Genomic DNA, 144179 nt, shown 5'->3' with positions numbered 1-144179 from the left:
TATTATTCTTGGTACCTAGATCAGTGTGTTACAGGCCATTTTCACATGAATCCCTTTGCGCAGGTCTGAGCCACACTAACAGAAAGGTCAACCGAAACCACTTCCTCTCACATTGCTTCTCATCCCCCAATTCTGCTCTCATTCATCTATTCATCCATCCATCCGAACTCTTTCGTCCTTGCTTAACCTCCTCGGCATCACAGGCAGCCACTGCTGTGGATAAAACTTTTTTCACTTTTTACTAGTTTTTAGGAAGGTTTTACTTGTTCTCACTGACTTCTTTATCTGCACATTAACTGTACATTAAAAACAAATTTGGCTTGCCATAATTTTGTTCACGAGTGGCTGTAAATGAATAGTGCATTAGGTTAAGTTCTGTCTGGTAGCACTGATCTCCTGTCAGTCATTTTTATACAGCACTTCCCAATGTCCCAAAATCCACCATTACTCCACCCCATTCCCTCAACACACAATTACTCCACCCCATTTCCTCAATGTCTCATTACTCCAACCCCTATCCTCTCAGTACCCCATTACTCCAACTCATCCCCTCAATGCCTTATTACTCCACCCCATCTCCTCAACACCCCATTACTTCACCCCAATCTCCTTAGTGCCCCCTTACTGCACTTATATCTCTGTCTGTTTCACTAAAGATGCAAGGTGCCCTGCATCACAGTAGGCAAAATAAAACACACTGTGCTACAAAAAAAAAACCCAAAAACTGTTGGACCCAGAATTGGTGACATTCCTCCTGCACAGGAGCATGTAAATGCTGTAAATGTGAGTTTATAGGTTTATAATTTCACCATTAAGAAGCTAAATTTGGAAGTGGGCAGCAGCAAATATCAATGGAGTACAATTATTATTAACACCCTCTGGCCCCTCAGACATGGTCGTTTGATGCCTAAAATGGCCAAATGCCATTACTTTACCAAGCAGAATGTGTAGAGTACTTGGGTAGCATGATTAAAAGAGATTTTAAAGACAGCCTTGGAGTCCATGGGCGGGATTGGTGCCATGGATGGCGGATTCTAAAAGTTGATGTTTCCATCTCGACTAATGCCCCATTAATACATGAAAGACAGTGGCATGGACCGATATAGGACAGCTTAATCACAATATTGCAGCCAACCATCCATGCTTTCCAACCCCCCCCCCCCCCCAACCTCCCACCTATATACTCACCACATCCATGCACCTGCATTTCATATATATTTCTCTCTCATCCTGCACCTGCTTTAAAGTGTATTGCTATGAAGTAGCAGAGATATCCTCTGTACTTTTGTCTCATTTTACATTCTCCTCCACTCTCTCCCATTCATCTTGCAGTCTAGTCACTGGTACATAGAGTTAATGTATTCAATTAATCACATAACTGCATCGAGGCAGCACGCATTGCTTCCCCAAACTTTCTGTGTGTGTGTGTGTGTGTGTTTGCTTGTTTGTTTAATGGTTCAGGCTGTTGACCTTCTTTGGCTTCTATTTCTGTAACGTTTGGCTGAAGCGGTCTACCTCAGTGGCTCTCACGCCTTCGTCCTGTATGTCATCCACGTTCCATTTGAGTGCTGAGTGTTTGTGTGTTTGTGTGTGTGAGAGAGAGAGAAAGAGTGCAAGGGAATGAGAGGAAGTGTTTGTTTTTGAACAGTTTTGTTTTTCCTGCTTAAACGTAACTAAAGGTATCTATTGGCTCCTGGTGGTTTTTGTAAGAGTGTCTAATGGTCAGCAACGGTATTTGTTTGTTGTTCTTATCACATGTTAAAGATCCTAAGGGTTTAGCAGTTACTTTTATGGTATTTAGCTAACGCTCTTATCCAGAGCAACTTAATATTTGTATCATAAAGGTGGGTCAATATAGTGTTAGGAGTCTTGAACAAGAACTCTTACTGGTGTACCCAAACCGGGAATCATACCCCAGTCTCCCACATGGTGTGGTACTGCGCCACACCAACCACCAACAGTGATTCTGTTGACCAACAGTGTTACAGGGATTCTGATGTCCTAAGGTAAACTAGTGGTGTGTATTGGTAACCAGTAAGTGAAACCATCAGTTTGTCGTCCTTTTTGTACAGGCCTGCCCTTTACAATAGATCTCTGAAAGTGTCCTAAGGTATCTGACACCAAGACATAGGCAGCATATCCCTTAAGTCCTGTAGGTTGTCAGGTGGGGCCTACATAGAACGCATCAATCTCCACAACTCTGTTGGCGGTTCACCGGTTGTCCTTCCTTGGAGCACGTTTGGTAGGTGTAGGTGTGATGTAGTGGGTGATTAGTGCATAGGTGAAGGAAAGGTTATGTGTAACCTTAACTGTCAGGTGTAGGATCTTGTCCGATAAAAGTGTTGCTGATTGGATCATAAACGGCCGCAGCAACATAGGGAGGAAGGTGCCTAACTGATATATACCAACATGCTTACCTGGTATATAAGAAAGGAATGGGCTGGACCCTATGTGTAATCCTAGTTGTGAGGAATGTCTAACGTCTGTTCTGACTGGCTGGCCAGTATTGCGTCTGTATTTAAAAATCAATCCAAGGCTGAAAGACTCAAAAAAAGAACAAAAAAATAATAACTTTAAATGTGTTAAATGTTAAACTGCAATTAAAAGGATTTGGCATGGCAGCAATTATATAATACAAATGACATATTAATGACCCCACATTCCGACGTCATATAAAAGCAGACCTGTGGGTGTAAGAGAGGGAGAGAGAGAGAGAGAGACAGAGAGAGAGAGGAATAAAGGAGAGGATGTTTTAGAGAGTGCAAATGAGATTGTGTATGAGAAGGAGAGAGTGTGCAAAGGGTGTGTGTTGATGACAATGTGAATGTGTGTGAGATTAACACAGCAGGGTGCCATTCTTTCAGATCTCCTTAAATCCAGCCCAGGTCTTCCCTCCTTTCATGCCTGATCTCCCCGTCCTCCTCTCCCTCCCTCTCCTCCTCCCCTCCCTCCTGGCCTGAGAGAGAGGGATAAGGAGAGGAGTTTCACTTTGATCTGGCTCCGCCTCCTCCTGCTTTGGCCATCCCGAAAGAAACTGCTACGAGATCATCTGCTCTCTGAAGTTTGCCAGGTCAATGGGGACGTTGGGGGGGTTGGGGAGGAGCCTTAGTTCTTCATTCCTTTTTCTTCCTCCCCTCAACTCTTTCACATTTTCTCTCCCACTCTCATGTTTTCTTCGTTTTTCATGTTCAGAGGTATTGAATTTAGCTACTTTAAAGGAATGTTTAGCAGAAAATCAAACATACACAGTTTTCCACTTACTCCTGATGTAGTCCATCAGTCCAGACATGGTTGGTGTCAGAATTGGGCTTCTTTTGTGTAGTGCAAGAGCTAACACTGCTAGGAAAACAACAGTCAAAAGTCAGTTAAATCTTTTCTGTGAAAACCTGCCTACACTCTCCAACCCTAGTCCTGAATGACCCCTTGTCCTACAAATTTGAATGGTTTCCTACTGTAACCTTCAACGCAGGAAGGCTTGGCAAATAGCAGAGTAGCTTGGTCAGGAACAAGACCTTATAAAATTCGCACCTATGCCACTAAGTGCACTTCAAGAAATTTGTATAATTGTAGATATTTAATGATTCACAAGGAGCTCCCGTCCACTGGTGGTGCTGTTTTGACAAATACACGCCAGTCATGTATTGAGACGACAACGACACAATAGAATTTTGCTTTTCTCCATTATGGAGCTTCTAAAAACAGCATCAATGGATGGGCAAATGGATGGGAAACACATGTGAATGTGAAATTTCACATTGTACTATGGTTAGGGTCAGACTATAGGTTAGGTTAAGTTCAACCTTCATTTAGAGTTAGGTTTAGGCTAAGGTTAGGTTTAGGTTCAGGTAATAACATTTTACTGGTTTCTCTCCAGTAACTCATGGTTCAAATGGTATTAGTACAACTTACATTTGAGAGCAGACTGTGGGACCAGGGTAAACACTAAACTGTGCAGGGCATGTGGTCGTACAGGTTGGGAACTAGCGCCCTAAGCCACATTGACAACAATGCACTGCCTTTTCAAAGTTTCACTGGGTCGAGAGATTACTGTTCTAGGCATTCATTTGCAGAAATGATTTGTGAGGACATTGGACTCTGGGCATGGCCAAGTTTAGTCTTGCGGCTAAATGCTGTCAGATCTTTACAGTAATATTCCAACATTGAGTTTAAAGCCTCCCTTGAAGAGTAGAGATGGTTGGGACAAAAAAGCAGGGACAATACCTTTCAGAAGAAACATTGGATAAGCAGGTGTCTACAAACATTTGGATATAGGCTACAGTGCATTTATCTACATCATCATCTGCATACATTTACAGCAGTTTAGCATTAAGCAGCCTTATCAGCAGAGGAAAGACGTATTTTCAGACATGCCGACAACATTATCACACTGTACTGGTGTGTTCCTGTTTATTGGCTGTAATAAATGCCAGAGCCCATCCTTGCCTGAACTCAGGTGTTCTTTAAAGAAAAAAAATATACACTGTCTGCACTTCAGTCTTGGGCACTCCTTGATGTGTTGGCATACTGTGTGAATACAGCAGCAACCAGTCGGAAGTGGCTAATGATCTTGTTTTTATGGGGCCTCATACAGAAGAGACAAAAAATGAGAATCGCCCTCTGTTGGACAACATCGGCACTGCTTTTTAAAATCCACTTACATTTATTTACTGTAAAGGATGGAAAGAGTCATTAAAAGTCAACAACTGCTATTTTTGTGTTAAAAAACACACAAAACCTACATAATATAAAACATACACACACGCATATTTATAAAAATAAAAGAAAGACTGTCTATGTGGATGTACTGTTAACTGTCCAGCAAAGACCAGTGTTGGTCATTTAGAGATTTTTTTTAAATTGTATAACTAGCTGTGGATGTGTCTTGTTCGAACATCTGGCCGGACACATTTGCAATCAGGGATTCTAGCATTAGATCTGGCCAAGTAATTAAGATTGTAAGATTGCAGCCTTTTTTGTGTTAAATCTGATGAAAATCTTACACATGGCTATATTTGCTATCATTGCCTAGTAAAAAGTGATATTGTCAAGCCGCCGGATGCCTGGAGACTAGAGAATTACACAATATTAGGTTATGGCTGATCGACGTCTATATGATTGTATATACATACTGTATATAAGTCTATAAATTGGATTATGAACATATACGAATGTATAATGCTTGAGGGGGAAATGCTATTCTAACGTGGAACAAATCAACAAGTGGGGGCAGATTAATCATAGATAAGCACAATATTATGATCGATGAGTCCAGTGAAATGTATCTCATCATTAACAAAGCTATGAAGTGGGAGCATAGGAAAATTACCCAAACTGTGCAAGTGAGCGATGAGCTCTCTTCCATTACAAATGGAAAAATGAAGCATACTTAATGGAACCTGCTGAGTTGTTATTTGTCATGCAGACGGCACTCACTAGCCGTGAAAATGACCGGCATTAAAGAAAGCCAGTTTAACCAAAAATGGCAGCATTGTAAAAGCAAGCATTACGTTCCAAAACAGGAAGAGCATGATAATTTGCTGTCATTCATATTCACATTTGCCCACTTGAAACAACTCTTTAAAACGGCTGTATTTGACCATTTCTCTTTGTATATCCTTTGAAATAATGTTTGTATGGTTTTATCATGTTTACAAGAGACAGCCTTTTTAATTTTGGGAATTAAATTGGCCACAATGTAAATAATCTCTGTTTTTGAATGGAATTTGTTGATCATTTCAAACTGAAATGTACAGAACAAACCATTCAGTTTGGTCTGAAATTCTCAGCAGCTTCAGAAACAATAAACCACATCCAATTCTGACAAATGCTCACTGTTGCAGTGGCGGTGGCTCTGAAAAGCTCTGGGGCTGATTTTTATTTTCCTCTGGAAACCTGGCAGAGTGTGGAGGTGTAATGTGTCCCTCTGCTGGCCTCAGTGGAGAGCTCATGTACAGGTCATGTGCTCCAGTGTGCAAGGGCTAAGCTACGCCCTTCACCTGAGGCTCATCTCCAGCACACGGGTGCTGTTCAAGATTGGACTGATACTTTACTTTACTGTTACTTTGTTGGTTCTTCTGGTTTTGACCTTCTGCTTTGTTCTGTTACTTGGATTATGGATTCATCTGTGTTTATACCTGCCTACCTGTTTTCTGACCTCTGCCTGTCCTGACAACAAGAATTACTGTAACCCAAATAAAGTCCCTCTACACATGCAGCCTGCCTTAACCCTTTATGTTACAGGAGGGCAAAATTGATTCAGTCAAGTATCAGGAAATTCTAGGAGAAAACATTATGTCATCTGTGTTACTGGACCTCACAACAGGACAATGATCCCAAGCATACTTCAAACTCCAGCAAGGCTTGATTTCAGAAGAAGTCCTGGAAGATTGTGGCATGGCCGTCACCTGTCGTCTGACTTGAACTCCATAGAAAATCTGTGGGATTTGAAGAAGGTGGTTGCAGCAGCAAACCCAAGAATATTAATGAATCGGGGGGCACTGTTAATGAGAAATGGGCTAAGATTTCTCAGGAATGCTGCTAGAACCTGGTGTTTGTCTATGCATCATGTTTGCAGCAAGTCAGCAGAAGGGTCTCTTCTAAGCACTAAAATGGTCATCATGAAGGGGCTGTGTAATTCTGAGACTGCAGTTGTCATTAACAGAAGAATTTTGGCCTGATTGGTCTGAATGGGTTGAATCCTTTGCTTCACCATAGCCAGGAACAGCACAACGCTTTCACTCCAATAACTCTGCTACTGACTGTCAGAAGTAATACTCCTTGGGTAGTCTACCCTGTTGTAGGCCAAAGAGACTGTCAGAAGTTACAGCTCATTCTTGATGAGCCGAGTTTCCCATGCACAGATTGATGTATAGATTGTCCAGGTGAGAAGGAAGCATACATTTTCCACAATATTGTTCCCCACATTTAAAATAGCAGCAAATATTCTGTGCTAACAGGAAACCACATGCCTTATATGTTGCAGTTCTAGTGCCTGACTGCCCCAGAACCACTTCCTTATTGCTTACAGTATATGTCGAACTCCGTCTCTGAAATCCTTGCTGGGAATACAATACTGGCTATGATTTTTCAGGACTTTGCTCTTCTTATCAGTTTAGGAGAGACTACTCATAATCTGGGGTGAGTGAACTTGGACGTATCCCACTTCATCTTCTCACATTTCTCCATTAAAGATTCTCGAAAGACTGCAGGCTTATTTTACAGTTATTAATATCCAGACCTATCTTTCAGTGACTACTATAATTGATTCGGTATCTGATATGAAACTAAATTAGAGAGCATAGGCCCACACACTGGTCCTCTGTGGGGCTTAATCTCTCTGGAAAATACACTTGGATGGGTAAGTACTACCACTGAAAATACTGCCTTTATATTTGGCTGGCAAAACCGATGTTACCTAAATTTACCATTAACTGAAAGATGTTAATGTTTTTGCTACCATTCACCAATATTCACTGTTGCAAATACCCCTTTCTTGAGGAGCGGCAACCTGAACATGAATAGTTGCGTTCAGACAGGTTTCTTTTCTCTATCCTTTGTCAGGAACATTATATGACTTTCCAAAAGAAACCAAACCCAACAGGTCATCACTCTTTGCCCAACACTGCCTAACACTGCAATGCACAAAGGTTTTATCTAACACATTTCTAGAGTCCCTTTTCCACTGTGTTTCTTTATAGTGTTGTGCTTAAGCAAATGCTTACATCATGCACAATAGGACATTCTAAGTAGAACCTTTGGAGAAAAGTTACCCACTTTGGTTTTAATGGCCTATATATCTTACTTTTTCCTTGTATTTTTCCCCTGTGGTCCACTTACCACATTTTTTGTGGCTTTCTGGACCAATAGCAGTCATAATTCATATTAACATGACCATTTTACAGCCTCTCTTTATTCTGTACAATTAAACAGGCGGTTACTGTGCCTTTAAAAGGTGTTGTTTCCAGAGCTTTAGTACAACCCGTTCTGCTGCTAATGTTTGCCTGTGCAGTAGGGAAGGCTGTATGCAAGTGTTATTAATGAGTGTGTGTGAAATATCTGAAAGTGATGATTGAACGAGGTGTACACAGGCTGTACTTATGGGGATGTGTTGTATTTAGAACAGGCACAACCTCAATCTCATCCTTGTTTAACTAGCAGCAATCTATTGTTGCTCAGATGAAGTTTAACAAGTCTATTTTACAACAGTAAGTTCAAATTAAATAAAAACTAAATCTGATTTCATTGACTTGACTGGTTTATGGCAGTGCCATTAGCCCACAGCAGCAGCACAGCCTAGCATAGATTTAAAATTCCTGACTCTAACTGGACAGTTTTTCTGTTATCTCAGGGTTCTCTAGTTGAAGAGATTATAGTGGGGTCTGGTAGTGTAATCCTTTACCCTCGCAGCCGGTAGGCACCCAGCTAGATTCACCAGCTTCCCCTGCCAGGTCTCCCCAGCTAGATAGTGTGCCTATCATGTGACTCTCACAGAGTGGAGCTTCCTGACCCAATTGTTTAGCTTGTAGCCTTGTTGACCTCGATTTCATAGTCTCCCAAAGTAGTCATTGTGTTTAGCTTTGAATGGAGTCAGGCACAGTTATGGACTTTTGAAATTGTCCAGTTTTACAGCTCTGCTTTACTTTACGTGGGATTTGATTAAAAGGCCACAGAGTTTTGGGGTTCGAGCTTCATTGTTCTTAATGGAAATCATGCAGGTATAATTGGGACGCTGCTTAAAAGACTGTTCAAATGAAACCTCAGTTAACACCCACATCCATTTCAGATACAGACATTTGGAGCAATAAACAGATACAGATAATGGATCGAATTATGTTACACACCTAGTAAGGAGGTTGTTAAAGTGTTGGATAAAGTCTTGGAAGGCTAACTGTAAAGGCATGTCCTGCTTCAGGCTTTGTAACAGATAAAGCTCTTATGTGATTATCTTGGTGGGGCTGGAATGTTGAATGGAAGTTAATATATCACTAATGTTTTTAAGGCAGTTACTTCTGGTCTTAAAAGTAATTAAGGAGTCAAAATGCATGCATGTATGCCAAAGTTAAGGTTGCCTGGTAATGTAATAACACTCCCTGCAGAATTTAATTTGACCACTTTACAAAGGTGGTTTCTTTCATTTTTTAAAGTACAAGTACAATTTGCTGAAATGGTTCTTCATATTCTCTCTCAAAAATAAAGGCACTTAAAGAATTCTTTGAGCAGTGCAATAAAAGAACCATTTTTGATTCCATAAGGAACCCTTTTTTAAAAAGAGATGCGAGTGTGTCCCAGGTCAAACACGTGAACCAAATGAACATGAATCATGAGCCGATACCAAACACATGAATGTAAACAAGGCGGAAGTCCTTATTTGGGCCTGTGGGCGGCGACTGACACTTTAAACCTTTAAAGGTTCTTTACACACATTTTTTTTACAAATGTGGTTCTTTATAAAACCACAAACAGTTATTTTATGATGTGGCTCAAAAGGCCTTTGTAGCACCTTTATTTAGAATTTTTTGTGGATGGTTCTTTTGTAGATAAATGTAATAATTGTTCTATGCAGCACCATAAAAGTCCAAGAACCTTTAGTTGAACATCCTGTAGACCTTGATTCTATTTAAAGTGGTGTAGGCAAACCATGCTGGCCGGAGATGCTGACCGGAGATACTCTAAGTGCAGGAATAAATCAGGTAATGATTGGTCTGATTTTGGACCAGAGTCAAAATGATACCAGATTCTTGCAAAGTAGGTCTTTCATTTATAATCAGTGTACCAAGGTTTTGGACTTATAAGGGGGTATTTGACGTCACAAATGTTTCCACATTTCCGGAGGAATGGTGTGTCATCAGCAGTTCTGTCTGACTCCACTGTAGTTTATGATTAACAAAATTAACTCTGTATTCTAAAAATAGGAAGAGGTTCTACCTTTCCTGTGGCCTAAATGGTACAAGACCAGATGTAGCATCTTGTTGGATGTTTATCTAGTTATCTGTAAACTTTACAATATTATTAATATAAATCTGAGAGTATGTAAATGAATATTGTGCACACACTGAGCTTTAAGTCAAGTTATTATTTTTCTGATATTGCCTTCCACAGCTGTAAGGATAGGAGTGGTGGATGTAGTCTTGGATGTTGACAAAATAATTGTTGATTGCTCTTTGTCAAGTTAATTGCAAAGACTGAGCATCACTCAGAGTACTGTGGAAGCTATAGCAAACCACATTGCTGTGTTCCTATCCCCAGACCTTTTTTTTTTTATTTCATTCTAAAATCTGTTATACCTGTAGTGATACTAATCTGTTTATCCATAGCTAACACTCTTCCCACAAGCTAACATGCTAGTCACAACACACAAACTTGACCACTCACTGCAACAACACTGAGTGTGTATGCATGCACCTGGATTTATGCAGTAATCTGATTATTCAAGTGGTTGCGTAAAAAGCATACTCCAATTTCTTAGATTGAAAGTCTAGAAATTCAATGATTCATATTCGATACAGAGAGCTGTATTTTAGCTCAGTAAAGTATTTCTCAGTGCTTGTATACTCTTTTACTGGAGTATTCTTGGATTGGTCAAACCGTGCACTGTAAATAAAATCTACCGCTATCTAATAACCAGGTCTTTGTAACTGCTGAGAGTGGTCCACCAATCGAAAAATCAATGAGTGGTGGTGATCTCTGTCGACTGATAGTAGGTATAGGTTGCTTAACAAATTGTGCAATACAGCCCATTTATATGTAGGTGTATCTGATAATAATCAGTGTTGCAAATTACAGTAAGTGTTTCTGATAATCTAAGGTTGCTTAACAATTTTAAAGGCTAGGTACATCTGGTCCTAGTTTAATAGCTCTACAGTGTATTAGCTAATTAGAGCTAGTGAGCCTGGAAATGACAGTTATTTGCCTGTGTTTACAAGATTACACAACAAAAAAGTCCTGTGGTTTTTCACACAGATAAAATATAAATACCAACCAAACTGAAAAATGCACTAAGCACAATTCATTCCTAGAACAGATGCTATGATCACATTTGTGAGTGGAGCATGGACGGGTGAATTTCTGTGTTTCTGATAAAAGGGTAATAAACATGTCTGTACAATGCTAGATCTCATCCAAACAAACATTCATTCTGAAAAAGGAGACATTAATGTTTGACAAGTCTTTAATCCTACGTGACTTGCATGTTCCACTCATGACTGCAGGAACGAGCAATGTACTTTGCTTCATGAACTTGGACTCCTAAGATCATACTTTTCCTAAACGTTAGATCAGGCTGGAATTGTGCCTGTGTTGGACTTAATCCTGATGGCTGGCTGTTTTGTTGACAACTTGAGTCAAGTCCAAAGGCAAATTACACCTAAATAAAGGCATCTAAAAGATGATTGGCTTGAATGTACAGTGAAGTAGTCTTAAAGTAGTCATTAGACTTCAAATAATAAGGATGTTCTTAATACATTCATATCCTATTTAAAGTGAAGGGGGATCTTAATTTTTTTTTTTTGCTGGGACCCTTTCTGCATCAATATAGTCCATGCATCCCGACAGATCTTTTGTTGATAGCACAGCAAATACCTGTAGGGATACTATAGGAACTGATTGACAAAACCAAGACAACCACTTGGAACAAAAAAATTAATTTGTTCAAAAAATAAATCACAGACCCCAATTTAAGAACCATGGCTATAGAGAATCGTCTTTATGGGACCAAAAATAGGGCTTCTAGGACTGTGCATTGCAAAACCCTAGCAGTCACCTTGAATTCCATGGCAGCCACGTAGCAACTTCAAGGCGATCACCAGGCAAACCTATAGCTACGCCAAGGCAACCACTTGGAACAACAAGGGTTGCTTTTGACTCATGTCATAGTTTTTATTGGCGCAGAAAGAAAAACATCACAGCCCCCACATCCCCCATGGGTTCCTAGACCCCACTTTGAGAATCATGGCTATGGCATCACTCTCAAGAAATTTTAGGACCTAGTACCCATTCTGGCAAATCCTTTACAGGAAACTTAAATATGTCATTTATCTGCACATATTACAGCAGTATTCTATTATGTTCTGCTCTTAACATATTGGAAAAACATAGTGTACTTAATGTTACCTTACTTAAATTACACCACACATTCATTATTTGTATTTTACAATGTTTATATTACGCAAATAAACAGGTTTTGGCACCCCTGATCAAATGCCTTCTTGTTGATTTTCCTCTACCGAGAACACACTTCTACACTTCCTAAAGCATTACTGTTTATTTGCGTAATATAAACATTGTAAAATACAAATAATGAATGTGTGGTGTAATTTAAGTAAGGTAACATTAAGTACACTATGTTTTTCCAATATGTTAAGAAAAACAAACTTTGCGTTAGTTAGATTAGACCCAATATTTGTGATTATGTCTGTAATGGAAAGCAGCCGAGTTAAGCTTTAAACCTTGCTTTCTTCATTTTAGTGACGCAACAGCAGAAGGAAAGTTAAGTAAATGAGTCTTTGTCGTCACGGGCCAAGTATTTGGAGCATGTCCTTTTCTTGGATGGATAAGTTTTAAGGACTTTGTTTGGATATTCTTAGAAACAGCCGCACTTGTGCTGCATGAAGACAAACTCCGCACCGGGGAATTTGTCAGCTCAAAGAATCTTTATGAGCCGCAAACACAGTGAATGTAAACCCCTGTAAATCAATCTGGGTGTTTGAATGTAGGCAACAGTCTGATAAGGACATGACAGCATGATAGTAATGACAGATGTCATAAACTGTCCTTTCACCAGTGCAGACATGACCCTAATTGCAACACATGCACAAAACAAACAGATAAGGCTTTTGGCTGACAATTACCAGACGGATCACCCCCTTTACCGTAAGTGTGGGCCAATCAGCGCTATCAGGACAGTCTCCTGACATCACCTTCAAGAACCTCCCGACTTCTTAGGTCTCACCTTCAGCACACTCCACCCACAATTGCCAGGACTTTCAGCAAGCTTTAAAACACCCTGGCCCAACACGCTAGCTCCCAGTCTACAGCGAGATAGAGGGAGAAGCAAGGTAGAAGCAATCAGCGTCTGAAAAGGGATATAATCTACAATGGGAAGACACACACAGCTGAGGCTGCTCATAGCAGTGGCCTGGCTATGTGTCTTAAACACAGAAGCTTATACAAGGTACGTTGTTATAGATACACAGTATTGAAAATGTAAGAGCATTTTTATTGGTCCATTCGTCATAAAATTCTGAAACAACATAAAAAGTAACTGCTCGATTCACATTAGGTCAAAAAAAAAAAAGTAAACTTTCTTAACTTTCGGTAAAAATCAATGTTAAAATATTTTATTCCAAGGCAAGTTTGGAGCATTGCTATTGGGCCATTCATCATTACAGGTTGACACAATGTAAAGAACATCTGCCAGATTTAAAATATGTCAAAATGTAAAAAGAAAACAAAGCTAGTGGATCTATAAAGAACCATGACAACTAAATGAACCATTTGTTTGGTTGTCTGTGAGATGGTTCTTTTAATATATGCCACAAAAAAGGGTTCCACTATTTTTATGCTTTAAAGAATCCTTTTCCAGGATCATTGTGTGTTAAGTTCAGTAAATAGACATTTACTCTCTAAAATGTACAGAAAATGCCATATATAGACTTAAAAATAAAGGTGCTACAAAGGGTTCTTTGAGCAATGCCATACTATTTTTGCAAGAACAATATTTGGTTCCATAGAGAAATATTTTTGTAAAAGAGATGTACATATGAAGAACCTTATAAAGGTTTAAAGAGGTGGACGCAAAGGTTCTTCTTCAGTTTGAAATGTGTTCATGCTCACATCTCTTATACAAAAATGGTTTTTCTCTGGCATTGCGCAAAGAACATCTTTATTTTTAAGAGATTACGTTTGTTTCCTGCAGAGGATATGCACTTATTTTCCCATGAACATGTCATTTGAACCTTTATATAACCTTTGTGTTTAGTTGTTTCGTCATTTTGCTCCATTTAAAACTGTCAGCTGGACCAATAGTGTGAACAAAATGCATGTATGTATTGTTAAATATTCAGTTGATGTTATGATGGTAGACCCTTTTCCTTCATTTTGCTCCATATCCACAGCTACCCTCCAGTTACGCTGCCTGCCTGGAGGTCAAATGCAGGTAAGAATTCTTCCTGTAATTGCATTCTTTATACAAGCAATATTTATATACTATTTATATTTTTTGCTCTCTGGAATATCCCCATCAAGAGGCATATGAAAACTAACCAGTGCAGCATGTTTTGATAGTAGAGGGGAAAATAAGCAAATGTGCCGGAAGTGTGTAGTATCTGCATACATATTAAGTGGATCCATGGAGAAATGTGGCCTAGCAAAGATAAGAGGGAAGAGACGTCCAAGCCTGGTATCACACTCTCGGGGCCACTCTATTTGAAGTGCTCAGAGTGAAGCTAACAATTTCCTGCAACAGTGACCTGAGACAAAAATGTGTGTGTGTGTAGGGAGGGGGTTGTTACTGTCCTAATCGAATTGTATTTTTGACCAAAACTACACTCTCTGTTGATGCTAGCCTGTTGTTTGCTTGCCTGTCTTGTTCCCACCCTCTCTTAGCTTGCTTTTATTTTGTTTCTGGGTCCAGATTACTTCACATGGTGTGATTTTGATGATGCCATGTCTCCATTCTGTGACTGGACTGCAGAGGGTCTAACCAGAAGCCAAACTGGACCTGGTAAAATTGATCCGTCCTTATTTTTATACTGTGGCGCTGCAAGACACTTTGCAGGATTTTATACATAAATGGGCCATCCATATTTATGGATGGCATAACTTAAACCATCACCATAGCTACTAGCTGCCATACCCCACAGATAAGACCATGGAACACAATATCACAGTGATCGACCAGGACATCTGCAGCCTATCCCCACCCAATGTAATAAAATAATCTTTAATAGTCCTGTGTTCTCCTGAAGGACATTTTTTTATCATGCTCCTCTAAAGTTGGCAGGTTATGAGGTTATAATTCCCAGTCTGGCAAAACATCCTGAGCAAGAAGATAACTAAAAAGGGGCTCCTGGTTGTGCCCTTGGGAAAGGACCTTTCCCCCTTACTAGCCCAAGCAAGGATGTTGTGCTGATCCCCAACTGGGCATAGTTAGGAAGCAAAATGAAAATGTCCCTCATAAGTGGATTAATAAAGACTTCACTTAAGGACTTGCTGTTTTTAAGAGTATTGTCAAGCAGTGAATGTCCTTCACCACAGGGGGACAATCACAGTGGGTAGATTTAAATCAGCTCCAGAAAATCTTCAAAGAATGAGACACAGAAAGCTTTATTTTTATCTGTCAGCGCTTCACATCATCATATCTAGGGTAAAGAAGCACAAAACGACCTTAACTAATATAATGAGACTTTATTCCCACTAGTTTTTGGTCTCAATATAAAAGTGGCTGGCATGTTCAAATGGTGCTAAACAGGGTTGAATATGGACTTCTTCATTTTCCTATTCTTCTGCTTTGTCCTGCCCATTCCAGGAAAAGTCTACATCTCAAGGGATCCTGTGAGTGCATCAGGTGTGGCTTGGCTACAGAGCAGGATTCTGTATTCGTCTGAAGACTCATGTCTAGAGTTTTGGTACTATAAACCAGGCCAGAAAAGCTCAGAACTGCGAGTCCTGCTCAGTGATGATGTTCTGCAAACAGAAATCTGGAGTTCTCTGACTGCTGAGAGCCACGTCTGGAGACAGGTGTTCCTTCCACTGAGCTACTCGCAGCTGACTGGTGTGCAGGTATAGCAAGTGACACTTCATACCTTTTCATCAATGTTAAGTGTATTTTGTTGGTTTTTATAAAGCTGTATTGCAGTATACTATTTGCTGACAGTCACAGAATGCATTTTATTGCTACCCCCCTCCCTCTCATTCTTGCCAACAGATTGTTTTTGAGCTCTTACAAGGGAAAGGGGCAGAGAAGGACATTATCTTTGATATGATTGGTGTTCGGCGGGGACAGTGTGGTGAGTTAGTCTACACTTTTGGGAAACCATGGCGGCCATGGTGGCTCAGTGGTTAGAGTGGTGGGTTATTGCTCACAGGGTTGTAGGTTTGATATTTAGGCCCTTGAGCAAGGCCCCTAACCCTCAGGGGTGCTGTTGGATGCCTGAACCTGTGCTCTGGCCCTGGCTGTAGAGGGTTATGGGCCTTGCTCACGGGCTCTGCAGCTAAGCAAACCTGGTTATGGAATCCACAACCCTATGAACAATAACCTGATAACCCAGCTCTCTAACTTCTAAGACAGACTAGAAACCTAATGTTCTCTATAAGTGGCAAAAACGCTGATCTCACCACCTTGTCCACAGGCCCGCAATGCCAGTCTGGCACCCAGTTTCAGACAGATGAATCTACTCAATGCACATGCATTGACGCTCAGCTTACATGCACCCAAATCACCTGTGGAGACGGCCAAACCTGCCGACAGACTGGAAGGTCCACTGATTCGTCCGTATCCGGCACCTGCAGAGTTGCTAGCGACCTCCGATACACCACCTTTGATGGGGTCAACTTTCGTTTCATGGGTCCTTGCACATACATCCTGACAAAAGTCTGTGACGGGATCAGTTCGCTACCAGACTTTGCAGTGGAGGTGCAGAAGGAGCAGAGAAGCAATTCGACTGTTACCTCCATCCAGCAGGTGAATGTGAACCTGCAGGGTTTAAGAGTGACTCTGCTAAGAAGAGATAGAAGAAGGATCATGGTGAGTTCAATAACTTTATACTTTATACTGACTTTTACACAGTATATCACCACTGCTTCTGTGGTCTTACGGTACTTAGTGAGCGCAGCAGTTATAATGATTTGCTCCAGCCCTGCAGAATACTTCCTGCTTTTTCTCAAGAGGTCTTGTACCTTAAAAAGAATGGAACCAATTTATTGAAAAGATCTTGACATACACTTACACCTTCAATAAAGCCTTCAATAAGTTGGCACTTACCAAAGATCATAGAGGATTGGTGTACTTCAATATTTACAGATCAGCTATAATATATGAAGGTGTTTTGTGGTATCTGGCGCTAATACGTAGCTGCAGACCAAGCAGCACATCCTGCACATTGTAAGATGGGGCCTCCGTGCATCGCATCAATTTGCCTTGGGCACCCATGACGCTGATTTGTCAGGAAGTAACCACTGGTAGTGCTGCCATTTTGGAGATGTTGTGTTTCAGTCGTCTAGCCTGTCTATCTCAATTTGGCCCTTGTCAGAGTCGCTCAGAACCTTCCATTTGCCCATTTTATCCGCTTCCAACACATCAACTTCAAGAACTGACTGCTCACTTGCAGCCTAATATATCCCAGTGTGTCACAGGTGCCATAGTGACCAGAATATTATTTACTGTTTTAATATTATGGCTGATTGATGTAGACCCAAAATGCCCAATGTCAGTTTACACGTATCACCTTTTTCAGATTAATGGAATTTGGAAGACTCTCCCTCAGAGTCTGCTTGGAAGCACAGTAAAGATCAATGTCCAGGGACCAGTCGTGGAACTTCAGACACACTATAATCTGTCCATCTCGTACGCCACATCCGGCGTTCTTCAGGTAACTGTACCCGGCCAGTTCTCGGGCAAATTATGCGGCATGTGTGGAAACTTCAATCACGCGATGGATGATGACAACAAGATGCTGGACGGAGCTCCAGCTGAAGACTCCCAGTCCTTAGGGTACAGCTGGAAAAGTGCAGACCCTCCATGTGAGGAGACCATGATTCCCAGCATGTGTTCCGAGGCTGAGAAGCTGGAATATGCCAGTGAGGCTTATTGCGGTATCCTGCTGTCCCACTACGGACCCTTCTCTGAGTGCTCTGCGACTCTGGGTGCACTGGACTTCTTCAAAAATTGTGTGTTTGAGATGTGTTCCAAGCGAGGGGATCTCGAGACATTCTGTGATGTCCTGCAGGCCTTTGCTAAGACCTGCAGTGAAGCTGGGATCTCTGTGGCTGGCTGGAGGAATGAGTCCTACTGTCGTAAGTCTCTCAGATCAAACTGACATATTTTTTCTTGTAAATAATAGAATATTATTTAATATCCTTTTAAGTAAAAAAAAAAAAAAATAAAAAACAGATTTATTGAGCATCATCCTGCCAACAGATTAAACTTTTATTTTCTGATTCTCATGATCCAAGTAATCCAACATTCAATGATGTTGAGGTCTGGACTCTGGGACTGTCACCCCATTGGGGACAGTCACACCAGCAGCTTTTTTGTTTGCTATGGACAGAAATTTTCTTTTCTCAGTAGGAGCTGTGTTTAATTTCTCATAAACACTCTGGACTGATATTTGTTGTTTTTGGTCTACTAATATGAAATAACTGGTTTGTTGTAGGTGATAGTGCTGTGATTTGGATTTCTGTAGCGTGTGTCTGTATTAGCATTAGCGTTAGCCTCTATTTTAAAGTCATATTTACGTTCTAAGAACATCCTTACTGCTGCAGATTGGGAACAATGTTTGTTAATGGTGCCTTGAGAACACCAGTTGGCACTCTAAACACTGTGGTTAAAATACAGGCCCAGAACTAGATTTGGATTAAAACACCCGATCTATTAAAATATGCCTGGACCAGCCCTGATCCCTAGTTTGAAGTATGGTTTAGTTGAAGGAGGCAGTCTTAGTGGTCTACCAGGTCTCTCATTTTCTCTAGATCTTTTAATGAAATTTTGACCTCATGTTTTGGAAAAGTGTTTTCTGGCCCTTTCTTTGCCCTTTTCTCCCTGTGCAAACTTCTTAGACAACACCTCTGCAAAATGAATTACTTGACTTAATGTCAGGTTTGGCTGGAAATGGAATAAAAGCAGGGTTTCTGACTTTTGAATTAGGCAGATGTATATCTCTGTGTTCCTAGTTGACCTATTGCCCTAAAGAGATCAGGTCTAATTCCATTGCTAATCAGACATGCCTGGCTCAACAAATCAGTCTCTTTAAAAGGCTGGGAAACTTGGTGCAAGGTCCTTCAGACTGGTAGATCTCCTGGATATCATTTTTAACTTTGTACTCTTCTTCTGTTTGGTAAATGAAGCCTTTAAAGCTGCCACAGCACTTGATATCTGTAAATGGTAACAGTGCCATATGATAAGATTAGTATTATTAAAAGTTTATTGAGGATACTTAAGTATTATCATTTCTTAATCAGAATGTCCATGGCCCATGTCCTACATCAGTTTGGCAAGAGTGAGTCACTTTCACCGTGCCACACAGACAAGTCTAATTATCCTAGTGTGCCAAATAGTAAGTTCCGCATTCTGGTCACTCATTAAACAGACCTAGTTGCTAGTCAAGGAACAAGACCCTTAACACTGCTTGTCTTCTTCTAGCTCTGGCTTGTGGGGTGAACAGTCACTTTAACGCCTGCTCCAGCGAGTGCCCTGCAACTTGCTCCAGGCTGGACGTCCAAGAGAGCTGTGGGAGCTGTGAGGAGAGGTGTGAGTGTGATGATGGCTTCCTGCTGAGCGGAGGAACGTGTGTACCTGCAGAGAACTGTGGGTGCTGGGTTGATGGACAGCACTACCAGGTAAATATGGAGAAATGGATGAAAATGATGGGCCAACGTACCATGGAAAGTACAGGGATGAAAGGGAACAAATGGAACAATGATGTAAAAGCATCTTGAAAGACCGGAAAAAATATACACCCCTGTCAAATGTGTCATATAGATGAGTTGTTTAGGACTGGGGTATGTAGAAGGACTCTTGGTATATATAGTGTGTGATTCAAGCTGCCATCATAAGAATGAGGCCCATAACCTTTTTGTCACATGGAACACAGATATGTTATCTGTGTGGCAGTGTGAACAGCAAAAACACACTGAATCTGATATTTTCAGTTCCGATTTTGGCAACCAAATCTCGTATGTGGTATTAAATCCGATACATATCCGATCTGCACCAATTTGACTCAGTCTGAACAGCTGGATCGGAATTCATGCAACTTTTGTGTCAATCCAACTTGACATTTCTTACAAATGTGCTAAGGAGAAGGGAAAATAGATGCCAGCAGTGAAGGAGGATTATTAGTGACAGGATAGCAAGATAGCAGACCTCATAAATATTCAGTCTCTGTTCAAATTAGGCACAATTAAGGTACGTATTGCATATTGCATTACATATTCCATGTTTGAGGAAATTTTGAAAGAAATAGCCGAATGTGGCCACAGGAGGGCGGGAGGAAATAAAAAGCTTAAAAACTTAGAAACCATGGACACAAACCAAAGAAGTGTCCATGACTGAATAATATGTCCTTTTTACAGCGAGCCTCAGTGATGAGATGCCACTGCACATTGTGCCCTTAATATGCCCTTAATAGCTCCTATGATGCTGGCAAAGATGAAAGATCATGTGAAGCATTGGTCTTTTGCACGTCTGTTTAGGAGCATGAACTGTTTGGATTAGGTCATATTTAAAAGATTTAACATTTTTGGAGCTTATAAGGACTGGTGTTTTTTTTTTAATTAGCAATGATGATCTCTTCACTGTTTTTCAACTTTTGACATCATTTAAATCTGGGATGTTCTTTATATGAAATGATTAGACCAATAGAAATGGTCCAAAGTGATGAGATCCGAGTGGCCCAGCAGACTAAAGCACTGCCAGTATGACTATGATCACTGGTTCGAATCCTGGGTCATGCTGCCTAGCATCAGCAGCCAGAGCACAATTGGCCTTACTGTCTCATGCTTTGTAATGCTCACAGTGTCAGTGCTGGGCAGAGTACTACCAAGTGAGTTGAGTAATAGGCTTAAACTGGGGAGGAAAATTGGCTGAAAGAAAAATAGAAATGCTTCAAACCGACTTGAAATAAAATGTTATAATTGTTAAGGTTTTTTTCCTTCTCCTGTAAAGTTTGCATTTTGGAGATATATTTTGGTGTGCATGGTTTACTTCTTCTTTAGTTTTATACAGAAGCTGCAAGGATAATATAACTCAAGTAACACAAGTAATAAACTCAATGATCAATGATTAAATAAAATCAATGATCAAATAAAATCATCCTGGTTACTTCTTGAGTAACGCACAAGGTCACAGGCCCAAAGTCATGTAGCTAAACTGCTGTGTCAACTAGCCTGGGATTCGCACTCTAGCTAGAATACAGACTTGCCCCCTTACTATTCAATTACTGTTAAATTTCTGGGTGAAAATGCATGTGTGAAATTGGCTCGAAATAAACCTATTCACTTTCAGACATGTTTTTACCATAAAAACAGACCAACTTATGGACAACTCTTTTTGGGATGTTTCTGTATTCTTATAATGTTTTCATCTTCACTTTCAGAAAGGCCAAACATTCATGGAGAGAGAGTGTGAGAGGCTGTGTTTATGTGCAGGCCAAGGCAATTACCAGTGCTCGGCCACTTCCTGCCTGGCACATGAGGTCTGCAAAGAGAAGGACGAGGTCCTGGGATGTTTCCCCTCAAGCCCAGTCACCTGCACCATCTACGGAGATCCCCACTACATCACCTTTGATGGCAAGGCCTACTCCTTCAGGGGCACCTGCAACTACACCATTGCTAAAACGTGTACGGCCAGCGCAGCCCCGTTCACAGTATCGGCTCGGAATGAAGGACAGGGGAACTCCTCGACTCTGAACTCTGTGGCTCTGGATGTAGTAGGGCTTCACCTTGCCATCAGGAAGAACAAGTTGGTTTATGTAAGTAGTGCTTTTTTATTAATTATGAGTAAACAAGTTGAAATGTTAGCTAGCACATCCTTACATTATTGGGCAGCAGACCAATAAATGTGTAGTATAGATAAATGGATGATCAGGCATTGGGTTGAATTAAGCTAAGAGCTAAGAAAGGAGCAGCTGTGTGTGTGTGTGAGAGAGAGATGAGGGAGGGGTAAGAGATTGAGAGTTAGTTGTGAGACTTAATCCGTATTTCAGCATAAATAAAGTATAATCTACTCTCTGAGCTCAACAGTAGTGACACTGTGTTTACGTCTCTAAATAAAACCGCTTATATGCCACTAGGCACTTTAAAGAGAGGGACCTACGAGAGGAAGTTGGGGCCAATCTTGGCAAGATGATTATTTTGTGGTGTAAAAAGGTTAATGTGTTAAAGTGTTGCGGATTGGGGGTGTTATTGTGTTAACAGTGACTGTATCATTTTTTATATATATTTGAGTTTGTCATACCTTGGCTAAATTGGTATGGTGATTATATCAATAATAAAACATGAAAGATTTACATTTAGAAATATAAAGATACAAAATTACATAATATTGGAAAAGAAAACAAACTTTTTGAATTTTGCTAGCAGCTACAAGATGAGTGAATTACACTTACAGCAGTAAATACCAAAGCAAAGCAACAAAGCGTTTCTATGGGAGCTCTCAGTAGTGATTACTGGCACTGATTATGACTTATGAAGAACACACAGAGTGATGTATGCCTGAGGGAGAGGTGGAGGGGTTCCCGGTTCAAACATTCAGGGTATCCATAATGCCTCACAGTGTTCCAGATAAGATCAGCTAACACTCTAATGTGCATGGCCTGATATTCTTGGGTTGTGTCTTTGTTTTCAGAGGAGTTACAAGGTCTACCTGAGCGCTTGAGCGATGGTTGACTGATAAAATACACCTCTATATTTAAAAAGGAAGTGTCACCAGCTATATGCCATTGTTGAGGTGTGCAAGCACTCAAACCACTGATTAAACAACTTGGGTATGGCTCAATGTGAGCTTTCTGCATTGAGCTGACCGTAACATTCCGAGATAGCGAGTTTCTATAGTGTCACAGATCAACTTAAAAGGATTACTAACCATAGTTATTTGTTGTAAGGAATGTCCATGTGTGTAATTAGCAAATATTAGGTAAGGTCCTGCAACAGTATTAGGTAGTACAAGTTTTACACTGTGGCTAAAAGTTGAGTAACCTTTATTTGTTCGTCAAAAGTACAGTAGGTTTGAAAAGTAAAGTTCAGTCAAAGTTCTTTAAGGTGTCATAGAATACATTTATTGAGGATTTAATGCTGTGGTTTCACATGCCTATTTACAACCCTGTTATATTACTTCCGAATGACATACTCTGATTTTTCTTTTATGGTGGGCTTGTGCAAAAAATTATAAACTCTGATTTTATTGGCTGCTTATGTCACCACAACAGCTCAAAGAAGCTGCATAGCCTACCCTAGCCTAGCTAGACCTAGCTTAGCACTGTAACAAGAACATTGCAGTTATTTATTTTGTAATCATTAGTGACAGTCTTACCAGATAGTGTATCTGTCCTCTTGGCATGTTGCGCCGAAGAGCAAGCTAAAAAGATTTTAGTCAGTTAGTTGGATTAGCTTTTAGCCTAGTATCATCTACGCTACTCCGTTGCAGACACCAAACAGCAACGCTTCCCCCAGTCTTTCCCTCTTCCCCGGTTGGCCTTTCTCCAGTCAGTCTAGAATTCACTTTTAGCCTTTTTAACCTCATTTTCTTTTTTTTCTTCCAAAGTAGCTGTTAGTAGATTGCAAACGATCAATAATATCAGTGCCTGAATAAACAACAAAAAGATTCAAGATTAATTTACTTTATTAATGCAGTAGCGTATAAATATTGACTGTCAAAGTGATCAAATATACAGAGTTTGAATTTTAGCACTAACTTGGTCTGGTGGTCTTTTTTCCTGAAGGTAAATGGAGGTCGAGTCACTCTTCCGTATTCACACAGTACCTCAGTCAACGTGTCCCAGGTGGGTTCGTATGTGCGAGTGGACACAAACTTCGGTCTGCGCCTACTGTTCAACGACCGACTGTTTGTCCAAGTAGATGAGAGACACAAGGGCAGAATGTGTGGACTCTGTGGAACCTACTCTGGAAGCCAGTTTGATGACTTCTTGACACCTGATGGGAATGTAGTGCCGTATCCACATGATTTCGCCAGCAGCTGGAATACTCATGACAATGACTGGACGTAAGCAGCAAATTATACTGCAAATTAGATTAACTTGCCATTTGTAGTTGCCATCTATGTTGTAGCTATACTCTTTGGTAATTTTATCAGGTACACCTGCTATGTAGATGCACTTTTGTAGGAATGCATTTACTGACTGTAGCCCATCTGCTCATTGAAAGGGACCACCATACGACCAGTGCTGACTTAGTATTATTGAATTGGATGGCGGACCATTTAGAACATCCAGTAATGTCTGATGAAGGACTATTATAGGATAATTAATACAATAGAAAAAAATGAGTTGTAGTCTATAAGTGTATGCCAGTACAATAAAGGCCAGGCTAATCAGTTAAGTTCAAGATTTAGAAGATCAGGCTAAAACAGGATGGGTGTAGCAGGTATAAACATACCATTTAACACCTCTCTCTTGATTCAGCTGTAGTGATGGCTCTTCACAAGAACCAGCATGTTCGCCCGAGCTGGACAGCGAGGGGTTCAAGGAGTGCAGCAAGCTGTTTGGGGATGTTTTCAAGGCCTGCCACTGGTTCGTGCCCCCTCAGATCTTTGTGAACAGTTGCGTGTATGACCACTGCACCTCAGGAGGGGACCAGTCCCAGCTGTGCACTTCTCTGCAGAATTACGTGGCGGCATGCGAGGTGGCCGAGGTGTTCCTGAGTGACTGGTGGAAGGATACTGTGTGTGGTAAGTGAAGACTGTTAGCAGAGTTGCACTATTTTGGCTTGATTAGACAGGGATCTTTCAGAAATGGCTACCTATTTTGAACACAGGATTGGCCCGTTTTCCAGACTCCATCATATGAAGTCCCAATATAAAGTCCCCCCCCCAAGCTGGTTGGCTTAATACCCATGTCCCAGGGTCTCACTCACAATGCTGGTATAAAGGTCACTGATAGCTTAGTGGATAACACCATGACGGAAGGAAGGTGTAAAAGTCAGTTCCTGCTATGCCTAAACAGGTGGTTGGTGTTCTGCAATGGATAACACCACTGCCAACTTGCCAGTGAGCTACTATACAATGTGGAAGACTGGGATTTGATTCCTGGTCTGGGTGACTACAATTCGGTACACCAATAAGAGACCTAAAGAGAAGTTAATCAGCTAAATGCCATACATCCAAAAGTAGTTATTGCCATAGTCTTTGGAAAGGATTCATAAGTTTGCATGGGCCTACCACTGAACCTTAACACTGCAAAAAAGTGTAAAGTTTAATTTAATAAATCTCTGCACCCTTATTCATCTACAGCCAATATTCCAACCAAGCCACCATCACTAGCCCCAGATACTCCAACGCCAACATTCCTCGCCACCCCAACTTCTTCTGGTGAAAGTAAGCCATGTACCTCGTTTGTCATCTGTTTCCCATTGATGTGAACTTAAACTCCCAAACTAACAGACTTTAACTGAACCACACAGGTTGTTCATGGAGCTGCAGTTTTGACCAAAATGAATGCGGATGGGAGCAGTTAATACAGGACAGCTTTGACTGGACAAGGTGGTCTGGGACGACACCTACTGACTTCACCGGCCCAACCAATGACCACACTACTGGAAGTAAGTGGAACATGCTTTGGTCTAAACATAATTGTGTTTCAAATGAATGGGGTATTTATGTATATTTAATATCTATAAATATATATTAAAAAATCTGTTGATTTGGTCAGTTGTTTTAAACAGTTGTTTTCTTCTTGTCTGCAACTCTTCAGGTGGCTTTTACATGTATATAGAAGGAGACGGAGTCCACTATGGTGACTCTGCCCGGTTAATGAGTCCAACGTGCAATACTGTAGGCACCCAGTGCCTGACCTTCTGGTATCACATGTACGGCTCTGCAATTGCAATGGCACTTAATGTCTACAAGTTAGAGGGCAGTCAAGCCACCAAAATCTGGTCCAGGGCCAATAACCAGGGCAACTCCTGGCACCTAGCCCAGGTAGAGATCGATGTACAGGGACCATACCAGGTAAGTAATGAGGATAAAACATCAGACAGGTCTTGTGGGGTTTTCTGCTATGCAGTGGTCAGTAACTACCAAAAGTGCTTCCAAAAAGGACAACCAGCAAAACAGCAACAGGGTCATGGGGTACCTAAGACTAATTAATATGATACATGAAGACCCCACCTCCCAACTTACAGAACCTAAAGGTTCTGCTGCTAACGTCTTGGTGCCAGATACCACAGGACATCTTCAGAGGTCTTGTGGAATCCATGCCTTGAATGGTCAGATCTGTTGTGGTGGCACAAGGGGAACCTACGTATTATTAAGCTGGTAGTGCTATTGGTATGGCTGATCAGTGTCTATATAAGGGTTTTGTCTGTCATTTGAGTTTTGCTTAAACATTGGCCTAGTTTTGATGTTTTTCTTCTTGTGAGAATTCGAATGTTGGTTAACACATTTACATTAACTGTTGCAGATTATTGTGGAAGGCATTAGGGGTTCGGACATTCGGTCTGACGTGGCACTTGATGATATTACAGTAATATATGGAAAATGTGGAGGCAGTAGTTCGAACCAAGAGCCTCCAACACCTTCAGCAACCAATGGAGACATTTCCTTTATAACATCAGGTAAAACCAGAGAGAACCACAGTGCATATTTGCCTTTTCCAGAATTTGGTCTCATCTTGGAAATGTAAAATGAATATTTAATATTTACAAAAATAAATATATAAAAGTACAATCAATTTACAAAAAAGATTGCTTCTTATTACTCTTTTTTACTAAATACTGCACATGATCATTCTACAGCTCTGGCCAGCACTCAGACGACACCTCCTCCCAGCATACATTCCACAACTCTTCCTCAGCCAGGAGGCTCCAACAACTACCACCCAGGTACAGAGTTTACCAGTTAACTAACATATTATTTTTAAAATTCTTCCATTTTCATAACAGATGAGCTTTAGCATCTGGTCTTGGCTTCTTGTTGTCTGTATAATAGTTGTATTAATTATCTTTATTGTTTATGATTGAAATATTTGACAGTGTGCAAAATCGACTGCAACTTTGACAACAACCTCTGCACTTGGAATCAGTTAGCCACTGATGTTTTTGACTGGACGAGACACAGCGGCTCCACCCCTACACCAAAGACTGGGCCCTCCTTTGATCACACAACAGGAAGTCAGTATCCCCATTTACTGCTTATGTAAACAATCTAACTGAGCATATATTGCATATTTCAGGCCATACATTGCATTTTATAGCCCAGTTACTCCAAATCATTACTCAATGCTCAGTACAAACCAACAGTATAACATATACCATTTTCACCTTTCCTCATCCTCCTCTCCATCTCCAGGTGGTCACTACATCTACATTGAGGGTGACAGCGCCTCCCATGGCGATACAGCTCGTCTCCTCAGTGAAGAATGCTCTGACCAGCAGCCGCAGTGCCTGCAGTTCTGGTACCACATGTACGGTTCCAGCTGGACCATGGGCCTGACCGTCTACCTGCTGCATGGCAACCAGGCTCGGGAGGTCTGGAGACTAAGAGAAGATCAAGGAAACACCTGGCACCATGCTCTAGTGGACATCACACCTCAGGACAACTTCAAGGTCAGTTGAAGGGCACAGCAGTTAAGTTGCTTTAGTGCTGCTTTATGTGTCTTTTGAAGTTTTTGGGGTTTTCTACTAAATCTACAAATGCTGTTGTGTCCTTAGATCCTCTTTGAAGGACGCAGAGGTCACAATGCTTGGTCTGATGTGGCTGTGGATGACATCTCTCTACACAGAGGAACTTGTGCAGGTATTTTTGCACTAATGACAAACCATGTCAGAATTCAAGGTTAAGGGTCAAAAGAAAGACCTGCACAACAAAAGCAGATTTTGATGATAGATACACATTCACTACCTCATTTCTGTCTGTGTAGAGATGACTACAATAGAAAGATTAAAAATTAATGCATAATTTATATTATTTACACTTTACTTTTACTGTATAGTGTTTTGGTTAAAACAGTTCTATTAATTAATAATAACAGACAACTATTAATCATAGTTATATTACAGTTACTTTATTATTATTATTATTATTATTATTATTATTATTATTGTGATTTTCCTTACTTTTTTTTTGGTATGTAGATTTAATAAGCCATGTGCCTGGTTCTCCGAATCCTGAGAGGCCAACTGTAGACACCACAACCAGCAGCAGGACAACAGCTCCACATCCCACAACCCAAACCACCACAGTCAGCCTACAAACCACAACTGGATTGCTCTCAACAAGCCCAATCACTCCAGCTCCCTCTGCTGGAGGTAAGCCATGTGTCATACTCAGCCTTATTTTTTCACTGAGCTTTATTTTCATAGGATTTTGTATCTTCCTTTTTTATTCGCCAAAATTGTATTATTTTTATCCACCTGTTCTATTGTGTCACATTGTAAAGTTTTGTAAAAAAGTGCTTTAAATTACTGCTATTGTTAATATTAACCATTCAACACCACCATCCACTACAGTTCAGACCAGCACTCAGACAGCCCTTCCTCCCAGCGTACATTCCACAACTCTTCCTCAGCCAGGAGGCTCCAACAACTACCACCCAGGTACAGAGTTTACCAGTTAACTAACATATTATTTTTAAAATTCTTCCATTTTCATAACAGATGAGCTTTAGCATCTGGTCTTGGCTTCTTGTTGTCTGTATAATAGTTGTATTAATTATCTTTATTGTTTATGATTGAAATATTTGACAGTGTGCAAAATCGACTGCAACTTTGACAACAACCTCTGCACTTGGAATCAGTTAGCCACTGATGTTTTTGACTGGACGAGACACAGTGGCTCCACCACTACACCAAAGACTGGGCCCTCCTTTGATCACACAACAGGAAGTGAGTATCCTCATTTACTTCTTATGTAAACAATCTAACTGAGCATATATTGCATATTTCAGGCCATACATTGCATTTTATAGCCCAGTTACTCCAAATCATTACTCAATGCTCAGTACAAACCAACAGTATAACATATACCATTTTCACCTTTCCTCATCCTCCTCTCCATCTCCAGGTGGTCACTACATCTACATTGAGGGTGACAGCGCCTCCCATGGCGATACAGCTCGTCTCCTCAGTGAAGAATGCTCTGACCAGCAGCCGCAGTGCCTGCAGTTCTGGTACCACATGTACGGTTCCAGCTGGACCATGGGCCTGACCGTCTACCTGCTGCATGGCAACCAGGCTCGGGAGGTCTGGAGACTAAGAGAAGATCAAGGAAACACCTGGCACCATGCTCTAGTGGACATCACACCTCAGGACAACTTCAAGGTCAGTTGAAGGGCACAGCAGTTAAGTTGCTTTAGTGCTGCTTTATGTGTCTTTTGAAGTTTTTGGGGTTTTCTACTAAATCTACAAATGCTGTTGTGTCCTTAGATCCTCTTTGAAGGACGCAGAGGTCACAATGCTTGGTCTGATGTGGCTGTGGATGACATCTCTCTACACAGAGGAACTTGTGCAGGTATTTTTGCACTAATGACAAACCATGTCAGAATTCAAGGTTAAGGGTCAAAAGAAAGACCTGCACAACAAAAGCAGATTTTGATGATAGATACACATTCACTACCTCATTTCTGTCTGTGTAGAGATGACTACAATAGAAAGATTAAAAATTAATGCATAATTTATATTATTTACACTTTACTTTTACTGTATAGTGTTTTGGTTAAAACAGTTCTATTAATTAATAATAACAGACAACTATTAATCATAGTTATATTATAGTTACTTTATTATTATTATTATTATTATTGTGATTTTCCTTACTTTTTTTTTGGTATGTAGATTTAATAAGCCGTGTGCCTGGTTCTCCGAATCCTGAGAGGCCAACTGTAGACACCACAACCAGCAGCAGGACAACAGCTCCACATCCCACAACCCAAACCACCACAGTCAGCCTACAAACCACAACTGGATTGCTCTCAACAAGCCCAATCACTCCAGCTCCCTCTGCTGGAGGTAAGCCATGTGTCATACTCAGCCTTATTTTTTCACTGAGCTTTATTTTCATAGGATTTTGTATCTTCCTTTTTTATTCGCCAAAATTGTATTATTTTTATCCACCTGTTCTATTGTGTCACATTGTAAAGTTTTGTAAAAAAGTGCTTTAAATTACTGCTATTGTTAATATTAACCATTCAACACCACCATCCACTACAGTTCAGACCAGCACTCAGACAGCCCTTCCTCCCAGCGTACATTCCACAACTCTTCCTCAGCCAGGAGGCTCCAACAACTACCACCCAGGTACAGAGTTTACCAGTTAACTAACATATTATTTTTAAAATTCTTCCATTTTCATAACAGATGAGCTTTAGCATCTGGTCTTGGCTTCTTGTTGTCTGTATAATAGTTGTATTAATTATCTTTATTGTTTATGATTGAAATATTTGACAGTGTGCAAAATCGACTGCAACTTTGACAACAACCTCTGCACTTGGAATCAGTTAGCCACTGATGTTTTTGACTGGACGAGACACAGTGGCTCCACCACTACACCAAAGACTGGGCCCTCCTTTGATCACACAACAGGAAGTCAGTATCCTCATTTACTGCTTATGTAAACAATCTAACTGAGCATATATTGCATATTTCAGGCCATACATTGCATTTTATAGCCCAGTTACTCCAAATCATTACTCAATGCTCAGTACAAACCAACAGTATAACATATACCATTTTCACCTTTCCTCATCCTCCTCTCCATCTCCAGGTGGTCACTACATCTACATTGAGGGTGACAGCGCCTCCCATGGCGATACAGCTCGTCTCCTCAGTGAAGAATGCTCTGACCAGCAGCCGCAGTGCCTGCAGTTCTGGTACCACATGTACGGTTCCAGCTGGACCATGGGCCTGACCGTCTACCTGCTGCATGGCAACCAGGCTCGGGAGGTCTGGAGACTAAGAGAAGATCAAGGAAACACCTGGCACCATGCTCTAGTGGACATCACACCTCAGGACAACTTCAAGGTCAGTTGAAGGGCACAGCAGTTAAGTTGCTTTAGTGCTGCTTTATGTGTCTTTTGAAGTTTTTGGGGTTTTCTACTAAATCTACAAATGCTGTTGTGTCCTTAGATCCTCTTTGAAGGACGCAGAGGTCACAATGCTTGGTCTGATGTGGCTGTGGATGACATCTCTCTACACAGAGGAACTTGTGCAGGTATTTTTGCACTAATGACAAACCATGTCAGAATTCAAGGTTAAGGGTCAAAAGAAAGACCTGCACAACAAAAGCAGATTTTGATGATAGATACACATTCACTACCTCATTTCTGTCTGTGTAGAGATGACTACAATAGAAAGATTAAAAATTAATGCATAATTTATATTATTTACACTTTACTTTTACTGTATAGTGTTTTGGTTAAAACAGTTCTATTAATTAATAATAACAGACAACTATTAATCATAGTTATATTACAGTTACTTTATTATTATTATTATTATTATTATTATTATTGTGATTTTCCTTACTTTTTTTTTGGTATGTAGATTTAATAAGCCATGTGCCTGGTTCTCCGAATCCTGAGAGGCCAACTGTAGACACCACAACCAGCAGCAGGACAACAGCTCCACATCCCACAACCCAAACCACCACAGTCAGCCTACAAACCACAACTGGATTGCTCTCAACAAGCCCAATCACTCCAGCTCCCTCTGCTGGAGGTAAGCCATGTGTCATACTCAGCCTTATTTTTTCACTGAGCTTTATTTTCATAGGATTTTGTATCTTCCTTTTTTATTCGCCAAAATTGTATTATTTTTATCCACCTGTTCTATTGTGTCACATTGTAAAGTTTTGTAAAAAAGTGCTTTAAATTACTGCTATTGTTAATATTAACCATTCAACACCACCATCCACTACAGTTCAGACCAGCACTCAGACAGCCCTTCCTCCCAGCGTACATTCCACAACTCTTCCTCAGCCAGGAGGCTCCAACAACTACCACCCAGGTACAGAGTTTACCAGTTAACTAACATATTATTTTTAAAATTCTTCCATTTTCATAACAGATAAGCGTTAGCATCTGGTTTTGGCTTCTTGTTGTCTGTATAATAGTTGTATTAATTATCTTTATTGTTTATGATTGAAATTTTTGACAGTGTGCAAAATCGACTGCAATTTTGACAACAACCTCTGCACTTGGAATCAGTTAGCCACTGATGTTTTTGACTGGACGAGACACAGTGGCTCCACCCCTACACCAAAGACTGGGCCCTCCTTTGACCACACAACAGGAAGTCAGTATCCCCATTTACTGCTTATGTAAACAAACTAACTAAGCATATATTGCATATTTCAGGCCATACATTGCATTTTATAGGCATTTTATATACAGTTACTCCCAATCATTGCTCAATGCTTAAACCTTTCCTCATCCTCCTCTCCATCTCCAGGTGGTCACTACATCTACATTGAGGGTGACAGTGCCTCTCATGGCGATACAGCTCGTCTCCTCAGTGAAGAATGCTCTGACCAGCGGCCGCAGTGCCTGCAGTTCTGGTACCACATGTACGGTTCCAGCTGGACCATGGGCCTGACCGCCTACCTGCTGCATGGCAACCTGGCCCGGGAGATCTGGACAATGAGAGAAAACCAAGGGGACATCTGGCACCATGCTCTAGTGGACATCACACCCCAGGACAACTTCAAGGTCAGTGAAAGGGCACAAACAAGCATTTCTGTGCAATCAAGGGAGAAAGTGAAAAAATAAAACTGTGGTAAATATCAAATAATTTAATGCAAAAGTCCTGAATACAATCTTGTAATTAATCTGCAAATATTGTTAGATCATCTTTGAAGGACGCAGAGGTGCCAATGCATGGTCTGACGTGGCTGTGGACGACATCTCTCTACACAGGGGACCTTGCGAAGGTATTTTTGCACTGAAAAGAAAATTGTGTCAAATCTGTGCACCAACTACCAATATATTTGTATGGAGGCACTTTTCACACTTTTTACTATTACTATATTTATTCGTCTTTTATAAAACAATAACATGCCTAGTTTCTGTGATAGTAATACCTAAATATTCAGAATTAACAAATACATTTAATATAATATTAATGCACTTTTTTTTTAGATTTAACAAACCATCTGACCACTTTGCCTACACCTGAGGAGTCAACAGCAGACAGCACCCCAACCAGCACCACTACAACTCCACAGCCCACAACCGAAACCACCATGGTTGAATGCCAATCTACACCTGAGCTTGTACCAACTACAGCTGAGCATATCCCAACGACGGCTGGGTCTGTTCCAACTACAGATGGGCCAGTCCCAACTACAGATGGGCCGGTCCCAACTACAGATGGGCCCGTCGCGACTACAACTGGGCCTGTCCCAACAACGACTGGGCCTGTCCAGACAACAGCTGGTCCTGTTCCGACAACAGCTGGTCCTGTTCTGACAACAGCTGGTCCTGTCCTGACAACAGCTGGTCCTGTTCCGACTACAGCTGATCCCATCCCAACGACGGCTGGGCCCATCCCAACTACAGCTGGCCCAGTCCTAACTACTACTAAGCCTTTGCCAACTACTACTAAGCCTGTCCTGACTACAGCTGGTCCTGTTCCAACTACAGCTGGTGCCGTCACAACTACAGCTGGTGCCGTCACAACTACAGCTGGGCCCGTCCCGACTACTACTAAGCCTGTGCCAACTACTACTAAGCCTGTCCCGACTACAGCTGGTCCTGTCTCGACAACAGCTGGCCCTGTCCCAACTACAACCGGTGCCGTCACAACTACAGCTGGGCCCGTCCCGACTACTACTAAGCCTGTGCCAACTACTACTAAGCCTGTCCCGACTACAGCTGGTCCTGTCTCGACAACAGCTGGCCCCGTCCCAACTACAGCTGGTGCCGTCACAACTACAGCTGGGCCCGTCCCGACTACTACTAAGCCTGTGCCAACTACTTCTAAGCCTGTCCTGACTACAGCTGGTTCTGTTCCGACTACACCTGGTCCTGTTCCAACTACAGCTGGTGCCGTCACAACTACAGCTGGGCCCGTCCCGACTACTACTAAGCCTGTGCAAACTACTACTAAGCCTGTCCCGACTACAGCTGGTCCTGTCTCGACAACAGCTGGTCCTGTCTCGACAACAGCTGGCCCCGTCCCAACTACAGCTGGTGCCGTCACAACTACAGCTGGGCCCGTCCTGACTACTACTAAGCCTGTGCCAACTACTACTAAGCCTGTCCTGACTACAGCTGGTTCTGTTCCGACTACACCTGGTCCTGTTCCGACTACCGCTGGTCCTGTCCTGACAACAGCTGGCCCTGTCCCGACTACAGCTGGCCCTGTCCCAACTACAGCTGGCCCTGTCTCGACTACAGCAGGGCCTGTCCCTACTACAGCTAAGCCTCAGACAACAGTGGCACCAAACACCCCAACACCAACAACTGCTGAACCAACAACAACTACCACCGCAACCACAACTACAACCACAACCACCACAACAACAACTACAACTCAGCCAAGTATGTTTAACCATCATTTACTATAACATAGACGATAGTAACCAAAATGTCCCACTAAAGGGGCAGTTTGTGATGCCAGACATAGTGATCCCTGCTGAGTAAGGTTGGATGATCATTTAAATTGAGACCAACCATTAGTGTACACAAATTTAGCGTGATAAACAGTATCATAAGGAGCCAAATTGAGTTAATTCATCCAAATAATAATAATAATAAATTAAGATAGAAATGTTCATATTAAAAAAAGAAGCTGGCACTTTCCCTTCTGATGTGTGTTTATCTCCAGTTTGGTAGTCTATTGAGGTAGTTTAGTTATTTTGAGGGAGCAGACATTTGCAAGAAAGTCTAGCAGGTTGTCGAAAACAGGTACGAGCATTGACAAGCGTTAGCTCTTAGCCTATACCGTTTACTCCCCCTTACTTTTGCCCTGTCGCCTGCCGACTTTGAGCTCTCCTTCTGTGGACACTGGCACAGGAAATGCCGTGGTCTCAAGGCCTGGTTTGTGTAGCAACCTGTGTACCCATAATTAGCAGAGCAACAACATATTCTACTGAAGTTGCTGTCACGTTTTACATTTTACCAGGTTTGACTCTGGCTTTCGCTAGTGGGCTGGCAAGACTGTTATATAACTGTTTTGGGGTTTTGCTATTGGCCCGTTTCCCAGCTCTATTATGGTTATGCTGGGTTTTCTTTTAAAAAGGAGGAACGACAGTGTATGGGGTTCACAGTATGACAATTGCATGTGTCGAGCTCTCATTAATCACCTATACCAGGGAAAAATTACATCCTAGTGCACCTTTAAAAGCCTTTGCGGCAGCAACACTCGGTAGCTATTAAAGCAGTTATTGACCGGCACTTTAAAGGTATATCCTTTATATTAATATTAATATATATATATGTAAAGATTTGGAGTGATGTGTACTGTAAGCGCAAGTGCAAATGTTGTCCTGTCTTCATTTCACCTACTCACCAGTCCCCCTCTCTCTCCGTGTCTCTAGCATCCTCTTGCCCCACCAATAGCCATTATACTGACTGCATGCCCACCTGTCAGCCAACTTGCCAACAACTGCACGGACCACCAAACTGCAAAGAAGACGAGGCCTGTGTGCAGGGATGTGTGTGTGACGATGGTTTTATTCTCAAACAGCGTGCCTGTGTGCCCGTCCGGGAGTGTGGTTGTCAAGACGACAATGGCAATAACCATTATGTGAGTAATACTCAACAGGTCGCTTAGTTAGTAATGAGAGTTTGACTCTCGTCTTATATCAGATTTTGGTACAGATATTGTTATTGGTATTACTTTTTTTTATTTATTATTATAATACTATAATAGATTTATTTATAATATTATAATAGTTTTTTTTTATTCTCAATTTTCACATTTCCTAAACCAGGCAGTTCATTAATATCCACTCTATGATTTGCTATGCTGTCTTCAGTTTGGTGAGACATGGTACAGCGCTCACTGCTCTCAGAAGTGTACGTGTAAAGAAAAAAATGGTGAAGGAGAGCTGAAATGCAGGGATCAGGAGTGCCGAGGTGATGAGGTGTGCCTGATGAGTGAGCAGGGAGAATACAGCTGCAAGTCTGCAGGTAAAAATATCACAGGAACATGCTGGAAACTACTTCGTTGAGGGGATATACGCTATATATGTATATATCTATATAAGGGAAAAACTATATATATATATATTAATATTTATTTATATATATAATATATTTATATATATTTAATATATATATTATTAATATTTATTTATGATTAGGTCAGGGGACTGTGTCCATTAGCTTTGGTTTGTGTCTTTTAAGGTAGTCCATGGTGGTTTTTTAGGTATGCATTAAACTGTTAAAGCCTGAAGCCAGTATCTTTACACAGATGGTTTGACATTTGCATCCAGGATTTGCTGCCATTCTGTGGAATCCATTCTTCCCTCACTACAACCCACCGCCCCTTCCCCACCCCCCCTTCCCCACCCCCCACTCTCCGCTCTATTGCACACCCACATGCTTCACAGTTGGGCAAGGTGCTCTTTTCATGAAATGAATTTTTATCTTCTCCAAACATACCTTTGACTGTGGCTAGTTCACCAGCTTCCAGCACTTATTTCCCAAACTGAACTTACATGCAGATTCTTGGCAGTCATATGGGGTTTTTGATTGGACTGTCTCACCAGCATACAAGCTGTTCCTTCTGAGAGTTTTCTTGGTCTTCCACAGTGACCTCCACAGTTCCCCTGAACTGCCATTTTTAAATAACATGATGTAGAAACACAGTGAAAGCAGAAAATGCTTAGCTAAATGAAATCAACTCCTAGGAACACACAATGCATATCTTCTAACTGTGTTCTCTTCTGTGTCTCAGATTTCAGTGAGTGCTCCATTGACAACAAGTACAGCACGTTTGACAACATGAAGCACAATTTCAGAGGCAAGTATTCTTACGCCCTTGTCCAGAACTCTAACCTGCCCGCAAATATCCCAGAGGTCTACATTGTGGGCATTAACCAGAAAACAAGCAGAGAACAAGAAAACAATGATGATGAGGAGTTGGAGGATCAAGATCAAGACCAATATGATGAAGAGTTGGCTGATCAAGACCATGATGATGATGATGATGATGATGATGATGAAGATTTGGATGGAGCAGAATGGGGCAGACATCATAGCAGTGAAGAGCACGATCACAGCAGTGAAGAGCATCATAACAATGGCCGTCTCCGTGCTCTCAGAATCCGAGTGTACAACCGCACAGTGGAGTTCAGACAAGGCAGGACAGTGATGGTAAGAACTGCATAAAAAAGCTAATAAGGTTACTAAGCGATTCGAAATCTGATATTATTCTTGTCACAAAATATGATGAGTTTTTGACTGTCACAACAACACTTCAGTGGAGGGACTTCACAGAGCAGGACAGATCATGTTACAGCTAACTGAGGCTCAAATCACACACGTTTGGAGGATAAAACCTTATATCTGAGAGCACACAGTCCAGTAAATGGTCTCAGGAACACCAATAACCTTGCAGCTATAGTGGGCTTGGATTTTTGCCCACCTGTTTTCAGAGCAGGACATCACTAATCAGTGAGCACCCACAGCGCCCCCACCCTGTGGCTCTCAAAACACGGTGCACACCATGTACAGTGGTCATGTATTTGAGAGACTCAGAACAGAAATTTGACACATCATGTCCTTATTTTGAGATACCATCATCATTTTTAAATACTGCATTATGCAATATTACCATGATACCGTCGCTTTATTTACTTTAGTCCTATCAAATGTTTTAACAACTTTGAAAAACACAATGGGATTTGTCTAGAATTGAGACTGAGAACCACTGAAAGGGCTTACAGAAACTGCCTCACATAGGACTCATGTTTTACCATCATGGATGATTCTATATGAAGCTCCTAAATTCTCTTTAGAAGCCTTTGCAAGGATCACAACAGCTCTTACAACACACTAAAAGCAAGAAGATCCGTACATGTATTTCTTCTTATTACAGGTGGATGGAGTGCAAGCCAATGCTCCTGTCTTCCCTGCCACAGGACTGAAGATTGTGGAACGGTCTTCTCGTGTTTACCTCAAGACAGACTTTGGCCTCTCGGTAGAGTTCAATGGCAAAGGCAAAGCAGGTGATTGAAATGAGGCCAAAATATCATACAAGTTAAATATTGATATGGCTGATAAAACTATGTATTTCCTATTGTACAGCTTCTTCTTCTTCTTCTAAAGTCAAGCCTCATGTTTCTTTACTGTTTTATGTAGAAATCGTGCTGCCAGACACATATAAGAGAAAGGTTGGAGGGCTCTGCGGGAACTTTGATGGCAGCAAAAGGAATGACATGATGAAGCCAGGTGGTGAACAGGCGAAGAACGTGAAAGAGTTTGGAGAAAGCTGGAGAGTTAGATGAAGGTAAACATCACCTACAAGAAGAAACGAATGGCTAAATGAATGAATAATGGATGAGGAAGGAAGGCATTAAGCCTCCAGGTTAGATTAAATGGGTTAGATTAACCATAATCCACAAGATGGCGCCATTTCTTTCCAGCAACACCAAGACATCTGGCAGTGGAATTTTCAGAACAGTTAGAACATGTTTACACCTGCCATTAACATGTATTTCATATCTGGATATAATTTGATTGGATTCTGTTTACATTTGTCACTACTATGCATGCCTTGCCTATGCGTGACTTGATGAGGTCTGATTTTACCTGAAAAAAGTAAAAAAGCTCATCAACACGTTTATTGTTTACTTCTCGCTTCTCATTTACTTCTCGCTTCTCACCAAGATTGTCCTGCTCTGGAAGACTGTGATCAGTTTAGAGGAACAGTGGGGTCCTGCAATGTGGTGGAACAGTAGATGGTTCTTACATTCTCGTAATGTCTCTATCAGAAAATGAGACCGCAAATGAACAAACTCTGTAATACTGTTCTCATCTAATACCTGTAAATAGAAAAAGAAAAAAGGGTGAGGAAGTCAAGATCCACAAAAATAATTATATTTATATGATATAATATTAAAATTGTTTGAGAGGCATTTTCGTTTGCGTGACGAAATACAATCCCAGAAAATGCATTCCATTACACTTGTGTTAAAAATGGACGAGATCCGTCTCTGACCACCTCCAAATGTGGTTGTAGTGATCAGATCACAGTGTGTCTTAGGGGGGATAGACCTGGCTTTTCAAGCTTCATCGTGTTCTAGGCTAAAGATCTAAACTACACTGAAATATTATAATAAAATAAAAAAAAGGATCCTTCTAGCCAGTTTATTCAGCATACCACACATTTATTTGTTACCCCTCCCAGATATTAAGGATGTGCTAGCTAGCATATTAACTTGTGATTAATCATAATTCATTACAGAATATTGTTGTAATAATTTTTTTAAAAGTTTGAACACCACTAATTTACATATGTCTATTTTGTGTTCTGGAGGATAATATTACAACTTTCATTTTCCTGATAATGCAGCACTGAAATGTGCTTCTTGTGCATGGAAATAGTGTTTCTATACTATATTAAACATAAGCCATATACCAGTATGACACCAGTAGCTTATTTCTGTTCTGTTTTTCTCCCTCCCCCCAGGCGATCCTCGCTACTCTACAAACTCTCAGGTTTCCGGCAGTGAGAAAGAAATGAAAAACTCACTGTTTCTGTGCACTAAACAGTCCATTAAAATGCTGATTGAACTTCTGCAAGTCTTGTGCAGTCTTGTTTTGTAAAGGTTTTTGTATTCTGTATCATTCTTTAGACATACATGTTTGTGACCTGTTCTATTTATAAGTATATGTATGTAGTTTATGTTTTTGAAGGCACTGTTTAAACTGAGTAGGAATAGTAAATTTAGCTCTGAGCTGTGTTTTGAAGTTATCTTAGATATGAAACGAATAAATGAATAAATACATACATGCAATAATAAGTGTCCATGTTTCTTTCCTATAAGATCCACTTGTGTGGCTTAATGTGCTTACAAACTGGACATCCGTGCCTTTAAGACTGATGAGACGTAAGATGTAAATCTCTGCTGGCTGGTTGCAGTATGATGTGTAGCTCCATTCATCCCTATATGTTCCAATGACAAAACAAGCCATTTTCCATCTAATTTTTCTGCTCAAAACTGTATTTCCATCTAATTCCAACGGTTAGTTATCTCTGTGTTATTATTGGCCCATTTTTTTTATTTTGCAAGAAGAAGGCAGGGTTACACTCAGGAATTAAATGACTGACAGCCTCGGCTGGAAGATGCCCTCTCCGCAGGACCTTTCTGTTTAAGTGGAGTAGCTGAGAGCTGTCAAGCAACTAGCTAGTTACTCATACTATTAATTATGTTGTGTTATGCTGTTGTGTGTCATATTAACAGACACTCTGTAGGTTATTTCAGTATGTTTGTTGTTCGTGTAAAATAGCCAATGTCATCTAATTAGTTGTTAGCCAGCCAGCTAATGTTAGCCCAGTTAGCCATGCTGGCCTCTGTAGTATTTGTACTCACACTCAGCCAGCCTTGCCAATTAATTCTGTGGTCCGGACCAAGACTGAATACCGTTTAAAACATTATGTTTCTTTTTTTAATCATCGCCGGTCATTTGATGAAAATGTAAATCATTTCATAATGAAATAAATGAACTGCACTTTACTGAATATTACACTTACTGGACAAACTGGAAAAATCTGCTTTGCTTTTGCACTGTAAGCACAATAAAGAGGGTCTTTATTACACCTATGTTTAGAGAAAGTTCTTCTTCTGTCTTTTTGGCCCTCACACTAGACGCTATGTTTGGCGGACATCAAATGCACATCACCACAACACACCATCCCCATCAAGAAACATGGTGCTGAGGGGATGCTTATCCAAATATGCCTGCCATGCTGTCAGATTTGCAACCAGAGACTGCCTTTTTTCTCTTTGACATTAAAAATGATTAAATAAAAAAGCAATAAAAGGGAAAACATTAAAGGGGGTGAATACTTTTACTGCATACTGTCTTGTTCAGTGCAAGTGCCACTTTATTTTATTTTACATTAAATTTTGGTTCAAAAAGACAATACGATTGTACAAGCCTGTTATTACAGTCAACTACTTATGCAATGAAAAGGAGTGTTCCTAACTACTACAAGAAGTGAATGCATAAGTTGTTACTTAACATGAATAATAATGTCACGCTCAAAGCCCAGACAATCAGTCAACACTTCCTATGAAGAAAAAAATTTTGACACCTGAGAATCTATTTCCTTCAACGTCAGTCAATTGTTCTGTGCCATGACACATGACCTGACAGATGGTTATCAACATAAACATAGCAATGCATGAAACCAAAAGCTGTCAGTTAACATTGTAGTTACATCTAGTTTCTAAAAAGTTTGAGGAACAGGGAGCATGGGTCATTATTGGGGTTTTGTTTTGTTTTGTTTTGTAATCACTACCTTACATTAATATTAGATTTGTGAGAATACAGAAAAGTACTGTGTCAGGTTGAAAAGGATATTCGAATAATAGGACAACTTTAGCTTGCTAAATTTGACGCTGTACTGTCTCTTGCTGCAGCATCTCAGCTAGAAGGTAACCTCAGCTACACTTCTGGACATGACATTACCATACAGTTACTGATAATACTACACTGCGGGCAGTACTGTCTGACTGGATTGGATTCATTCTCATTTTTGTCTGGTATCCAGTCCATCATATTTTGCTGATGTCTCCAGCCCTCACAGTGATCATGTTATGTTGATTTCATAATGATAGTTTCTAGTGAGTTTGAGTTTTGTGCTTTCTTCCTGCTTAACCACACCTTGCTCAAATCACCCATGAAATGCCAGATTTAGAGGGTGTGTTAGAGTAAGGAAATCTGTAAACTGTGCTGGACTCCAGCTCTCGGTTAATCACTCTTACTGTGGAGAACAAATCTTAAATCTCAAAAACAAAGTTTAAAAAATTAAAAAATAGTTGCTTGATGTGCACATACATTTTTGTTACATGTTTATTTATTTGTATGTATTTTATTTAGTCAACCATTTATTTAGTAATGCCATTAATGTCATGATGTCATAACATGATTTGTTTGTTTTCATTGGAGTTTAGAGAAGCTTAAGCATTTTATCATGTCAATGTTTATGGCCTGTCAGGACTGTAATCAGTCCAACACAACCCTTCACTCATCTGATGCTGTAAGGGGTGGCTCTAGGGCAAGGCCTCCCCCTGCCACCAGGGGGAGACCCCGAGTCACCCCAGCCTGTAATTAAGCCCAATTCCCTACACCTGGGCAGTAGGCTATATAGGCACACAGATCCAGTTGCCCCACTGCTGGATCTTTTGACTCTGGTGGTGTGTGTGTCTGTGTGTCAGTCAGTGGTTTTCGAGTGGAAGGCTGAGTGTGTGTCACTCCCGAGTCTGTTTTCCTGTGTCTGTGTGTGTGTGCGTGTAGCACACATACACTCGTGTAGCAGAGGAAGGCAGGAGTGTCTGTCTTCCCTGGTGTGTGTGTGTGTGTGTGTGTTTCCCATTTTATTTAGCGTTAGACGCGACGTCTCCTTATTTATTAAATCCACCCCTTTACGTTTCTTTTGTTAGCAGGACAGGTCCAACAAAGCATTAAAATGTGCTCTGCTCTATATCTTTGCTGTCCAATGAAAAACATGTATCTCCAAAATAGTGACTTTAGAGGTGAAGAAAAAAAAAGCTTAACTTTAAATGAAAGTCAATGTAAAAAGATTTTATTGCAAGTAAAAAAAAAATTGTGAGCATTTCTATTGGTCCATTCATACAAAATTATTCACACAGTGTACTGAGAAGATACAGGGCTCAAATGATGACGAAAACTAAAAATGGACAATGTTTTTTTTTTTATTAGACACAGTTTTCTCCTATTTCAGAGTAATAGATAATGACACATACTGCAGTGGTAGTGTAAAAATGATGGTAAGAATAAAAAATATGAAAAATGAAAGTACTTCAGTAAAGTTGTATTTGGGCATTTTCCTTGCCAAATGACATATTCCGCACCAAGAGCCCTTCGAGCTTCAAGTACAGCTTGGCTTGACCGGCCATCCCTCAAAATCCAGGGAAGACCAGCGTCCAGGCATTTGTCTGTCCTGGCAAGTGGTGGAACGAGCTTCCCCTGGGTGTCCAAACGGCAGAGTCGCTGGCTGTCTTCAAACGCAGACTAAAGAGACTCCTCTTCTGAGAGTACTTGGGTGAATAGCAGAGTGGTCACCTTATTGACTTGTGTTTAGTAGTGTCTAAACGTACAGGATCTTTGAATTTTTTGTCTATTCAAACTAGCTGAGGTTTTTTTGGGGTAAATAGGAAAGCACTTTTGCAAGTTGCTCTGGAGAAGAGTGTCTGCTAAATGCCTTAAATGTATTTTTGTTATTTTATGAAGAAAAAAGAAGTAAACACATTTGCTGCAAACACATTTCAGTACAAAAGCAGTAACTAGATCATGTTAGATTCACTTAAACAAAAAAGTAGTAATAGTGGCAGGGCCAGTTGTAAAGTCATTAGATATATCTTGTTAAGACTGATTAGGCAAGTTAGACAATATCATTAGGACATATCAGCTGACGTAAATTCCAGAGTGACCATTAGGTTTTTCAAACCTAATAGTCAACAACTATGGGCTAAGTCTCTCTAGGTCTGATCAAAGATGTGCCAAAGATATCAAACCTATACAGGTAGGAAGGTTTAGCTGGTAGTGCTCTGTTCAGCTGATATGATCTGCAAGGAACTGACACCACAAAGAAACCTTAGCTGTGACCTCATCACAAAGGTCGATGTCTAAAGTATACAAAACCAAATGTAGGAAAGCAAGAGACATCTCAACTCTTTAGCTACAATCACTCTTGTCTGGAGAAAAAAAAAAACTAAAGATTTATTTGCACAGCACTTTTTACAACAGTCTTTGTCACGAAGCAGATTTCCAGGAATCCAGTAATAGGAACAGAGATAAACAAAACATAAAGACCCCCTATAAACAAGCCAAAGACGGCAGTGGCAAGAAAAAAAACTCACAAGTGGGACCCATTCTCTTATGGTCAAAACTACTTATAATTTATTGATAAAACCTCACCATATCACCACATGCACAAGTGTGCTGATGTAATAATAGTAGTGATGGTAGGAATAATAAGAGTACTGATTATGGTTATTATTATTAATAATAATAATAATAATAATAATAATAATAATAGCAGTTAGAGTCTGTGCTAACTTTATTTTAGTCAGTAATGGAGGGCGGGCAACTAGTCTGTACATCTAGCTGTAAAACTACAAATGACATATACTTTATTAATGTCCGACACTAACTATATGCACTACTTTTGTCACATGGTTTGTGGTTTGTGTGACCCGATTTTGTTTATCAAAGTGTCCTCGGGTAGATTCCAGAACACATTCCCAAACACTTGATTTAACCTGTCATGCAGACACACCTTTAAATAGGCTAACACCTTACACACACATATTCACTACAGGTTTGATTATGCCCTTTAATGAACTACATTGGTGAAAGTCATCAGTAAATTTGACTTCATCTGTGAAAGTCACCAGTATTTTCTGAGATCTGCAGGGTTTGTTTTCTTTAAACTGACTTTGTGTTTCAGTACTAAAGGACACAAAAGCAAACAATTTGCTTTTTCCTGTTTACCTACAGTACTAGTAAAGATGTGCATGATGTACAATCTTTGCATTTTTTTCTAATATTACATTTATATTTTGGCTTATTTTTTCAAAATAAAGTGTCTTTATTTGGGACTTTTGATAAAGGTTAAGCATCGTTTCCTCGGTAGCTGGGTTATGACTTGAGATTTTCATGGTATGATTAGTGAAGCACAAAAAGTTGTTTAAAGTTAAATGAAAAAATATTCCATATGTGCGTATTTAATTTAATATATATTACAAGCATTTTTCTTTACCTCAAGATTTTACACTTACACTGCCTTACATTACTAATTTCAGGAAGTGGAGGTCTCAGTTTCCTCCCACACATACCCAACAGGTGGGCCCAAAAAAGGGGTCCATCTCATAACACATCGGGCCCATGGCTTTCCTGTTACGTCTATTTTTGAGGGTAGGGTCTTCTGTCACGGTGGTGTAAGCTTACGGGTAACAAATTTATTCAACCCCTATCGAAAATTACTAAACCAATCAAACAAAACCAATTGAAATATCCAAACATATAACTCAACTAATAGAACAAGTGGTTTCACCAAACGCAACACAAAATTACACTTTTAATCAGGACTGCAGAGTTATGCAACCCCTTCTTGACAACCATTTTTAGTAGTTAGTAGAGCACCCTTCTGCTGCTTTGACCAGCTGCTAATGTGAAGCACAGCCAGACACCAGCTTCTGGCAGCGTTTCTGAGGAATCTTGGCCTCCAGTTCACTGATATTCTTGGGTTTGCTGCTGCAACCGCCTTCGTCAGATCCCACCAGAGATTTCCTATGGGGTTCAAGTAAGACGACTGTGACGACCACTCTAGAAACCTCCAGGACTTCTTCTAAAACCAAGCCTCGGTGGACTTTGAGGTTTGCCTGGGATCACTGACCTGTGGAAGGTTCAATGACGCCCAAGCTTTAGCTTCCTCACAGCAGGCACAACATTTTCTCCTAGGATTTCCTGATCCTTGATTGAATCAGTCTTGCAAAGAAAATATTTTTATCTACAACACACCAATTCAATTCACGCACCAATACACTCAACACAAAAGCACAGAATGATGTTCATTACAATTACAGAACAATGTTTGCTTTTTTTTTTTTAACTCTTTTTCTATTCTTTTTATCAGAATCAGAATCACAGTCTCTTCATTTGGCCAAGTATGTTAAAAGGAATTTTACTTGGTGAGAGCAACACAAGTATGACATGTAAACCCAAGAGAGAAAAGTACACAAAAAGTAAATAGAATAAGGAATATTAATTAAAAAAGTACTAAAAGTAATAAAGAGCCGAGGGAGCTAAGAGAGATGTAAAAGAGATGTAGTACTCTCTACTACGGGTATGAACACTACATCCATATGTAGCCTAAGTTGGCATATATATTTACAAATGATTATGTACAGACAGTTATAGATGATATATAAACATTTACAGTAAATGAACATTTGCACAGCTGTGCAATTAATCATAGTGCAAATGCAACATGTTATTATGTTATTCACTCTGCTGTCATTAAAGAAAGGTACTGTTAGCTACATGGGCATGTAGTCCATCCAGACAGAGGTTTGTGAGTCTCAGGTTGTGATGTCAGTCCTTATGATGGGTGAAGTGATGTGCCAAGTTTCACTTGTATATTTTAGGCTTTACAGGTTGACTTTCTCTTGCTAATTACTAATGCTACTACAGTACTACTGTCTTATGAAGTGCAAATGACTGCCTCTATCACAATGAATTCACCTACCGGTTTCTGCACTTCCATCTGTCTTTATTGCAGGACATAGTATACTGTGTGTTACATTATGTGTGCTTTTTTTTTAAAGAGGCAAATATTCAGTGTTTTTGCATTAATTGGTACTGGTACTAAATAATAAATCTTAAAACAGTCTCTGAACAGTACTTTCGTTTCCCTTCAGGATTGATATCTGGTGTATTCAAGTCTATTCTATGTTACAATGGTCATATGACTACTGTTATTACTATATATGCACATATATTACACAGACAGTACCATGCAGAGGTTTTAGGCCCCTAATTATTGACTATTGGTCACAAGTTTTAGAACACCCTTTTTTCAGTACTCCACTGGCAGTGCAGCATGGCCCAGGCAAGCCTATTTTTCTTTCTCCCTGCCATTCCACCTGTCAAACCTGCAGCTCCAAGGCTTCTCTTCATAGTTGAAACTGAGACATGGTCCAGTTTTAAGCCTCTTCACTTCCAAGAGCCTTTTGATGGTACGGGATCCTGTACTTACAACACTCTGGCTTTATTTGTAATTCATGTAAAGGAAAGAACTTCACTTGTAAAAGTTATAATGGTCTGGATCTGTGATTCTTTACTCTCTAACTGACCTTTCTACACATTATGATAGCAATCCAAATATGCAGAGTCTAAATAGTGTTGTGGAGAGTGTAGTAACACTGTGAGTTTTATTGTCAAATCTTTTTCTCACTGGACTTTTAGGTTACACACTAAGGCATATTATTATTATATTATTATGTAGTAACTACAGGGACTTCTGTACAAACTGGTGGGACTATTTTTTGTGCATAGAAGGTTGTAATAACACTTTCGACCGGCCAGCCCGCCGTTTAAGGGGTTAACTGGACCTGAAGTTTTTTGTTTGTTTGTTTGTTTGTAGAAATTTGCATTAGAACAGATTCAGGTAAACAGTAAAGTAAATAAAGTAAAAAGTAGCAAGAATTTCTCATGCTGAAGAAAGTAGTGAGATCTTGTGAGCTAGAATAAAGAACACAGGTTGGTTCCAGGTTTGGATCTGTTCAATTTCATCAGCAGCTTACCTGATTTAATATACTGGTTTACCAAACCATGTGTTGGATGAGCACTCACAGTGAGGTAAAACCATGACTTGTTGTATGAATGTTATTAGTATTTATTCCACTGTAAGAGTTATACTGAGGAAATAAACATTTACTGCCCAGATATGGTGCTTTTTCATTATAATTGTCACAGGGGGTTCAAACTGTGCAATATTGCATGCAATTACAAAGAAAAATAAGAAACAAAGGATTGACAGTAAAGGGTGCTGTTGTTTGTTCCTGGCAACAAGGTATTTCTTTGTTTGAAAAACCAGATTTGCAAGGTGGCAGTGAACCAGCCCCAGATTCCATTTATAGACATGTTTTGTCATCATGTGTCTACACCTGCCCTCATATCTGCATGTATTCCATCTAAATACATGCAGATGTGAGGGCATCTAATGCACAGACGTACACTGTAATGCTCTGGCTACAAATCAGCAGGATGAGGGTTGCTCAGTTTGTGCTTCTTCTGCTGGTCCTGGTGAGAGAAGCAAACCAGTCAGGTAAAGAGAAACTTCTTCAGGTCTAATTCTGTCTAAATAAATGCAGGGCTACAGTTAACATACAAATCCAATTTTCAATCTAATCTAATGTCATTCAGTCTTTTAAATTGCGGTCTCACTAGTTTCCATTTTAGACTTCAGTAAACATGCAATGTTGCAATGAACAGGAAAAAATTCAAGTTAGACATTATATGAGACAATCTAAGTTTTGCTTTTTTTCTTCACTGGATACAAGAATCTGCAGTTACTGTACAATATTAAGGGTGGTTTACATAAAATAGAATGTATGAAAGCAGAAAATGGGCCTGAGTGTATTATTGCTTCGTTTGTGTTTTTTTTTTTGTTTTGTTTTGTTTTTTTGATGCAGTCTGTTTGGCATTGTCTTTCTGGTGTGGTGGAGCTGGGGACCCAGCACTCTCCTCCAAGTGTGCCCGGCAATACCACACTGGCTGAAGCTCAAAAAGAGGTGGTGACTGGCATTGCATGTATCGAAGGAGACATGTAAAGTCCTTACCCTCCTAATGTATATTGCTAGTGCTAGAGGGAGCTACAAATTGGCAGTATCAAATTTGTAGAAAAAGGGAAAGACTGGAGGAGCAAATACATACAGTCTGATTCAATATCATTTTAAAAGTGAATAATGGTTCATGGTTTAATCATAACAATTTGGTATTTGGTATAATTGTTCTTGTTATTTTGCTGTGGTAATTATTGTTATTTTGCTGTTATAGTGACCACTGGGGACCCCACAGCAAACAACACAGACATCAGCACAATACCTCCACAGGATTCTCCAGGTAATTGTAAGAAAGACCACATTTGTTATAACTTAATTACAAATATATGTTCAGAAAGTAAAGTTTTGCACGTATGTATGTTATATATATATATATATATATATATATATATATATATATATATATATATATATATATATATATCGTACATGCAGTCAATAAAATTAAACAAAGAAACTAAACCCCGCGTTGAACATGAGATCTACTGTCCTACTGAGTAAAATGGATAGACTCCCCCTTTTAAAAATAAATTAATAAATAAAATGATTTATCTTTTGTTTATCATTTATAACTACCTTAAAAAGTGCATAAGAAGTATGCATGTTTTATTCAGAATGACTGAGCTGAAAAAGAGCCAGCAATGCCAGCAGGGCTCTTTTTTGCTATAATAGTGGCTACATGGGAGCCCATAGTAAATCTCACAGACAGCAACTCAACACATCCAGAGGCAGTTTCAGAAAATTACACGAGAACTCATATCAACACCTGTTTAATAACATGGATCATACCATTTTTATTAGAACTAGATGTTGAAGTTTCAACACTTTATATCAGTCAGTTCCAGTGAATACAACATAACGTGTCACAGGATCTGAGCATCAGTGCTCCTTCACAAAAATCTTAATGTTGAATCCTTTTGCTATAGGGATTTAGAATTAAAGGCCACAAACTCTAAAGCAGCATGCTCCTGAATTACATAATCATTTCAGGTGAATAATGATTGCTTATTGATGTGTTAATCAAACTTGTATTTCTCAGTAGTTTCGTAGTAATAACAGTAGTTACGCCACCATATACACTGAAAGCTTTGTCACCTACTCTGCAGCAATCACATGCACAAATCTGACTTCAGAACATCAATGTGCATTTGTATTTTTGTATTTTACCAGCAACTACACCAAACATCACCTTTAGCACTCTACAAGCACCCATTAACCCTCCCATGGATACTTCATCAACACTTACTGACTCAACAACGGAGACCACAAAAAGCCTAACTACAACTTTTGAATCAACAATGTTTACTACAACGTGTATGCTACAATGTATGCAAACCCAGTTAACCCAATCACCTTCTACATCTACAACTGATAACACAACAAGCCCAACTTCAACATCTACCAACTCAAGAACAGAGGCCACGTCCATCCCAACTCCAACACCTACCAACTTAACAACAGGGATTACAACAAGCCCAACTCCGGTACCTACCAACTCAACTACAGGGATTACAACAGTCCCAACTCCAACACCTACCAACTCAACTACAGGGATTACAACAGTCCCAACTCCAACACCTACCAACTCAACTACTGGGATTACAACAGTCCCAACTCCAACACCTACCAACTCAACTACAGGGATTACAACAGTCCCAACTCCAACACCTACCAACTCAACTACAGGGATTACAACAGTCCCAACTCCAACACCTACCAACCCAACTACAGGGATCACAACAGGCCCAACTCCAACACCTACCAACTCAACTACAGGGATTATAACAGTCCCAACTCCAACACCTACCAATTTAACAACAGGGATTACAACAAGCCCAACTCTGGTACCTACCAACTCAACTACAGGGATTACAACAGTCCCAACTCCAACACCTACCAACTCAACTACAGGGATTATAACAGTCCCAACTCCAACACCTACCAATTTAACAACAGGGATTACAACAAGCCCAACTCCGGTACCTACCAACTCAACTACAGGGATTACAACAGTCCCAACTCCAACACCTACCAACTCAACTACAGGGATTACAACAGTCCCAACTCCAACACCTACCAACTCAACAACAGGGATCACAACAAGCCCAACTCCGCTACCTACCAACTCAACTACAAGGATTATAACAATCCCAACTCCAACACCTACCAACTCAACAGCAAGGATCACAACAGGCCCAACTCCAACACCTACCAACTCAACTACAGGGATTATAACAGTCCCAACTCCAACACCTACCAACACAACAACAGGGATCACAACAATCCCAACTCCGGTACCTACCAACTCAACTACAAGGATTATAACAGTCCCAACTCCAACACCTACCAACTCAACAGCAAGGATCACAACAGGCCCAACTCCAGTACCTACCAACTCAACTACAGGGATTATAACAGTCCCAACTCCAACACCTACCAACACAACAACAGGGATCACAACAGTCCCAACTCCAGTACCTACCAACTCAACTACAGGGATTACAACAGTCCCAACTCCAGTACCTACCAACTCATCAATGACTCCAGCAAGCCCAACATCATCACTTATAAACGCAACACTGAGTGCTGGTAAGTTGTAAAACAGAATTGTAAATGAAACTTTTCTATGTAGGGCTTTTAGTAGAGCCATTTAATTTTCAAAGCTCAACACAATTTCAACACAACTCACCCCACTTTACATCATAACAAAGGCCTATGTACATGCAAAAGAAATAAATAAACAAATAAGGTCTGACTTTCAATTTGACTTTAACAAGCTTTGTGTGCATGTATATAGTTTGTTTCTCATGCAATAAAAATGCACCTGTTTTTCTAGAGTATTATAGAGTGTAATGTCTAGACTAAACATCGAAACAAACAAAGCCCTGGTATTATTTGTGGATATTGTTTATTTTATTCCTTACATACCAACACAGTATTGTTTAAAGCATCAATTAATGCTGTGTTTTGGTTCCTCCACAATACATAAGCGCTGCACTGTTTCTGATATGCATTGTGTTTTCTTTTCTGAACTCATTAGCCACCACAACTAGAACAAGTACCACCTCAGTCACGAGTACTACAACAGGTTCAGCTCCATCAACCATGTCTACAGCACCACCTTCTGGTAAGTTATGCAACACAATAAGTCTTACAGTGCAATCACAGAATCAATCACAATTTTCAGGGACTGTATTTGAAGGGCTGCACAAATAGGGTCACCCACAGGGCAAACACAGCACAACTTTCACAAGCTGACATTATACTTATAAACTCCAGTCATGGATGATTATTCCATTTGTGATCATGTTATAGAGCATTAATAGAGTTCAAATCCTTTATCCATGTCTGTGTCATTTCTAGGAAATTCGACTTATATACTGCGAGTGAGGGTCACCACTGGGGCTGGAAAAGATTTAGCGTTGGCCGCTTTGCAGAACGTAAGTGTCTCTTACATGCAATGTTACAACATTTCTCTAAAAACAGCCCCACAGCGGGCGGCAGGGTAGTGGAGAGCCAGGTCTCGCAGTACCGAGATGGAAAAGTTGGAACTGGGCATCCCGGTACACGGGAAAGAGAGAGAAAGAAAAAGAAAAGATGGAAAAAGAAAGGGGTTAGGAGGTGTGTTATATAGCAGAACAGGATGATCCAAAGGGTATGCATTAACACCCAACAACAACCATCAGCAGCAAGCAGACAGCAGCTCAGCACATGAGGGAGTGAGAAGAAAGGAGACAATTAAGAACGGTCAGGGGTGGGTTGATGGCACCTCCACAGCACTCCTAGTGGGATATTGGTCAGCACAGGCATTTGTTGGCTGCTGTATCGGAGCTGGGGAGCTGTTTTCTCTGAGGAAAACTTACATGGTGATGTTGCATAAGTGGCATTTTAAAGAGAGGCCGTGACTGGCTTCACGTGTATCGGAGGGGACATGTGCTAGCCTTCACCCTCCTAATGTTTGGGGCATTTCTAGTGATAGTGGGAGTTCACATGTATAGGAGTTGGGTAATTTGCCTTTCAAATTGGGCAGAAAATTAGGCCCCTGTAATGAATAACATTGTTCTCTGTATTTACAGTATGCTGCACAGCTACAGATAATAGCGCAGAGTTCGTGGTGCAAAAACTGCACACTGAACATCGTACAAATCCAATAAAAACTGAAGAGATCTGAGCACCCCATCATCACAGTTCTACTGGCTACCAAATACTCACCTACCACCATGTTCTACCACCTTCTCCAGATACTGTGTTCTGCTGGCACTGGCTTCATATTAGCACGGGTAATTACTAATGACTTTAAGGTGCAATTACATGTCATTTTGTTATACTGCAAAAACGTCATATGTAAGATGTCAATAAGCTCAAAGATAGTGTGACCATCAAAGTATGCTGTTTGCTCTCCTGAAATTCAATGAAGGTCTGAATGTTAATATGAATGAAAGCTACTGTGTGTTTAATATACTGTGTCTCAAATACACCTGATAACTTTATAATAGCTAAAATATTTTTATCAGGCAAAGAATCATTTACTGTATTAAACATTAAAGGCTTGATGTTTTGAAGAGAATGCTTCATTTTGTGCAGATCATTTACTGCTTTTTATTATTATTATTATTAGTAGTAGTAGTAGTAGTATTATACTAGTAGACTGGTTAGGCCTGGGCAATTCATCGAAAATTAATTAAAAGTGATATTCAGAACCTCTAATTAACATAGTCTTGCCCATGTTGGTTATCCGATATGTTGGTAATCTACCTAAAATGCTGTCACCAAATATGCTCTTTCATAGTAAGAAACGGTAGTGGCTGGTGGATAAGCTTTAAAGAATTTTGACACTGATCTGATTCAATCAATTTTAGATGTACTCAGAAAGCTAAAAAAGACATAGCATTCAAAAAGAAATATTTGACAATTCTGCACTTTATCTGAAGAGGCCTGTTGGGCAACCCATGCTTAGGAGGAAATGTATTTAATAGGGGAAGATTTCTTCTGCATACTTCCCATTTCTGCAGGTTAATGTGATTGACATCTGGTGACAGATGAGTTATTACGTATTCATTAGGTGGCAAAGTGGGACTTTTAAGCAACAAGGAAATATGAGGACAAATACAGGTGTGTGCTTTTGATATTCCTGAAAAAAAAAAACTTTTTTACACACACACTCATCTGGCTGAGCTGCTATTCAGGACGATGCTAGCCATACGTTTGGGGATTCTCCTGCTGCTTCAGGCTTCAGGTAAAGTCAGATTCTCCTCCAGATTTAAATGAACTATTCATGTCTGCAATGCAATGATTAATATTGCCTTTGTACTTCTTTCCCACTATGCAAATAAGTGACTTCATGAAGCGCTGCTCTACTGCTATACTGATTCCAGAAAAGCCATAGAAGAACCACTTTTGGTGCCTTTAAAACCCTTAAATTGACAGTTCTTAGGTTCTTTAGTTCTTTAGTTCATTGGTAACATAGGGAGTTCATAGGGAGGCAGAACAATTACCCATTAGCAGGTAAATTACTGCATTATGAAGTAGTAACTAGGATGAAATAAGCAAGAACACATCTATTGATGTATTATACTAAAAGAACATTTACATCAAGTGCTCTTTAGACCTTTTAAAGGTTCTTCACATCTACACATCTCAAAAATTACAAACATGACTCTTTATGGAAGCATAAGTGGTTCTTCTGTGGCATTGCTCAAAGAACCATTTGACAAACCATCATTTTTAAGAGTGTGTCTTGGTGGCGGGGGAAACAGGAGTTTTTTTTCTTGAGTCCAGTCTAATACAAGGTATGACAATTGCCTTTAGAAGCACCTACACAAAACACTTCAATTCACAAGCAATCTTAGCAGCTCAGTGTAATACATGTGTTGCTGCGATTGCTCTGTTGTAATGTAATTATGAGCGTTCTGTTAATTTACTTACCAGCTACCTACTGACCACTACTACTGACTTAATAAAGCTTAACCCCTTAAATAGCTTTTGGCCTACCAGATGGCCAAAAGTGTTATTACTGTCTGCTATCACCAAAGAATAGCTCCACCAGTTTGTACAGATGTCTCTGCAGTTACTGAGTAATTCACCTTAGCCTTTACAAACATTTACAAACAAAAAACATTTATAATCCATCTCATAGGTTTAAATGAATATTGGAACTTAATGCATGTGACCATTGACTCTTCACTGTAAAAAATAAGGACACTCAAAAACCTTGTATCTCCATCCTGTATTGACAATTTTCACTTTTTGACATAATTTTTAAATTTGACAGTTTTTCTTCACATTGTATCAGAATTTCATGCTGAATGGACCTACAGAAATGCTCTAAGATATAATATAAAAAAAATTCACGCTAATGTCCATTAAAAGGTTTTTGCCATTTTGGAGGTATTTTTTTTCTGCATGGCATTGAGGTTGTAATAAAATGAGGTTCATTGACATTGCATTTCAAACATACAGTGTGTTGAATGGATGGATGGATGGATGGATGGATATATGGCTAGAGCACTTGTAAACAGTGCACTTATGCTTCTCAAGAAATTGTGTCAGTACTGTACATCAACAAACAGTGCTCTCCAACGTTAATAATAATAAGGTCAGAAATATAAGCAACTTCTTTAAAAGATTCTTTAGTTAACTGAGCCTGAGGGCAAGTCCCACAAGTTGAGTTAACTCCAAAAAGACTTCAAACGAAAGACAAATGAAACATTATAAAAAATAACATTTTCCTTTTATTATACATTCATTATGATGAAGAGAAAATAGATTTTAACCTTCTACTGTCAGTCAATCTGCATTCAGATACATGATACATCAACACAGTTCTTGGTAATAAAAGCTAAGTTAAGTCTGGTAGCAATTATGTTAAGTGTATTAAACCTAAGATTTGCTTGTACAGCACTTAAAGTTACCTATAGTACAAATGAATGCTAGTAGAAGACAATAAACACAAGTAAGTTTGGACTTATCCTGCACAAGCATTTGCTCTTTTGTTGTGACACAACACAACATTGAAAACTAAGTTACTTTACTAATAAATAACTGTCTATTAACTCAGGACGTTTATGTGAAGTTACACGTAAAGTTTCCTTAGAGAGTAGCGACAACTCATATCCATATCCAAATCTGACTGACTATGATCTGCTTATATTTCCTGCTAATGACTGTTGTTTGTTGTAGCTGGTAGCATCTCAACCCTCTTAATACTATGCTGCCAGGGGACAAGTAAGTCCTGCTATGCAAAAATCTCTGCATTTCCATTTTTCAGGTCTAAGTCTATCTCAATGAATGCAGGACTGCAGTTAATGCGTGAATCCAATCCAATTTCTAATCACATTTGTAATCAGTCTTTCAAATTGCATTCTTACTAGTCTTGTAAGGGGTCAGTGTCTGCCGCCACCTGCCAGCAGAGGGCGACAGCGGCGAGGCACGGTTACCCAAGGGAACTCCAGTCCCCAGAGATCCTAGGGGTAATCATTGCAAACCAGATGCACCTGGTGGTCACAGCATTTAAGGATGTAACACACAGCACTTTTTTGTCACACCTTTGTAGAGGGGTGACCGGTACGGTACAAAGAAGTGAAAGAAAGCAAGCTGAAAAGGGAGTAGTTTGAAAAAAGGAAAGAGAAAAGTCTTGAAAGAAGAAAACAAGAAAAGTTGCTAAACAAGAGAACAGGGTTGCAAAAGAAAGAAGCTGAAGAGAGCACAGCTAAAGAGTTTAAGTGACGCATTGAACCTCAGTTTCTTTGTTTTAAGAGCTACTTCAGTTAGTTCCTTCTCCAGAGAGACGTGCATTTGTTTTTTCATCAGTTGTTTAGTGCTAACTATCCTAAGTCTAAGCTATGCCATCTTGGCGTCTCCTTTGTTTGGTTTTCTCACCTTTTTTTTATTTCATTGTTTTAAGAGGTGCAACTCCACCAATTGCCTGTGCTTGCTGGTGGTGCAGTATTAAGGTGTTGGACCTCCATTGACAGAGTTGCTGGTTCAAACCCAGCTGGGAGCAACTGTTCTCCCACAGATACACAAAAGCACCCATAGTCACGTTAACCACACATTCTTTAACCATACTTCATACGTTAAGGCCTGTCCTAACAAGCTTTACTCTCTGCCCCTAGGTCCACTCCCTGACCATCCCGTGTCTCCATGTCGGACGTCAATCTGAGCTTCGCTTTTTTACTACATTGGATACACGAATCCGCAGTTGTAACTGATGCTGTATGATATTAAGGGCTGTTAAGATAAAATAGAATGCATGAGAGCATGTTTGAATCTTTGAATCTACATATGGTCTAGGTAGGTGTGCAAGTTTGCCCTCGAAATAGGCCGTGAAAAAAGGGCCTAGAACTAAACCCTGAGGCACACCAAGGTAAAGTGTACACTAAACTGTTTTCTTACACTGGTGAAACGAATCACAAAAGGATTGTGGTTTTTGATTCCCTGTTTGGATCAGCAAGTATTTTGTGTTGTAACTTCGTTTGTATTAGTGACTTATTTTGACAGTCTGTTTGGCATGTGGTGCATTTGCCTCTTTCTCACCTCTCATGGTTTTCCTTTCATTATGTTACACATTAAAAGTTAATAGTGGGGTTCATTGTTCAGAGGTTGGCATGCCACCCATAACTCTGCTCTCCACTCACACACCAGAGTGTGATGTCTTTAACAAGCTTGGTGTGCATGTATATAGTTCTTTCTTGTGCTACAAAAAATCGCCAGTACATTTACCTTTTGAATGACCGAGTATGCAAAATAAAAGTCATTTTGCCAAGTTTTTCTAGAGCATCATAAAGTGTAAAGCCTAGACTAAACAAACAAAGCCCTTGTATTATTTGTAGTTATTGTTTATTTTAAGCTATTCCTTACATACCAACACAGCATCATTTTAAGCTAATCATTAATTAATGCTGTGTTTTGGTTCTTCCATAATAAATAAGTACTATACTGTTTCTGAACTCTGAACAACTCTGAACCACTTCAAGCACTCCATCAACGCCAACCACCTCAGTCACAAGTACTACAACAGGTTCAACTCCATCAACCATGTCTACAGCACCACCTTCTGGGAAATTGTGCAACACAATAAGACCGTGCATTCACAGAATCTCCTCTATGCAATTTTCAGGGACTGTATTTGAAGGGCAGCACTTTCGTAAGCTGACATTACTTATAAGCTCCAGTGATGGATGATTATTCAATTTGTGACCATGTTATAGAGAATATTTCCCTATTAAGGGAAATTGTAAGAAAGATACCTAGTTTATAAAGCCATGTATTATTTTTAAAAAACATTTAAGTCTGAGTGGCTCAGCCTGACTATTAAAATCTTGTGTCATGCTGTTTTGCGATCAGCAGCCGGAGCCAGAGAGAGTATAATTGGTACAGTTGGCTGCTTAGTGATGCTCCATTGGCAGCAGTTGAGGGAATATCTCTCTGTCTGTCTGTCTATCTGTCTGTCTGTCTGTCTGTCTATCTATCGTATTTGAGTTAAGAATGTCTTATATGTAAAATGTAACTTAAGGCCTACAAAATACCTTGCTTTTAAGTGTACATTGTTTAATTACACATATTTTATTATTATATTAAACCGCTTATACATCTGCAGATTTCCTTTCCAATACTTTGTGCAAATACTGTGAATTTCCTTCCACATCAATGTACAGATAATAATAAGTAAAGAAAGAGCAGTATGAAGAATACCATTCAAGTGATATGTGATATTTAAGAGTCTGTGTTATTTATAGGGACTACGACTTGTATACTATGAGTGGGGGTCACCACTGGGGCTGGAAAAGATTTAGCATTGGCTGCTTTGCAGAACGTAAGTGTCTCTTACAGGCAATGTTAAACCATTAGTCTAAAAACCTGCTGTTCACCCGAGAGAAATCTGAAAGCACATGCAGGTAAACAGTCATAGGCACAGCTATGCAATGAGGTGAGCAGGAATCAATGTGAGGACCCAGAGCAGGACAGCATCACAGCGGGCAGCAGGGCAATGGAGAGCCAGGTCTGGCAGTACCGGGATGGAACAGTTGGAACTGGACATCTCAATACATGGAAAAGAGAGAAATAAGAAAGGGCAAAACAAAGGGGTTGGGAGGAGCAAAGCAAACTTTGGGGAGTTTGCAGCAGGACAGGATGATCCAAAGGATAGACACCAACATCCAACATCCAACTACAAATGAATACAGTTTAGGAGTATGAATAGACTGATGTACGACCTATAAAGGAAATTTACTTCTCCAGCACTGTGACACTCTCCAAACAGTGTGACTGTTTTTTGTCTGCTTTCGCAAAGCAAAAAGTGACTTTGCTGATGTTAGCCAGCAGGTAGCAAGGTATTAAATGAGTCTCTTACCAAAGAAATCCAAATCTACTGCAGAACAGGACATGACTTTGTTTCAGTGTTGAAATGGAAACAGAGTCAACTGATTTCACTTTCTTTTCGTTGGCATGTTTTCCACACATATACAGTCCTAGAGCTCTAAAGATATCGTTATTTTGTAGTTCACCATTAGCTTTCGGATGAGTTCTGGGTCTAAGGTCTCTCGGTCCATAGAAAAAAAAAAGAAAACAATCCTGGCTATGGCACTCTATGGTCTTTCTACTTTCTGCTAGAACTGACCTACAAACTTGTCCTATATACTTAAAACATGAAATTCTTAAGAATATGTTGCCCGATACAACACGAACCACTGCAGACAAGGCATGTGTTGGTTTTTAACTATAGTTATAGTTTTGTAGACATCAAAATTCCACGTTTTCAAAACACAAACACTCTCGATAGACCTTTATCACGGTCACTGCGTTGTCACGTCCAGCTCTATATATTGGATTTCTGCCTGCACTGTTTAAGAGCGTTCTTGCCAGTTTTCACCCTCCCTTCAATGGACTTCTGCACAGCCAATAGGAGTAGTTATCATGTCTGGAAGGCCCTCCAGCAACGTTATTTAGAACAAGGGGGTATAGCAGAAAATTAAGTCGTGCGCTGGCTACCTATCGGTGCTGTAATCGGGGCAAATAAAAATTTTCAGACATTTATCACAAGATCAGTTGATTTTCCAGGCATCACTGCCTAAACAGTCTCTTTTACAGCATGAGGGACGTCAAATCAAATCAGGTTCATGGTCCAATCACATTACACATGTGTCAAGTGTAATGAAAAATCATGGACACACACAATACACAATATATACAGAATATGTAGACCTTATGTAGACATATGTAGACTTACAGTATACATTACTGCACTGTTTTTAAATGTACACAATATTAATAAACTATGGAATTTATAGATCTTTACATTACTATTTACATAAAGGTATTAGATAAGATAAATTTCAAATGTAGTGTGACGGCGAGTGGGAGAGAAGTCTTGGATGGGTGTAGTGTGATTGAGCTAAGACTCGGGGTGCTCAATAAGTGGACTTTATTGTGGACCAAGTATAAAATAGGAAGGGAAAAAACCCTCCCATTCATTTGTTGGACCTTCTACATTGCCTGACGTTCATACTGTAATAAGCTTAGAATATAGGTATGCTGCCACCTTGTAAGGTAAGGTCCGGATCAGAGGCTGTAGAAACCACATCAAATCAATAATCAAAAATCAATATGTAACAATGAAAATGAACACAGTCATGAACACATTGTCATAAATTGTAAGGGTCCAGACTGTACCGCCAGCCAGCCAGCAGAGGGCGATAACTGCACAGAAATCTCCATCTCCCACAATCCTTTGGGCTAATCAGGACAACTCCCATCCACAGGGCATGAAGGGTCAGTGAATGTTTTGATGAGTATAAAAATTATGTAAATCAAAGGCTACAGCCTATTCAGGCACCAGGTAGAGCTCAACCCAGCTGACCACTACCATCATTTAAAGCAGCAATTGAGGAAATATCTTTTACTAAGTTCAGATCCAGAGACTTGTACATTCTAGGTTAGAATACCTTAATACACCTTTTTTGTATTTTCCTTTAATTGGTTACCTGTCTGTAGTTGGGTGGTTTTCTTTTCTGAACTTTTCTGACCTGCTGAACCCACAGAAAGCATGTACTCCAACTGGAAACACACATTCCAAAGGCCTATTTCCCTTAGGTAATGTTACCTAATACTAGCATGATCCACTGACTGCAGTGAATTGTACTCACTCAAACATGAATGAAATGAACTCTAGCCATTGAGAATAATATAATTAGTAACACTGACAGAGTGGATGTAACACTGGTAATAAATCTCTTTCATTTGTTCTATAGTACGACAGATTTTTTTGACCGGCAGCAGCATGATACAATTGTTTGCCTGGCCAGCCATAAGTTTTGGACCCCTAATAGCTATAAATCAGCAGGGTATGCTTATTTTATGCATTTAAAATGTCAAAAGACATTAGTATTTTTATTCAAAAGGTGGGCATCGGCATTGTACAAACTATCCAGACATGTTTCTCATCCTTAGCCCATCCTTTCTCTAATCCTAGCTTATCAAAATATACTATACAGATTCCTCAAAAATCTACAAAATTCCCAAAAAAATTAACAAAATTCCAACCATTCACACACTCAATCCAAGCTGGACTTTTAGTCTTTAGCTTTTAGTCTTTAGCCTTGCGCAACTGCCTTTCTTTTGGCAGCGACATGATACAATTCTTTAACTGCCTGGCCATAGGCTTTGGACCTTGTAGAATATACTATTAAGAGTCTTGATGTCTTGTAGAACATCCCGTCCGGGAGAGACTGAAGAATCCTACCAGATGACATATCTATCTTATCCTATCTTACCTGACCATACATTACTATATCTCATACTGCACTCTTATCATATTGTATTCTATAATATATTTATAAATGAGAATATATTTATAATATTCTATCCTTTAAATCCATTATCCTGCTGTTGATTTGTTTCAGAAGTCATGCCAACAAGCAACATGTCAATCTTCTGATGACAAAACACGAATACTATGAATTTGTTCTAATTTAGTATTTAATTATCATAATGGTAATGAAATATTAGCTTTCACATTAATAACATCTTTATGTAACATCTGTAAATGTTCTGTGTGTAAATTATGTTTTATTCTACTATATATTATCTCATGCTATCTTATCTTAGTTGGGGCTGTGGGTAGCCCTACCTTACACAGTTTATTGTTCTCACTGCTCCCAACACACCTGACGGAATGTATTAGCTAACTCATTATAACTTACACACACTACAACTTACTTATTTACAAATGCTGTTAACAAATATGCTCTTTTGTAGTAAGAAACGGTAATAGCTGGTGGATAAGCTTTAAAGAATGTTGGCAATTTTCCCATTCAATCGAATTTAGATATACTCAGTTAGCTAAAAACGCATTTAAAAACAGTTCAGAAAAGAAATATTTGACAATTCTGCGCTTAACTCGCGCATGATTGACGAAAATGCATTTAATAGGGGAAGATTTCTTCTGCATAATTCCCATTTCTGTGGGTTAATGTGATGGTGGTGGCAGATGAGTCATCTGGATAATCATTAGGCGTCGAGTGGGACTTTTGAGCAACAAGGAAATATGAGGAAAATACAAAGGTGTGTGCTTCTGATACTTAGTAAAAAAAACTTTCTACACACACACACTCATCTGGCTGAGCTGCTGTTCAGGACGATGACAGCCATACGTTTGGGGATTCTCCTGCTGCTTCTGTTAGGAAAAGAGAACCAGGCTTCAGGTAAAGTCAGATTCTCCTCCAGATTTAAATGAACTATTCATGTCTGCAATGCAATGACTAGTATTGCCTTTGTACTTCTTTCCCACTGTACAAATAAGTGACTTCATGAAGCGCTGCTCTACTGCTATACTGAAGATTCCAGAAAAGCCATAGAAGAACCACTTTTTTGAGTGTCTATAAAACCCTTAAATTGACAGTTCTTTGGTTCTTCAGTTCATTGGTAACATATGGAGTTCATAGGGAGACAGAAAAAGTACCCATTAGCAAGTAAATTACTGCATTATGAAGTAGTAACTAGGATGAAATAAGTATGTCCCAGAATATCTCCATTTGTGTATTATACTAAAAGTATACAGCATGTGAAGGTTCTTCATACCTACACATCTCAAACATTACAAACATGGCTCTTTATGAAAGCAAAGGTAATTATTCTATGGCATCGGACAAACCATAATTTCTAAGAGTGTCTTGGTGCCGTAAAGAGGAGTCAAGTGTAAGGTTTCCTTTATTTTGTGCCAATTGCTTCCAGTCCCTGTAGTTACTGAGTAATGCACCTTAGCGTGTAATAAACTTTTCTGCATTAAATGGATTAATAAGGAATTTACAAAAATGTATTTTTCATATTTTTAAATGGCAATTGGAACTGAATACATGTGACCCTTGACTCTTCACTGTGAAAAAATGAAGTCAGGCCAACCTACAATGTTACAATATCTGCTTACAGAGTGTTTTTTTTTTTTTTTTTTTTTTTTGAGTGATCTTATCTAAGTTTAGCAAAAGGTGTAAATTTAGCAGAAATTTGACACTCAAAGCATTATTAAATGTGCTGCATTAGTATACATGTGAGTTAGGAGAACTTACATCAGTTTAACTAAAATAAAAAGCTCTGGGATCATTTCACAAGTGAACCAGGCAATGACAAAAATATACAAATATATATTGTCGCTGTCATGCAAAAAAAAATCTCCAAACAATTCTCCATCCCATATTGCCAATTTTTTACTTTTTGATTTAAGTTAAATTTGGCAGTTGTTCTTCACATTGTATCAGAATGTCATGCTGAATGGACCAATAGAAATGCTCTAAGATTATTTGGAATAAAATTCTTTCACACTAACATCCATAGAAAGCTAAGAAGGTTTTTTCCTTCTTGTGTAAATTTGCCTACTCCGAGGTACATATTTTTTATGGTATTGATTACATATATAAAGTGATGAAATGGCTAATTGACATTGCATTCCAGGCTTACAGTGTGTTGAATGGATGGATGGCTAGAGCACTTGTTAATTAGTTAAATGAGCCTGAGGACATTTGTGAACTCCCACAAGTTCAGTTAACTCCAAAAAAACTGGGAGACAATCGACTCAAGTCTATTTGAAGACAAATTTAACATTAGAAAAACAAATTTTTCATTTTATTATACATTCATTATGATGAAAACAAAATACACTGCTCAAAAAAATAAACGGAACACTCAAATAACACATCCTAGATCTGAATGAATGAAATATTCTCATTGAATACTTTGTTCTGTACAAAGTTGAATGTGCTGACAACAAAATCACACAAAAATCATCAATGGAAATCAAATGTATTAACCAGGCCTGGATTTGGAGTCACACACAAAATTAAAGTGGAAAAACACACTACAGGCTGATCCAACTTTAATGTAATGTCCTTAAAACAAGTCAAAATGAGGCTCAGTATTGTGTGTGGCCTTCACGTGCCTGTATGACCTTCCTACAACGCCTGGGCATGCTCCTGATGAGGTGGCGGATGGTCTCCTGAGGGATCTCCTCCCAGACCTGGACTAAAGCATCCGTATCTTGCTAATTCCCAATCATTTTCACCTGTTGTCTATTCCATTTGCACAACAGCATGTGAAATTGATTGTCAATCAATGTGGCTTCCTAAGTGGACAGTTTGATTTCACAGAAGTTTGATTTACTTGGAGTTATATTGTGTTGATCAAGTGTTCCCTTTATTTTTTTGAGCAGTGTAGATTTCCCTGTCTCTTCTATTCCTTCATGTTAGCCTGTAAGCTGTATGCTGAATGAGGAACAATCAACCTTCTACTGTCAGTCAGTCTGCATTCAGATACATGATACATCAACACAGTTCTTTGTGAAAAAAGCTAAGTTAAAGGTAGCAGCTGTGTCAAGTGTATTAAACCTAAGCTTTGCATTTACAGCACTACATCACACTACACATCTGAGGAATATTTACACCTAAAGGCAAATGACATTTCAACATTATAGATCTGACCTTTTATATTTAATAGACTGTACCTATCAGTTACCAACAGTAGACAATAAACACACGTAAGTTTGGACTTATCCTGCACAAGCGTCTGTCATGCTCTTTTTGTTGTGACACAAAAAAAGCACAAGACGGTGATATGTGACACCTATTATCTAAATGGAGACAAGCAAGTCTGTGGTGACAGACCGTCTGCCCACTCAGACAAGACATAAAGAAATGTTACTTCAAAGAAATATGAGTAATCTGAAGCAAATACCATTCTTCGTCAATGGTAGCCATTGTCTTGACATCTTGACGTAGAACTAACCACTGGAACATTGAACAGCAATTCAGTTCAACTTTATAGTCATTATGCTAAGACAGGGTTGTGCAGTGCAACAAAACACTACGGTAAATCTCAAGTACGATAATAGGTAAGGAAGTGGGACAGTAGTGCAAGGACAATAGACAAAACACAAGACAAGGTGCACAGACTAATAGAACTACAATAGACAATAAATATACTATAATAAATAGAATATGTGTATATGTGTGTGCAATGTTTGTGTGAAGTTAGAAGTATGATTTAATGCATAAACTAAGTTACCATACTAATAAATAACTGTAATAAATATATAGTCCAGTGATTATATTTGGGGATTTGTGTGTATTAATGGCGGAGTGCAGGTAAAGTTTGTTGGGTCAAGTCAAGAGGCTTTTTTAACTGTTATTCATTGTCCCTCTGCAACTGGGTCCTGGATTTGGACACAAGATTGTTTGATGTGGACATGAGATAGTTTGGGATTTGGTGTAGACACACAGGACGATTTCATGTGAAGTTATACGTAAAGTTTTTCCTTAGAGTCTTTATTTGAAAATGTGGCTTTAAGTAGCCCGAATATATTTTAACATAATATATTTTAAAAGTAACCCTCCCAACCTGGCTTACAAACAACTCAGAATCATTTTTGATACTTTTGATAATGGTAAATTTCTGATTTGAGTCAAGGAATAAGGGAATAGGAGGACATTACCAAAATCAGGTTAAACCTTATATAAAAAGTCCATGTTACATTTGACCATATATCCACTCATTATACAGGAGCACATCATAGTTCTATATATACACACTGTTGTCCATCTGTTTCTCTGCATACTTTGTTAGTGTCCTCTCACCCTGTTCTTTAATGGTCAGGACCCCACAGGACCACCACAAGGTGAAGGGGGTTAACAAACTATGCAGAGAAATAGACAGACTGCATTCTGTAATTGTAGAACTGCTGCTATATGGTATATGGAGCCGATAAAATGGACAATGAGTGTAGAAACAAGGATATGGTTCTAATGAAGTGGCCGGTCAGTGTAAGTGTTCATTATTTCATTACTGTTTTAAATTATATTTCTTTACTTAGTTAGTAGCAGAGACCTTGCTCATATCTAAATCTAACGGACTATGATCTGCTAATGTTTCCTGTTCATGACTGTTTTTTGTAGCTGGTAGCTGCTCAACCCCCTCGATACTGTGCTGCCAGGGGGCAAATAATTCCTGCTCTAGAAATTGCTTCTGTGATCAAGCCTGCCTTATAGTTGGAGACTGCTGCTCGGACTATATATCAACCTGCGTACAACGTGAGTCGCTGTAACACAAAATCTTTGCATTTCCATTTTTGACAGTTTTTTATGTTTTTGATGTAAATCTGGATTGAATTTTCTCTCTTTACCTTTATCTAATGTCATGCTGAATTGGACAAAACAGAATGGCTCCAAATGGCTTGGAATTAAATCTCTAAACAATATATATATATAACTGAAATATTTCAATTGGTCTATTTATGCACAATTATTTACACAATGCACCGTGCACAGGCAGCAGCTACAGGGTTCAAACAATAGATAAAACTGAAATTGTATATATAGGATGACCTACAGGATGACCAACAGACCTACATTTGTTAGCTAGCATCGCTGTCCTACAGTCATTTAGAATATTCCCCAGTTCACTTCGTAAACAAAAGGTAATCTCTTCCTAGAAACTACAACAGTTAGTACACCGAGATCACCAAGCACACCAAGTACCCCACCCACATCCACAGAAGTCACTACTTTAACAACTTTGACATCTGCAAATGAAATCCCTGGTAAGCTGTAAATTTCACTATTCTCACTTTTAACATGTTAATATTTAGAGATCACCAGGAACACAAGTATAAACACCTTTATCATCTTTATTTAAGAATCACTCTGATTTGACACATTTCTTTGTCATAACTCTCTAGTGAACAGATAATGGATGTGAACAATTCTGAAAACAGGGGCAGTTTTGATCATTAACAGTGGTGGATCCTTCAGAATAATATGATAATAAATAAATGATAGATAAATGAGAGAACCCAAAAGAAACCAGGAGTTGTATCTGCTGTACTCCTGGTACATTGTTTAGAGTGTTTATTTATTTAGGTCTCTTTTTCACAAAACCTCACAGACTATAATTCAATATTAATACAACTATTCTTTTTTATTCAGGATTAAGGATAGTCTGGAAAAAAAGCATGAAAGGTTAAATGTTTTTTGGTCAATTAAACTACTGGAAATGCAGCTAAACAACATATAAAATGCTGCAGATTCAGCCTGGTTCAAGGTGAAATCCTACATATGTGACTAAAAGACCATTTCAGCATTTGTGCAATGTTACAAAATTGATGCAACCCAGACATGCAGAAATCACAAGTTTTGAACATTGAAATTGACGTATATTGACATATAGTCATATATGTACAAATGTAATGGGATTCGTTAGCTACAAACTGTATGATATGAGCCCTTTAAAATGGAGAGAATGAAATAAGTTCACTGATTGGTGATGGTTCACTATTTATTTATTTATTTGTTTGTTTATTTTAGTAACTTCTGTTGCTACACATACTGACTCTGTGACATCCGATCAGGGCAACACACAGACTGAAAGCACCACTCTGGGACCAGAAGGTCAGTCCTCCTATTGATCTATTGAAAGCATACCAAACCAACTGTACTGTATAAAATGCATAGCTAATAATTTACTGCAGCTTATGTAATAAAAAGCATATTTAAGATTTGGTTTAGTTCATACTTTAGACTTATTTTAGTACAAACGTAAAAGTAATCCCCTGACAAAATATGTACTTTTATTTAATGCTTTAAAAAATACATAAACTGACTTATAATCATCATTGTTACTGTCTGATGGACAAGTCTGGGTTCCACCTGCGTTGTTTAAATAGCAATGGTGCTTGTGAATATATCTAGGCCAATGGGTGCGGTGGTCTCGAAATGAATGAGGTAAATTTCTGGTGTATTGATATCTTGGCAACGGAAAACAGAGGCGCACCTTTCACTGAAAACAAACTAGGCAGACGCCAACAGTCAGACGTTCATTGCTGTCCTGGCAATTAAATATCAACACAGGTGCGTGCCCAACACGCGTACACCATTTACACCATTTAGCACCATTGAAATAGCAATCCACTAAGAAATCGTTAAAATAGGACCCATAGTGTATTTCAGGGCTATTTGTTTATGATTTTTGTTGTAGTAATCAATAACCAGGTCCAACTTTAACATGAACCTTTTTAACCATGGTTCTATATATCGCCAAAAAGAGTTTAAATATTGGTAAAAGTGTGTACTTTCAAATTCAACGAACTTGCTGTGTTAGTTTGAATCGTTCCTCTTTCATTGAAATCACTCAAACTGAGTCACTGAGAGTCAGCCCTGTTGTTTCAGTGAAATACAGTGCTTGTGCAATGCAACCCTGGTGAGGAAAACTCACTTCTCTCCCATTGGCCTGTCTTGTGTAAACATCTACCTTTTGTTCTTTGGTTAACTCACTAGCATTTCTGGCTAGTAGCGTGTGTTACTGTGGGTCTTACTGCAGAGTTTGCTCCACCCACTACAGTGCCAAGCTAGCTAAAGTATGTACAATACTGTGTAAACACCAGAGACCAACCTTTTTAAAAATCAAGCTCCAATCTTGCTTCAGACCTGACAAAAAAATCTGTCCACTGTGAGACAACTCAGTGCTGGGGTTCTGAAAGGATATGGAGCTGGTCAAGAAGGCCTTACTGAGGACAGCAAACTGATAAAAAAAACAAGAACATTAACCATATCAAACAAAGACGTTGTTCTGATGTTCTTAGAACAACAGACTGACCTCCCATGAGTCCAAACTCTTAAAGCTCTTGAATGTGTTTGGGATGACTTGGGTGGTGAGAACCTTACTTTGAGGACTACTGATGACCAAATGATTAACTGAGAAATGCTACTAAATGCTTCCCTATTAGAAACTACATCAGTCCATAGAACTGAGACTACACCAGAGATCATCTTCAGCACTCTTCCACCAACCACACTGATGGATGTTACAGACAAGTCTGTAGTTACAACAGACCTCCTCCGTGAGTCCTCGTCATTTTCATTATGACATAAAACATTATGTACATGACCTTTAAGACATTTGTGACTGAAATAATTTTTCATACCAGAAACCATCTCCAGCTCAACTGAAGCCACGGAGACCACAAAAACTGGATCAAACCTGGACCCACCTACAACAATGCAGAGTTCTCAGCCACTTACAACTGTTCTCCCACCCTCGACCAGTTCAGAGAACACAGATCAGACTTCACATCAGACCCCAACATCAGACATAAAGACAGCACAGCAGAGAGGTTTTTGTAAATTTTGTAAAGGAGCTTCCCAGTATCATTATCAGATTTTATACGTTTTTCTTTTTATTTTTTACTTTATTGAGCAAAAGTTATTACAGACTTTGAATATTTCAATACTTAACAAAGTAGTAATTTGGCTCCCCCACCCACCTAAAGGGGAAAAGAAAAAAACATAACAAATAAATAAATAAAAAACAAAAAAAGGTAATGAAGTTACCCATGCAAGTACCTATGTATGTCCATATTTATTTATTTATTTGTTTGTTTGTTTATTTATTTATTATATATCAACATGCATAAAAATTCCCTTATATCTACACAAAAATGAACAATATTAGTAGCAGCAAGAACAGTAGGAAACATCATAGTCAAAACAAGCAATGTACATCAAAATCATATTGTAAATATTCTAAGCTATGGAAAACTGGAAGATGACATAAGAGTGACAAGGTTTGCCCATTTTTTCCAAATGTCTTCGGCTTTTCCTTAAAATAAAATAGAATCTTTTCAGATAGAACATATGAGGATAGTTCTTTGAGCCACATTAGAGGAGTTAGGTGGCTCACTGTGAGCAATACATTTGTTTGTGACAATTTAGGACATTTCAATAAACCTGCTGTTAGTTTTAGTATTGATATTAGTATTAATTCCCCACCCTCCCCAATCCACTCTCACAACAAGGAGTCATCACCTAGAAGTCATCACCACCACGCCCTGTTAACAAGGAGCCTTCACCTAACAAGATCACTCTCAATAAGTCTCTCTCGATAAGAAAATTTCAATGTAAGAACAGGACCAAATGTTGAGTTCCATCAACTGAAAATATGTTGATTTCCTCAATGTTTTAAGTATTAAGCAATTCAAAATCTGTGTGTTACTGAGTTCTGTTAACTTATGCGGTTTTGCAGTGTTGATTACACACATGATTGGCCACACAGACTTTGATTTACTCCTGTGTGTGATTAAGTCAAACATGTAGACATACTTTTTTAGTATGAAGCACAGAATGTTAGAGAAAGGATAACTCTCTGTGCTCTCTGGGTATAGACGAGCAGTCACTATTTGTGTTAGATGCCCTTGATCCACTTCTGCAGTGAACACACACACACGCTAGTGATCAAACACCCACTGTGACAGTGAACACACATGCCCAGAGCAGTGGGCAGCCATGGATGCAGCGGCCTTGCTCAAAGGCCCAATAGTGGCAGTTTGCCATGCCTGGGAATTGAACCCACAACCTGTCATCAATGGGCCAGTGTGCCACTCCTGCCCCAGTATTCTTTTATCCACCGATTTCAGGAGGACCAGATACCGGTTCCCTGGGCCGCTTCCTGGCTTAAAAACAGCTTTCACAAATATACTCTCAAAGTGCTCCTGGGTCCAAAAAAATCCTATTTCTTTCTTTTCAGGTCTTAAAACTTGTGACTATTGATTTAGTAGAGAAGGAGCTTCCCAACACTTTTAGTGGTTTTTTTAGGTTCTAATAATTAGCTCATATTTCATATTTGAGTTATTTATATAAATTTAGATTATTTATATATTGTTTGTCCCACCAGAAACCTTCTCCAGCTCAACTGAAGCCACATACACCACCAGAACTGGACCAACCTCCAACCTGCCTACAACCACACAGAATTCACAAGCCCTCGATACTACTACTGTCCTCGGACCTTTTACCAGTCCAGAGAACACAGATCAGACTTCACATCAGACCTCCACATCAGACATTGAGACAACACAGCAGAGAGGTAGTCTCAGACGATACCTTACTTGTTTATGTAGGTGTGAGCAGGGCAGAGCCTAGCAGATTTCTGTAATACTATATACATGCAAGAAGATGTTAGCTTGATCTGCGCTTCATGCAAGTCAGAAAGTTACAGAATCTACATCTGAATATCTCTAATAAAACAGTATTTACACTTATTCATATGTGGACATGTGAAATCTAGATGTAGACATTGCAGTTAAGTGACCCTATATACCAGAATCATGTATGTGTGGTGATGTCAGCCTTCTCATAAAGCTTCTCATAAAGCCAAAAAGTGAGTTTTCGTCTGGACAGAAGACCAAAATCAGAAAAATATCCAGATACACGAGGACGGGATCTTAGTCTGGCTAGTTTCCTTCAGAACTGAAAAAGAAGCAAATGATGATTTAGAAAGAATTAGACCACACAGACTTCCAGTTTGTTTGTATTATTACATTTTAACTCAGGCCTTTTTTAAGTGCTTGTAGTTTGCAGCTTGCAACCAAGTTATGAATGAATGTATGCATCATACATAAAATGAGCAATTTAATTCATTAAATTAATTAGCATTTACTTTTTACATCACTTTTTAATAGTATTTATTTATTTTATGTTGAGCACATATTACTATAACAAATATCTAAGAAGCACAGTAACATAATTGAGTGAAATTGAAATCACTTGATATAATTAGTGTCCTGTAACGATGGGCCCACTTGAGAAACACAACTGTGTCCAAGTAACAACACATTTACACACCCACCTGGAACCCACCTTGCCCACGTTCCACCCACAAGCCCCACATGAGCATGTTGGCTGGGATGTGAATAGGTTAAAATATTATGTGCAAGTCAGTTTATTTTATCTGTCCCTCCAGAAACCATCTCCAGCTCGACTGCAGCCACAGCTGCCTCCAAAACTGGGTCAGACTCAGACCTGCCTACAACCACACAGAGTTCTCTTTCCCCAGAGATCATTACAAGTCCATTAGTAACAACTGCTGCCAGTAAGAGTCAATTCACAGCAAACAACCTGGGTAAGTTATGAATTAAAGCTAATAACTACTAATGATGTCATTTTCATGGACAGAGAAGGTGATGGTTGCTAATCAGCAGTTGGTTTTAGTGTTTTGTCAGTCATTTATTTGAAATCAGTCAGTTAACAAAACTTAACACCTAAGCCAGATACGCAGTCGAACACAAGGGGGAGTTGTCTAGTGTCTTCAATTATAAAAATGAAGGTGCCAAAACTGGTTCTTTAAAGGAACGCGATGGAAGAACCAGTTTTAATAAACTACTTTCTTATAGCAAAAAATTGTGTGAAGAACCTTTACATTTAGTGAAGGTTATTTAAGCCTCCAGAAAGTTTTTCACACACTACTGACTTGGTGTCAAAGCATTCAGATGTTGTTCGCCTACATTCTGAGGTCCATACAAGAATCCCAGAGGAGTCTTCTTCATACCTCAAATAAGGAAAGCTTTTTTTGACAGAAGCTCAGAGTCTCCTACAGAGGGCAGCATGCACACTGGAGTCACTGTTACTTCCTAATTAGAACCGAGACCAGTTCAGACAACACTCCCTTCAGTCCTTCAGTGCAAACAGTCACATCCATGCATGTTGCTTCTACAACATTTCCCATATCCACGATTAAATCCAACAGGCTTTGAAAGAGGTAACTGTATGCATCTAAAATCAAGTGTGGGGACTTTATTTAGTTCTTTTTGTGCTTCAAATTAGAAGCAGCGTCCAGCTCAACTGAAGCCAGAACAACCAGATCAGATATAAACACGACCAAGCAGAAAGGTAGAATCACACTGTACTGTACTACAAAGCACGTGTGTCATGTTTATATAATAGAAAATATTTAAAATGATTTTTTTCTTTTTCATATAAAGATGGCTGGTTAAATAATTAAAAGTAAACTTTAAATATTTTATTGATTTAAAATAGATGTGTTATTATTTAGATATGATTTTTTTTAGATATGATTAGATATGATATTATTTAGATAAGATAGTCCAATATAATATAACATATGTTCTTTTTTTATAATCTATGAGCTCAAAATTATTATTTTAAAGCTTATGCAATACAGTCTTATGCTAAATGTAATTTTGTCCATGTGTAAAAAATATGAAATTGCCTAAAACATGTAGAAACTATTTATATTGAAATGAGTTTTCTGTAGAGAATCGGTTCACTTAGAAATAAACAGAACAACAGAAAATACTACAGAAGAAACCACATAAATAAAAGTTAATGCAAAACAAAATTACATAAACATATATGATGGTTATGAGATTGAAATATGTACATTAAAATTCTTAAAACTACACTATATGGGCAGAGTCAAGAGCGTCACTGAGGTCGGGATATTTGATGATCACCACCCTACCTTGTCCTCTCATACCAACTCAAAGCAAAAGTATTGGATGAAGTGCCATCATTCCAGAGTTCCACTGCATGTGTATATATATGTATATAAAAAAACATTATAGATATTTAAAAAAAAATACATGAAACACAGAAAAGGTTTATATTGGAAATGATTTGGTCACTTGAAAATCGATTGCGTTATTTGATCCGCTTTTTTATGTTGCACTACCTGGTTTTATGTTTTTATGTTACACTATGTTACACAACCGGTTGAATGTGTGCTGATCACCATCTTAAAAACATTTGATCTAAATGATAGTAGCCATATTTATGTTTTCAAAAAAGAGGGCATCGGGGACACAGAGGTATCCATCATAATTAGGATGTAGTGGCTGGGGGGTTTCCTGTAAACCTAAGTTATTCATTGCCTCTTGCTAAATAAGTTCATATGTATGTATTACTGTACATTAACATACACACTGCCAAGGTCCTACAATTTAGGCCTACTGAAACCCCTCAGCCACAACGTCCTAACTACAGTGGATACCTGTGTGTACCCACTGTCCTATTTTTTTGAAAACAAAAATAGGGTCACCCTAGCATTTGGAACTGGTACTGTGTGTGTGTGTGTAATATATATGTAATATATATATATGATCTATCTCTACTGATCTGATCAAACTATTTTACGCACAGGGACAAGCAAAGTTATATTTGACCTAACTGTGTGCACACAGTCTAGAACGAATGGAGAAGTGACACTGGAAACCCTGCAGAACGTGAGTGATTTCTGCTAATCCCTTTATATGATGCTTTTAAGCAGTTCAGCTGTTTTTTAAATGTATAGTTGGCCTAAAGTCAGAAAGAGTGAGATATAGAGTGAGGCATTGAAAAGAGACGTTTTCCATGTGATTTCAGATTGCTCGGCAGGTAGAGGGATTGTTAAGGAGGGAACGATGTAAGGACTGCACTCTGAAAATCGTACGAATCCAGCAGAAACCAGCACACCCCTAACTTCTCCGTTATCAGACCAACATCATCAACTTCCCAACTCTGCCATTACTATTTATCATACAGCCTCCTGAACAAGCCTCCCACCTCTAAGTGATAGGTTAGTTTTGTACAGATTTGCTTCATTTAAGGCCCAGCACTGAAAAGAGTCATTTCAGTGTGAGAGTTTTTGCACTAGGGGACAGTTAAGGTTTTTATGTATGTAATATTAGTAATATTTAATGTAGTAGTAATGTGTGTTTGGTTATCATTATTAATAAACTGAATAAAGTGTCCCTCAATCTTTCCTCAGTTAAATATTAATTTAAGCTACTATAATGTGAAAGTTTTAAAATTCTTTGTCAATATACACTTTTCCCCTTATGATTTATGGTATGTCAACTTTAACTGTGTTCACTCTATTTAAATCCCTGTTAACTGATTTATTGTAACAAAAAATGAATGAACATGTACAGTTTTCGTTGTTGGTCATGTTTTAACAATGCTTTTTTTCTCAATTGCTAAAAGATTACTTTTTGTCCGAACTGAGGTCAGAGCTCTTAAAATAATTTACATTTCACAAAATGACATGCCAAGTCCAAAATAAATAATAATACATTTTAAAAACATATATAAATAACACAACAGACATGTAACAATTTATAAGATAATATATATATATATATATATATATATATATATATATATATATATACATACATGAAACATAAGACAAATACACCTGTTTTTCATACTAAAATATATATTATTAAAACATATATTATAAAAATGGTTCTTCATGGAACCAAAAAGTGGTTCTTCTGTGGCACCTTTTGTAGCACCTTTACTGTAGAAGTGTACATCATGTTCTATAGTGATATAATTGCTAATTTTATGTTTTATTTTCTAAAAGAACAAATTCACGTTCATTTATGTGACTTTGTTTTTATTCTATAACAATACTCTGGATTTAGTTTCATTGGTTTTTGAACATTTCGACCTTTTTAGTTTTAGTCCATTTTTCTATCCGCACCTTCCTGGACAGGATCACAGCTGGTCCGAAGCTGACACAGGATCATTGGGCGCAAGCCAGGAAGGGATGTAAATATTTCAAAATGATGATACTTGGTTTAAAGCAGAACAAAACTAACATAGTAACTGAGTGCACCTGTACTGCCCTGCTACTGCTCACATTTCTCACTTTGAAGCCTCATCATTTTATTATCCGTAGATTAATGGATTCAGACTTTAGACAGTTTACTCATCTTTATTAACCTATTATGTCTAAGCTAAAGGGTCATGAATTCAGTCATATCCTTCAAAAGAAATTATAAACAGCAATGACCAGGTCAGCCAAACCTTTAAGTTTTTCCCTTTTGAATGGTTAAAGAATGGTGTCTTGTTTTTTTCCATAGCTTCAGTACATTTAGTGCAAGTTTTCTAAAGCAACGTCTTTCAGAATGTTAAGAAAATTTTGAGTCAGGTGTGTTGAACACTGGCTTTCCAGGAGTCGATTTAGAGATCTCTGGTTTCAATGTGACGCCATTTGTGTACATTTGCATTAGTTTCCCAGGTGAAGGTTTCCTAGTGTGCTATTGCTTAGTTGGACGCAAAGTTTTGATTTTTAGGTAGACTGGGATTTTTATTGAGAATTTGCCAAAACACACAACCCACAATTCTTGTTTTTTGGCTTGAAAATGCATAGCATACTGTCACACAAAAAACATATTTTTCACTTTTTGACATACATTGATTTTAGCAGTTGTTCTGTACATTGTTTTACTTTTTTATGATGAATGGACCAATAGAAATGCTTCAAGGTTCTTTAAATCTTGTAAAGGTTGTTTACACTCATACATCTCTCTTACAAGTAAGGATTCTTAATGGAACCAAATCTCAAAGGAACCTTTATTTTTAGTAGTTCCAGAGGGCTAAAATGGAGGAAAGAAATCATGCATTGGACAAGTTCTTGTCTGGTAAGCTTTAACCCACTTAATGCCGAAAGACTCATTACACACTAAGGTGTATTACCTAGTAACTACAGGGACTGAGGACTATAAACTGGTGGGGCTATTCTTCTTCTTTGGTAATAGCAGTTTGTAATAACACTTTAGGCCCACTGGCAGGCCACAGGCTGTTTAAGAGGTTGAATAGCAAATACTGACACCTGCGTGATCAGTTTATCACACTAGACTTGTCTTATTGCTTTTTACTACCCCAACTGTCTGAATTACTTGGGTTCTGTTTGTGCTGTTGAAAATGGCACATACATTTTTTCTTAGATTTTTTAGAAAAACAGTGAAAAAGTTACTTTCGCTTCGGTTTAGAAACTTGTGTGGCTGTTTATGAAAACATTGACAGAGTTTGTGTTTATTGTTTAAAAATACTGTGTAAAAAGTTTGTGCACAAGGAATGTAAACAAACAAGGATTTATTTAACAAAAATGTTCTGAATTTTTAAAAGACAGGTGAAAAAAACACATTATAAGTGTTATAATGTATATATGTATTATGTGTATATATATTAAGTGTTGCTAATAACTGTGGACTTATGCATTCATGTAATAACAATGTAACTACTGGTGATGTGTATGCTGTTATAGATGGATTACAGTAGTAATATAAACCTTTTATAGCACCTTTATTTTTGAAAGTCCACCAATGTCTCCAGGAAAGATTCCTAGGAAGTGCAAGTTTCTCTGAACACAGCTAAAGTCATGGCTGACAAAAAGAGACAATTGGGCAAAATTGGATTCACGAGAGAACAGCATGGCCATAAAACTAAAAAAACACAGTTCTTAAGCCTTTTGGGGTAATGTTCGATGTGCAGACCAATCCGAAGTGCAACATGTAGGCCAAATCTATTTACATCTGGCGTAAATCTAACCCTGTTAGTGTATTTCACAGTAGGAACACCAAATCAATATTTAAACATGGTGCTAGGATTTTACTGACTTTTACTGGGCCTGAACAACTTGTTATTATTGAAGTAACAATGTATTCTCTATCAGAACATTCAGAAAGACTTCATCTGTCCATGAGCTAAAGCTGAAACATAAATGGGCTATGCAGCAAGACAATGATCCGGTTATAAAAGTCCACATCTGAAAGTGCTGTAAAACAACAAGATTTAATGTTTTGTGACCCATATCAAAACCCTGATTATAGGAAATGCTGATTGTATGAAATGTTGTTTAATTTATGAGAATGGTAATATTTTCACGAGTGATTTACATGTTTACATTTACATTTATGGCATTTAGCAGACGCTCTTATCCAGAGCGACTTACAAGGTTACTCATATTACAGAGGTGGGTCAGTGTAGTGTTAGAAGTCTTGCCCAAGGACTCTTATTGGTGTAGCGCAGCATAGTCACCCAGACCGGGAATCGAACCCCAGTCTCCCACATGGTGTGGTAGCTCAGTGGCAGGTAGTGGTGTTATCTGTTGTGTCACACCAACCACCGATAATTTTGTTCCAAAGCTAAATTAAATTATCATTTACAAATATGTTCACTTTACAGGTTTGAAGAAGTGGATGTACGTGGAAGTTTTTCATACATTTTTTAAAGATTCTCTTTGTCGACATAATTAAAAAGGAGGCTCTTCAGGGACTTCAGGGACAGGGTCAATATACATATTACGTATATACACACATATACGTATACTTTGGATACCTGCTTATTCATTGTTTTTTCCAAAATCAAGGCTATTAAAAAGAGTTTACCCTGCCTTTGTTGGAGTAACTGTCTCTGCAGTCCAGGGTCTAAGACTTTCTACTAGATTTTGGAGCATTGCTGTAAGGATTTGATGGCATACGGTTCTGTGCAGTAACTAAAAGGTTTTACTATTGTGACAGTAGTACATTTTATTGGTAGAACCTCTTTGCACCTAATAAACTTCATTCTACACTGATAGATGCTGGACTAAGTACTAAGTAGTATGATGTTCCAGTGTAGTTCTATTGAGTTAGCTCAATACTTGAGGAGTTTTTTGCCTGGACACTACTCAACATGTTTTGTGGTAGCTTCCTTCCCCTCGACTTGATTTACTGTTTCAATAAGGTAACAGGGTTTTTGCTTGAGTGAAGTGATTACTCTATCTATTTCTGCAAACCTCTCAGTTAATCCGGTGCATATTCTGAAATGGCTCATGAAGGGTCTAAACTGTTGAACAAAAGGCAAAGCATGTGTTGTCGGACAGGCGGGTTGTATTTTTCCTGCAAGTCCAGTCTACTCTTCATCTGCTTTATGAGAAACTCCTTGCGGCTCTGTGTTACAGGTGTTTCATTCCAGGCCGCTGGAGATTCGATCCCATCTGTCATTACGCGCCAATCATTCGGAAGCACAGTGAGCAGCACGCGCCCCTGCTGGACCCGTTCCAGGCGCTCGCTTTGACGTACAGGCCCCAAAGGAGCCTCGGCCCCAGATTTCTTCCCCCCACTGCTACCATCAAGCAGCAGGCGCAACCATCGCTTGATTTGCTACAACTCTATGAAAGGAGATACTGCACCACACTCACAGGAGGGGTTGGGGGGGAATACGTCCACTCACCCCAAGCTAGGCCGCCCTGTTACCTCAGATTACGGTGCCGAGCTGTCTCTTTCTGTCCTCGGCCTCTCTTGCGTGAGCTCGCCGGCAGAATGTTGTCAAAATGAAAAGCGCATGTTCTCATTAGGAGACATCCCCAGGATCCTGCTCCATTCAATTGACGTTAATTCACAAGGCCGATAAAGTCTAGGGTTCGCCCCACCCCCCCCAACGCCCCCTCTCCACAGTCCTGCTTCATTTTTGGGAAACTGAGATCGCACAGGGTCAACGGCAGGCCAAAATCAGAAGAGCCTCTTTTTTCTCTGCTGTACATATTGGTCGTGAGCACATCGAGTCGTAAAAAGGAATGCCCCCTGGCCCGTGGCCCAGCGTTTGGACTCCCCCTGATTAAATCTGCCCGCCTCCACATCAAAGGCGCAGAGAGGCCAGCGTATTACCTTACTTCATAATTCAGATTTTTCCCCAAACAAACGGCACTGCGTTTGTTAATTTGCAAATTCACCTTGCAATTGCACGTAACACTGCGGGCACATGCAGGTCAGCAAGCGCAAAATTGACGAAGTGCTGTCACATTTGCAGAAATCAACTCTGCAGCTGCAAACATACGATCGTCTGGAGCAGTAGCACACTATAGTATGAACTGCGGAATATGCTGAACGTTGCTGAACTGTGATAGGAACATTCAAAATGGAACTCTGTCAATCCTTCAAATTTTCTGCATCATTAATTGATTGAGATGTTTGAGTCGTTCTGAATGATTTGGTGTGATACGCTTTGTATCTACAGAAACCTGCAGGGTCAGAATTGTTCACAATAGTGGTGAACGGAACCACATCTCTGAAGACTTAAAGGCCTCTAAAAGCTACATCACAGAAGGTTAATACATGGAGTGGCTATGTATACATAGTGTCATAGTGTCCAAAAACGTGTTATGATAGTATTAAGAAGGTTCAGGCCTAAAATACATTTTAAAAAATCCAACTCTGTTGGAATGCAAATGGTTGGGCAGCTCTGGTCAAAATGTCTGGGATTAGTAAAGTGATTAGAAGATTAACTGATTCCTTTGAAGCATTCCTTTCAACATTTTAAGCAAGATTGGTGTAGAGATTTGAGATTCAAGATGATTTGAGATTTGAGCTTTAACTAGCTTGTTAGGGCTATGGCTTGTTCGAAAGCATTGTTAGGAAAGGCCTTGTGTTGCGAATTTTAAAGATTTTTAAATACTCATTAACCCTTTAAACCTTATAGGCCCAACACCTCAATTCCTCCTTCTCAAATGGCATAAGTTGCATGTTGTTTCATTGCAGTTTCTGAATACTTACTATACTTACTAAATAATACTGTAAAATATACTTTATAATTTAGAATAGTTACTGAATAGAAGGCCTTTTAATAAAACAGCAAAAGCCTCATTGAAGCCTCCGCTAGCACTCAGAAATTATTATTTCTGTCATTAATTATTATTATTGTTACTATAAGAAGTGTTGTCAGGGAGCCGTTTTCTCAGTTCATAATAACAGTGGAGGTCAAGTTGAGATCTGAAAGGCAGAGAAAACATCCACAGAGAATTGGTCATAAGATTACTAGAAAGGCAATTAGATTTAGATTCAAATGCAAGTAGATTTAGCAGAGTTGCTTTTTATTGTTATTATCTGGTTTTGGCCAGAGGAGGATGGGTTCCCTTTTTCAATCTTGGTTCCTCTCACGGTTTCTTCCTCTCAACCCGAGGGAGTTTTTCTTTGCCACTGTTGCCACTAGTTTGCTCAAAAGAGGCTTGTACCCGGATCTCTGTAAAGCTGCTTTGTGACATCCATTGTAAGAAGTGCTATATAATTACATTTGAACTGAATAGTGGAATATTGGTGCACTATGTTATCTTAATATTGGTGCAAATATGACTTTCATTGAAAGTGTCTTCAAAGAAAACCTTTGTCCTCACCACAAAAAAGCATCTGAATGTTCAAATGTGCAACATCCAAACAAGCCTGATGCACTCTTAGACTGAAAATTAATTATTACATAAATTATTTTTAGAATAATTATTATTTATATAATGATTTTTGTGATTTATAAAATGATTATATGATTTATATATTTTCTTTTAGAACTCTATTCTGTTGCAGTGCAACAAAATATTCCAAAAAACAACATTCCCTTTGAGACTTTAATGCAATTTTTTTACATTCACATTTCACAATTTACTGCATCATATTAGAACTACATGTGAATGTAGTTTTACATTGGGGACCTATGCAGTACCTTTTTTCCAACAGTGCATTGTTAGTTACATCTCAACTATTGAGCCATACAGAAATTTTGAAACATCAGTACAATTCCCAGTTGAACACCCCTTAATTTCCCCTGTTTTATTTTAACATCAAACTGAATTGTAAGAAGCAGAATCTGCTGCCTAACATTCTTTTAATCATATGAAAGAGCACAAAAACACTGAAAACGCTATCTGACATTGTGGATCCCAGGACTGGAGCTGAAACCCCCTGCTGTGTATGAAATAACACGCAATGGCATTTTCCATATGGAAACAAGCTGTCTGCTTTAGTTCCTCAAAGCATACATAGATACAAGGCAGGATTTCAAAACTTTACGGCTTGTCTTCAGTAGTTATGATAATAACTATAAGTATAAGTAATAAGTTCTAATAGATGAAACATCAAGTTAAACGATTCATTAAAATAAAAAAAATATTATTATTATTATATATTATTATTAATATAATTCTTTAAAAAAATGTTTTAGACCTTATCAGCAACACAGCTAAGGAAGTATAATTTGTATAATTGCTTCTTCTCAGGGGTCAGTATTAAGGATTTGGTCATACACTGGTGCTCAAACAGAACAGGCTCAGACGTTCAGATGATGTATGCCTGTTTTGGTTGCATTTGAATGGATCTGTGATGCCTTTTTTTGTTGAATAAGCACAATAACTAAATTGATCTACCATCAAGATGATACAATATATAATATAATTGAGGTGATGGAGTGGGTTGACAAACGAGAGAATTTAGGTGATGTCATTAACAACATCACCCAGTTTACACATCATTGTGAAGTTGTGGGACTGCAAATTACAGCAATTTCAGCATTCAGTCACAGAAGTTCATAACAGTGGGGGTTACAGGAGTACTTGCCTAAGCATAGACATTTTGTTTACTATTTTTCTTTACTATTTTTGTTTACTACCGGTATGATGAGTTTTTTTAATGTAATGTTGGTGATGTTTGTAAATAAAAAAAAAACATTTCCAGTAAACATCAATCCATTCATCTTCTTACAGGGTGACAGTGGATCCGAAATCTACCCGGAATCACTGGGTACAAGTTAGGAATACCTCATCACAGTAAACCTAGTCCAATTCACTCATACCTAGGGCCAATTTCGCACAGTCAGTTCCGCAGTCGCATTTTTGAGAAGCAGGAGGAAACCAGAGTACCCGCATAGACATGGGGAGAACACACCAAGCTCCATACATACTGCAACGGGAGCGAGGATCGAACCCACAAACCCATGCCCCTGAAGCTCTACAACACGTGCATTACTTATTAATAATAATTACATGCACTACTAATTATAAATATGCATTGATTACTGATGATTAATAACTCTAAATACCCCAATGATTAGTGTTTTGACAAGTCATTTATTTCAGCTATTATATGTCTTTTATATGTTATAATAAAATAATACCTTTAGGTGTTTTTCTGGTGACACTTTATTTTAACACTCAACAATCTCTTAGTAACACATTCATAAAATATCAGTGATGTTCCAGAAGTGAAAGTAGTTTTTGACTCCTCAAATCTGTAGATTTTAATCTAAGAGATTACAGAACATGTAACAGGTATGATCTCAGTATTTACATTCTGCTGACACCAGTTCGTAACTGGATGTTAACTGGATTAGGTTTTGTTTAAGGTTAAGGGTCGGGATAAGAGGTTGAGGTAACGATTGGGATTAGGTTTTGGGTTGAGGTTAGGGATATGGTTAGGATTAGGACTAGGCTTTGGGTTGAGATCAGATTTTGGGTTCAGGTTAAAGTTACAGTTAGGATTAGGACCTGGGTTATGGCTAGGATTATGGTCATGATCAGGGCTAGGCGTTGGATTAGGGTTAAGGTTAAGGTTGATTTAGGATTAGGAGTAGGATTAGGATTACAGTCATGATTAGGGTTAGACTTTGGGTTAAGGGTTAGGATTAGAGGTTAGGGTTAGAGTTAGGATTATGGATAGGATTACAGTCATGTAATGTCAGAGTTAGGCTGTGGATTCAGTTTAAGGTTTGGGTTAGGATTAGTACCAGTGTTTAAATTAGGTTTGAAGTTCGGGTTAGAATTAATAATAGGATTAGGATTAGATAAACCTCCTAACAGAAATTTACTACATATCTCAAATAATGGAAAACATTCATCATGTCAGCATGAGGATCTTTGCCGCTGTACTTTATGCTCCAGAAAAAAACACCATAATTGCCACAGTCGCTAGTCATATTTGTATGCAAAAAGTATGCAAACATTTTTATCTATTTAGAATAAAAACGCATTTGACTTTTGTGGTTGCATCAAGATTTTACCAACTATGACAACTAACCTCCATTATGGTTTGGAATCATTTCAGTTGGAACTGAAAATAAAAATGACACTTTCCTGTGTGGCAGGGATTAAATTGTCTTAACAAAACCCAAAAGCATTAGCTTGTGCACCACTCCCTAAGAATAGAACCACATAAAGTGTTTAAATCCTCATATATTCTCATAAACTTTCAACAGAGAACATAAACTGTTCAAGTCTTCACTGTATTTCTACCTAAATCCAGAAATCTGATGCAGGTTTACATCTGCTTTCATGTGTTTTACAGCAATAAAAGGTTTTAACAAAAGCGAATGAGCAAATGTAAAGAATACATACAGCAAGTAGAATACATAGTGAATGTCCATAAAGTTTTCTTTGTATTGGTTCTTTTTTGGCTGTTCCATTGGCCGTTTTTCCATTTCCTTCAGATGATGTTCTCCTCGTCAAACTCAAATTTCTCCTGCACTGAATCTTCCTCATATTTGTGGCCAGTGGCATCGGTTGAGCTCATAAACTCCTCATAAGGGTCCTTTTTGGTTTTCTCAGAATGAACGAAGCTCCGGAACAGAGTGAGAGCCAGGAAGGAATAGAATAACATCACAAACAGAATGTAGAAGTAAGCATTATCGTAGGATTGCCTGGCCGACCTCACGATTGCTGTCTGGGTTGGGGCGACAGTTGTTGCATTGCCATCAGCACCGAGATGCTTGTTTTCCAGTTCTTTCAAGAGGGTTTCCCTGCACCTTGTCAGCAGAGCAAGTAAGAGAGTCTTATTCATGGTGGTCATGGTTAATCCTGAGGTTACCTGAGGATTAAATAACTTTTTTGAACTCGCTGTCCTGAACTTCTCAACAGGACAAGAGCCTTCGAAATTTGTAGATTTCTCTCAGAGAACACAAATTCCTTTAACCGAATTTGCAGCGACTTCAAAAACAGCAATCCTCAAGAAGCATTCTCATAGACGTACCCTTCATTAATCGGTCATTCTGATGATTCGCTGATTCTAATGAGAGCTTCCATGTGGCATAAAGGAAGAGTGAGAAAGACCATCTTCACAAGGCCTCTTTCTCCAGTTAGAGCACCACGAACCTCAAAAAGACATCACCCCAGTCAGCAAACATCATATTAAAAGTTCACCCCAATCCAAGTTTCCATGGTAAAGCTGGAGGTAGAACATATTTTCTGTCTCTGTCCTGAACATTTGCTGGGCTCTCTGAGAAATGGAAAAAGCTTTTGGAGAGACAGTTTTGGAAAGGAATGCAGTCCTGAGCTGCTGTATCTCTTTCACACTTGAGATAACGAGGCATTTCTGAGATTGACATGTGCCACCCAACCACAAATGGGCCACCTACTCTATGCAGTTGTCCTCAAGGCCTGCACACATTAAATAACGTTTTAAATTTAGCCTTTAACATTGTAATAGCCAAAGCCATTTCTGAAAATGACATGACATCCAGCTAGGTGCCCCTCCACCCACTTATCCAGTTAGACTGTTTTGATTGCAATGAAAAATAACATATTCTAGAACAAATGGCTGCAGATAAATAGCTGAATGAACAAGAATATTTTATTTTATTCATGTAGTCATTTTTGAGCATTTTCATTATGAAATTAAACTGCAAAATCATTCACAGCTCTGCTACTGTAATGATGGGTCCCATTGTCCTCGGATACTGAACAAATCCCAAATAAGAAAGACTGGTAAACGTCAGAATCTGTGTAGGAGCTTTTTAGAGCAGTTTTTTACAGTCTGGTCTCAGTCTTGATTGGTCCTACTTAATTTAGTCTCAACTGCAACACTAGTCAGACTATAATACTAGTCTTTCCCCAGTGCATTCTGATGAGACCAACATTTATCACTAGTGTGAATAAAATTCTGTGGTAATTAAATTTTCTAATGATGCAAATTGGATTGTCCAGAGTTTTGCTTTGTACAATTTTCTTAGGACATTCTTACAAAAATTCAGACGTTTACCAGTGTTTCCTTATTTAGGATTCTGCAGTTTAAAACCACATCATGAATCTGATCTGACTTTTTCCTAGGAAGATATTGATCAATTCAGGCCAACCAACTTATCGATTAGCTATCATTTAGTGGACAAATGAAGTCTTATGTAAAAGAGAAATAACCAACATTTTAGAGATACATGTTTTTATTGGACAATGACGATATGTGAAATATAGGCTACGAATTGGTGGTTACCCAGAATCACCACAGTGCATTTATGGTAAACACATAACACAGGAAAATGGTGATACACATTGTGCCAACAGGCTCTGCTAACACTGATCAATTGATCAGCCCACTGGGCTTTTTTAGGTGTTGATTTGATGAGGATCTTTCTGGGCACATGAACTAACCTGTAACTTTGACTAAAACTTACCAGTCTGCCACCATTATAACCTTTCAAGCCTTGCCACCATTTTTCTAAGCGGTCAACCTTCTCACGGTTGTCTGTCAAAAAGTCTCATATCAAAACTACTGGTACTCTCAGGCAAAAATCAGACTCATCAGTGCATCTTTATCTTTATCTTTATCACACAAATATTAAACAGGGCAATGAAATCATGATGGCACATGAAAAATGTAAATGAGATAATCAGTGTCACTTAATGCACAGTGGTTACTCAAAGAAACCATATCAGAAATGACCTTTGACCCTGCATATAAAAAAAAATGTTGTAATGTAATTTGTCCAAACTCAATGTAAGTGTAAAAGCTGAAAATGCTCGCCATTCACTTTGGGCCTACAAAGTCATGTAGAGCACGAGCCGAGCAGTTCTGCTGAAATGGCACGAACCACCCAGTCCTTCTGTCTCTCCCAGACGTTCGGTCTTGCTCTGTTTTTACTGAATGCTCTTCTCAGAAGTACACTACAGCTTCTCCAAAGCTCCTGAAGACTGTTTATTTAGAGTGAGACTTTAGCTGTCTCTGTCACCTCCTTTCTGATTCCCTCCCCCTTTCTTTTGTACCTCATATCTCTTTCACTCTCACTTTCCTGTTCTCATGTCCCCTCTTCAGAGTTAACATCCCTCTCCTTCCACCTCCCCGCTCTCTCCCCTTTCACCCCTCTCCGTCTCCCAGTGACGTGGAAGCCCCCGTAACTCTTGCTCTGTCATCTCTGCTGGAGTGCTCTTCTGATTTCAAAGAGTGCAGGGGTCAAAAGTTAAGTTGTCTCCAATGTGTGTTAATCTAGCCGCCACTCAGATCCGTGCTGGGAGACAAAGTGAGCGCTCACTGTTTTCCACTATTGTTTTTGTAAGGACTGAACACTGAGTGCTTCAGTTCGGAAGGACAGAAATGACAGAGCGGACACATCGCTGTGTTTCAGTGTCTGGAAAAAAAGAGGCAACCACAAGGAGTTAAAGGCGAAAGCTGATGATGCAAACAAGCGTGTGAGAAAACACATCTACACACACGAAAACACATAAGAATGACAGCACCAGCTGCAGGCACCTGATCTAAGAACAAGAAAAAAATGGAAAAGGGAGGGGTGGGGTGAAATCTTTCGCATGTCTGTGTTTGAAGTCTTGAACGGCCGTATGTGTGTGTGTGTGTGTGTTTGTTTTCGGGACTTTTTAAGGACTTTTTCCTGACTTTATACAGAAAACACTTTTCAGGACCAAACTGGTCTTGAATTACGTTTTTTATACTGAAGCTACATTTTGTTTTGTTTTGCTGTTTTTACTGAAAAGGGAAACACATCGCTTTTTCTTGGTTGCTGAGATTTCATAATAGTAATGTCATGTTTATATGTGTGCAATATCTCAGCAGTACAATAATGTAAACTGCTTTATACTGTATGTTCCATATTTATTATCACAGTTACTGCCACTTTGCCACTTTACTAATTAATTAATTTACTGTTAATTTAATTTAAGATTTTTATAATATAATATACTTTTTTCTGTTTTTGTTTTATTTAATAATTAATTTTATAGAGCAACTTATAGAGTTTAACTTATAAATTTAAAGAGCAACTGCAACTTTCCTTCATGGAATCAATAAAATATTTCTGATTCTGATTCTGATTCGGGTACTTCTTTCAACTTCCAGTGAGAAAAGTCTTGGACTCCAGATATTTTTTACCTAAACCTGAATAAATAAATAAATAAATAAATAAATAAAAATAAAAGAAATGTTAAGATTAAGTCTCATTTAAGGCTTTTGCAGCTTTGGAGGTCAGCATGAGTGCATGCTCTCATTATATTAACAGCTTTCTTAGTAGAAATACACAGATCTTCTGAAATTTTCACTGTAAATTATTAAATTATTTAAAATGATTTAAAACCTTGTCATTCACCACTGTCCATAAAAGAAATAACCCATATATCCAATCCATTGGCAGCTTTACAAGAGAAGGAGAAAACGAAAACCATCTTAACTTAAAAACGTTTGATACTAAGTTACTTAATATAGTTTTTATATTGTTGATATTGAACTATCACACTAATGACTTCATTTAACCAAAAAGTTATTTGCAGAAAAGGAACAGTAAGAAAAAAGTGTAAAGAAGCGCTAAACACAAAAGTAAATTAAAACAAAAGTAACTGTTTATAGTAATAATAGTAGTAATATTATTGTTAAATGCATGTTTGTATATTATCACTGCTGTCACATAAAATCCTTGTATCTTCAAAACGTTAACTTTAGAAGAGAACTTAATAACTTTCAATGGAATCAAAGTAAAAATATTTTATTCCAATTCTCCATTTTTTTAGCATTTCTATTGGTCCATTCATTTCTCACAACTTTGAAAAGAAGAAAAATGAAGAGACAAGGTTTTCACATGAAAGTGGCCATATACAGTATTCTACATTAGAGACTTACAGTATATATGACCCAACACCCCGCTGTTGGGTAAAAGCAAGAGTGTATATGTGTGCAGTGGGAGACAGCAGTATATAATGGCACCTATTGAAGCCCCATGCAGCGCAGCTCTCTGTGGGGAATGTCCCCTCGTCCACTTTGAGTTGTGTTGAGGCTTTTTACAGGCCTCTGCTTTCCTCATTAAGCAGGTTAAACGCTCCCCTGAGAGGAGGAATTTGTCAGGGAAGAGTGTTTATGAAACGAGATATATTTATGTATTCTCCTTAAAGCTTGGAGGGCCGCGAGGCTCAGTCAGCACAAACCTGATAGCTATTGTTCTAGGTCACGCCAATTCTCGCTTAACTCTCAATAAGATCACAACAAAGCAGAAAGTGCATATGCAAGCGCTCTGGACGCGGGAGCGGATCGATGTTGATGTGTAACAAGATCCGACAAAACTAAAGCAATGTGTTGTTTATTCAGACAAACAAAGAAAGCCACAAGGCAGGCAGGGAGGGAGGGAGGAGGGGAAGAGAAATAAAATCCATACTAATAGTTTGTCATGAACTACACAACCAAAATCAAGCTTGAATGCTTTTAATTTTTTTTATTTTTTCTTATAAATAGTAAATAGTGCTGCATTTGACACAGGACATTTTACACCAACAAATTGTATGCAGTCGTCAACAAAAGAAGATCATATAGGTATAAAAAACATGTAAAAAATAACTGTTTCAACATGGTATTATTTAAGAATGGAGAAAAGTTGGGCTTTGTGGTGTAGGGCGAATAGAACATCATAGAACGATAGAACATTCATTCTTACTTTGATGATCAAAGGAGAAAGGAAACCATCTATTTTGGAATGTCTGTCTGTTTAGTTGACAGATGATGGCTAAGCTGTTTTGTCATTTGGGTTCTTTACCCTAATTAGTATCATTGAGTGCAGAACCAATATGGGAAAAAACATGGAACAATAAGCAACGTCTTTGCTGCATTTTGCCTCTCAGCTGCATATTACTGCAATATTACTGGTCAAATGGCTGGTCATACACTTTATAATAAGCCTTGCTACAATAGTTTTGCCTTTACTCTTAAAAAATATGATTCAAAGGAAGAGGAAACACTTAGTGGAACCACTTTGTTTCCATAAACAAACATGTTTTTAAGCATGTAATAGAGATGTCTGAACGTGAAGAAGTTTTAAGCTGGTGAAGAACCTTTACATCAGTCGAAGGTTCTGTAGACCTTAAAAAGGCTTCTCATGCACACTCAGTTTTCTCAAATATGTGATTCTTCTATGGCATTGCTCCAAGAACCATCTGAAGCATCTTTATTTTTAAGGGCGTAGGCTCCATTGCTCCCAATATTGGGGGTAAGCCAACGGCAGCATTGTAATACTGGCAAGAACATTCCAATAATATCAAAGATAGATTTTCATTTTTAAAGCAGTACCGTATGTTGTGTGGTGTGAAGGCTGTTAAAAGGTTTGGAAATCGAGGACGTTATGGTGTAAACTGCACAGTGGACCCAATCATGTTGAAACAGGACCTACTTTTCCAAATGTATCTTAGTGCTGAGATAGCATCTCAAGCTGGTAGAGGAAGTCTTCAATGTGATGATTGATTTAAACTCATTAAAATAAAGGTGCTTCAAAGGGTTCTTGAGAAGAACCAGAGGAACTTCTGTTTGCCTAATGAGCCATTTTTGTAAGGGATCTGCAAGGGTGAAGAACCTTTATAAGGCTTAAAGCACCTTTACTTGATATAAAATGTCTTTAATAAGCTGAAGGTTCTTCCCACAATCACTTCTCTATTTTACAAACAGGGTTCTCCATGGCATCGTTCACAGAACCCTTTGAAGCACCTTCATTTTTAAGAGTGTAGCATTAAAGTAATCTTTTCGAGAAGCATAGACCTGAATGACAGAAAGAAAATGTTCCAGTTCTGTTATCTGCTATAACTGAGTTATGGTTACTGTGAGATTCCATCATGCTTATTAGCAAATACATCATTATTGCCCCTCCACGAGGTGTGTGGTAATTTTAAGATCAAAAGGTCAGTGTGTATGAGGTATAGATTGTGTATATTGCACTTTCTTTGGGTTTCAGTTTGTACTTTCTCCTCCACGCTCCCTTTTTTCTAATGGTAAAAGTTGGTTCTTCAAAACCTCCAAAATAGTTGTAATGGAATTTTTAATGGAAAACTATGCTTTACTTTCTAACACACTGTAACTGTATGTGTGACTGTATTCTTCTGGTGCTTGCACTGCCTTGATATGCCTGAAATTCCACTGGACAGCTGAGTGCATACCAGCCAGGTCACTCCTAGCTCTGGTTCTTTATCTCTCGCTCTGTCTCTCTGTCCACTTGCTTTTCTTTCTCCTCACTTCTGAAACGCCATTTTGAAACGCAGTTCTGTCTCAGTATTGCTGTATATCATTTATTTTAATTATGCAGAAGATGCGCCCCAACAGAGCCCTTCTTTCCCCGAACACATCAAGAATCAAACAGCACACTGTTCACATGATGTCATACATAAAAAAAACAACTGTCCCCTCTACCTGGCACCATCACATGTGGCACCACTGTAGTCAATACTGGTGCTGTTGAATTGTCCATGCCTTTAAGATTAAGGCAACTGGTCCAACTGGTCCCACATGTTTCCCTGCTGTTCATTGCAGGTTAAATACACAGTCTGAGTCCATTTCTCATCTAATGTCCTTTTCCTTGTTGCTGACATGGCGTTCTTTGGGAATGGTCGAGATTTGTTTGGAAGTATGGTGTGGAGCCCAGAGCACAGAGGGCCTTTGGTCCTTTATTTTCCACACTGAACCCAAATCACTCATCCACCCCCTTAAGCCCTGGCCAGAAATGACCTGGTGTGGGTGGTGGGGGGGAGGCGAAGCCGGATCCGAATCCGAACGGTCCCGGCGCTGGAAGCGTCGCCCAAGGGAAGCTGTGGGAAGGCAATGCTGGAAGTGGAGGTCGGAGGTCAGGAAATAGGCTGAAGAGCAGGTGGTTTCCCTCAGACTGTGAAGAGCTTTCCTTCTCTAACACTTCTCCTCTCTTCTCCTGCCTGCTTCTTCCTGCTCAGCTGATGTTGGGCTTCAGATAATGAAAGGCACCTGAACGAGAAAGGGAGAAAGGGAAAGAGAGATTGAGCATGTTTTAGTAACACTGCAGTTTCATATGACTTTAAGGGCCATTTGCCCAGACACAGATTAAGCCACATATTGAACTGTCAATGGGCAATCACATTAGAAATGTAGCCTTTAAGTCTGGGCTTTGACTTGAATTGGGCTATAAAGCTTCACATAAAAGTGTGGAATCACATTAATGATATTGTAAGCATTAATAACTGTTGTTATTTACAATTTACTAAATAAATTGTTATTAGCTGATAAATAAGGTGCTGTAATTATCTATTTATACATATAATCATTTAAAACTGTCATATATGCATTTTTGCTTTTAAAAACATACTTATGATACTTTCAAATGAACACAAATCTGGTTGAAGTAACTGATATAGTCAAACAATAAATATATAATTAAACATGTAATTAAATTTGATAGTTTTAAATGTTTCACATATGCTTGTCTCATTTGTAAGGTACTTGGGCTTGCTCCTCCTCCACTGGGTCAATTTATACAACATAAGAAAAGCAGTAACAGCTTTTATATATATAGCTTTCTTCATTTATCTTCTAATCAAATATTTATCTGTTTATCTTAATCTTCCTATAAACAATGTCATAGTTTATAAGTATCTGCAGCAAACTTGTTTTTATATGATTGAAAACAGTAATTCTACACTATTGAACAGTGATGGCAAACATTTGAATGATTTTTGACAGCCTGTAGGTGGAGGTATGATGTCTTGGCTGGGAGATATTGTGGGGAGGGGTAGGGTTGGAGCTGCTGTAGGATGGGTACCAATGTGTAGCCAGTGAGTTGGCCTGAGCAAAGCTACAGTACACTGTAACGCTCCACCCAGCCATGCATGGAGCACAGCCAACAATCAATAACAGTGCAGGATCTGACCTCTGACTCAAACATATGGTTCTAATAGGGAGCTGCCACAGGCTATTTTACTCCTGCTAAAGCCCTTCACAAACCCCTCCAATACACGCTCAAACACACACATCTTGCATCTTGATTCCCCAAAACAACACATACACTCTCATTGATACACACTTACAACCCCTCACACACACATATACACCAACAACCCATCTAACATATACACATGCACATACTAACAACCCCTTCTTAAAAACACACACACAAGTCTTAAAGTGTATGGGTGCACAAGACTACGCTAAATTAATGATATCAAGATGGCGTCGGATGGGGCATTCAACATGTGGTCTCTGCCTTCAACCATTCCACCCCCCTCATTGGTTCTGTCAAACATACTTTGTGATGGCTGCTCCTTTCATTTTTGCTTTCAAGTCTGTGTGTGTGTGTGTATGTGTGTGTATGTAATAAGCGATATCTTCGTTACTCAGGAGGTCATTTCATGGCTAGCTTACAGACTCCTCAGGTTGACAGGTAAGCTCATCACACGGGGTCATGAAAGGTCGCGAATGCAGGATCGTGACCCCTGATGGCGTCTACCTGTTTGGCACTCATTCGAAGTGAGCCTATCTTAATCTGAATCGCTCGCCGCTCAGGTTCAAGTGCAAGTCGAAAAAAAAAAATACCCTTCACTCAAACTTCTCCTCAACCGTAGGAGAAAATTCGGTCTTAACCTTTTGAACCATAGGCTTATTTTTTAGTAATTAAGCTTAAGAGTTTATTAAGTAGAAGCCTTTAATGATTTAGTTTTTACTATGAAATTTATATGTAAGTTAACATTTGTAACTTGCAAAGCATTCAGCTACTTTACTCTGCTGACACAGATGTGCAAATGCACACACACAGCTTGTCTAGTCCCTGTAGAGAGGTTTTGCGAATAGAATAGGACTCTCTGGAGCCTGGACATAAACCTACTGGCACCATGCCTAATGCCAGGTGTGGGCTATAGGAGTACAAAGCCCCCCAACATTGAGCTGTGGAGCAGAGGAACTGTGTTCTCTGGAATAATGGCTTTTGGGATGATATGATTCTCCAAATGCAATCATATTCTCATAGCAATGCTCCAAAACTCTAGCGACAGGTACTCCAAAAAAAGCTGGATAAACAATGAATGAGCAGGTGTCCCAATACTTTTGTCCACCATATCACATATATGCCTGGCTCCACCTACACAAAAAGCATGTTATATCCTCAATTAAAAACATCACACCATCAAACAGTAGCAGTATGTATTCACCTTACTTTGCCCATACTGGCTGTACTGGTATGGGGCCACATGGTCCACGGTATAGGCTGGTGAACTGTAGCTCGGCGGGCAGTAGGACTGTGAGTTGGGCAGAGAGGGCATACTAGCCAAACCAGACAGAGGCTCCAGTCTCTGAGATGAATGGCAGCTGGCAGCCATTCCTGCACTGGGCTCCAGAGTTCCGGTCAGTGGGGAGAGAGCAAAGTCCCCCTGTGGCTGGTGAGGCACGCCTCCGGCGTTCAAGAGACCCATCACCTGCGGAGAGGAGAGAAGAGAAGAGAGGAAGACTTTATTTATAATGGACATGCAGAACAGAAACAAGCTCTTTTCAAAATAAAAGATCAAAAATCAAATAAATAAAAAAATCACTCCTTAAATGGTTCATTAGGGAACCCGGTGTGGTTCCTCTGTGCCTTTAGTGGTGCCCTGTCAGCCTTTAGTACAGCTAAACTTCTAACCCCTTAAAACCTTGAGGGCCTGTACATAAACATACATTTACCCCAATATTAATAGCACTACTTTACAGTCTATATAACACAATCACATTTAGGATAATAATAGTAATATAAATACTCAGTTATATTCAGTAATATTTAGGTATATGCTGTATTTTTAACCGAAATAAGTTCTATGCCAACACTTATTTTTATATATATAAAACTACTAAAAGCTGTTAGTGTATTTAAAAATAATACAAATATGTAACCAAAAAACAGAATTAAATTAGATTAAATTCAATTATAGTGAAATTGGAGACACACTCAATGATTTCTTAAAGAATCATAATCAAATAAAAGCGGACTGAAATTTGAGATGTTGTGAAGCACTGAAAACACTTCCTAAAGAATTGGAATCAAATGGGATCGCTGCGAGGTCAGAGATTCATACAGCTAACAACTAGAGGACATGTGAGACATTTGAGAATCATCCTGATATCAACTTCACTTATTACACAAAGTCAGGGACTTTCAGAAAGCTGGAACGTTAACTATGGCTATGTCTTCAGAGCCAGGGCTGACAGGCCAGCTCGCTCTGAGGGAGGTTCCCTCTCTCGCTCTCTCTCTCTCCGCTAATCATTAATGAAAAGCAGTCTGGCCACAGCACAGATCACCAGCACACACTCGCTCGCGGCCCATAAGACTTCGATTATTCTCCATCCTCACACACACATGGTCCTGTTTAAATCATTTCCCATATGAGAGAGAGAGAGAGAGAGAGAGACAGAGAGAGAGAGACAGAGAGAGAGAGACAGAGCGGTTAGACTTTGGAGTTGTGTTTCTCCATCCCGCTAAGATTTTCCTAAAAAATGATCCTCCGAATGTGTGTGTGTGTGTGTGTGTGTGTGTGTGTTTGTTTTGCACATTTTCAGCACAAACATAAAACACAGAAAAACAGGGGGAACCCATGATGTCCTATATTTGTAAAGTGTTTTAATAAGTGTAGAAGTTGTAAAAGTGTAAATCCTTTTCTTTAGAGTTGCTAAGGTTGAGGTTAAGGATAGGGTCAGATTTAATGTTAGCCTTAAAAGGGCCTTATTACATAAAACTCTTGCAGTGGTGTTCTTTTCACACACACATCTGTTTTTATAGAATTTCAGGACATTCATAATGTCTCAAAGGTTTAGGCACCTGTGAAAAGCTTCATATTTGGGCTGTAAGTGTTTATTTAATCAGTAAAAACATCAATAATATATATTCTACAATATTATAAATACAAATAACATTAATATAAAAACTAGTGGCTTTACAGCTTTGAATCATCTCCAAAGTTATCCTAAGTGGATTCTAGTATTAGTTATAGTTATAATGTAAATATGCTTGTTTGGTAAATCAGTGTTCAATGACCTTAAAGCAGGTGAGCTGCTGACGGAATTAAAGAAACTACTAGATACTAGATAGATTTTAAATTTTAAAATGTTGTTTCTTTTTACTGTGTTTATATTTGCCTGCATCAGTTCTAATGTGATCTGGTATCTGGGACCCAATACATACATACATATAATATATATATTCGATTCCAGATACCCATAAAGGAATATTATATAAACACTATATAAAAGAACACAAACTGGTCAGAGAGAGGCAGCAAGCGTGTGAGAGAGTAAGTTTGTGTGTGTGTGTGTGTAGAGCCTACATGTCTACTTGAATGAATGTATGTGGTTAACAGTTTTACAACTTCTGTAAAGGATCGCAAAATCCCTGCAGTGATTCATCCTAAACAGCTGCACAGAGCCGTTCATCACAGCAGACCCATGTAGGCAGAGAGAGAGTATCCAGTACACACACACACACACACACACAAAACTACTAATCTCTGGTTTTATTACCCATCCCAATGACCGTACTTTATCTTTGCCCTAGTAACCAAAAGCGCAGGTCAACAGCAATAGGTATAGTCCCATTAAAACTTTTTAATAGGTGTTTTTTTTAATTACCATCTGTTCAAACTATTTAGTTTAGTTTTAGTTTTAATTCTTTAATATTCACACTTTCATTAGTACAAGTTTGGAAAAACGCTTTGAGGAATTAATGACCTTAACAGCTGTCATACCAATAGCAGGAAAGTAATATTAGTAAGATAGTAAAGACAAGATGGAATATCTGCTTAACTTTTAATAGAAATCTTTAGACTTAAGACTTTACTGTAAGTTATATTTTGGACCACTTCTATTGGTCCAGTCATCAGGACATTTGAACACATAGTGGACAACTGGTGTTTTAAAGCACCCAAAATATTTATTCTTTCATATTGACGCTGCCATGCTAAAACCTTGTATTTCCAAAACAGAAACTTTAAAGGAGAAAGGAAAAAGCCTTCTTACATTTCAGTGGACATTTTAGAGCATTTCTATTGGTTTGTTCATTATTAAATGTAAACAATGTAAAGGAAAACTACCAAATTCACATTCTGTCAAAAATGTAAAAAATTCAGAAATGGAGATACGTTTTTTTGTCTGATAGCGCCGAAGTACTTCCATATAGTTCTGTATTCCAGCGTTTCTCAGTACAAGTGTGCAATCCTAGCGTGAAATACTCCAAGAGACAGGTTTGAAGTGTTGTGCTTCCCACCTTGGAGGCCACACACAAACACACTCACACACACGTATACGCTCTCCCACACTGACAGTAGGTAATTTACAGGCTCCTGGTCAGAGGGCTCCGGAGTGTGTGAGGGGAGCATGCTGATGTGTTATGCTTTACAAATGGAAACCACATGTAGGTTAAAAAGCCTCATTCACCTAGCCACGGGGGGGAGATGTGTCTACACGTGAGGTGAACGTACAAACACACACTCCGCAGACCACAGACACACACAGCCTGCTGATAGAAAGCTTCCCCAGTACAAGTGATTCTGCTTTCAGGTCTTACATATTTTAATATTCTGCTTGGTGATATTTCATATATCCAAAATGTGAACGTTAAAAGAGATGGAGAAACAGTCCAGGGATCTGTTAAGGCTTGCTTTTCTAACTTTCCTTTGATCCATGTATCATGGAATATTACACACACTGTCTTGAGGCCAGCTGGACTTTTCTAAGAGTGTAAAAAAACAGAAATATGGAGAATGGTATGTAATGTTATGGTAACAATACTGTGGTAAAATGTGAAAAAAGTCCAACAGAAACATGACATTTCTCTGGTCTGAAGAGCAGGTTTTTACCTAAATAATGATTGGACAGTTTTCCTTTACAAGCTATTGTTAACAGATCTAAGTACCTTTTCAAACCGTTTTAAAAGGAAAAAACCTAAAGGAGTAATTCTGGAGCATTTCTATTGGTCCATTCATCAAGAAATGTAAAAACTCAAAAAGTTAAAACCAGTACAAATGCTAAGCTAATGGTAACCAATAAAGAAAGCAAGCTTATTAAATTTATTACAACATTTTGAAAAGCTGGGTGTCCTCCAATTTTTGACAGGCAGTGTCAATGTGTGTGATAGTATGTGTTAAGTGGGGCAGTCACACACTCTGCCTTGTTCCCCCGTGGGTAAAAATCTCACACGTCTGCTGTCTGATCCGGCACATACCAGCACTGTGTTCACACCAGACCTGCAAACACCAGCCGCATTCTCACCCTATAGCCTATAAGCCCCGGAACCACTGCAAACCAGAGACCAGCGCTGCATGGGAGCGGGATGGGAATTACACATGTGCACATGCGCACACACACATTACATTTATTTCTGCACATAAAGAGCTCTACAGAGGTTTCTGACACCTAAGCATGTGATGTTAAACCTTTTATCTCCACAATTATAGAGTTTTTGCTTGTAATTTCATTTCATTTTCAAGAATTTTTTATTTTAAAGAAGAATTAGTTAATATCTTGTTCTCAAAGAACAAAGCTTCATTTCAGATTTCTGCTTAAGCACCAATCTACCAAACCAAGTGTTGCATGATAACTATAAATAATACTAGACCCCTATTTGGACATAAAAACCATATTTGTATTTAACCTAATATTAGTGTTTTACTGAGTTAATGAATGCCTGCCCAGATATGGAGCTTTTTACCTCTAAGTCTGTACTGAATATGTGTATATACATAAAAATACCCCGCTCGCTCAATAGCAAGACAAGTAAGTAATGCTGACATATTTTACTCTATCCTGACTCATATAAAATACAGATATTAATGCATTAAATGTTTCAATCTACAACTTTCAATCTACAACACACAAGAATATTCATGCCTTCTGACAAACCCGCTGCACAGCTTTCAATACACTTGAGTGGAGGTTTACAGACTAAGACGTAATAACTGTATTCTAGACATTTTAGTCTTGTCTTATATTCATTAGTAAAGTATAGTTCTGAGCTACACATAATTAGTCATAAATAATAAATATCTCTCCAAAAATATGTTCAACAAGGATAAGAAACTTCTGCAAAACGTCGCAGATCGAAAGCGTGTCTCACCGTAGCCTAAACCACTCAGTAAATGAAACAATTAAGCAACAAAGTGAGTCATTTGCATAAATTACACAGCGCATTACGAAGGATAAATTCTCTCATTCCAATCAATTAAGAGTCTGGAACATTCCATAATTAGAATCGCAGACGCAGAGTTCTGCCATCGCCATGACGACCAGCACTCGCGCAGCAGAAGGCCGCTAATTGACCCTGGCCTAGGTCATACACACACATACATTCACACACACACACATACACTCACAGACACCCTAATGGAAATACCATATTATATGAGGTTGTGAGTGTCACAAAGCCAGGACCTTAAAGCAGAGGAATGGAAGTTTCAACCTGATCTGTGTAGCATCTGTAGCATACGCTCAACTGCCACAGACAATAACTTCAGTCTGTTTAGTAGCTTAATAAACAAACAGAAAACCCATTCACAAAGCTAAAGTCACTATAAAAAGGACTATACCTATTTATACCTGACCCAAAAAGAGCCATTGAGAGCCATTTCTGCTCTCAATGCTGTAAAATGCTTCTTAAAGCAGAATCCACGTATCTTGAAAATGGCAGATAGATCTTCTTAACTTTCAATGGAAGTCAATGTGAAAATATTTTATTTAATTCAATTTTGAAGCATTACTATTGGACCGTTCACCATTATATTTGGATGCAATGTAAGGAAACAACTTCCATATTTAAATGATCATCATAACACCAGAATGGCATAAATGATACAAGGTTTTTGCATGACAGTGTTAATATGTAAAGAACATTATATAGCCAAGTCAAAGTTAATGGCTTTCAACTGTTTTGAATGTAAAATAATGAATATAGGTATATCTATTCTGAGGTTCTGTGCAATAGCTCAGAATCTGACAAAGAGTATCCAACAATAAGGACAGCAATCTGCTTCTTTTTTAAAGTAACAGAATACAAAATACTGCACAGAAAGCTCCTGTTCCACTTGATGATCGATTTTACTACGCCCGGTGTAGACATACATATGTTCTAACTACTTGATGTCAAATGGGACTCTGGTTGTATCACCAATGAGATGTTAGGTACGACAGAATTAATGGCCGTTGTTGGCTCTGCATCTGGCTTTACTCTAGACCAGGCTCACACGTTCCAGTGCCATCTGTGGTGACCGATGAAATCACACAAACATTACGATCTGTCAGTAACTGTCCAAAGTCCACCAATGGTGCAAAACCAAGCTCTGCAACGTCCTATTACAAAAAGTCTTTTTGACCATTTCATTTGAGATGTCAGCTCTTTTTAAAAAAGTCTATTTCTGGAGTTCTATGTTTAGACATAACTGCGTCCTCTGACATCCCGTCTTGCACATAATAAAGTCCCCCCAAGGCTGTTCATTTGTTCGGCATAAACAGAATCACATGCAACATCCTCATCCCCCACCCTTCCAAAAATACCCTCCCCACCCCCCACTCCCAGACTTTACTGCCTTTCTGTCTTTCTTTCTTTATTTATTTGTTTCTTTTCAGTTCATCAAGGCCGTCCAGGGCTTCCCCGATGTGCTGGTGGGAAGACTACCCATAATGCCATGCGTGTGATTCGAGCAGGCGGCGCTTTGGAGGTGCTTAGCAGCTCATTTTCCGCTTGTTAGCAAGGACGCACACGGTGGTCGCTACGGGAGATAGCAGCCAACGAGTGTGTAATCACACATAATTGTCTTTTCACTTCTCATTTTCATCACCATCCCTTCCACCTCTCCTTCACTCCTGCCCGTCCCTTGTTCCTACAACCTTCACTCTCACATCCACTCACTGCTTCTGCCAGTCTCACACTAAATAGCAATGCAGCTCTGAACTGCGGGGATGTCCCTACTTTAGATTAACAAAACTATTATTAACTATTATTAGGCTAAACATCTTTATTTAGGTGTTTATTGGTTCACAACAGCAACTCAAATGTCCTTCCAGAAAACCCACTCGCAACCCGTCTATTCTCTTGAGTGCCCTTTACTCTGACCAGGGCATTCTGTACATGTCAATGAGATATATATGTACAACTGTGTATAAACCAGTATAGATTTATAAGTGCATGCAATATTGCCTTTCGGGTTGGCTACAGCCAAGGCTGTGAAAGCACTAACCTGTGATGAAAGGCCATTGCCGATGGTGGGGTTGACTGGACTGGAGTGGCTGGGTGGAGGGACAAAGCTGTCTGAGTAGCCAGAGAAGCTGTGTCGTCCAGAGGAGAGACAGTAGGCCGAGCTCCCGTCCTGAGCCCCCGCTGCTGAGGCAAGTCCACTCTGGTGCACTGAGGTGGGTGGAAGAGGCTGAGGCCTGTGGACGGTGTTGGGCTGCTCTGACACTGCTGATGGAGAATAGGAGGGGTTGTAGAAAAAGTAGAGGAAACATAAGTTTCATTATACAACTCAGGGCACTTTGCGCTTAGTAGAGTGTCAGTGCTGATATGCTCTAAGTAAAGGCACTACTTCTCAGTGTTGTAAATTTACTCTAGGTAGGTATGGACTATGTGTGTATGTGTGTGTGTGTTGCATAGTATTACATCCCACCTTGCGGGATGGAGGATGTGGAGTAAGGACTCTCTGGTAACTGATAAGGCTGCAGGCTCGACATGGCTGAGGGTGGGAATCCTCCGGGGATCAGGTGATTGAATGCCATCAGCTGATTGGCCCCTGCTTGTTTCCTCCAACGAGCTCGTCTGTTGCTAAACCACACCTGAAAACAAATAAAGCGATTAAAAAAGAATGCATTCTTTCAGAGTATTAATTTTCATTGGAAACTGCTTGCCATAGTATTTTATGCAGTATTAATTTGTGTCTATTAACTAATTAAGCAAGTAAAATATATTCTTTAATATGCTGGATTTCAGCAGAAACAATAAATGACCGGGTGTCCCAATACTTTTGTCAATATGATGTTGTCATTTGTGTATGTGGGTAAATATAATTGTGGTGTCCTACAGTGTAAAGCCAACTGCCTGCATGTGCTGGAATGTAAGTGTGTGTGTGTGTGTGTGTGTGTGTGTGTGTGTGTGTGTGTGTGTGTGTAGAAGCGTGTGTAGGCACATGAGTGTGTGTGTGAGGATGACTGTGAGTGTGTGTGTTTCCACTTTGATGTGAAGGTTAATACACAGCTGAAAAGAAAAAAAAACTGATGACATCATATTAGTCATGAGTTGCAGCCACTAAGTTCACACTGGCAGCTTTAATTGGGTTAAAAGTGTTAGAATAAAGGCTTTCAATGAGCTGCCCTATTTCTGGCCTCTTCTGGGGTTTGGTGTTCTGAAAGAGTAGAGGAGTAAAAACACAAGGTCAGGGAAGACACAAAGAGGCCTGTGTGTGTGTGCGTGTGTATGTGTGTGTGTGACTGAGTGCTTAAGGGCAGTTAGAGGCCTAGGAATTGCTCAAACGAAAAGGGTTAGACAAAGAAAACCAAAATTATACAGAAAAAATGTTTGAGACTAAAATGTGTGTGTGTGGGGGGGGGGTCGTTATAGCTCAGTCTACACTCTGGTAACTAATAAATGTGAATAATAATAAAAACAACAACAACTATAATAATAATAATAATAATAATAAATAAATAAATAAATAAATACACCACATGGACAAAAGTATTTAGACACCTGCTCATTCAGTGTTTCTTCTGAAATCAAGGGTTTTTAAAAAAGAGTTTATCCTGCTTTTGTTGGAGTAACTGTCTCTGCCGGCCAGGACAGGCTTTTTTCTAGATTTGATTGCATTCATTGACAAAAGCATTAGTGAGATCAGGATGTCGGATGACCACCACCCCACCTCATAGCCAACTCCACAACTCATCCCAAAGTCCCACTGCTCCACAGCTCAATGCTGGGGGGCTTTATATCCGTCTAGCCCACGCCTGGTATTAGGCATGGTGTCAACAGGTTCATGTTTATCTGCTCCAGTGAGTCTTATTCTATTGGCAGTACATCTCTGCAGCAACTAGACAATCTGTTTCTGGTTTGTGTGAATTTGCACATCTGTGTCAGCAATAGGTACAGCTTGCAGGTAGCTGAATACATTCATTAGAAGGGGTGTCCACAAACATTTGGACATGTAGTGTATATATATTTTTTATAGCACATATATTAACCTGTTATATATGTGCATGTGTGTGTATTAGTGTGTGCAGTATATATACATACTTGCACTCTAGCCTCAGTGAGTTTGGCTCTCTGCGCGAGTTCCTCTCGCGTGTAGATGTCAGGGTAGTGTGTGCGCTCAAAGGCTCTCTCTAGCTCCTCCAGCTGTTCGGCGGTGAATGTTGTGCGACTGCGCCGCTGTTTCCTCTTCAGCGGCAGGCCTGGCTCTGAGTCCACGTCTGAGCCCTCGTCCGAATGACTCGCTGAAACACACACACACACATACGTTTCACCCTGACGTTAGAAATGGAACACCGGAAATCCTCATTCACAGCTGCCACTAGAAGAAGTGGAGGAAATTGATGTTCACTTTAGTATATGTAACAGATCAGTTATATATACAAAGTGAGGGATAGGAAGCCACTATGCTAATCAGAGTGAAAAAACAAAATATACAACACAGACAAAAGCACTCCTCATCCAGTGAGAGTCTCAGTGAAGAAACATATGGACGTGATTGCTCTATGCAGTAGAGGAGCAGTACTTTCATAACTACTGCACGGAATCAACAGGTGTTCTCTTTCCAGCAGACAGCACTGCTTATTCCTAGAGAGACTTAGGCCATAAGTGCATACACACATGCACATTCAGTCACAAACACATGCATGCGTGCACCCTCACAGTGCATAAGTTTGTTGGGTGGTGCTGTGCTGTGTTCTTTTACGGGTCATTCGTCAGCGAGACCGCATTTAAGCTCAGCATCTCTCGGGAGGAGATGGGGAGTGGGGGGGGGGGGGTGCTGGGGGGGTGCTCTATCAAATAATGATTAGGCCTCTCAAACTAGCGTGACAGCCTGCTATTGTCCAATAATACGCCTCGAAATCCCCAGTCTCTACCACGCAAACACGGCATCTGTTTCGTCTGACACCAGCCAGCTCCTTTCTCTGCGTCCTTTCTCTAGATCGCCCCTCTGCCTGTGTCTCGGCGGTCCGGTCCAGATGGGTGAGAGAACAGCTGACCCAGACGGACCCTGTGAAGTTTCCCTCTCCGTATGAAATATATATACGCCATGACCACAGTGGCCAATACGCATTCCTGACGGGAACTGGTGGAGGAATGCTATGCAGATACAGGCCACTCTGAATGATCCACTGATCTAGATCTGAATGCATTTATATTAAACACTATTTTTGCATGAATAAGTATAATAATAATCTAATATTGACATGGAAATTGAAAAGGAAGTCTATGGCTAGAAACAGTGGAATAATGGCCTTCCGAACCAATTGCAGTGTTTTCTCACTGTGAACCTCCTCAGTGTCTATAGTTCCAAATGAGCTTCCATGAGTGTTTCAACCCTTTCAGTTCCCCTTAACCCTTAAGTTCTGGCTACCTGTAATGGTTCCGCCCAGAGAGAGTTCACTTTCGGTGGTGTCTGCACCTATTCCACCTATTTAAGGTGGAATAGAAACTCAAATCAACAGAATTAAAGCTGATGGCTGTGTCACTTTCAAAGCTGAGTGTTCAGACCCCACGGGTAGGACCATACTTGTGAAAGGGTTAATAAATCACCAGTGCAACTAGTGTAGCTACATGTTTTTGTATTGCAGACAGTGCAGTCAATGCAGTGTGTTATAGGTGTTCTCACATGAAGGTACACCCCTAGATGTCTGCTAGAATACTTTTGCATTAGTTTGTATACTAACTACTGACAACTCTTCGGTTTGAACCAAAATAACAGGTGTGAAAGATGTCCTCGAACCACGGTCTGGATCAAAAGAAAAAGAGACGTGTTCGCAGTTCAAATCAACTATTGCACCACAAGCTTAAAGCTGCTGCATGCCCTCCCACAAACAAATCAATGGCAAATCTAGTAAGACATAGGTATAGCATGCAAAGCTCAGACACAGCCCATGCCTTTCTTCGACAGTGACGGCACTAACAGTCTGCACTGCTACAGTTCTGCAGGTGAGGCGAGAGAGAGACAAAAAGAAAAAAAAGAAATGGTGTGTGTGTGTGTGTGTGAGAGTGGATAGCGTGTATAAGAGAGAGACAGAGAGACGAAAGCAAAGAGAGAGAAAGAGAGAGAGAGAGAGCAAGAGCGAAAGAGAGAGAGAGAGAGAGAGAGAGAAGCAGATTTTAAGCTTTAATTAAAAGAGAGGAGTCACGCTGGCAGGGGAGCTGCTGTGCTCCTGGAGCCGCACAGGAAATGCTCCTGCTTTTGCCCACATGGGTTTCACTAGGCATCTCACAGGGATTTAGAGAAGTGGGGGTGCAGAAGGAAAGAAAGAATGAATGGTGAAAAGAAAGAGAGAGAAAAGAGGGCACTTTATTTTCACATAGGGCCAATCGTTTTGATAGGCTTCTGCCTATGAGGCATACAGTAACCAGCTTTCATGAGAGACTACAAGCCACAGAAACCTTTCCTTTCAAGCCACGTATGCATAAATAGCTGGGCACTGGCACTATCCCAGGAGTTGGGTAACTGAGGATGGAGGATGATAGCTGGGACGTTACAGGCAGGTTTAACCCCTTCAATGAATGCTTGTGTTTCATCGTCATCTCCATCTGCTGCACCTGTTGCATACATACTCATAGACGTAGGTACTCATGACGTAGGTACTAAGAACAGTGCTTTGGTCGATGCCATAGACGAACCACTCTTGTTTTTTTATAAAGAAAGTTTAAATTAGTAAAGAATACATTTTCCTGGTCGTTTAAGCCTTTAAAATCATGGCTGTTAATGGAACCATTTTTGTCTATTTTTGATCATAAATTAAGCACTTTGCTTGATTTATACCACATATTTGATCAGTATTATACATTTACACCATACTGAGTCTTACATATTTTAACCTTCAGGCTTCCCTTGAAACTGTAGGGGCCTTGTATGTTGGCCCACACTGCAATTCCTCAATTACACTGCATATCAAGGACATAGTAAGTACCAAATATCTCATGAGATATAATAAGACTTGAGATTAGTAACTGAATATTAAGCCTGCAGTTTATGGATATAGGAGTATAGGGTAGAAAAGTGGAAGAATTGTGAAAGAGTAACAGTGAGAGAGAGAGAGAAGGAGGAGGGGGCGAGTGTGTATGTTAACTACAGAGTTCGAAGTGCAGTACTTGTGTTTTTCTCCTCCCTTTCTCTCCTGTCTCTTTCTTCTCTGAGTTTTTATTATCAGCAACTATGGTGAAAACACTCCATCACAGGCTCTGGGTTAATGGCGAATGACACTGTTACTTTTGTCATCCTCAAGTCTCCCTTTGCCTCTCTCTTTCTCTCCCTCTCTCCGTCTCTTTCTCTCTCTCTTTCTCTCTCTCTCTCTCTCTCTCGCTCCTTCTTCGGGAGTTATTTTGGAAGGCTTTTGTTGGCCTATGTGGAGAGGCCTGTGGCTGAAGGCTTTGGAGTCTGATTTCCACGCTCCATCTGTAGGATCCATCAGAGCCGGGCAGGCCGGCATTCAGGCCCCTGTCACCTGCCCGGCGGGAGGGGGTGGGGGAGGGGGCACAATGGGGGCAGGACATGGGGCCAATGGGGGCTTCACGGGGGAACAGCGGGGGGCCGCCCCCGATCCTTCCTTCACCGCCGCCAGGGGGTTTACGTGGGGTGGGGTGGTGGTGGTGGTGGTGAGGTTGGTGGTGGTGGAGGGGGAGTCGGTGGAGGTAGAGGTTTGAGGGGCGAACGAGAGCCAGAAAGAGAAAAAGAGCGAGAAGATGGTTCTCAATCCTAAGTAGCCTAAAATAATTCACAATGGTCACAAATCAGGGATTGTGTTCTACCTTTTTGCGTATGGAGATCCATGATTGATGTTAACAGGTGAGTCGACAAGTGACCTTTTTTAACATGGCCTTTTTTTTCAACAATACAAAGAGTTCTATCTGTGTGGAAAGCAAAATTTATAATCTCCACATTAAAACCTGTATAAAACTGTAACTATGCCCTCCATTTTCAACCGAGTCTGCATCCATCATGTATCAGTTTGGCAGAAATTGTTAACAGCCAGGCCAAATAATGAGCCGAGACTGAACTGTGGATGGAAGAGAGGCCTGAATGAGTCTAAAGGCATCTAAGGAATTAGTGTGAATGGAGATTCAACTTACAGTTAGCTGTAGAGCCAGGCCTCATCCATTATCTCAATTTACCTTAGACGAAACACTACACACTGCTCCACTCTGTTCCCCAACAGTTAGCTCCTTTTAGCTGCCACACAAACACACTAGACAGTAATCTCCTTTAGTCTCTGTTTCCTTACAGCCAGCCGCTGTTTCATCCTGGTGGCCAGAGGCCTATAACTGCACTCGAATTATAACCCACAGTGCTCCTACATGTTTCATTGGATAATAATATAATTCCATTACGCTCTGCGTTTGTCACACCGCAACTACAGACTCCAGTATGAATCCAGTCCACAAATGTGGTACAGTGATAGTTGTGTTTTTTTCCAAAAGCTTCCAAAGCACAAACTACAATTACGATGTGTAATTACGATGCATCTTAATCTTCTCCAGTGTGGACTGAGGCAGACAGAATGCAGCTATGAATGAAACTGTGAAAACATAAAGTCTGGGATGCACTGAATAATGCACAGTTAAACCAGTTCAACTGCTGGTTACTAAAACTGGCTTTGCTATAGCATTTATGCATAGAGTTGACAATGCAGTTGGTGCGGATAGAGTTGACAATGTAGATAGTGCTAGAGTTAGTGTTCTCGTGGCCTTTGGTTGGAGAAAGAGGCTTCTCCATGAAGGAGGAAGTTCTAGCTGATTTCCAGCAGAGCTGCTGCCGACTCACAAAACCAAGAATTCACCCTTCACACCTCCTCCATCACTGCCTTCTCCAGATCCAGACAGATCCCGTGGAAGTCTCTTTCTCATCGCCTGCTCTCTCTCTCTCCCTCTCTCTTCATCCATCTCTGTATGCTCTCTCTCATTTTTTAAACTCTTTGTCTTTCGCATGCACCGAAAGCAAGCCAGTACTGACAGCTCAGTTAAGGACCAAGTGGCATTTCCCTCCTGACTTTGGGATGGAGGAGGAAATGAGGCTTTTAAACAAAGCAGCTGTCCTGCCAGAGAAGACTAAAACTCATGCCTGTTTGTAGGAGACTCTGACTGTACAGTGGTATTGGGCCCGCAGCCGCAGATGCTGTGTTTGTGGGGGCAATAATAACAATACGCTTCACCCGCCGCTGCAGTGCAAGGCTATTCATTAATCTGACACAAGGTGCATGCCTCCTATTCTAAGAGGGCATTTGTATTCAGAGCAGTAGCTCCTGGAGTGTGCATAGAGACACACACACACACACACACACACACACACAACACAGAGCACACAAAGGACAAACACTGTTAAAAGCCTCACAGACCTGAAACCAGCCTTGCTATTTATCAGCTCTACTTCAGAGTGAGAAACAGAGAGAGAGAGAGAGAGAGACCAAGAGCGAGAGACTACCCTGTTGAATGAGTTCCACCTGCAGACAGAAGAATGTAGAACAGGGGCAGAGAGAATTCCACACTGATCCAAACAACCAGCCAGCAAGATGGCAACCCAAGGGGCCCAAGCACCTCAGACCAAAATTCCAGCCAAAAGTCTGTGTACAACACAACGGTATAGACTCAACGGTTTCACACACATACACATAGAGCAGTTGTCACATTTCTCTATAAATACGTTACGGAAATGAGGGTAAACCACACTAGTAGCAAGTGAGCCAATATGAGGATGTTTGAGTGACACAGCAGATTATGCCAAACTAGTGGGGGGGCTAAAAAGAGGGATTCATAGAAAAGAGAAAAACAGTGGGAGAACTTGGTGAAAGTAACGCTAAAAATAAAACTGGGGGGGGGCAGAGAAAAGTAAGGGGGAGAGACATAGGGAAAGAGAAAGCACGACAGAGAGAGAGAGAGAGAGAGAGAGAGAGAGAGAGAGAGAGAGAGAGAGAAAGAGAGAGAGGGAGAAAGTAGCCATCTGGGCCGTTTATAGCTCTTGGTAGGGGGAGAGCCATCTCCTCCTGAGGGGCAGTTAAATGGCGGGGTAATTGAGCTAGTGACATGTGTTCAAGCTAACGAAACAAAAGGCAGAAGAGACAAATGAAGCATTTATTTGCACAGTGGAGGAGTGCTGGCCCTTTGGGCCCTCGGTCCTCTGTGCCACTGCTGGAGTGTATTAAAGAGTATATAGAGGGCCAGCAGATGCAGGGAGAAGAATGGTTAAGAGACTGATTATGAGTCCATCTGGGGCTGGCATTTAGTTAAGAGGGAGGACCAGGGAGGCACTCGGCTTGCTAAAGAGACGACCTCTCCAGCTGCCATCGAGAGAGAGAGAGAAAGAGAGAGAGACCTTGACTGGAACTAATAAAAAAGACTGTACTTTTAATTTACATAATTTACATGGGATTTAATGCAAATCACATTTAAATCATATCAATTCCAACTTTTTTCCATCTACAGCAAAACTTTCGTTTTACAAACTAACCAAAATGGTTTTTCCAAGACCTCAAATAACTTTTTTATTTTGTGTATAAACTAAATTACAACTGCCAACATACACACATTCATCATTTGACTAACTCATTAGCTCAACACACACACACACACACACACACACATTAATAAGTTAAGCAAATGGTTTAAGTAAACTGAACTCAATGCCTTTGCATTCAGCCCACTTACACACTAGCTCTCACACACGAGCCAAGTCCACCCAAAGAAAAACATGCTCCTTTTTATCCTACAGCTTTTCTCTGTAGACAGGAAACCTCATCTGCTATCATCTTTATTAAACATTTTCATCAAATTCAAACCGTTATTTTTATAAAACTGTTATTCCAATAAAAGCCATAACATCCCACAACAACCTGTGTGACTCTTTTCAAAAACATTCATTCCCAGAGCCCCATTACCTGTCATTCAGAGCCGCAACATTAGCTTAACCCTCGCTTCCAGCAGAGAAGGAGTTTGCTCAGGCAGTGACCCAGGGCTCCCCTCTGACCCAGGACCAGCTCACCGGCTCTGGGGTATAGGGCTATAGCAAACTGCCTTCTCCCTACAGTGGCTTCTAACACACCCTACGAGCAGACTGAGGTTTTTAGCAGTGGACCTTATATGATAAGTAAGCATATTCCAAAGCAGGTTCCACATATATATTATAAATGGAAGAGCTTAGATTTTAGTCGATTTCCAATTTGTAATGGCCTTGGAATTTTATGTAGTAATTTAATTAAGTGACCTGAACTACTTTCAGTACAAATGCTTTCAAGTGAACTTGATTAATGTATGTACTGTTAGGGAATGTTAACATTTTATGCCATACATTTGTGCTCAATTTTTTCTCAATCATTTATCACTAAATGTTAATGTGGCTTACTATTGTACTGCCATAAAAATATAACTGATGATATGTAATATGTTGTTTGGCAGTTTTTCATTTGTATATGGGAGTTGTTCTTTGCACTGTGTCAACATGTTATTATGAAGGGACCAATAAAAATACTCAAAAATTGCCAAAATAGAATAAATCTTTGGCTATTTTCTTTCTTCTGTAAAGTCACCAATTTGGAGATGCAAAGTTTATCTATATATAGTCTCTGTCATGCAGAAAATGTATGTATATATCATCACTGTCCAAATAAAAACATGTTTATTCAAAACAGAAACTAGGAAAAAAAAACAACATCTTAACTACAGAGCATATATATATATATATATATATATATATATATATATATATATATATATATATATATATATATATAAATTAACTTTTTAAGACACCACACAGGTGACTGACAAAACCACTTAATGAATATGTGCCTAAGTGTCCAAGTGTGCATTACTTTTATATGTGGCTTTATATGTTTTTTAATCACAGAATTATGTTGTTATTTTACCATATTTTACCATAATCATAAACACTAAGTCTATTATTGGTGTCTGAACTGTGAATTCTCAAAAGGTTTCAGTTTAAGCAGTGCACCAGGTTTTAAAAGCTTTTAGTTGTTTTTGACAAAAAATAAACAACCAAGTACAGAAATACAACAAACAACACTTTTAAAACATAAAATAAATGTTTGTACATCAACAGACGGACCAAATTAAACACTTTTCTGGTCAATAATCCAAACCCAACAGTGTATTAATCAAATCAGAAACTGGTTGCTAGATTTTATGGAACCTTCTTCCAGTTTGCCTACCAGTCCACCTCTGCTATATCTGAGCAAACATCTTTTGAAACGATCGAATCTGTTGCTTTTTCAACTTTCGCTACATTTCACAAAGGTACACCCCCTCCCTCCCCTCGTCCGTCTGTCTCTCACTCCCTCTTTCTAAGCTTCTCCCAAGTTCCAGAATCACTTGAAGGAGTGAGAAGTGAAGTTCCCCGAGTTAAGTGATTGACAACGTTGTCTAGCTTTTCTCAATTAACCATCGTATTGTGTGTGTTTATAGGCTGGCCCCCGCCCCTTCGACCTCTCCTCTCTCCTCCTTTTCATCCGCTGCTCGCACTAATACTTCCAGAGAGAGAGTGAGAGAGAGCTCTATTGGGAGAGGAGCGCCTATTCTCCTTGACCTTCCATTGCTCACTTTCTCTTTCAGCCACTTCAAACTGTCTTTGAGCGGAGTGGAGTGAAAGAGTAGAGTCCATCAGCTCTCGGGGGCCGGACCCGGGCACAACCCCAAACCCCCACTTCAAAGATGCCCTGCATTCATTAATTGTCCTTTGAATTAATATCGGAGGATCACAATGCTGGTGCCACAAGAGAAAGAAGAAGCAATGAAGCATAGCGTCGAGCATTCATTTGCAGATAAGCTAGCTAGCTTGGGGTGTGTGTATATGTGCGTGTGTATGTGTGTGTGTGTGTGAGTGTGTTTTGCCTAAAGGCTTAAAACTTGATGCACAAAAGTAGCAATTTCTTAGAGAACGTAAAGAGAAACAGAGGTGTTTTGAAGTAACAAAAATACGGAAAAATCTGAATGAACTGAAAAACAGAAACTCAATAGAAGCAGAATAGTAGAGCAGAATTATGTTATAGGATCATAACTGCAAATGTATTACTGCCATAACCTCAGTTCAGGTAACCTCACTTCCAAACAAAACAATGATACTGAATCACTGCAGGTTTTTGATTAATTACGGACATTATTATTCAGTAACTTTGAAACGTTATTACTGCTATACGTTATGCAATTATGATAGTAAGCACCTAAAGCGTGGTCCCAGTTGTGATGCCTGACAGTTTAAAGTGTCAAACTTGAAGGTTTTTCCGAATGATCAGAACAGTCCTCCGCCAAGGCCGTAACAGCATAACACAGGGTTACGCAAAAACGCCTGGGCAGTAACGTCATGTTCAATCACGTTCAATTCCAGCACAGTCGTGCAACCCTCCTTACGATACATGGAAAAGACTCTGCATGTCAGCTTCGCTCTACTCTGACGTACAGAAGATTCCACGCGCAGATTGGAGAGATGGAGAGGAGTGAGAGGACAGTGGGGTGAAGAGAGGCCAGCTTACTGCTGCATCCCTTTGCCTGCAGGGCTTCAGAGTCATGACTGGGAAAAGCATTCCAGAAAGAAGAGTAGGCCCCTTGTTTATTGATAACGGAGACAGTCCTCCTTCTCTCTCTCTCTCTCTTTCTTTCTGCCCTCTCTCTTCTTTTTGTGCACACCACAAAAAAGGCCTCTAAAAAAGCATGAAGCATTTACAAATAGACTTAGAATAGAACAGTGCCAGACAAAGCAGTGCAAAGAAGTGAGAAAGGCTCAATAAACAATAAGAAAAACTGTGTATATATATATATATATATATATATATATATACAAGAAAATATTTCATTAGATATTTTTAGCTTTCTCAATTTGTAGATATTTGCCACAGACGCTCCATTTCCAGCCCTGCAACAATACCTCTCTGTATTACTCTGTCTTTTTGCTGTCTTTTTTATTCATCTCTCTCTCTCTCTTATTCTCTCCGAGTCTCTCTCTCTCTCTCTCTCTCTCTCGCTATTGAGTCAGCTTCTTGCCAGAATAGTGGCGAGCCAGCTCCCCCCGCTTTATTTACACAAACAAAGTCCTCCTCGCTTTCCTGGACAAAGGCAGCTAAATCTTTCATGTTTTGTTAGCAGTTGATTCTCTCTGTCTTCCTGGCTATTGGCCTGCGCGAGGGACAATGGCCCTGGGAGAATGGCAGCAGATTGTTGGAATGCTCCTCAATGAAACTAATTATTACATGTTGACTGCGTTCACCATGGCACGTCTGAAAGCACTAAGCTTATTCAATTGGCCTCCGCGGGACTCCCTTTCAAAAAAAAAAAAAAAGACAGAGGAAAAAAAGAAAAAAAAAACTTGATCCCTTTGACTGTTTGTATTTCTGAGTTTTCTTTTCTTGCCTGCCATAAATGAAAGTCTGAGAGAGCGGGGGCCAGTGCTCTTTGATGACTTTAGTTACTTTTAATTAGCTAAATGAGGCTCGAGGATTGTCCCTTTTCCCAAAGTTAATAGTATAAGAGGAAAGAGCGGATGCACTCATGCGAGCTCCTCTTTTGTGAAAAAGATTTTTATTGATTTACACATCACAACCCTGCCGGTGAGGGAAGCGAAGAGTCTTGCAGTAATTTTAAAACTCTCCTTGTGCCTTAGGTCTTGCTAAAAGCACCGCAGGTGCTTAAAAAAAGTAAAAAAAATACTGGTTCAATCTAAAAAATAAATAAATAAATAAAATCATGCAACAAAAACCTTCTTATTTAGTTATTTATTTTAAGCCTATTTTAAGGCCTAACAGTAATAGTAGCTCTAGTAACATATTACTTAACTAATTATTTTGTAATTATACTGTATAATAAAAATATATATGTAATAGTGAGGAATTTAGGTGTGGGTCCACTAACACTTTCCCACAGTTAATTATCACTTAAACAGAGATGCAAAATGCAACAGTTATGCTGCTAGCATACGTATAAACCTGCTAATACACTTTCCCAAACTCAAGGACCCCCAAAACGCATGTATCTCCTCACGAACAATGCAAACAATCAACCAGTATCCACTGCCCTCGAAAGCTCCCTCCGAATGAAACTTTCGCTCTGCTACAGTACTGTCCGGCAACGCTCTGCTAACCTCAGTCTGCTAGCCCGCTGCCCCGGCTTTTCCCAGACAAATAAATCTGTGGGCGCTCGCTTTGATCTCAGCACTTAAAGAGGCCCAACAATAGGTTTTGAGGAGCGGGGGCCCCGGGGGCCAACAAGGCCTTCTTACCGACAACTATAGACTCAGCAAACACCTACTTAATCAATATTTGGTCAGAAACACTCCCTCTTGATACGGAAAACACCCTTTTCAGATTTTAATTGAGCGCTGTAAAAGGGAAGAAGAAGAAGCGACCAGAAGGCTGACGGAAAGAGACAGCAGAGTGAAATACTGCCGAAGTCAAGCAGCAGTAAATAAACTGAAAAGACAAAAAAAAGGGGTGGTGGAGGTGGTGGGGGGACTTTACAGTGTGTCAATAGAGATCAGGACACAGTGGAAGAGCGCTCGACTTTTTATGATGTGCTCACATTTGCATGTGGACAAAAGGCTGAGTCAATTGTTTGTTTGTCAGTCAGTCGGATAAATACATACAATGAAACTTTCATTTTCTATTCATATTCGTACAACTGTTGCGCCTATTACTATTCGGAGGGGAGGAGAGTAGCCTTAAGCCATCCTACAGTAAAAGTGTGTAAGAAAGACCTTTAAATAAGAGTAAAACCTGAGCAAGAGACTGCTGAAGGACTGAGTTACCTACAGAACTGCAGCTGAATTCAGCATGTCCATATTTTAGCACTGGAACTGACGTTTTTAAGATGCTGTTCATTTCTTTTTGGGATCCTTCTGGTCTAAAGTAAAATGATACAGCTTGAAAGTGATGGTAATTTAGTGAAGCTGTGACTCTGTAGGAAGTCAAATGATACAAGAAAAAAACTCTTGAAGTACTGAATTCTCTGAAAGGGAGATGTTTGAGCAACACTAAAGCAGTCCAGGTGCTGAACACACAAAACACAATGACATTAATCTCCAAAATACATTTAAGAATTATTATTTGAAAGTACTTAAATCCCACAGAAATGACCCATTCTATAAATGGCCTGCACTACTTTGCTATTTTTATTCAAATAAAACTCAGCATACTATGATATAATGCAGTAAACGCTTCAGAATTGAACTCCATAAAAATGTAAGACTTGCACTTAGACTATTAATGCCCTTACAGAGTTGTTTACTGCATACTAATTAAGTAGTCAGCATCACAATAACCATCAACAAACAACATCAATCAACGAGCAACAACATCCTCCACCTTTGTATCTAAGAGCAAACAGCTTTGCGCCTGGTTTCACCGCTCTATAGCTCTATTCTCCAGAGGATCAGAGCACCAGGAGTGTGTGTTCCCAGCCTGGAAACACCCCATCGGCCCTCTCGCGAGCTCCTATCAGCTCTGTATCCGAAAAGGAGAACATATCGAAGGTGGGTTGTTAAACTAATTGTGAAAAGAGAGAGAAGAGAGAGCGCCCTAGGCGGGGAGGAAGGGGGCGGGTTTAGGGGGGGTGAGATGAAAGCGCGGGCGAATAAAGGGCTCAGTTTAATCTACTACAGGGTTTTTCTTCGTCATGGCTCAGGGTAACGTGGGCTGCTTCAGCGCGACCTGACGGCCAGAGCAAACTCGAGAGTTTGAGAAGTTGGAGGTTAGAACAACTCAAGCCCTGGATCAGTTTCAGTTTTTAAACACAGGGTGGATTCAAGTGACAGGGAATACTCTAACACACTCTAGTTAATTCCAAGTTCAGCTAATGCTGACCAGTGTTTTTCATTCCAAATGAGCAACAGGAAACACACTTAAAAATAAAGGTGCCACAGCTGTTCTTTTGAGCGATGACACAGAAGAACCACTTTTAATGTCTGTTATAATCGACTTTCACTGTTTTGAGGTAACAGATTTCTGTTCTTTATGATGATAATGATTTAAAATTATTGGGGTTCCTAAGTGTTAGCCCTATCACCATGAGATCTCTGGTTGGATTCCCAGTAATTCCACAGTCCAGAGAACACAAATGGGTGGATAGGATAGCCCTCACTCTCTCTATGCTAATCGGTGCGGGCCTCTGTTAGCTGATGTAACAGAACAGGCAGCTAGTGTTCTCCTCCAAGCATGTTCAACCGTCCAATAGTGGACTAATAGACGACTGGAGAAGATGCATGTTAGATTTCACCCTCCTAGCACTGGTGGCATTGTGTGATGGGGGTGTTTTAGCTACTGGTTGGGAACAAGAAATGGCTAAAATTTGTAAAAATGCTGACATTGCTGACAAGCAATTGTGGCAGGTATGGGCCAGGTAAAGAACATGTAGAATAATAGTAGGTAAATGAAGAATGCTGGAGATTTTATTTTTAGAACTATACTCAAACTACTTTATAGGAGTTTAACTGTACATTTTAAAAGTGATTAAGACTGTCTCACATTACCACTGTCTAATAATACCTATTAAACTATCTCATCTTGCCTAATTGACTGTCCTATAATACACAATACAGTGTCATACTGCCTAACAGACTGACGTAACAAACTGTCTTATAAAACTGAATAGACTTTCCTATAAAACCTAACCTAATGTCCCCATAATACCTAACATACAGTTCCACTGCAGCTAGTACTCTGTCTCATGTTTCTTGAATCCACATTATTTTTCAGTAGGGGAAAAAAACTCTTCCCTATTTTACTATGCTGTATTCAGGCAACATGAGACAGAGCACTAGCTGTAATGGAACTGTCCTATAAAACCTAACATAATGTCCCCATAATACATGACCTAATAGCCCGTATTACCTAACGCATTGTCCCATCATACCTGACACACATTTCCATTGCAGCCAGTGCTCTGTCCCATGTTGCTTGAATCCACGTTATTTTTCGGTCTGGGGGAACAAGTCTTCCCTACAGTTACCCTGCTGCATTTCAGGCATTTAAATGTCACTGAGGGAATTTTTTAAAGAAACTCTATTACAGAGTTCAAACACTGAGGAAGTTATTGATGTCACTCCTCTGAAGGTGCCCTATTAAGTGCTTAAAGGTTTCAAACAAACATTTAGTGTGAAAGACTAATTTGGTAAGTTTATTTAATATTTATTTTATTATTTATTTATTTCCCACATACCATACTTTAGACATTATGAAACACTGAGTATTTTAAGACGTGCGCTAGGTATTATGGGACAGTGTGTGCCAAATATAGGACATGCACTATATAATATTTTGGGCATTTGCTATATATGCATCATTATTTTCTAGTTTTACTGTAAAATAAATAATAATACAATTACATTAAAATAATAAAAACAATAATGGTTCTTAGAGAGTCTCCTATCTGATACCTTGATCTTAAGAGTCTCCATGTATAAAATGAAATAAGATAATTATGAGTCAGAAATGACACACTGTACTAAAATATGGGGTGAGTCGCATCAAATATATTCAGAACAAATAACCCAAAATACACTTGTGCTCATGTGATCTACCTATTCTTTGTGCATCCGTTTTCATAGTACTCGTTTGTTTCCCTGTCCTAAACCTGCTAATAAAGGTACAGCGACCCTCAGCAGTCTTCAACAGGTCTGTTTATCAACAAGTGTTAGCTCGAGCTGTGAGCTGGTGTCGGGTTAGCCCTGCGCGCTCTCGCTGACTTTATTGTGCCTCTGGGTTGTGAATGGCGTTTTTAGCTTTTAGTAAAGTCTCCATGGAGATATTTCGCAGATGAAAATGCTTCTCTAAAGCCGCTCTTTTTCTTGAATAATTCATCTCTCATTGGTCGTCCATAATGTTCTTCTGCACGCCTTTTGTTGCCCCGTTTTCTGTCCCCTTTCTCTCGCGCGGAGCCACTGCAGCGCGAGGCTCTTTTGTGCGTCATGGACTCGCGCGCTTTTGTCTCCCAAGTTCATCCGCGAGTCGCGCGATTGTGAGCCGCTTTTAGCGCGAGCCATTGCTGGACAAATGTTTGGTTAGTGTTTGGTTGAGCGCATTCGCGCGCGCTCGCCCTCTCTCTCTCTCTCTCTCTCTCTTTCTATCTCACACACACACACACACACACACACACACTTACACAAGCCGCAATGGTGACCTGCAGCCTGCACTCTAGCAGCGACCAGTAGCCCGAGTTCTCCATACAGTGTGTTCAGGCCAGTCACACTCAGGATACAGGAGCACGTGTTAAACTGGGGGCTTCCGCCGCCTCTTCCACTCTACAGGGTCTGAAGCTGCATTCACTCTTTCTCTAAGAATCCCAGTACGACTTCAGCTCAACTAGTAAAATGCTACCCCACTAAACCACTGCTAATAACCGCTGTTTGCAGCAGCGCTTTAGATATACAGTAAACTGAGGCCACTTGTTGCATTAGCATGAACAGTCAGAGCACAGCACTGCGTTTGCACCAGCAGGACTCTGGTTCTGCACAAAGACAGAGGGAAGTTCAGTATAACTCACATCTGTCTCCCAGAATTCCATCTATGCTGTGTTTCGCTCTCCTCTCGTTTTCTTCCATCTCCCTCTTTTCGATCTCATCGTCGTCCTCCTCGTCCTCACCGTTCGCGCCAAATTTACAGCGCATTATGCGGCTGATGGAGCTTACTGTAAAAAACAAAAATCATAATCCATACATTAAAGAGAAACATCTGGGACTTTGTCACCAATTTCGACCAGCTTGCATTTTAAATTATTATTATATTATTATTATTGTTATTATTATTAATATTATTATTATTATTGTTATTATTAATAATAATCAATAATATTAATACAACGCCTTTTCAAAACTTCAGTGATTTTACTGGGTTTTTTTTCACGTGTTGAATTTTCTCTAGTAGCCTATATTCTCAGGTAGGGAATTTTGAGCCCCCCTGGGAATAAGTCAGCCGAGTGGGATTTCTCTGTAGAAACACTATTAAATATGCGTGTTCAAAACTGTGCCCTGATCAAAGATTATACTGACTGAATCACTTCATAATAAAATTAATAATTAAATAATCTTTTTTGTTTTATGTGTTTGAGTTAAGGTTCATAACAAAGGACGGAATCGAGTGAACCTTGTAGAGAAGAAATGTGTTTTACCTGAGGGCACAGTGTTTCTGTCACACACTCCATCCTTCAGCAGCTTGTCCCGGATCTCCCAGCTGAACATGCCCGGGTTCTCCCGCTTATACTCCTCGATCTTCTTGTCCAGGTCCGGACTGGAGTTCTGCTGTAGAGAGGAATCATCAGAAAGGAAAAGTCAGTTTCAGGGCGAAGAAACTGTGAAAAAGAGGGAAACCGTTCCTAAAAGGATAGAATTAACATTCTCTTCCCAAAAATGCATCCTCAGAATTAAGAAATTACATTAATAATAATAATAATAATAATAATAATAACAACAATAATAATAATGACAACAATTCAAACGATGAATAAATAAATTCAAACGATAATATACTTTAATTTTGTCCCCCAAAACTAATGAATTAATTTACTTGAGTTTTTAAAAAGCTTGAGTCATAATGCAAACTATTCGAAAGATTAATAAACGCAGAGTTCTTTAACACATAATAAATAAATACACTTTCTTTATTTTTAACAAATATGCTATTATAATAATACATTATTATACATTATTTGAGCGATGGATAAGCAATAAATAACTGCAAACTTCCAAAAACTAAAAAAATCAAATCTTTCATTTACTTTCCTTAACTTTTTATCAACATTCTTAAGACAAGAAGTTTCATTATTTGGTAAATAATGTAAAATGTATAAAAGTATTATATTTAAATGTTATTATTTAAAAATAAATTACATAATAAGGCAATAATTCAATAGATCAATATATCAACAGATAGACAGATAGAGATAGATAAATAGATAGATATACAGATGTATAGACAGATAGGTAGATAGATGGACAGATAGGCCTTAAGCCTCAAGCTTAGAAACATGTATTAATAGTGTGATTATATAACTAAATAAATAAATTGAGTATTAGTGTAAAAAAGATTTAAGAAAATATATTCACTGTTACAAGCAAACCATGACAGGCAATTTTCTGCTGATGGATGTTTTCTTCCACCTCAGAAATCCTCGGCGCTGAGTTAACGAATGCAGTGTTAAACTAACTCTTACAGTGCTGAATGAACTCTCACAGCATTCATTTATGCCCAGCTGGACTTAAACGGACGCCGCAGGTGTTCATTCAGCACTGGGGGCATTAATTCAGCACTGGGCATTTTGTTGTGAACGTGAATTAAACAGTGACTCGCAGTCTTTCAGCACCCTGACCGTTACAGCAGGACAGCGGTCTGAACTTGGGGGAGACTGAAAACAGCTTCAGCTGTGCTCCTCCACAGCTCAGACCTGGCCTGGCTCTGCCCTGGGCCGCAGTACCTTGGGCTTGCTTCCCCCGATAGCTCCTGGTCTGATGGAGCCGGTCTCCTGATAGCGGCACAATATCTTGGAGACGCAGCCGTGAGACACGCGCAGCTGGCGGGAGATGACGCAGGGCCTGATGCCGTGGTGTGCCATCTCCACGATCTTGTGGCGGATGTGGTTGGGCAGCGGGCGCCCGTTGATGAACACGCCGCCGAGCTGGTTCACACGACCCTGTCCTAACGGCGTGGAGACTGTGTGGGAAAAATACATCTTATTAGTATATATAAATATTATTAATATAGTGTATCGTACCAATTACGTAGTTTTCTCTGCACTGTAGTCTAACTACTGTGCAGCAACCTGTTAAGTAAATATGTAATGTTTAAACAAAAGTACAAACAATTGTGTTGTTATTATTATTATCATTATTACATTAACTACATTAATAATATCTATAATAATACTAAAAAAGAAAAATAATAATAATAACAGAATCACAAAGTTTCCGCATTTCGTGCTTGGACCCCCAATACTAATGTCATCGCAGTCACGTAAAAATCTCTAAATTGGCAACTTTACAGGAGGAAGAAAAATCTTCACTTTCGATGTAAGTCCGTGTAAAAATGCTTAATTCCTGCTCAGATCATTTCTATAGGTCTATTCATCATGACATTTAGAAACAATTTACGATAACTGATAGATTCAACTTACATTAAAAAGCGAAAAATGAAAAATGGAGATACAATGTTTTTGCGTGACAGCGATGACACGCTTGGAAATTCCATTAGGACACATAACGGTGTCCTAAGATAAGATGACGGATCGCACTGTAACCTGTTGCTGTTACCCGTTTTCTTTCATTTCTTCCATTCATTCATTTCTATTTATTTCCCTGACTTAATTAAAATTTGTAAAAACGGGCTGTTAAAACTGTTGCTTCGTTATGTACTGTCCTGAATATTTACTCATCTTAGAGGACAACTGTAAACTTCTCCAAAGCAATAAAACACTCAGAACACTGTGTCAGGACATCACATGAAGCTTTTCGCCGGTGCTCAAATTATTAGCTAACCCAATTCTGACAGTCACAAAAAGGCAGCGTGTTTTGGCCCTTAGCGATGCTGCTGACTCTAAACACACCGCAGCCAACCTGCTCTATCACCGTCGAATCAGCTTTTACTGTGCTAACGTGTGTCCAGTTCGACAGTCTCATAGACTCATAAACTCGCTGTGGATGTTCGTTCAGCAGCTGGGAGTTTGCTGAGGCGTTAATAAGAGACCTGCTAGTCTAAATGAAAGGTGTACAGTTTGGGACTGAGCCGTTCAAAGCCAGCAGTACTGCTCCCTCCTACCTTCCAGAGAGTAGCCTCCTCTCGGGTAGTTCTGGGGTGGCGTGGGGCGCATCATCCTGGGAATGCCCCCTGCTAAGGCGGCCATAACTCCTGTTTCTCACTCTCCTCACGCAAAAAAAACACTGAAAAAACGCGTGAACAAAGCGTGAACTGTAACTGGAGGATCAGTGTGTAAGCGCTCCACTTGCTGCTCAGGCTAGCGCTGTGTTATCTCTCCGGCTAGCCTGAAGACGCCCCAGAAAGTGTCACTTCCCCAGAAAGTCAACTTCGACGCACACAAAAAAAAATACACAAACTTGAGACGCAAATCCTCGCCAGTGAGTTGTGAGATATTATCCAAGCTAGACGGAAGGCTGTTAGCTGGAGGAATCTCTGAAGTTTTGTCGCTCTTCGCTCTTGTTGACACGTCTGTCGCTGGGTTTGACTCCGCCGCTTAGCCGCTAAAACATTTTATCAGTTGTTGAGTTGTAGCTTCCTCCGGCGCGTCGAGGCCCCTGATTGGTCGACAGAGGGACCCAGCGGAGCGCTCTGATTGGTCCACGGGCTGAAAGTTTCTTGACCTCGAGGGTTCAAGGCGATGTGTCTCTGATTTTGTGTAAACTCTGCTTTGGCAGGAGAGAGCCAGAGATCCTGGTTTATTCGTAAAAGAGGGAAAACGCTCCAGTTCGCGTTACTCTGGCTTGTCTTTTCGAAGGTATAGTTATGAAAGTGTCTTGGTTGTGGAATCTGAGTTATTTAAACAGTAAAACACGGAGATTTTTCCTCAGTATCAGTATAAATGTGTAGCCCAACTTCCAGACGGATACCGATGGACTCAAACAGCTAGCTAGCTATTGTGGTAACGGTGGCTGTGCTTCGGGTTTTGTCGTGTTTAAAAAGTGCATGGCTGCTGAAAGGAGCTGGACTGGAGGCTCTCAGCAGGGTATGACGCCGAGAGAGCCGTAAAAAGTGTCTGTAGAAAAAGGGATGCGATTGTGAAGAGCCCTTATTTATAACTCTGTGACATTCAGTAGGCCCATACACCTCTCAGTCTTTCACTCTTTCTTTGTATCTTGGAATTACTCAGCTTGGGCTACTTATACAGACCTCTCTCTCTCTCACACACACACACTATCTCTCTCTCTCTCTTTGTATCTTCCAGTTACTTGGCCTACTCATACAACATTTATTTATTTATTTATTAATGTCGCCCCCTTTCCTTCTTCTTACCCAGTTTATTTAATTCAGAAACTCATTTCATTCATGAGCCCACAGCTCTCTCTCTCTCCTTCTGTTACTTCTCCGTCTCTTTCTCTCAGCCTCTCACTCTTTCTCTGTGTCTTTGTAGCCTTCAGTTACTCGTCTACTCATACAACTCTCTCACTCCCTCTTTCGCTCTCTCTCTCTCTCTCTCTCTCTCTCTTTCCGTTAAGTTCCTCTCTTTTGTAGAAGCTCATTGAGGCCCTCACGTCAGTCAAGTGGTCTCAGTTCATTCAAAGCCTCTCGATCGATCACTAGACTGGAAGAGTGCTATCACACAAAACAATGCTTCGCCTTTTTCTCTTCTTAATCACAAAGACTAGTGCAGCACGGAATCACTCACACACCCCGCGCCACTGTATACACACTTTTTAGAGTAGAGAATACTGAAGAAAAAGGTTTGTTTTTTTAAGAGGGTTTTTTGGGGTGAGGGGGGGGGCTCAAAGATCTTTAAATTATAACCGTGTTTAAAATATATATATCTACATATCTGTCTGTCTGTCTGTCTGTCTGTCTATCTATCTATCTATCTATCCTAATGTGACAATCCCCCGGCTGTCATTGGCCCTATTCCCCGCAGGGTAGCGCGGACCGTTAGAGCGACTCATGCTCTCCGGGGACCTGAAGACTAAGCGAAAGAACACGGCCCGTTGGCGCGCGCGCACGCACACACACACATACACACACATACACACAACACACACTCGTAGAGCGCGCGCCGGTCCCAGGTGCTCTATAAACGGATTAGCGCTGCTCCACAGCACTTAATACCGCACACTGTAACACACCTCATCATAGCGACTCTTAATGTCAGTCTTTGCACCGCTATGGAGATCTAAAAACGTGTATCAGGACCTACAGGCTGACTGGTTGGATAACTGTCTAACTAACTACCTAAACAAGCAAGCAACCAAGTAAGTAAATAAATAGATCGATAAATAAGAGAGGCCAGGGGTAATGCATGTATGTCTAGAAATGTATCATTTATGGTTATTTATTTATATAAATAGTTGATTGGTTAATTTATTATTATAATTTTGTACCAAACGACTAAATGGTCATTAAATATGTCTACATTTTACGTTTTATTTAAAACTATAAATGAAAACAAATAACAGCATATACCCTAATATTTACCCTAATTATTATTGTTATTATTATTATTATTATTATTATTATTATTATTATTATTCTGTCGCTTTTGCTGTTGTGTTTATTATTGTTGTTGTTGTCGTATTGTTTTGTTACCACTGTTATCATTACTTTACGATGTGTTTATGGGTAATTCTGCTCCATCGGTTTAGTTTGAATAGTCGCGCAGTTCTTCTGAAATGCCTCGGAAGAGACCCTGAGAGCAAACGGAACAGCAGCAAAAGATGGAAATGAGGTCTCCATTAAGCGCTCATTCGCTCCATTAACATCTCTCCCTCTTTGTGGACGTGAAAAGAAACTTCAAATGTTGTGTTACCGCAGGGCGGCGGGGACAAAGGCGCGCGAGGGGGACGGAGGGAGAGCACACGGGAGGCCATTCACGTGCTAACGGAGGACTTGTTCTTATTCTAACACCAAACTTCACAGGAGAAAACTTCAGAGGGGAGCTCGCGATGCTACACTAATTCAATATAAGGGGCATCCGGGACCTTCGCCGTTCGCCGTTACAATCTCGCGCTGTCAGCTCGCTCCAGTGATCCTGAGAGCAGACTGACCTGGGAGTCTATACGAGCAAATAAGACATTTAGTGTATCATGTGTAGAAAACTCTCATAGATCTTAACACGTTTAAGGTGGGCCTGTATTAGTATATTAACATGCATTCCGGGGCTGAGTTGTGCTGGATAAAGAAACAACTCATGTCAAAACTTAGCAAATTCAGCAAAAATAATCAATCTCGATTTCTTTTGATTTCAATAATACTGGAATAAAACACTGGGTTTACCATTTAGGGCCCATTACATTATTCTATATTCCCAACAGATCCATACTGTCCCATACTACCTAACACACTGTGCCATACGTTCCACACTCTCCCATATCTAACACACTATCCCACAACACCCAACAGACCATCCCGTACTACCTAACACACTGTGCCATACTTTCCACACTGTCCCATATCTAACACACTATCCCACAACACCCAACAGACCATCCCGTACTACCTAACACACTGTGCCATACTTTCCACACTGTCCCATATCTAACACACTATCCCACAACACCCAACAGACCATCCCGTACTACCTAACACACTGTCCCATACTTTCCACACTGTCCCATATCTAACACACTATCCCCTAATGTCCAACAGACCATCCCATATTATCTAACACATTGTCCCATACTTCCCACACTGTCCCCTATCGAACACACTATCCCCTAATGCCCAACAGACCATCCCATATTATCTAACACACTGTGCCATACTTTCCACACTGTCCCATATCTAACACACGATCCCCTAATGTCCAATAGACCATACCATACTACTTAACACACTGTCCCATACATTCCACACTGTCCCATATCTAACACACTATCCCCTAATGCCCAACAGACCATCCCATATTATCTAACACATTGTCCCATACTTTCCACACTGTCCCCTATCTAACACACTATCCTCTAATGTCCAATAGACCATCCCATACTACTTAACACACTGCTGAATACTTCCCACACTGTCTCATATCTAACACACACACACATATATTACCTAACAAACTGTCCCATAATATGTAACACATTATCCCATAATAACCAACACACCATCGTATATTACCTAACACACTGTCTAATAATATCTAACACACTGTCCCATATGTAACACTCTCCGATATCTAACACATAGCACTGTCCCATATTACCTAAAACACAGTCCTATATCCAGCACAGTGTCCCATATTATGTAACACAGTCCCTAACACTGTCCCATATTACATAACACACTGTCCCATGTTACCTAACACACTACCCTACATTCCTTAAAACACTGACCCATATCTAACACACTCTCATTCTACCTAATGTACGGTGCCATGCCTAAGACACTGTCCCATACTACATAACACATAGTCCCGGACACACTGTCCCATAAAACTCAACACACTGTGTTATATTGCCCAACACGTTGTCCCATGTTACCTGATACACTGTCCCATATTACCTATCACACTGTCCAACTAATCCCTAACAGATTATTTTACAATGCCTTTACTGGGCCTTGTGCTATTTGCACAAGAACATTTGTGTTAACATTTATGTAAATGTGGTTCTGTGAAAATTGGGTCATTGACATACTGACATTAAGTAAAAGTTCTCTACGTTTTAAAACGTTTAAAAAAAAAAACATTTATGTAGCTGTCACTGAAAGGTTCCTCGGAGTATCGAAAGTGGTACTGTTCCAAAGAACCGTCTTCGGCATCTTCATTTGTAAGAATAGAAAAATATTTTTGATGATTTGGGTAAAAACAATGGGTATGCATGTGAACTATGCCGTAATTGTGCAGTAACAGTCATGCACCTGCAAAAGTAGAGCAAGAGACTCTCACCGTCCTGTAAACCACTGAGTGTGTTTTTAAACAATAACGTTGTTCTTCACGTGTTTGGTTAGTGCGTGTGTGTGTGTGCGTGTGCGCATGTGCAATTCTGATGCAGATTACTTGAATTATTAAGAAAACGAATCTGCAATTTACATGGTTTATACATGTGATAAACACGCAATCACTGGCCCAAGGCCATCAACTTTGGTCGAACATGAAACTGTGTGTTTGAGGGCAAAACGTCTTGTGTATTTACAGCAGCGTTTTTAAAAGCCCTAATAAACACTGCTTATGATATTTTAAGGCAGGACAGATCGACTGTGGGAGCAGAGCGGGTTTAGCTGTAACTCAACTCCGTCCTAAACTGAGGGGGAAATAGTGCTGGAGAGGCCGTTTGATTGCGCTTAAAGGGACACTGGATATCCATGTCAAATCAATTCTCGAGTGAAAAATCCGAGTCAGAAATTTTCTCCGTCAGTGGGAGAAAAAAAAACATCATAAATAAAGAAGCGAATGTCACATCGGAGACGAAGGCAGAAACGCACTGGGTTCACTTGAATCTAAACCAAAATAACCCCTGGGATGCTGGAAAGACTTTATTAAATTCGAGCTCGTTGGGGCTCTGCAGCGTGGACATGCAAAACAGATCAGTGCGGCTCTGAACGCGGCAGATTACTCAGACAGCAACAGACTGCTGACCTCGGGAAGCTGGCCTCTTTCACAGTCACATACAGGGGTTCAGGTTTTTAACGTTTAAGCTTCTAAAACGCAGTGTAATGCTGTGCAATCTTTAGGGGTTCAAGCACATGCTGAAGTTGCTGAGGCCCAGTTTGGGATCGTTGGGGTGTTCTTTTTTTTGTTTACCATAGGAGACTGTAGGCCTCAGACTCAACTTTCCCCGCAACTCATTTAGACTTCCTCCATTATTGGATATAATATAACTGCAGCGCAGTGCTGGCTGTTTGAGTGGGCTTTTAGAAGCGCCGTACCCCTCAGTAATTATTTCCCACAGTGTGGAAATCAGTTTGGGTCTTACACTAACGTGACACTAACGTGACGGCCGGCTTTCTGGAAAGTTTCCAGTGAACTCTTGCTGGCGATGCCATTATCACAGCTACAGCTCGCCTGCTGTTTGCTTTTCATGGTAAGTAAATGATGCCCGCTGATGTTTTGGTTTGTCAGCGTGTCAGACCTTCTTTTTCTTCAAAAGTTTTGGGAACATACTTTATTTAGCCTATTAATTATTAGATAGCTCCGTATTTTCATTATTATTATTATTATTATTATTATTATTATTGTTGTTGTTGTTGTTGTTGTTGTTAATGATGCTATCATTATGATCATAACTATGTAAAATATACAAAAACAGACAAAAATATATAACTGTAACTATATAATCAAATTAAAAACAATACTAGCAGTATTCACAATAGCTTCCATATTATTACTATGATTACTATTAATATTATTATTGGTGTAGTTATAATAATATAAAATATGATGTATAAAATAATAAAATATTTTAAACAAGTATTAAAAAATATAACTATATATATATTATTTATATATATATTATTTAAAAATTATTAATAAAAGTTTTCATTCTTAGTGTTATTAATTTACACATCACATTAAAATCACATGAAATATCACACAATACATATAGTAACAATATAATTAAATAATAATATTAATACCAGTAGTGTGAACAATATCTTGCCTATATACTATTATTATTGCTGTGGTTATAGTTATATAAAATAATTAATTTAATTAATTTAGAAAAAATGTATATATAAAAAAACTGATTTATAATTTTTAGTAGTAGTATTTTAGTCTGTGGTTGCTATTGTGACCTTTGTTAATATTGTAACAAATACATTAATAAGAACGCCAATAATACAAATTATGTTAATAATAGTAATATAATAATAACAATTAATTAAAAAATAAAAAAAAAAATAATTCAGTTTTTATTCTTTGTGTGGTTGATATTATTATTAGCATCATTATTTTTAGGATCATTATTGTTGCTTAAAGTTCTAACAATAGACAACGGGCCTAAATTGAACGTTTTAATGACTGAAGCCACTTTCTTTAAAAGACTGTTTTTAGCGACTCTACGTCTTCTTGAAACGTGCGCCCTCCTTACACCCAGCTCTGCAGCCGCTATTTACCAATTAGTTGTACCTTCATTTCTAACTGCCCCTTTAAAGGTAGTGCAAACTGTGCGTTTGATGGTTTTAATCACATGTTACTTATGAATGTAGCTTAACTGTTTTAGGGGCCCCTATAGCCCACTGACACCGGCATTCAAAGGAAATTAAGAAAGAAAGAGGCTTTTGCAGTTTTAAAGCTGGAGCGTTTGTTGTGCGTGGGCCGCGGGGCATGGTGATGGTGGGGGAACCTGGAGTTTATTGCCCCCGTGGTGAACCTTGGCCCCGGGGCTGGAAGATCGGTGTTGCTCCTCTCCTGGGCCGCGCAGAGCCCCGAGGTGACCGCGGCGTCCAACAGAGCTCCCCTCAACAGGTGGTGGACATCAGAAGTGGTCGAGCGGAGTCGGTGAAGACTCTACGAGACGTTTGACGCTGAATTTTGAAACTTTTCAAAACGGAATGGCGATGCAATGGCTGGTGGGGGCGATTTCGCCGGTGCCCCTAAACGGGAGGCTATTAAAATAATGTTGGTACTGCTGTTGATACATGTTACACATCTGGTAAATAAGTGACATCTAGCTAAACACCTGCTCGGCATTTAACACTGAGGAACAGTGTCTAATAACGAGTCGCAATAACACATTTTAAGTGTCACAAAAATAGTAAAGTATCACCGTCACATAAAGCAGAGTTAGCTTTAGTCATTTAGTTATATTATATTAGTTAATATTAGTTAACTAAACTTTCTCGAAACTGAAATGAGGGACCATTACCTAAGCAAACAGCGTAATTCGCGCCTGAAACCCCGCCTCCTTTTCCGAACCCGCCTGGGGCGGGTTCGGAAAAGGAGGCGGGGTTTCAGGCGCGAATTACGCTGTTTTCCTACGTTTTTACGGGGTTTCAGGCGCGAAGTACGCTGTTTTCTTACGTTTTTACGCTGTTTGCTTAGGTAATGGTCCCTCATTTCAGTTTCGAGAAAGTTTAGTTAAAAGTTGGTCCCTCATTTCAGGCTGTGTTTTGCTGAAAGTTACTCTTTTTTAAAGAAGCGTTAAATCAAAGGCACCTGCTACATGACGTTGACCAATACTAGTTTAGCTAATTGAATTCTTGAATGCTAGTCCACTGGACATGTTGTCCATTTAAAAGTACTAGCTAAGTAAAACGTGAAGTGTACGTCTCGGTACATCGCGGTGACGAGGCAACATTAGCTGACTAGAATATAGGCGCAAAACCCTGTAACTCCATTTAGCCGATTTCAGGTTGGCATTATGGCAGTAGTTCTTTAGCTATATGGTGTCACATTTCACGGGGAATTGACTAATAGAAATGCTCCAGAATAACTTGGAATATACAATTTTTTTATTGACTTTAATTAACAGTTAAGAAGTTACGATTTTGCGCTGCAGTACGATAATTTGTTAGCTAGCTAGATAGTTTTCTCGCAAACCAAAATCAATTATTTCCACCAGGCAAAATATTGACAAGTGTTAAGAGAAAGACTTTGTTCTCCATAGCGTCCAGATTTTTAGTTTCTAATTTAGCTACTAAAGCTGTTGTTTTTTTCAGCGTTGTCTAAACACGCATTAAACGGAGCTCTAACGGCAAAACGGCGACAGTTGAAGGTAAATTCTGTTTAAATATTACAGCGTGTCTCGCGCTGTTTCTGATTGGCTGTAAAAGCTAATGGACAAGGATCGCCTACATTATCCATAACCAGCTTACATAGAAAAGTACACACTTCTTCAGATAACATTTGAAAAGTTGTATAAAGTATATTGTTAGAATCGCAGATTAATGATGAAAACATGTTGGTGTTTATCTCGGGATTTTTCCTTAATACAATTTTGTGAATCCAGCGTCAGGTACTAAGAAAACCTATTTAACTCTTTAGATTACTTTTCTCACTTTAACCCCTGACAGATCTGTTTAAATAATAATTAGTAGATGAATTAGTAGAATTAGTAGATTTGCATCACTAACATTACGTCTAAAAGCGTACACACGCAGTTATTCACAACGCTGTAGCGTGTATAGTAATTACAAGGGTTATTTGACTTATATAATAGTGGAAATATTGAAACCATATTGGTGCTACTGAGATACTATTGAGAAGGTTTCATCGACAAAATGTATGTCAAAGCAAATTCCCATATTATATAAATGTTTGTCGGCATCGGCAGATATGCTTTTGAAAATGATTCCCATTCCACACCCCCACTGAAAACATTTTAACCTGTAAATGTAGGCTACTGCTGACAACACATAGTTTACCTGTTGCTATCCATGCTAAATATGTTCAGTGTAGAGTTCAGAGTAGACGCATCAGCAGCGCAAATGCGTAGCAGAAGGTTTTTGGAAGACGGAAAAACAGCCCACTTGTTGCATGGCCTCAGTTTTAAAGTGTCCACCAGAGGGCGCGTATGGAGGCTCATTAGTATTCCCCATTTCCTAATCCACAGTTTCCCTTTCCTTGAGTTCCCGTACTGCTCGAGTTACTTTTGTCCTGCCTTCAAACGCCCACTTAAATTCAGGGGAGGGTTGTTAATGAGCTGGGCCCAGTTTAATCTTAGTGTTCCTGGTGAATAGAGCGTTCAGTACAGTGTTGTTCAACCATTTAAAAAATCATCTTCGCTTTTGGGAAAACCCAATTTTGGTTAGTTGAACCAGGTGTGTCAGCAGCAGGGAAAAGATATTGTAGCGGCTTCCAGGAGCAGGGTTGAGAAACTCTAAACCAAAATGGTTGTAAATAGAGACATAAAAAATGCATATATATTTGCACTGTACTCACTGTAGTTGCAGATTAATCAAAAAGTTCTACATCATAGAGGATAATAGCCAGGCAAATAACCATTTAAGCATTCAAATCGTTCTTTGGGTTGTCATAGTTCTACACATAATCATTGCTTTTGCTAAAGAACCACAGAACAACCCACTTCATAAGGGTGTACACTTAGTGAAAGGTTTCTATTTGGTACTAAAAATGAACTATATAGAACTGCAGTCTTGGGCATCTCTACACACTCAGATGCACTTCATTAAATTTCATTAAAATACTTAATTAAACTTAAAACATTATGTTCTTACCCAGTTAACTCAATAATTTATGTTCAATTAAATGCACATGTACTCCACATAATGTAGTAAGTTAAATAACCAACTAATTTAAAGCACTATTTTAGCTAAATTCTACTGTACCAACTCAACCCTTACAGAGAATTAAAGCCACTTATTATGGTATGGCTGATCAGTGTCTAGTCTATATACAACCATTTCCTTTACTAAAGAACCCTTAAAGAATTTTTAGTTTTTAAAGGTGTAGGTCATAATATGGTATAATATGCCATGTCCCACACATTGTAAAATGCCTTTCGACTCAGGATGGTCTTAGTTGATTCAGACATGTTATGAAAACAGTACAATTGCAGTACAGTGATGCTCCAGGACCAGAGCTGTAGGCATCATGAATGGGCTATCTCTACAATCTCTTGGTCACTCTCTTCACCTCTCTCTATATCTCTCTCAGTCTGACATACAAAGTAACAATGTAACCCCATATAATACTGAAAACAATATTTGCCACACACACACACACACACACACACGCACAATACATGCAAAAGCATAGCATATTGTGGTATTAATCAAATACAATTGTTGTATCTGATGCAAATTATATTAAATGAAAAGAACATGTTGATGCACCATAATCCTTAAAAATTGTGTCTTCAAGGGTTCTTTAGTGAAGGCAATGGTTCTAGATAGGTTGTGACAATTTAATCCCTTGTTCAGTATATCCCTCATTCATGCATTTTCTAATTATTTTTGATGTATGATTTTTAATTCATAGCTCATAATAATGATAAAATGCACAATTCCTAGTTCTTGCTAATAAGAGTATTTAGTTTTTAAAAAATGTGCTAGTATGACTTTCCTCTATAGTAATCAGAACTCTTTTTTTGATGATCGGTTTATCTATGCTATTTTATATGACATTCAGTTCACTGCAACATGAGTTCACTTTACACGTTACTCGTGTCAAGAAGAATGTGGCTGCAGTGTCATCCTTTAGTACCTCATAAACACGCGGCGGAGATTTCAGCACCATCGCCTGCGGACAGCTCCCGGTTTCCAAGGAGCGCCGGCACTTTCCCCAACGGGAAATAAAGGGTGCTTTGAATTGGCTCAGATTCAGATGTCAGGTGATTGCAAATTAATTACATTTGTTATATTGTTCTTAAGTCGATCTAGCTGGAGTACACCATGATAGAACACAATTCTTACCTAAAACAAGTGAACCAAACTTTGGAAAACGCCTCCTGGATCAGCCTTTCATCAAGTAAAGTTTCTAGGGTTGAATAAACGTTTTCACCACAATTCCTTCCTTAAAGTTTTCAATTTCAAGTCTCAATTGTTTATTTACAGTACTACAAAACACACATCTTAATCACTTATGTACTTAGAAAAGCAACACAAATCATTTTGTTGTTTAAATGGTATCATTCCTCCACTTTACATAAAATAAAATACTTGTAACTGATGCAATATCTCATTAACAAGCATAAAAGGTTACCTGTTTACTCAAAACACTGTCAGGCTAAATCAGGGAATCCCCATTCTTCTTCTGGAGAGATGCCTTCCTGCATGTTTCAACTTCATACCAAATCTAATATACCACATCCAGCCAGTTAAAAACTTCTGAAGGTGGTAATTAGTTGGGGATTAGAGTAGGATCCAAAGTCTGTGGGAAGCTAGCTTTTCAGGAATAGGGTTGGAGACCTTGAGATAAATGAACGTCTTTGTTTTGCTACCAACTCTTAGTTGATAGATAGATGTTTGAACAAAGTTCCTGAAAAAAACGTAACACTTAAAACAATATAAAACATATTGTTTTTTTTTATTAAACTGTTCAGAGGCCTTTGCGTGAGTAATACAGACTGATCTGGTGAACTTGAAACACCATAATTCTTAGGATAATATCTGTAAAACACAACTTAGAAATATGATTACATTATAACCAACATTATAAAATAAATTACATTAAATAACTTCAAGATTATGGGTTATACTGTTCAATTATTAAATTAAATTATTACATTCCATTTTTAATAGTAAAATTAACATCAGACCTACACCCCTAAAAACAAATTCTTTAAGGGGTTCTTAAAGGAAAGGCTGTATATACACCTACACTGATCAGCCATAACATTAGCACCAGACGAAGTGAAAAACAGTGATTGAAGAAATTGATCATCCTTCATGTGTTTACTTTAGTATGACTGTTTTAGGTTGTATATGTTTTAGTATAACTGTTTTAGATTATATATGTTTTAGTATAACTGTTTTAGGTTGTATATGTTTTAGTATAACTGTTTTAGATTATATATGTTTTAGTATAACTGTTTTAGGTTGTATATGTTTTAGTATAACTGATTTAGGTTGTATATGTTTCAGTATAACTGTTTTAGGTTGTATATGTTTTAGTATAACTGTTTTAGATTATATATGTTTTAGTATAACTGTTTTAGGTTGTATATGTTTCAGTATAACTGTTTTAGGTTGTATATGTTTTAGTATAACTGTTTTAGGTTGTATATGTTTTAGTATAACTGTTTTAGGTTGTATATGTTTTAGTATAACTGTTTTAGATGATATATGCTTTAGTATAACTGTTTTAGATGATATATGCTTTAGTATAACTGTTTTAAGTTGTATATGTTTTAGTATAACGGTTTTAGGTTGTATATGCTTTAGTATAACTGTTTTAGATTATATATGCTTTAGTATAACTGTTTTAGATCATATATGTTTTAGTGTAACTGTTTTAGGTTGTATATGTTTTAGTATAACTGTTTTAGATTATATATGTTTTAGTATAACTGTTTTAGGTTGTATATGTTTTAGTATAACTGTTTTAGATTATATATGCTTTAGTATAACTGTTTTAGATGATATATGTTTTAGTATAACTGTTTTAGATGATATATGCTTTAGTATAACTGTTTTAGATGATATATGTTTTAGTATAACTGTTTTAGATTATATATGCTTTAGTATAACTGTTTTAGATGATATATGCTTTAGTATAACTGTTTTAGATTATATATGTTTTAGTATAACTGTTTTAGGTTGTATATGTTTTAGTATAACTGTTTTAGATTATATATGCTTTAGTATAACTGTTTTAAGTTGTACATGTTTTAGTATAACTGTTTTAGGTTGTATATGCTTTAGTATAACTGTTTTAGATGATATATGCTTTAGTATAACTGTTTAGATGATATATGCTTTAGTATAACTGGTTTATATTATATATGTTTTAGTATAACTGTTTTAGATGATATATGCTTTAGTATAACTGTTTTAGATTATATATGCTTTAGTATAACTGTTTTAGATTATATATGTTTTAGTATAACTGTTTTAGATGATATATGCTTTAGTATAACTGTTTTAGATGATATATGTTTTAGTATAACTGTTTTAGATTATATATGCTTTAGTATAACTGTTTTAGATGATATATGCTTTAGTATAACTGTTTTAGATTATATATGTTTTAGTATAACTGTTTTAGGTTGTATATGTTTTAGTATAACTGTTTTAGATTATATATGCTTTAGTATAACTGTTTTAAGTTGTACATGTTTTAGTATAACTGTTTTAGGTTGTATATGCTTTAGTATAACTGTTTTAGATGATATATGCTTTAGTATAACTGTTTAGATGATATATGCTTTAGTATAACTGGTTTATATTATATATGTTTTAGTATAACTGTTTTAGATTATATATGTTTTAGTATAACTGTTTTAGATTATATATGTTTTAGTATAACTGTCGTAATATTCAAGATCGTAATATCCGTTTAGTCTGCATGCAGCTCCTGTGTTGTATTTTCGTATGTGTCTATTTTGCAATGTGCAGTCCTCTGAGTGGCCATCAGAGGAGCCCTCACTATAAAAGAACTTGAAAAAGCCCCGGGGACAGATGTGTGGAGTTCCACCCCTTTGATGACCAGGAAGAACATCCTGTTCAGACTGACCCAGCACTTACACTCTGTTAACCTGCTAGCTTTCTCATGTGTTTGGGGAAAGTTAGGGTCTGAGTGCCTTTTTGTTTTAGCCACCTTTTCCCCTGTCTAGCAGGGAGTAAGAGTAGTTCTGTGTATTTTGGTCACTTCGGTTTTAAGGTTAGTTAGTTAGTTTGTGTTTTGATTTAGTTTTCTTGCTTGTTGTTTTGGCTTATACTTACCCCTGAAATCACATTTCCTCCGCTGACTGTCAAAAAAATGAATACTGGTTTATACAGTCCGGTGTTTGGTCTGGCAGAGGATCTATCAGAGCTATCAGTTATGACTTGACCCTAATCCAGGTCATAACACTATACTAAACTGACTTTGCCAGTTCGGACCATGCTTTCAGCTTATGATAATATGTAAGAGTACTGTAAGTGAGGAGGAGAACTGAGAGGAGTTTTGGAGTGGACTTCAGGTGGCTTCTGCTTTGTGGTAGGAAGCCAGTCCTCCCTATGTGGCACCAGGAATGATAGATGACAAGATTAAAAGGTAGTTGATGGGGTGGTGCAGGGTTGTGCAGACAAGGTAGAGATGTCATTTATAGGTCTTTAGATTAGGGAGGAGGGGCTTCAGGCATGTCCCTCCTCTTTAGTTTTTGATAACACAACTAATCCAATTAAGACATTTCAACTTTGGGGGTTTCAGTGCAACCAAAAAGAAGCATTCATTCATTGATTCATTCATACACACATATTTTAATGGATTCCTTCATTCACAGTTTTACACATTTCAAAACACAAAAAAAGCAAATCTAAGCATTGCATAGCATGAGTAGCATGGCAATCCATGTCCCCCTATTGCTCAGTGTAATGCTAGCCAATATAGACGTATGTAAGATGTAGTATAATGGCACTATAAAGTGCTAGCCTTCACGTTGGCAGCACTGGTAGCATTTTGTGATTTGGAGAGTTCTAGTTAGTTCTAGTTAGTTCTAGTTAGTTCCCCCCACCAAAAAAATATGGATATTAACATTCAGTTATATGTATACATTTGTCTGTTTAGTTTATGTGCAACTGTTGGAAATAAAAAGTAGAATAAAAAATGTGAATGGATGAATTGATAAATACAATCATCAAGAAAAGTAAAAAACATAGATGCACACACAAATACACACACACACACACACACACACACACACACACACACACACACAGGAAAGCTCTTTCCATGGAGGTCAGCACTGTGTTAATTATGTGTTGTAGCTGCAGGCTCTAGTGTCCAGTCTGGACCACTTAACCCACTTTCCCCTCTCTTTGTGCTCCCAACAGACGCTGCCCACTTAACCTGTGCTTTGATCTGGCCTGGCCTCTTCAGTCAGAGGATACACACACATCCGGTCACAGAGGCAGAATGCAGCACAGGGCTAGATTCACTACAAAACATGGTCAGTGCCAGTTCCTATCTAGGCAAAGTAATCAGCTGGTGGGTTCAGGGGCAGGGATTCTTGTAGGGTTTCCTTGTATAATCAAAGCTGCTGGCATATTGTTGCTAGACAGGTAATTATGGTTACTGTTACCCTAAAAGGGTTCTTTGCACCGATGCCACGAGAAATCTCTTTTGGTTTCCCCAAGAACCTTTCAAAGGATGGTTCTTTAGGGAACACCGTATAGTTTTCCAAACTACACTCTTAAAAACTAGGTGTTCTTTAAGGGTTCTTTAGTAAAGGCAATTTTTCGGCTATTGATCAGAACAATGATAACTCAAATAACCATGCGTAAGTGCCTGGTTAAAGGGTTCAAAATGGCTCTATAAAGCACCAAAAAGGAATTCCACTGTTGTTATTGTGACGATGCACTTCCCTGCACTCAATAAAACCAAACAAGAAATATACTCATAGATGCCAAATGGCTTTGATTATCAGTGTATTTAGAAATAAAAAAGGGAATTAGCCACACAATGCAGATAAAGAAATACCCCAGATAACGTGCTTCCTCTATGGTATTGCTCTGAAGGACCACTTAGGCATCTTTATTTTCAAGAGTGTATTGCAGTCTTGTTTTACATGGAAAGTATTTAAAGCCTGGCAGCAGATGGGTTGAGGGGACCAGAGCATCTTTGATGAACAACAGAAGCCATAAGAAGAACCCATGCTTATCTAAAGGTACCAAAAAGTGAAGATACAGGTAAAGGAACTATAGAAGAACTTAACTCTTTATAAAGCTTTCTAAATTACCTTTGTTGACAATTCAGCTTCATGAGACCTTTGAAATGACCATTTTTCAACATAGCCTCAGGCCAGGATTATCTCCTGTTCTTCTTTCAACTCAGTCCCCTCACCCCTCCACCCCCTAGGTCCTAAACCAGCCTATACCCTTCTTCCACCAGCAGGATGTGCTCACTGCTGACCCCCCTAATTGGATCTGAACTCTATCGTAGTTCACAGGGAGGTTGAGTGGAGTGAGAGGGCTTTATGCGTAACAGTTATATTGGGTCGTAAATTGTTTGCATTGTTTAAATAGGCCATAAAGCTGTATGTGAATCTATAATGATGAGGGTCATGAAGACAGAGTAACAGCTTTCACAGTTCATCACAGGCAAAGGTCACAACCTTGTTCCTTAGTAAATTTAATATCTAACAGAAGGGATTGGATTGTGTGTGTTGGCCGTATGTACCAGTGCCTTTACATTTGGCTTGGACTGATGGTTTGAGGAGAACTTTCTAGTGAGTGTGGAAACTATACATTATGTGGAGGTTCTTTAAACTTTAAAAATGTTCCTCATGCCCTCATCCTCTTTTACCCCTTAACGCAGCAAGGCTTGTTACACACTAAAGTGCATTATTGAGTAACTACAGGGACTTCTGTACAAACTGGTGGGGCAGTTCTTTCGTAATAGAAGTTTGCAATAACAGGCGGGCTATAGGCTGTTTAAGGGGTTCAATAATGGTTTCTTAAAGAGTCAAAACTGTTTCTCCTATAGCAATCTGTGGAATTCCTTAAGTCCACCCAGGCTTTATTAATTAAGCATCTTCACTAAGCCTTACGTTACAGAGAAAGAAAGACACACACACACACTCACAACCAGCTGCAGCTCACTCAGCAGGGTGCAGTTCAGCCCAGGGCTAACTTTACACAGGCAAGGATTCTTATACCTACCCACCCCATCCCCACACACACTTCGGCTACAACCTCACACCTCATTCATATGTATGCAGAGGTCATTTGTTTATTTACATGTAATAACAGTTGCATCATTAATTATGTTGTTGAATTATGTAATGACTTCCAGTCTGCACTACTACAACTTGTCGAAATAGGACAAAAAACATTTACATTGGCTATTTTACGGTGAACCCACTGCTGACACAGGCCTTCAATTCACAGTACTCTGGAACATTAGCATATGAACCAAAGGTCCAGTGCCAAGTGTCTACTAGAGAGCTATAAAGCCTGTGTGATTTGGGCTGTGAAACAGTGGAACTGTGTTCTCTGGAATAATGGAGCTCTATCCATTATTTTTTGGGATGAGATGGCGTGGCGTTGATGATGCAAAACGAATCATACCTTATCGTACCTTACCACGCTAATAGATAGATAGATAGATAGATAGATAGATAGATAGATAGATAGATAGATAGATAGATAGATCACTTTATTTATCCCACAGGGAAAGTCAGTTTTTACAGCAGCAAAATCAAACAAGAGAGCAGCATGATAGAGGCATAAAAGCGTAAAAAGTGATTGTAGTGCAGTAATAATTACATTAATATAATGTAATATACAGAATGAATTATGTGTAATGTAACAGTAATGCTCTTGTCGCTGAGTGCAATCAAATCCTCATGGCAATGTTCCACCCAACATCTAGTGTAAAGCCTTCCCTGTAGAATGGAGGCTGTTACTGCAGCAAAGAGGGAACCAACTCCATATTAACACCCTTCATTTCAAAATACATGTTGGATGGGCAGGTATCTACACACTTTTGAACATAGTCTTATGTGTACACTGTTTAAAGTATAAGATCCTTGAGGAATTGTTGGAGGTTCTTCAATTTAAATCTGTGGAGGAACCTATTAAAGTGCTTTGACGAACCTTCAAAGAACCCTTTTATTCTAAAAACCTTTTCTTGAAGGTTCCCTAAAGCATCTTTAGAGGACTTTACAGTTTTAAATTGAAGAACCACCAAAGGTTCCTTAAGGATCGCATTTTAGCAGTGCACATCATAAGCTGCCCCATCTTCCATCTAACTTTCAGATCAGCTACAGTCCATTAAGAGGATCTTCCATTTGGATAAAACACATGCGCTCTTCCTGCAGAAGCTTTACATCATGCAATGGTTAGTAGGTTACTGCAAGGTCACAGTACACTGTTAATAACATAGGCCTTGCAAGTGCATTGCTAATAGGAACATATTGATCGTATTGATGTTCTCAACATAAACATGGAACAAAAGGTCCATAGTGCTTGGAATAAAACTTTAATGGTCTTTAATGCAATTATTAGGTCTTTGTTATTTAGCATGCCGTTCATAATATTGGAATGCATTTTGCTTATTAATGGGGAATAAGCTTCTATTACTTGTCTGCAAAACCAAGATACATAAATTCATAATTTGTATTTTGGGAATCTGACTATGATGTACTAGATAATGGTATCAATGTCAGTGTAGCAGAGGTTATAGCTGAGGCTACGCTAAAAGATCTGACTCAAAAAGTCACGTTTGTTTGAGTCCTTGAAGCAGCTGGGGCTCAAATGTCTGTGATAGAATTACCTATGAAATATTAATGCCTGTCCAACCTCATGAAAGCATATGGGGATGATACAGATACAGGAGGATTATGTAATGGAGAAAGATGGTGGTGGTGGTGGTGGTGGGGGGGGGGGGTACACATAAATGCTTGACTGATATCTTATACTCTTTAACCATCTAACAGTAAGACTAAGACATACCTTTGAAGAAGAATGTATTGGTTCCTGGATTCTTATTTAGCAACTTTTCTGTATTTTTCCCAGATAACCCATATAGGAAACAGATCCACAAGTCAGCCAGCTGGTTGGCATGCCCAGTTAGGCTAATTGTAAACATGGATTAACAGGTATTACAGAACACTCACTGTAATACAATACAATCAAGTTTACTGTGCAAAATAAAACATGCACAAATATGTCCATTCCTTCAGTTACAGCCTCATATACATATTAGAGTTCAATGAGGCTTAGCTATGATGGCTATAGCAAGAAATAACTAATTATTGAGGACTCCTAATTAAAATGTTATTATGTAAAGAGTAAATGGCTTTAAAAATATACCAATCTGAAGGTTTATATATATAGTTCAGACTAGAAAGGAAATTGTCAATATGATCTTGTGTGTTTATGCTGTGCTAATGTTTGCATCAAAATCTTTTTACCTTAACTGGGCAACTCAACCGAGTGGTCACGCATGCTTTTTGGTGTAGGGTATGAGGTATGTTTTTTATGATGTTTGTTCTATTCAACAAAAATATAATTGTTTGGGGTGTAGAACATTAAATCTTTTTTTCTTACTTTTTTTTGTACATGTCTGAAGAGCCAAGTCATTTAGATGCCCTTCTATTCTATCCTTTTACCACATTGCCATCCAGTGGATATAATCTGCATTACACATTCTATTTGATAGAAATAAGGTCAAACAGCCGAAGATGGGTTTTGCTGAGTTTTTATTATAGTACTTTTACTGCAACAAAAAGATTGACCGTGCTGTTATAATGAATAATTGTTCTTCAAGGGTTCTTCAGAAAGGCAAGGGTTTTAATCAGAACCATGACACCTAAAAGACCCATTTAAGGCTTTGCCTTGGATAAAGCATTTATTAGATACATGAAATCCCTTGTAGATAGTTCTTTATATTTAAAAAGGGGTCTGTATAGTACAAAATAAGGTTCCACTGTTTTCAAAGAACGTCTTTTCAATACTTCATTAAACCCTTTTTCCAAAGAGCGTCAGTATTGTAAGACATTGAATAAGAGTCAGTAAAAAATAACAAATAAAGGAGACCTCAGCAGACCTTTAATCCCATGAAATGTTAAGAGAACAATTAGAGAAAAACTCAAGAGAAACTAAACAGAAAGGGAATTCCTGAAATAATCACAAACAAGCTGTTGACGCCATGATCCTAATCCAGAAACACACACCCAAGATGAACTTTGCCATTGTTGTCAACTAACTACAGAGGCTGCCCAGCACTGGACTGTCTTTTTATCAGCCAGACGAGTGCAGCCCTGACCCGGCGTGAGGAGCTGTCCACACAAAGCAGGTATTTGTTTCAGCTGAGCGTTGTTTTCAGGCGGACAGTCAGAGGTCCAGAGTGGACGTCGCCCTCTTTAGAGGCCATTCAAAAGCCTCTTCTCACCCTCCGCTTAGCCGGGCCATGAATAATGCCCCGAAATGCCCCTGGGGGGACAAAGGACTAGGAAGAATGGGGGCACCACTGGGAGCAAAAAGCAACACACCAGCCCAGACACTGTGGAGAGAGAGAGAGAGAGAGAGAGAGAGAGAGAGAGAGAGAGAGAGAGAGAGAGAGCGGCGGGGGGACACTGAGTCTGTCTGCAAGGCTTAGAGTTAAAGATTACCTTTGAAATCTGCACCCCACCCCTTAGCCACCTCTTTCCCTCTATCTCTCATTTTTATTTTTCTCACCCGCTCTCTCTCGTTCTCTCTCCTTTTTATTTCCTCTCTCTCTCTGCCTCTCTGTTCTTTCTTCTTCTACTTTCTCCCACTTTTTTTCTCTTTTCATAACTGGAAAAGTAATGCATTGTATTTACTTGATTCAGATGTTCAGTTAATATTCACATGAATAAAATACTTAATTAACACAGTTTAGACTTTCAATATATATGTACACTCTCAATGTTTTTTGTCTTTGAGAAAGTTTCTATGAGAAAAAAAAAAAACATTAACTGGCATAGAACCTTTCCATTACGTGGAGGGGCCAGAGGTCTCAGGGCCCCTGAAGGGCATACGTTGGCTTGTATATATGGTGTCAAGGAAAACTATTGATTGGTGTGAAAACTTTACAATATGTAAAGGTTCTTTAAACTGTAAAATATGGCTTTAAGTTCATATATCAAATGTACAGAAATGGTCACTTAAGCCTTTGTACCTTCTGTGTAGACCCACACTTTAGTTCTTCACTCAAAACTACATTGCTGTCATAATTAACATCAATTTCATAGATCCTAAAATAGAACCCTGTGGGACTCCAGAATATATGCTAATATATATATAATTCAGAATAATAGCCATGGCATACAAGGGGTTAAAGAACCATCCATTTAAAGGTTCTTTAAGTAATCAAACAGGGTTCTTTTCTTCTTTTCCTCTAACCTTTACCTTCCTAAGATCCTACTACCAATCTTCCTTGTTCTCCCCCCCCCCCCCCCCACTCCCTTCTCAGGCACCACTCCCTTCTCAGCAGTGTTAAAACCTGCCAGTAGGCGTGGACTTGAGCAGGGATGAGCCATGAAGAAGATCCGCTTTGATGACAGAGAAGGATCTTTTTGTTCTCTAATCCCTCTCTCCACTCTTCCTCATTTTTAAGCCCAAGCAGAGCTCAAAGGGACCCAGCGCTGGAGCCTCGGCTTCAATGAGCGCATTCTTCACCTTCGTCTCGCCCGCCACGCAAAGGAATCCCATCTCCTAATTCTCCAAACACTTGGCCTGCGCTTAATTGAAAAGTAGGAAAGCTCCTCAGGGTCTGGCGGAATCTGTGACTTGGTCCTCCAGATCAGTGTTCCATAATCCTGGTCATTGTGCACTGCACACGTCAGTGTTTTCCCTGCACGGTCACAGCTGATACTACCTGTGAACACCTTGATGGTCGGGCCATGAGCTGAATCCCACCTGCAACAACAAACATACAAAATAGGTTATTTAGGGACTTGCAATCAAACCTTGGTGGATGATTATTTACAAAACCACTTTTATAAACACAGGGTCCTGGTCATAAAGATTTTCAATGCTAAGCTTATATTGTAAGATAGCTTTTTCTTTAACCACACCTTCTATCCAAGAACAACTATGGAACTTTTATTTTTTTTAAGTATGTACACATACTTCACAGGTCCTCGAGACTGAGACTGAAAACCTCAGCAGATAACTCTGGACAAGACATTCAAAGCCACTATACATACACTGCCTGTCAAAACTCTGGGTACACAAAGCATTTCAAAACATTTGAATGAATAAGCATGTTTTCATTGTCGGTTTTCAATAAATTGATATATTAAAAGTGTCATCATTCATTGAGTATGTGATTGTGGTTGGGATGAAAAACACTCAAGTGCATTTTTAGCTTTACAACCCTGTTCTTTTTGCCTGAACTTGCTCATTTTTCTTTTTATGGTGGTAAAAAAACAATAAACTCTGATTTTATTGACTGGATTATGTCTAACCTTACCCCCATTCGCTCCCCGGGTCAGAAAAAAGAAGCCTGTAATTTCCATTCTAAAAGCTAGCGTTAGCTTTTAGCGTAGCACAGATCCCCGTTTGTATATTAGGGATGCAGCCTATGGTCCGGCGACGGGCCGAATCTGTTATTACAAACATCTACTACCAAAGGATAGCCCAAATTTTCAGATGTCCCTGTAGTTACTGCATAATATGCTTTAGTGTGTAATAAACCTTGTTGTGTTTGAGGTATATTCTGGGGAAACAGTACCACCAATATAAACACTTGAGACAATATTTGGAAAACAACAACACAAGAACTGGTGCCCTCAGTCTTGAGATACCTGAAGGGTCTAAACTCTTTTGAAGCAAAATTTGAGCAAATAGCTTTTTATAAGTGCACTTCTTCTTGGGCGCCAAAGGTCCACAACTGTGCAATACGTCTACAGACACACAATTCAAATAAGAAGGAAGCTTCACTGTGATCCACACTATCGTCAAAAAGAAGTGTGTATAATGTAGAATGCGACATCGTAATGGCAATAGTTGAAGTTGCAATCTCTCCATCTA

General features: G+C 39.3%; 3 protein-coding genes across 11 annotated transcripts; 2 read left to right on the top strand and 1 right to left on the bottom strand.

Annotated features, from left to right (window-relative positions):
* The first annotated feature begins 12575 nt into the window (after positions 1-12575).
* On the top strand, positions 12576-39850 carry LOC140545885 (uncharacterized). The gene is made up of 41 exons (XM_072668916.1): positions 12576-13168; positions 14112-14152; positions 14630-14719; positions 15524-15777; positions 15923-16004; positions 16347-16741; positions 17451-18009; positions 19355-19551; positions 21309-21683; positions 23652-23932; positions 24351-24616; positions 25178-25261; positions 25348-25485; positions 25638-25894; positions 26346-26499; positions 26680-26766; positions 26917-27054; positions 27233-27489; positions 27595-27679; positions 28018-28191; positions 28393-28479; positions 28630-28767; positions 28946-29202; positions 29308-29392; positions 29716-29889; positions 30091-30177; positions 30328-30465; positions 30644-30900; positions 31006-31090; positions 31423-31596; positions 31798-31884; positions 32035-32172; positions 32329-32585; positions 32722-32806; positions 33015-34418; positions 35417-35625; positions 35858-36011; positions 36781-37199; positions 37924-38053; positions 38187-38334; positions 39517-39850. Exons 1-40 carry the CDS (start codon positions 13092-13094, stop codon positions 38330-38332), a joined length of 8502 nt encoding a protein of 2833 aa, XP_072525017.1. The 5' UTR covers positions 12576-13091; the 3' UTR covers positions 38333-38334; positions 39517-39850.
* Positions 39851-62044: 22194 nt separating this feature from the next.
* LOC140545921 (uncharacterized) lies at positions 62045-78538 on the top strand. Of its 4 annotated transcripts, XR_011978294.1 has the most exons (12): positions 62045-62124; positions 65860-65994; positions 66396-66503; positions 67267-67350; positions 68685-68798; positions 68886-69071; positions 70628-70819; positions 71696-71854; positions 72556-72621; positions 73891-73973; positions 74113-74305; positions 78464-78538. XR_011978294.1 is itself a non-coding variant. In XM_072668985.1 (11 exons), the coding sequence occupies exons 1-11, from the start codon at positions 62061-62063 to the stop codon at positions 74206-74208; spliced, it is 1287 nt and encodes a 428-aa protein (XP_072525086.1). In that variant the 5' UTR covers positions 62045-62060; the 3' UTR covers positions 74209-74610. The 4 variants fall into 4 exon arrangements, 3 of the variants coding, with proteins under 3 accessions (XP_072525086.1, XP_072525089.1, XP_072525088.1); XM_072668985.1 differs by lacking the exon at positions 78464-78538 and having other exon boundaries at positions 74113-74610; XM_072668988.1 differs by lacking the exons at positions 66396-66503; positions 78464-78538 and having other exon boundaries at positions 74113-74610.
* Positions 78539-91218: 12680 nt separating this feature from the next.
* pax3a (paired box 3a) lies at positions 91219-121320 on the bottom strand. Of its 6 annotated transcripts, none has more exons than XM_072668388.1 (9): positions 121236-121320; positions 119899-120134; positions 118597-118726; positions 117973-118116; positions 102529-102728; positions 100913-101078; positions 100487-100710; positions 93451-93709; positions 91219-91253 (listed from the first exon to the last, which is right to left on the bottom strand). In XM_072668388.1, the coding sequence occupies exons 1-9, from the start codon at positions 121318-121320 to the stop codon at positions 91219-91221; spliced, it is 1479 nt and encodes a 492-aa protein (XP_072524489.1). The 6 variants fall into 6 exon arrangements, with proteins under 6 accessions (XP_072524489.1, XP_072524491.1, XP_072524494.1 ...); XM_072668390.1 differs by having other exon boundaries at positions 100487-100707; XM_072668393.1 differs by having other exon boundaries at positions 118597-118723.
* Between the last annotated feature and the right edge of the window lie 22859 nt (positions 121321-144179).

The sequence above is a fragment of the Salminus brasiliensis genome, chromosome 23 (genome assembly GCF_030463535.1).
Source record: "Salminus brasiliensis chromosome 23, fSalBra1.hap2, whole genome shotgun sequence".
NCBI lineage: Eukaryota > Metazoa > Chordata > Actinopteri > Characiformes > Bryconidae > Salminus > Salminus brasiliensis.
Note: the sequence above shows the minus strand (reverse complement) of the source record. Positions and strands in the feature narration are given on the sequence as shown.

What these genes read in the sequence shown, in the direction of transcription:
- LOC140545885 (XM_072668916.1), top strand. Translation starts at nt 13,092, where the DNA reads ATGGGAAGACACACACAGCTGAGGCTGCTCATAGCAGTGGCCTGGCTA. An exon ending in TGTTCGGCGGGGACAGTGTG is followed by an intron (nt 16,005 to 16,346) that starts GTGAGTTAGTCT and finishes CCTTGTCCACAG; the next exon opens with GCCCGCAATGCCAGTCTGGC. An exon ending in CTCCAACAACTACCACCCAG is followed by an intron (nt 31,885 to 32,034) that starts GTACAGAGTTTA and finishes AATTTTTGACAG; the next exon opens with TGTGCAAAATCGACTGCAAT.
- LOC140545921 (XM_072668985.1), top strand. Translation starts at nt 62,061, where the DNA reads ATGACAGCCATACGTTTGGGGATTCTCCTGCTGCTTCTGTTAGGAAAA. An exon ending in AAAAGAGAACCAGGCTTCAG is followed by an intron (nt 62,125 to 65,859) that starts GTAAAGTCAGAT and finishes TGTTTTTTGTAG; the next exon opens with CTGGTAGCTGCTCAACCCCC. An exon ending in CACTGGAAACCCTGCAGAAC is followed by an intron (nt 73,974 to 74,112) that starts GTGAGTGATTTC and finishes ATGTGATTTCAG; the next exon opens with ATTGCTCGGCAGGTAGAGGG.
- pax3a (XM_072668388.1), bottom strand. Translation starts at nt 121,320, where the DNA reads ATGGCCGCCTTAGCAGGGGGCATTCCCAGGATGATGCGCCCCACGCCA. An exon ending in CAGAAACACTGTGCCCTCAG is followed by an intron (nt 118,117 to 118,596) that starts GTAAAACACATT and finishes TGTTTTTTACAG; the next exon opens with TAAGCTCCATCAGCCGCATA. An exon ending in CACATCCTCCATCCCGCAAG is followed by an intron (nt 100,711 to 100,912) that starts GTGGGATGTAAT and finishes ATTCTCCATCAG; the next exon opens with CAGTGTCAGAGCAGCCCAAC.